This window comes from Rhipicephalus sanguineus, unplaced genomic scaffold (genome assembly GCF_013339695.2).
Source record: "Rhipicephalus sanguineus isolate Rsan-2018 unplaced genomic scaffold, BIME_Rsan_1.4 Seq225, whole genome shotgun sequence".
In the NCBI taxonomy this organism is placed as follows: Eukaryota; Metazoa; Arthropoda; class Arachnida; order Ixodida; family Ixodidae; genus Rhipicephalus; species Rhipicephalus sanguineus.
Window position 1 is genome coordinate 346,897 of NW_023614810.1, and position 144,179 is coordinate 491,075.

The 144,179-nt window shown below is 46.7% G+C and overlaps 1 protein-coding gene and 1 long non-coding RNA gene across 3 annotated transcripts; one reads left to right on the top strand and one right to left on the bottom strand.

The window, feature by feature from the left end:
• Positions 1 to 12,983: 12,983 nt before the first annotated feature.
• Positions 12,984 to 72,125, bottom strand: LOC119376790 (RING finger protein 141). 2 transcript variants are annotated; one of them, XM_037646498.2, is made up of 6 exons: positions 72,103 to 72,125; positions 55,964 to 56,085; positions 50,545 to 50,653; positions 39,994 to 40,130; positions 33,707 to 33,811; positions 12,984 to 13,793 (listed from the first exon to the last, which is right to left on the bottom strand). In XM_037646498.2, exons 2-6 carry the CDS (start codon positions 56,080 to 56,082, stop codon positions 13,637 to 13,639), a joined length of 627 nt encoding a protein of 208 aa, XP_037502426.1. In that variant the 5' UTR covers positions 56,083 to 56,085; positions 72,103 to 72,125; the 3' UTR covers positions 12,984 to 13,636. The 2 variants fall into 2 exon arrangements, with proteins under 2 accessions (XP_037502426.1, XP_037502425.1); XM_037646497.2 differs by lacking the exon at positions 72,103 to 72,125 and adding an exon at positions 71,949 to 72,029.
• Positions 72,126 to 119,715: 47,590 nt separating this feature from the next.
• On the top strand, positions 119,716 to 134,288 carry LOC119376786 (uncharacterized). Its single transcript, XR_005180656.2, has 3 exons — positions 119,716 to 119,770; positions 121,147 to 121,316; positions 134,133 to 134,288. It is a non-coding gene; the product is annotated as an uncharacterized LOC119376786 (long non-coding RNA).
• The last annotated feature ends 9,891 nt before the right edge of the window (positions 134,289 to 144,179 follow it).

A 144,179-nucleotide genomic window follows, 5' to 3' on the forward strand; every position in this document is an offset into this window, starting at 1 on the left:
GCGTTCGGTTAAAGCGTTCGGTTAGGCCATTCGTCTGCGGGTGGTAAGCAGTAGTTTTGCGGTGAACAGCATGGCACTCTTTCAGAATGGCTTCCACGACTTCCGATAAGAAGACACGGCCTCGATCGCTGAGAAGCTCTTGGGGTGGACCGTGACGCAGGATGAATCGGTGTAGTAGGAAGGAGGCAACATCGCGCGCAGTAGCCGCTGGGAGGGCGGCGGTTTCGGCGTATCGCGTTAGATGGTCAACAGCGACGATGGCCCAGCGGTTACCAGCCGAAGTCAGAGGAAGTGGTCCATACAAATCGATGCCCACGCGCCCGAACGGACGGTTAGGGCAAGGTAATGGCTGTAGACCTGCTGGCGACACGTGCGTTGCAGGTTTTCGGCGTTGGCAATCGAGGCAGGAGCGAACGAACTTCTGCACGTAGCGGTACATCCCACGCCAGAAGTATCGTCTGTCGAATGCGGTGGTAAGTTTTGGATACCCCAGAGTGCGCGCATTGCGGGTCAGAGTGGAAGGCCTCGCATATTTCAGAACGCAGACTGCGGGGTATCACTAGTAGCCACTGGCGGCCGTCGGCGTTGTAATTGCGTCGGTGCAGGAGGTCGTCACGAACGGCGAAATGGTGGGCTTGACGACGCAACGCGCGAGTGGATGGTGTTGCCGTCGGATCAGTGAGCAAGTCGATCAGCGAGGTGATCCATTTATCCTTGCGCTGTTCGGTAGCGATAGTGTGAACGCTGATCGAAGCAACAGCTATGTGAGATACTGAGCAGGGGGCATTGTCGTCAGGCAAGGGAGAGCGCGAGAGGGCGTCGGCGTCAGCATGCTGGCGTCCGTTGCGGTACAGCACGCGGATGTCGTAGTCCTGCAGGCGAAGTGCCCCAGCGGGCGAGACGGCCTGAGGGATCCTTCAATGACGACAGCCAGCATAGTGCATGATGGTCGGTGACGACATCAAATGGGCGACCATACAAATAAGGTCCGAAACTTTGTAAGGGCCCATATGATCGCCAGGCACTCTTTTTCCGTGACTGAGTAATTGGTCTCGGCTCTGGTAAGCGTACGGCTTGCGTATGCCACGACATATTCGGGGAACCCTGGTTTGCGTTGCGCAAGGACAGCGCGAGGCCTACACCGCTGGCGTCCGTGTGTACCTCCGTTGGGGCCGTAGGGTCGTAGTGGCGTAGTATGGGAGGAGACGTCAACAAACGACGGAGCTTTGCGAACGCGTCGTCACACTCGGACGACCACGAATTTAGGGGTCCGTTACTTCCAAGGAGCTTCGTCAGCGGCGATATGATGGCGGCAAAGTTTCGTATGAAGCGTCGAAAGTATGAACACAGTCCGACGAAACTGCGCAGTTCTTTGACGGACGTAGGTTTGGGAACTTCGGCCACGGCCCGAAGCTTGGCCGGATCGGGAAGGATTCCGTCTTTGGACACGACGTAGCCGAGGATTGTCAGCTGCCGTGCCGCAATCGGCACTTCTTCAGATTCAGTTGGAGGCCGGCGTTGCTCAAACGTGGTCAAGACATGCCGCAGACGTTGGAGGTGCGTGGAGAAGTCCGGAGCGAAGACGACGACGTCGTCCAGGTAACACAGGCACGTGTGCCATTTCAAGTTGCGCAGAACGGTGTCCATCATGCGCTCGAAGGTCGCGGGCGAATTACACAGACCGAACGGCATGACGTTGAACTCGTACAAGCCGTCGGGCGTGACAAAGGCTGTCTTTGGTCGAGCGTCATCAGCCATGGGTACTTGCCAGTACCCCGAGCGCAAATCGAGAGATGAAAAGAATTCTGCTCCTTGGAGGCTGTCAATCGCGTCGTCGATTCGCGGCAGTGGATAAACATCCTTGCGGGTGACCTTGTTGAAGCCGTCGGTAGTCCACACAGAACCGACAAGAACCGTCCTTCTTCGCAACGAGAACAACAGGAGACGCCATGGGCTGTCGGAGGGACCGAATTTACATCGCGTCGAAGCATATCGTCCACTTGCTCGTTAATTACCCGGCGTTCTGTGGGAGACACGCGTATGGACGTTTGCCGCAGTGGTGGTTGGGCGCCAGTGTCGATGCGCTGCGTAACAGCGGACGTTGCGGCCGAGGATGGTTGCCGACATCGAAAGAATGACGAAATCATCCAACAAGCACAGAAGCTGCGAACGCTGGACCGACGTAAGGTTGTCAGCAATGGAGGGACCAAATACATCAGTAGGTGACGAATCAGACGTGGAAACAGCACTGATGGTGCGGGAAACTGGTACAGTGCGAGTCATCGGGTGCGTCCAGAACTTGTGCGTCTTCAACGGGTTCCACTTTGCCGAGACATTCCCCTCGAACCAACGTAACAATGCACGGGGATGGGTTGGTAACAAAAATAGCGGTGCTGCCCTGAGTGACTCGCACGGTCTGCGAAAGGTACCAGCAACCCTTTCCTAGTGCAGACGCGGGCAGACCGGCGAAAGGAGTGCAATGGTGTCCGGAGAGACCGGCGCAGTAGACCGACACAGCCGTTGACGAGCTTTGGAGCACTTTCGTATCGTCTTGACGAGGATCTTGCTCACTGCCGATGGACTGTCTGTCGGCGTCAAATGGTGAGAATGTGAGAGTTCGATTTTCGGCTTGTGCGCACCGAATTACGGCGTCGTGCGGGAGAGGAAATCCAATCCCAGGATTGATGTCGTGAGAGCATGCCGCAATTACGATGAACTCGACGTCGTACAGAACGTCCTGAATGACGACGCGGCGCAGTTGCATACTGCGGTAGGATGGATACTCTGGGAGCTCGCAGTACGGAGGGACATCCCAGAAAGTGGCGTCATCACTTTTCGAAGTAAGCGGCAAAGTTTTTGCGTCCATAACGGATACAGCGGCTCCAGTATCGATAAGGGCCGATGCGCGAACACCGTCCACAAGCCGTCGATTACATTCGATGACTTCGCTGAGGGCTTTCACAGTTCGATAGCGTCGCGCCCTTGCCTCCTGGACTGCGACGACTAGTTTCCTGCTCATCGTGCGACCGAACGTGGCCGCATGGGTGACAGTGATCGACGTCGTGGAGACGGAGGAGCGGCGAGTAGCTGGTGGTGGGCGTGACGTCGGCGACATAGGTGGAGGTGGGTCGTAGAATGCACGGCTTGACTGGCTGGTGACAGGTGACGCGACTCGAGGCGGCTGCACGCGTTGACAATAACGTGCCACGTGACCGGCGTAACCGCAAGCAAAGCAGATGGGCCGGTTGTCGGGGGTGCGCCATCGGTTCGTCGGGGTAGGTCCCGCCCATGTCGCAGGACGCGATTGACTGGTCGGCTGCTGAAATGACTGCATGGCGGGCTGCAGTCGGGGCCGAGGGATGGCGTCAGCATATGTAGCCGGCACACCCGCCTCAAAGAACGGAGGTCTAGCGGCGGCTTCGGCGTAACTCATTGGGGCAGCCGCAGGAATTACTTGGGGCGTCCTGGCGACAACTTGAGCGTAACTCTGGGGCGCAGGAGCCGGAGGTTGCGGGTGGTACTCAGGCATGACCTCCGCAATTTCCTGTTCAATGCTCGGCGGAGAGGAGGAAGAAGGGTGGTCGACGACTGTTGAACGTGCGGCGGGTGGGCAAAGGCGAGGAGAGAGACCTGGCGTGCAATTTCCTCGCGCACGAACGACTTGACTTCTGCCAGCAACGCGGCCTGGTCAGATATTGCCGCCAAGCCAGCAAGCTCTGCGTCGCGTGATGGGGAGCGACGGGTCATCGAACGCTGCCGGCGGAGCTCCTCGTAGCTCTGGCATAGCGTTATGACCTCGGCCACTGTGCCAGGGTTTTTGGCGAGCAGCATGGTGAAGGCATCGTCGTCAATGCCTTTCATACGTTCCGGATCTTGTCAGACTCAGACATGGTTCCGTTGGCCTTCTTACACAAGTAAGGACGTCTTCGATATAACTTGTGAAGATTCACCGGCCTGCTGAGATCGTTCACGTAAGCGCTGTTCGGCTTGCAGCTTACGAACTGCTGGGCGGCCAAAAACGCTGATGACGGCGGTCTTGAAATCGGACCAAGTCGCAAAATCGGACGCGTGGTTGTTGTACCACAAGCTTGCTACGCCCGCGAGGTAGAATACCAAGTTGCTTAACTTGCCTTCCTCGTCCCATTTGTTGGGGATGCTGACGCGCTCGTAAATTGCGAGCCAGTCCTCCACGTCGGTGCTATCGGCGCCAGTGAAGATAGGTGGATCGCGTATACGGGGGACACCGGGACATGTGCTCGTTGCGAGAGGAGGCGTTTGCTGGGCGGCGTCTTGAGGCATGGTAGATGGCAGGGTACGGGATCGGAGCTCCAGGGGCATTGAATGGGAGCAGAGCACTCTCCACCAAATTGTTAAGGTGTTTAATAGACAGCACTCAACGACAATGAGTAATGGCGACAGTCACGGCAAGGCACGAACTCCCTGCGCGAGCGGCGTTCTTCTTCAAGCAACCAAAGAGGACGACCCACTAGAAGGCGCTGGAGAGGGTAACCCATTACCATGTCCCAAGGCTTCTCTACAATATATATATATAATGTACAGGTGAATTCATGAGCATACACCATAAAATTAACGCACCAGTACAGATCTATACAGGTGAAAGAAAAATAGAACTGTTTTTCTATTTTCTTTGCTGAGCTCTTCCAATCTTGGCACGTGTCACTTCCGCTTGGAACAGAATGCCTTAGACCACGCACTGCATAACGTACGCGTGTGCTCGAAGGCCCGACTTAGGCCTTTTAATGAGCGGGCCCGAGTCCGGCCCGGCCCGCAGCTTCAAGCCCAGCCAGGTCACTGGAAAAATTTTCCAGTGACTCTAGCCCAGGCCGGCGGCTTCAAGCCCGCGGGCCCGCGGAAAACGCTTCGGACAGCCGGCCCGCGCAGCGCTCTATGGACTAGTGCAAACGCAGTAAAATATGGGCTGCATCTGTGATCTGTTTAGATATGCGCAATGCCTCGCTCTAAGACATTTCCAGCTGGCATTGTACTTGGGGCATAATGGTATCAGTAATAAAATCAGAAAGAGAGGGTGGCAGCCTGTCAATGAAAAGAAATGTTTCCAAACACCTATTTCATTGTCCAGCCCCTTTTCTTCTTGCTTGCAGTCTAAGCAACATACCGCTCTCCTCTCGTCTCTCGCCAGCCACTTCCGCTGCGCCATTTTCCTCTCTCGTTGTCAGAATACACTCTACGTTGTTACAGAAAAGGCAAGTCTGTCTCGTTAACCAGGGTTCTACACCATTTTAATGAAGTGCTGATACTGTATGAATTAGGGATGGTAAAATCGATGAACGATTAATCGTCACCGATTTCCGCCTTTCGATTAATCGATTAAAGCTATTCGATTAATCGATTACGGCACCCCCCACTCCCGCTGCCAACCTCCCCCCTTGGCCGAGCGCACGACTTCGAGGCGCGCTATCCTGAAACACAGATGCTCTGCACATCGCCTCTCTTTCACTACAGCGCATATTTCTGCGCTAGCAGAACGAGCCCGGAGCTGGCGGCGTCTATACCCATAGAGAAAGATATGAACTCGCCCTGAACTCCAAGCACTCCCAATGCTTCAAGCCCGGACAGGAGGCGGCTCCGTCCCATCGAGAAATGAACTTGCCCGCTTCGCTCCGGCCCAGTCTACTGCAGCTACCTGCTGCTACTGCCTTCACCTCCTCTCCCTTAAGCTGGTTGAGCGTCGCCTGAGTATACGTGGAGCTTGCATTGCTTGCGTGTTTTTTGTGTAATTATTACACATTGGTGGTTTTTGGCGACGAGATCGAGCAGAGTCGGCACCTAGCGGCGAGCGTCGAAACCCCGCGGTGTGGATGGCTCCTTGCGTCATCTGCTAGCCACAACGTGTTCGCATGGTGTGTACGTCATGCGCATCCTCAGATTACAGCTTATTCCGTTGTGCTAGCACAGTATCAAATGCTTGTACGTATGCCTACACTTATACATAAGCATTCGCCTTAAGAGACTTGTATGCACTCTAATAAGTGAGTAGGGTGATTCCACGTAAGATCGAACAAACGATGGCTGGTCGACCTCTCAAATTTATTTCAAAATTTTATTATTGCCTCATGAGTGGAAGAAGAGATCCGCAATTTGTTTTGCCGCCAAAAATTTTTTCGAACCACAGGAAATCAATAATGACGAAGAGGTGGAGTGGAGCGCTCATCCGCTCTGCTGTTTTTGGCGAATTTTCGTTATGAATTGCACAAAATATATTAAAGTTAGGTAGCTGAAATTTATTTACCTAAATACATGCATATTTTTGCTTCTGTTCAGGTATTTTAGTTTTATGTGTAGTGTAGATGTTTTTATAAAAAACCTCAAAAATGGCCCAATCGGCAAAATTTTCTTACTTTGAAGGTCTTATCTCAAAAAGCCTTGTAGCAGAGCGACAAAAATTCTGCATTACGTTCTTCGCATGCTTATCTACCAAAGTGCCAAATCTTGTGTTTATATATCTTTTCAGTAAGGAGATATGATCGGGCTAAGTTCAAGAAAACACCGAACAATGGAAACTTCTGACGACAATTAAAAAAAAAAACCATTTTTTAAATTTCTTAAACTTTGTCCACTTATTCTCCTCCACATCAGCTTTCACATCAATAATAAAACATGTTGCATAATGTCTTTGCACTAATAGTTACGGCCCCTCCAATGAGACCCTTAGGCAAGGATGGGCAATTCCGACTTCTTGCCAGGTGTATAAAATGCAGGCAGGATTGATTTCTTTCTATTAAAAGGCCAGCAGGTACCTAAAAAGGTGTTGCCGGCACTGAAGACGTTAATTTTGAAAATATTTGGTCACTGCAGCGGCCACGAGCGCGGGGCTACCGATCAGGCGCGCGCGCACCCGAGATGCTCGTTGTAAGAGACGGCGCAGTGACAGCTCGTTTTCGCGTCCTCAGACCGAGTGAGTTCGAAACATCAACACCTCTCGGCTGACTTGAACGCACGTGCACCGGTAGACGCAGTGATCTGGATAAATTGCGTCGATTTCTTTTCAGGGGGCATAAGAATGTCATCGTTCAACTGTGCGTTCCGTGAAGATCTTTCATTGCAGTGGTAGCAAAAGCACGCGTAGCACAAGTAGTCCGTCTCACTGACAGTCACTGATCTTTCGGGCGTTAAACGTTCCTTCAAGTATTTATGTCTAGGTCGGTAACTCTGCGAAATTTTGGCTTCTTTGCAATAATTAAATGAGTACTGACACGATTTTGAGACATCCCAAAAGGGACATTTTTTGCTTCGTTAGTATGCAGTGTCCACGCTGTCCACACACTGGAGTCCGAGAACACGTATAAAATATTTAATTTGACTTTGAAGTTTTCGTCGCTGAGCATTTGCAAGCCAGCCACACTGCAAGGACATTATCCCGACGAGTCAAGACAGTTCCTCCGAGTTCGCGAGTTCTGCGTCCTGCATGCAGCCTAAATCGTAGAAATCACTGTCAGGGTCATGGACGACAATTCACTCATCGTTGTCTATTGCACCACGAGCATGACGGATTTCCCGCTAGTACGTCGCGAATTTCTGTATCTCCGTGACGTCACACTGCTATGAAACGACACTGAGAAGTCACCCCCTCGATATCGAAACCGAAAGTGTCTTTTTAAGGTGGCGCTAATTAAAATATAGGATGCATTCCCAGGCACCACAATAGTCGTTTTACGTTTCTCGACACCAGTATATTTATTTAGAGCAACAATCCGAAATTTTTTTAAAATTCGTGTCAGTACTCCTTTAAGCTTCTTGTGCTTCGAAAGGTAGTTCCACAACAGACTCATTCAGAGCTATTATTCTCGTCATGACACGCGCAGGAGGAGTAGAGTAAGAGCAAAGCACAAGAACTATCCGCGCCGAATGAAGTGTGAACAGCGCACCGAACGCGCGGCCAGTTCACGCCGTCTGCTGCCGCCATCCAATATAGACAAGCGCATCCGGTTACCGATAGTTTTACTTTTCTTTCCTTTGACAATCCATATTTTGCTTTGCCACTGGAGCGCCACGTTCATGCTTTCCACTGATCGCAACTGGCGCAGCGCAGTTTCTGTGGCAGCAGCGAGCGTGAAGCGAGCGCTCATAGCTCCCTTATAGAGTTTTCATCTTGCTTCCATCTCCGCCGTGTTATCAGCGCCTAGCTGAGATGCGAACAGAGGGCGGATAGAATAGCGAAGCTCCAGTGCACGTGCGTTCAAGTCACCGAGAGGTGTTGCTGTTTCGAACACAATTGGTCTGAGGACGCGAGAACGAGCTCTCACTGCGCCGTCTCTTACAACGAGCATCTCGGGTGAGCGCGCGCCTACTCGGTAGCTCCGCGCTCGTGGCCGCTGCAGTGACCAAATAATTTCAAATAACGTCTTCAGTGCTGGCGACACCTTTTTAGGTACCTGCTGACCTTTTAATGAAAAGAAATTTAATCCTGCCTGCATTTTATCCACTTGCTGGGCAAGAAGTCGGAATTGCCCATCCTTGCCTAAGGGTCTCATTGGAGGGGCCGTAACTATTAGTGCAACGACATTATGCAACATGTTTTTGTTGATTGTGAAAGCTGATGTGGAGGAGAATAAGTGGACAAAGTTTAAGAAATTTAAAAAATGGGTTTTTTTTTTTTAATTGTCGTCAGAAGTTTCCATTGTTCGGTGTTTTCTTGAACTTAGCCAATCATATCTCTTTACTAAAAAGATATATAAACACAAGATTTGGCACTTTGGTAGATACGCATGCGAAGAACGTAATGCGGAATTTTTGTACCTCTGCTACAAGGGTTTTTTGAGATAAAGACCTTCAAAGTAAAGAAAATTTTGTCGATTGGGCCATATTTGAGGTTTTTTATAAAAACATCTACACTACACATAAAAACTAAAAATACCTGAGCAGAAGCAAAAACATGCATATTTTAGGTAAATAAATTTCAGCTACCTAACTTTAATATATTTTGTGAAATTCATAACGAAAGTTGGCCAAAACAGCAGAGCAGATGAGCGCTCCACTCCACCTCTTCGTCATTATTGATTTCCTGTGGTTCGAAAAAAATTTTGGCGGCAAAACAAATTGCGGATCTCTTCTTTCCACTCATCAGGCAATAATATAAAATTATGAAATAAATTTGAGAGGTCGACCAGCCATCGTTTGTTCGATCTTACACGGAATCACCCAGTAGACATCCGTGTCGGTACGGCGCTAGGTCTAACCATCGTATCGTCCATTCGCCAAAATCATTTCAATGTGGGTACCGCTTTCTTGTTCAAGCACGTCACATAGTTCATTCGGCGTCGTCCTAAACGAAAAAAAGTACTAAATGTCGATGTGTGAATGCAGAATTTTAGTGACACCATCTCGTGATAGTTGGCGATTTGGAAATCCTTGTGATACCGCAAAGCATGAACTATTGTCTGCAGAGGATGGTAAGCGGCAAAAAAGACCTGAAGCCACGCATTTCTACAGCACTACGCGTATTCATGCAAACAGAAAAGCAGAGTTTACAAAGTTCTACTTCATCTAATTACGCAGAAATACAAGTTCTCTTTCTTTGTAGCCGCTAGAGCAAGAAGTAAATACTTCAATGGCTCAGTCGCGCAACACAATTTATATTGTGGTATAGGCAAAACACAATTTAAACACGTGCAAATAAAGCAAGAAAAAACATCGAGCACGGGGCAAAACACGAATGTGGCTGAAGGCCAGTACCCCATTGAGGCTGCAGTCAGCGCGCTTTACTCGCCAACAATCGACTCAAATCGCATACGGCGAAGCGTCGCTGCGTACATTTGTATACGCGCCGCTGACCGCCTATCCACACAAACGCGGCAACGGTGCTGCCACCTGTAGCCCGATCTCGCGGCGAATACTGCTACATTTGGAATGTCATAATGCCGGGCAATCGGAAGAGGAGCGCAGTGTGGTCGTTCGCTGTGTGTTCGCTGCAGATGAGAAAACGAAGACTGCAAGGTGTAATAAATGTGGCAAACACTTCTGGAAGCCAGCGACGGAGACTCTAAGATATCACCAGCTGCACGCCCACTCTGTTCACGTGCCAAAAAGCCATCTCCCAAAGAAAGGTGGTAACGACGAAGGTGACAGTGTTGAAGAACCCTATCCTGACGACACCAATCCGCCTCTTCAGGTAAGTTCTCGCTGTTTAGCCAACAGCCATCTCCCGACGACGGGCCCCTTGTGTTCAGTGTGCGAAAGTGGGAATTTTCGCACACTGTACACAAGAGGCCCTTCGTCGACACTTTCGAAAGCGGGAATTTTCGATCGTCAGCGCGTCTGATAAAAAGATTTGGGTCAATATCAAGCACAAACGATGCCTCTCAAACAAAGAGATATCGGTTTTAAAGCACCCATAAAAAATGTCGATTAATCTATTAAAACTTTACACCGAAAGCAATTAATTGATTAAATGCTAAATTGGTTAACGATGAACGATTAATCGATTAAAAATTTCAATTGACCATCCCTAGTATGAATACGAAGAATGAGTGAACCCAGCAGTACAATTTTGAGCCAATTTCAGTTCACTAATAATAAAAGCTTGACATGGGCTTCAGATGGCAGATGTACACTCAAAATTTGATGAGGTAAATGATTTGTCTGCCAGCAATTTTATAGATAATTGAAAGAAGGGAAGTGAATTGAGGAACCCGTTTCTTTCTTAAACACGACCTAATGACACCAACAGATTATGGTGCCCCCATGCTTCCGTTGGCTTCATGATCTGCTTACATCACTTGCATTCTTACATGTCGCATATAATTACATCAATATTGCCTAAAAAAACAAAAAAAAACATTGATTTATTGGCAGATGAAAGTAGTCAGCAGACGCCAGGACAGATAATAAGACAAACAGACACTGATGTACTTGAACGATCGATCATCGAACTGATCCTAACAGAACGACACATCCATTTTGAATTAATTTTCACAGTGGCACAAGTTTTGAGACATTTGTTCCCAAAGCATGCAACAAAATACATGGCCATTCCAGTTACTTTTGTGCTTCAATGCACAAAACATCATTTTGGTAATAAACGAAGTAAAGCAACATTGCCATTTAAGAAAGTCTCATGGTCTCAAAGTATATGTTATGCGCAGATACTAATATTCCAGGTCAATATGCCTTGCAGATTCACTGGCTACAATTATTCACTTGCAATATGTAGTGTAAATGAAAAGTTACTCTTACTTGCTAATTATTTAGGTGCTAATTAATGTATACTACATACCGTAATTACGTATGAATATTATTGATGTTTCATAATATTTACTACTCCTGCCTGGGCTGACATGGGCCTGCAGTTTCTTGTAAATAAATATGCCATCTTAACATTTGTGCATGTCCCCTGTACTCAAAAACTTACATTTGAAGAAATTTTAATTGTTCATCACAAACCCACATCTAGGAATTTTTTAAAGTATATATCAATTGCTCATGAAATACCAGCAGAATTAATTGCCTGCCTAATGTCCTCATTTTTCTTTCCCTGTGCAAAAGAGCACAACTTGAGAGAAAAACCAGGTTTAACCCCATTTCCATAACATTGGTTTGAGGTGTGAAAATTGTGTCATTCTAGTTTTATGCAAAAAACAAACTACCCTACAGCTGGCACAAGAAAGGTTCAACTGGTTGAAATTCTGTGGCAAAGGATTTCCTCTTGCGAAGGACACAAAGCAGATTAGCAATCACGAAGCTGAGAGCCCCATGAAGGATAAGTGCTTGCACGATTTCAATGGTCCTGCATGAACTCCGAGTTGATAGTACTCCTGTAAGAACTGCGGGTAGACAAAGTGAACTAGGTTGCAGCTCTTTATAATGTGGCGAATTCGACTCGGTTGTTTTCATCAGCAGTAATTTATATCAATTTTATTAAATTTCTATTAATCTTTCGAGCATATTATGCTTGTCACCAATAACTGTCACCAAGTGCCTGAAGCAACATTGAGGTTCACAGTCCACATCTGTAACTGAGCAAATATTTTTATTATGCTTTAACTGCTTGTCTTTAAAGGAGTGAATGTAAGGAACGTTTGTCACAAATGTAAACCTCACAAGTTTCCCGTAGAGGTGAAAAGGCAGGCGTCCATTACATGGGCCCTGCAACACTTCTCTAACATAACTGGAAAACACTGCCCGTCAGTAGGCAAGGGTCCTGTGAACACGTGGACCTAATATTGTTGCAATGCACGCAGGAGGGAATTTGCAACTTTGTCTCAAAAACAACTGAAAATCACTCACTGTACTCTTGGGAAGCTACGTCAACGGAGAGAAGGGCACGCTTATTGGCCGATTTGATGATCATGAAAACATCCTCGGCAATATTTATTTTGTTTGCTTTGCATTCAATAAATAAATAATATACATGTTTCTCTCTTCAGAAGCACAGAAAAAGTAACTATCTCAGTACAGTAAAACCTGGTTGTAAAAGACCCAGGAACATGTCTTTAGCAACCAAAAATCCTGAAAACACTGAGGAGTTAGACTAGCTCACCTTATTATACAACAGTACGACAGTTTTAAACACATTTACAGGAAATGGCTTAAAGAAGCCATTCATAATAGTTTGTTTTTTTTTGGTGACTGCAGATCTTCACTTTGCAAGCCTCGCTGTTGCTCACAATATATTTCAGGTGCTCTAGGATACTAGCAGCATACAAAGTGACCAGCACTGCAGACGCTGTGATGGCAATTCAACTCCATTGTCACAGAGTCAGTGTGTGGGAGCAATTATGAAAGCGTGACAGACAGTTTGGTGCAAGAAATGTAACAGCCAAGAGAATGAAAACTGCAGCACAACGTCAGCCACATTGCATGTCTGGGTTGTGTTTCTTCTAAACAGTAGTAAAGAATTTACTCTAGGGACCTGGAAAAGTTATCTTTAGTAACTAAGTGTCTCTGGTAACTGTGTGTCCTGTGTGCAATGTTGTTAACGTGGCAAATATAGGAAAAAAACAGACTATTTCAAAATGTCGCTTATACCAGAGAGTCTCTTGTAACGAGATTTTACTGTACTTCCACCTCGCCTCCGTCAATCACTCGTCTTTTATTGAGGCTGCTACCGTAATACTAATCAATGCATACATATTGTTGTTTCCAAAACCATTGGCACGCTTGCCATTACATGCTTTGTCCCTTTTACACACATTGCGAGCAAGACGTGTTGCCAGAGGTCGCTTTTGCATTTAGCTAATTCAGTTTGCTCGACAATGCGCTACTTGGATTTGGCTGCTATCCCTTGGTGAAGCTGAGGCAGGATAAGGCCAGTGCACACCAGGCAATGAAAGAGCTTGGCCAGGCCTTTTCACAGTTGAGCATTCTTGTGCTGCATAGTTGCCAAGTCCACCAAGGGTTGCTGCGCCATGAGCCGACGCTAGTGATCACACTGGAAGTGATTTAAACAAGAGGAAGTGCTTATGGGGCGCACTGGCATTGCTTCATACCCTGCAACTCTGCTCGTACTTGACAGACCTGAAAAACGGCAATCGATACGTGAGGCAATAAACTCCAATTGTGAGGTCATTCAATGATTAGTGTTGCAGGGCCTCATTGCTGGAAATAATATTCTGCAAGAGTCAAGCACATGGCAGTCTCTACATTGAGCACAACCAGTTCACGATGGGGTGCTCTTCTGCTCGGGCAACTTGGAGAGTGCCTTCTGCATTTCGCTCAGCACCTCGGACGACTCGGGAGCCTCTGAGATGACCCAGGTTTCCTTCGTGCTCTCAAACTCTTCCCGGCACAGGGGACACGTTGTGTTGGACACATTCCTGCACAAGGTATGGCATGTGATGTTACGCAGACATCTTCCTTTTGTATGCAGTTGTGAACATAGAAAGACCATAAACTTGCCTAAAGGAGTACTGACACAAAACTTTGAAGGCGAGATAGACTTGTGTGGATACACACACATCATCTGCAACAGGTAATATAGCCTACAACATATATTAAAATCAAGCTTAAACCGTGTACCACATAACTGCACATGAAATGGAGCACCTCATGACTTGATATTTACTAAGTATGTGCAGCACGAAGAAACGAGGATATGAGAAGACACATAAATGACGCAGACTGGCGCTGTATGTGTCTTCTCTTGTCCTCGTTTCTTTGCGCTGCACATGCTTAGTATATATCATAACGTACCAACTAGCCCATCAACGTATCCTTCTTGCATCTCATGACATCAAATTGGTGCAAACAAGCATCATGAGTTTGTGTTGGCTGCCATGCTCAGTGTCTTTCACACAGTTGTCAAAATGGTTCTCACATGCATGTGATGCTGTGCGTGGCAAGTGCACGACTCTTTTGTGTGCTCTCATGGCACTCTCTCGGCGCTCTCTGAAACCAATACTGCAACTGGGCACAATAAAAATGTCTACAAATAATAACCATTGCACACCCGAGCAAACGAGGTTTCCAGCCGTGATAAGTGGATCACTGACTAGTTAATAACTGGAAAAAACAGGGTGTAAGATTTTCACGTCCGTACTTCTTTAAAAGAACACTAAAGTGAAACAAGTCCTCCCAAAGAACAGTACTGTAATAGACCTTTTTTAAGCACACGAGCTCCACCAACAGACACGCAAGCGCTCATGGGAAAAGTGTGTACGCCGCAGCAGCCGCCGTGACGAGCGCGCGGGCCTCGCGCTGTCGTTTTGCGCTTGCGCCGTGCCAGGACTTTTTAGACGCAGTGAATTTGGCAAGGTGCAACAAGTGACTGCGCAATTCAATCACGAACTTCAGTGTTTAGCTGCGACGGCGATTTCCATCTGTCCCACTGTTGGACCAGCTGAGCGGCTCAGAAGCGTCACCTTTTACTTATTCTTTTTGCGCCAGTGCGCCTTACGGCATAAATGAAAAAAAAAAAAAAAAAAACTCGGTTGCCTATCAAGTGCAGAAGCGGTGTATGATTCGCAGATGCATTTAATTGGAATCAACGTCTATCAACATCGTGTAGTCGGCATTTGGGGAAATGAGATACATTCACTGCGTCGCTTGCACCACATATGTGAAGAACAATAACTGCCTACTAACCTTCGTTGGCACTATAACTACAGGTTGGAATAATACTTAGAACAAAGAAAGAAAAAAGCAGTACAAGGAAGGAAATGCACAAACCATCTAGCACTTACTCACACAACTGAAAGTTTATTGCACGCGTGAAAAAAAGCATATATATACAAAAATGGGGGTGTATTACGCATGTCATAATGAGGCAAAATAGTCAATTAGTCAAATAGTCAATTAATAAAGTTGAATTCCTTGTGCTTTAATGACTGATAAGGTTGACACATCGTGTCACGTTATTTGTGACATAATATGCCTCCGAATTTTCTCGCGTTGTCTGATTAGGTTGATGGTACAAAATTAATGTGCTTTCGAAGATGGGATTACACTTGCATGACTGCCATAGCGATGTAAGATGACACGGCTCCATTCAATGAATTTCGATGCTCGCTGAGGCGCGTATTAATACATCAACCAGTCTGGCCGATGTACATGTGCACACAAGAAAGAGAAATTTGCGGTTAACTCCTGCACCATTGACAAAACAATTGGCATGCCTCTGACCGCATTTTCTTTGCCCACTGCAGAACCCTGCTACATTAATGCGATTAAGCTTACTAGGGGCAGCAAACACAACCTTCAGCCCCACATCGCTTCCCTAATTCTTCAAGCCATGTGACTTCTTATAATATGTGGAATAACTGCAATATTTCTAGTTTCTTCATTATTCACGGATGGAGGATGTCCGTATTAATCTTTCTTTGCCATGACAACCGATTTTCACAAACCGATGCAACGATACACATATCCCGCCTCTTTGATCACTTGCAGCTGGAAACTACTGCTCATCTTATGTGCGCAAGTTTTTTTCAATGCCGTGCGTAACCATGACATCACGATTCCTCGTTTAACAATATTCTAATGCGACGATGTGAAATTAAACACCGATTTCAGTGAACGCGGACTATACTGCCCGCAGACATGATCTGTAGTGAAACTTAAAGGCATGTATCAAGAAACTGCAAATTATCAGAGAAAGGCATCTCGCAAGTGAATTCTAGTCCCATCCCTTTACCTTTTTCTTTAAACACGTTTAGAATGTGCTCACTTCTTTGTGCATCGTGTGACTTGTCAATTAAAATCAAATAATCATCTTATACCTGAACACCGTAACACCTCTACAGTTTGATTAAACTCGGTCACGAGCCACTGTGGCATTAAATGCCATAGTGGCTCGTGACTGGGTTTAACCAAACTGTAGAGCCGCTATGGCATTAAATGCCACAGCGGCTTGTGAACAAGCAATCATTGAATAAATACGAATTCGGTGTTCCAGCTCACATTGCTCACAATAGCACGTTTTGACTGCATGTATCGGCACGTGATAACTCGCATGCCGCTTAACTGCTACATCCGGTATGCATCCGCTCGGTGACACCTAAACTGACTGCATCATTCTTTTTGCATTTCTTGCGTAGAGATACATGCAGGTGCGTTCAGATGTGTAGTATTTACGATTTAATAATAGTCAGCCATCAGCGATGCGTTTTTTTTTGTTTGGTGCTCCCGCAGCGCCAACGAGCAGCGAGCGACGGAACAGCCGGCGGGCTCGCCGTACTCGCTTTTCCCATAGTGCTTCGCACGCTCGTGGAGGGTTCTGTGATTGCTTGAAAAAGGTCTATTAATTTTGCTATCATAGGTTAATTAGAACAGCAAATGAAAGCCAAAGTTCTGTTTCTTAAATTTCATGCTGAAATGTCAATGCCAGTTTGTAACTGTAAAGCAATAAATTTCAAGTGAGCCGTTTCATATTCTGGTGATGTTAGCACCTGTAAAGTCCCCAAAGTTGCCATGTTACACCTTGGGCTCACTTAGAACATTAACCCATTTTTACCAATACATACAGGCCACAAGCAAATAGCACCAAAATACATAATATTATAGTGAGCTGAAGCGGAAGTGGCGTCGCTGCCAGTCTTACCTATTCTGGCTTGTCAAGCACCTTCTCGTGGAAAGGGGGACATTGCGGAAGTTAATTGGTAGAAGTGAATTAATTTCGTACTTTATGGCCAATCAGTCCTGTGCAAGACAGCAAGGTGGTGCACAAGCGGGACCCATTGTCATTCATCCAGTAGACCACGAAGGCACAAAAGAAAATTTATACAGATCTCACAGGCAGAAAGCTTCCATGATGAAAAACTTATCAAATCCAGGACCAACACAGTGCTTGGTTGGCCACAAAGAAAACTAGCATGCATGTACTTAATATCGATCGACAAGGACTACAGAAATCTAATAAGTATTTAACTAAAAGACACTGGTTTGTCATCTCATATATGAAATAGTAGGGGTGTACGAATATTCAAATATTTTTTAATAGTGTATGCTATTCGAATGAATTTGCACCGGAATTATACTATACTCAAACCTCGATATAACGAACACGGATATAACGAATTATCGGTTATAACGAAGCAAGTTAAGAATAGTCTTGTCATAGTTACAGTGTTACAAATAAACGTTTATAACGAATTTTCGGATATAACGAAGATATCTTTGTGGCAGATGTGACTTTGTTATAATGAGGTTATAATTTGAAGTATTCAAACTTCCAGAAAATAAATATAATGGTCAAGGGCGTCCGCAGAACTTTTCTCAGGGGGGCAACTGCTGGGGGTGGTGGAAGGGGGATGGGGGGGAGGTATGGTTGTTCAGCACTAAAAAGGCACCATTTGCGGTCTAAATTACACACATGAGAAAAAATGGAAACGAATTAGTACCAGGCTTAGGAAAATACGTACATTGGATTTTATTAAAGGACAAAGAATTAGACGTGATATGCAAAAATGCAAAGAGTTAGCACCACTTGGTGAAGAAGAGTGCACGGTCAGTCTCACTGCATGCGGGATTTCAACTCGCGCGAAGTGATCACCACCAGCACACAGCACGATATGTTCACCAACATATAACTACAGTCCATCAGTTTTCTTAGAATAGTAGCTGCAACTGTCTGGGATTTTTCTGGGCAAATTGCGTGATGACACGCATGATAAAATCATTCTTGTGTTTCATAACACGCTCTCGGTGCACACTCATCACAAAGGCCGTCCAACCTGCCATTTGTCATTGTTGAGCATAGTCATGTTTTGACTCTCCTCATGGTACTCACGGAGCAAGAAACATTTAGGAGGTGCAACTCCGCTGCTTGAGGCGACCAGATAACGTCACATTGCTGGAGAGCCACTTCATGCTGGCGGCGTCTGGAGGCACGCAAGAGAATTGCCGCAGTTTCAGTTTCTGAGGGAACCGGCCACACGTGTTGCTCCCACTCCGCCGCAGTGATGGACGGATGGACGCAGAGCGCATTCGTTTCTTGCTTCACCTTTTCCCCTGCAAGACTCGCACCGCATTTGCAGGTTTCAACAAAATACCTGCGTCCCATCTTAGGCCAGCAAATGCCGAAGAAGAGCGTACTGTGCGCAGCAGCGTTATTACAGCCACAGCCGCTACATAGAAAGAGGTTACTGAGAAGGCAATCCACACACAAAAAAAAGAAAGAAAATTGTGGGCCCGCTGAAGCAAACGCCACTGTCGTCTGCTCACGAACGCTGGTAAAGAGATGCGCGCGGGCGTGCTCGCCCGGCTGCGCCTTCCTAGTAGCGCTTTTTCTTTTTTTGGTGGTTGCAGCTTCGCGCTGTAAGGCGCCACCAATTGAAGTGCCTCCGTCGGCGCATGTTATTTTTAAATTTTTTTTTACTTTATCGGATGCCTGACGGTGCCTGTTCTAATGGGAGTTTCGCCTCCTAAATATTCCTTCCTCCGTGTTGTACTGAAGCAGCGTTCGACGGTGCAGGTGGTAACTGGCAAGGCCAGAGCTACCTCACTGGCTTTTACGACAGTGGGGAAGAATGTCTTGACCTAAAGCAAAAATTCAGAAAAGTTAATGCCAAGGTGTCCTCAGTTTTGTTGAGCCACATCTCATACCAAGATATGCCCTTTTCCTTGAAGTTTTCGATGCTATAAAATTCTTCGAGTTCATTGGCGAGGACAGCAAGCTTAACCCAGCTCAAAGACTTCATTGTAGCTGGATGAAGCTGGAGAAGTTTGACGCTCTTAGCATTAGTCTCAGAAAAGCGGCGAGCTAAAGAAGCAGTGAGAGAGTCCAAGTAGGGCACATATATTGCCACGCGGTAGTATTCCTCCAGCGACTGAATCCCGTAGTTGTCTTAGTGGGTCTGACGAGAAGCTTGTCTTGACACAGATATCGATATGCTTAAGCGATTGGCTGCGTCACTTGCTGTTCTCATGATGTCAGAGAACTGCTCTTCAGCGTTAGTCCGGTGGTCGCGAACAATATTCTGCAACTCAGTGATGTGGCCGTGTACAAAATGAAAGTCCGTGGTTACACTCTGCAGAACGTTCGTAACAGGTTCCCGCCGTGCACTGTACTTCGTTACAATGTGCAAGCAGACGATGAAAGAAGGTGACCTTGTCGTTGCGCAGTAGGTAGTTTCCTCGTTGCAGCATTTGAGGTTGATTCCACTGATGCAAGCTCCTCGAGTGCTTCAACTATGGCCACTTAATGTTGAGAGAAGATCCTAATTGACTTGCATTTTGCAGACTACACTGTTTCACACGGCATCGGAATGTTCGGCACCAATTTCCTTTGAAGTACGCTCTCACGGAAGAAGTTTATGGTTTAAGAAAGGGAAAATAGACAACCATCCGTGGTTGTCTATTTTTTCTTTCTTAACCCTTCCGCCACCTTGCAGGATTCCGCAGAACTGATTTGCAAGTTTATGGTTTGTTTGACGATCCCTACTGTGTTGCGAACATCAGACTTCGTTTATATCGCTGATCACGAGATTCAGTTGGTGGTTTGAGCAGTGGAAAAATAGTGCCTTTCAAAGCTCTTTCTGTATTATTCTACTAACTCCAGCTTCTTTTCCAGGCATTGTGGAGCATCCATCATACCCCAGTCCAATGCAGCTTCAAAGAATCAGCCCAGTATCCTTTAAAAACTTGATGATTGTGGCGGCCATGCAAGCGGAGTTCAGCTGATTCTCCTCTACAAGTCCCATAAAATGCTCTCGAACGCAGGCATCGATTCCTGTCTTGTCAACGAAGCAAATGTAGACATCTGCTCTGTTCCGGCAATATCTGCAGTTTCGTCCAAAAGGACAGGAAAAGCAAACGCTGTGTTAACTTCAGCCACTATTTCCTCCCTCAGGATGTCACCACAGATTGTGATGATCTCGTTCTGGACTTGGACTGAAGTGTACTTTGCATTACCAGGAGAAGATGCAAAGTGTTCTTGAAGCCGAGTATCTCCTGCTTCTACCCAAAAGTCAAGGAGATCATTGAAAACTCCACTGTCAGATTGCTTCCCACGTATTGGCATGTCATGCGTTGCACAAAAGATAATGGTGGAAACGATCGGAAATACTTTCAGGCGGCTCCTTTCAACTTACTCGTGCAGGGCTCTGTTTAGCTGCTGTACAACGAGTAACTTCTTGCCTGACGACATACACCCATAAAGTTCTGTGACGTGGCCATTGCCTCCTGGTGCCATTGTGATTTTTACATAATCCCTGCATGCCTCGTGCATTTTTTTGTAGTAACTGAAAGTGCGCACTATAAAGCTACCTTGAGTACCCCGGTGAACATTTGGAGGAAGTGACGCAGACACGACAAAGGGCGCCTTTCAGTGTCACTGAGTACAGAAGCCAATGGCATAATCTGCCAGCCATTGGTAGCGAAAAGCCCTCTTGTCAGGTGTTACATCTTTCTTAAAGTCGTATGTAGCATTTGGCGACCATGGAATAGTCAGAAGGTGTAACTTCAAGTAGTCCAGGACGCACTGTGTTTAGCTTAGTCTAGAAACTCTCCCAAGTCATATTCTTGAGAAATGTTAGTTTTTGCTTGCTGTTGTCACTGCTATTTAATCCCAAGCAAGGAGAAGTATCATCGTGGCTTACACTGGCGCAGTAGCTCGCTGATGGTGGAATTCCTTCCATGGTGTGGACGACCTCAGCTACTGTCCGTTGGTGAAAGTTTTCGTCACTAGACTGGTCAAATGCTGGAACACTGTCACACGTCACACTAGAACCGTCCGCCAGACAGCTGAATGACACTCCGTCAAACATCCGTGGACGCTTGAAGAAGCACCGGATATCCATAATTGGGGACTGGACGAGGTAAAGCTGGCAGACACTGCTGGTTTGTAATACTAAAAATAAATATGCACACTGATTAGAAGGATAATTATTGAAATGTTCACGTAGAAAAGACGAAAGGGCTATATTTACAGGCTAAAACGCGCTCACAAATTCATTCGTCTAGCTCGATCACGCTTGCGCACCCCACAGTCGAGCAACCACACATGCACTGCTTGCCGCTCGTGCGATATTGATCACATGATTGCACCATAAAGTGCACTCAGTTTTGATAATACTGAAGGGCTGACGTTAAGTCGCACTATAAGTTACCTTTTAAACGCCAGTGTTGTCACACTTACAAAAAACATCAATCCACCTCGTAACGCTTGGCTCAAAGCCATAAAGTACAGCTGTGAAGAAAGACGCGCCGCCGGTCAGCAGTATCGTGAACGCTCGCCGCGCGCTGCTGGTCGCTGGCATCTTTCTGGACGGTGCTCTGCCCCGACTCGCTGTGTTTGTTCAAAGCGTCACCACAGGAACGCATCGCCAATAAACCTCGTCTCAATTGGTGGAGGTGCCGGGGTCCCCGTCAACTGAACCTGGAGCTGCGAAGCAGAACACTTCCGCCCGTCATGACAACCAACGTCGACCAACCGGCCCCGTCCGCCCAGTCCGGCAGCGGCACCGGAGTTCCTCGGCTGAGGGACCCCAAGGTTTTCAGCGGCGCCGATGAGACCGACGTAGAAGACTGGTTCACTAACTACGAACTGGTGAGCGCGCACAACAAGTGGGATGACGCCGACAAGTTGACCCATGTCGTATTTTATCTCACTGACGTTGCCGAAATGTGTATCACAACCACAAAAGCGACATCCCGACATGGTCAGTATTCAAGACGTCTTTCGCTGAAGTGTTTGGCCGACCCGCTGTCCGCAAATTTCGCGCCGAACAACGCTTGCGCACTCGAGCACAGAAGACGGCCGAAACGTTCACGAGTTACATTGAAGACATCATCGATCTCTGTAACCGTGTCAACGCCGCCATGCCTGAGTCTGACAAGATTCAGCACATCCTCAAAGGGATCGACGATGGCGCATTTCAGATGCTCCTGGCCAGGAATCCTCGCACCGTTACGGAAGTCGTCACCTTATGTCAAAGTTATGACGAGTTGAGGAAGCAGCGCGCCCTGACTCGGCCATTTTCCTCGCACGCCGACTCGCTCTCGAGTCTTGGTACTGTTCCCGAGCACTCGCCGACGCTTCAGGAGATCAAGGACTTCGTGCGCGAAGAAGTTGCTCGTCAACTTCTTACGTTTGAACGACTCATGGACAACACATTGCGTGGCCTCAAGTGGTCTATGTGTTTATGCTACCTCGACGATATTGTCGTTTTCTCTCCCGATTTTCCTACCCATCTACATCGGCTCAGACAGGTTTTGACGTGTTTAACCAACGCTGGACTGCAACTCAACCTCAAGAAGTGCCGCTTCGCCGCGAGAGCTGACCATCTTAGGCCACATAGTATCTAAGCACGGTGTTCTACCCGACCCTGCGAAACTTCGTGCCGTCGCCGAGTTCCCGAAGCCTGTTACCATTAAAGAGCTTCGAAGTTTTGTCGGACTGTGCTCCTACTTCCGGCGCTTCGTCCGAAATTTCGCGTCCATCATGTCGCCGTTGACCCAGCTCCTACGCGGTGACACAGACATCTCCTCCTGGTCTCCTGAGTGCGACGTCGCGTTTGCTACGCTCCGTCGTCTGCTCACCTCTCCTCCCATCCTTCGCCATTTCGACCCAACAGCTGCAACTGAAGTGCATACAGACGCTAGTGGGGTCGGCCTTGGCGCTGTCATCGCCCAACGTAAGCCCAGCTACTCCGAATACGTCGTCGCCTATGCGAGTCGCACGCTGACAAAAGCAGAGACCAATTACAGCGTCACTGAAAAGGAGTGCTTAGCTCTAGTATGGGCGCTTACCAAGTTCCGCCCGTATCTGTACGGTCGCCCGTTCGACCTGGTAACGGATCACCATGCCCTTTGTTGGCTCGCCACGTTGAAAGATCCGTCTGGCCGACTAGCCGTTGGGCACTCCGAATTCAGGAGTACGATATTCGCGTCATCTATCGCAGCGGACGCAAGCACTCTGACGCGGACGCCTTGTCCCGCTCGCCTCTACCTCCAGACTCGGCCTGCGCAACGAACACAAACTCAGTCACATCTCTCGACATTGACTCCGTTGCTACTGAACAACGCCGTGACCCATGGATCGCTTCTCTTTTCGGCTATCTTTCTGGAGCATCGACCACTCCTGCATCCCGATCTCTCCGACGCCAAGCTGCCCATTTCACCATTCGTGATCGGGTGCTACACCGACGGAACTACGCTCCCGCAGGCCGTAAATGGCTCTTGGTCATTCCCCGCAGCTTAAGATCACAAATATGTGCTGCCTTCCACGACGATCCACAATGTGGCCATGCCGGAGTTTTCAAAACCTATGAACGTATTCGCCATCGCTACTACTGGCGCGGCATGTACAACTTCGTACGAAAATTTGTTCAGTGCTGCCCTGACTGTCAGCGTCGCAAATCACCGCCTTCACGCGCGTCTGGAGCCTTGCAGCCACTTCCGTGCCCTGCCAACCCCTTCGACCGCGTCGGCATAGATCTCTACGGCCCACTTCCGATGACACGGATGGCAATCGGTGGATCATAGTCGCTGTGGACCATTTGACACGCTACGCCGAAACTGCTGCGCTGCCAAGTGCCACAGCGCGGGACATAGCGTCTTTCGTCCTACGCCGATTCATCCTTCGACATGGCGCACCTCGGGAACTCCTTAGTGACAGAGGTCGAGCCTTCCTCTCGGAAGTCGTCGAAGCTCTGCTTTCCGAATGCCACGTTGTTCATCGACGGACCACGGCATACCATCCGCAGACTAACGGGCTCACCGAACGATTCAAACGCACCCTCGGTGACATGCTCGCGATGTACGTGACATCTGATCATGGTAACTGGGACCGCGTTCTTCCATTCATAACGTTCGCATACAACACCGCGACACAGTCTACCACGGGATTCTCACCTTTCTTCCTCCTGTATGGCCGCGAACCTTCGCACACCATCGACACTCTCCTACCATATCGTCCGGACGCTTCCGAATGCCCACCTGTGTCCGAAGCTGCCCGACAAGCCGAAGAGTGCCGCCAACTCGCGCGCACCTTTACATCCCAAGAACAACAGTGCCAGAAGGAAAACAACGCCGACTCACTTCGAAGTCCCAGCTATTCCTCTGGATCTCTTGTATGGCTGGCTGTTCCCTACCAAACTCCTGGGCTTTCCTCAAAACTCGTCCCAAAGTACGAAGGGCCTTACCGTTTTGGAGCAAACATCCCCGGTGAATTTTATCATTGAGCCAGTTTCCCCATCTGACAACATGCGCCGGCGTGGACGTGACCTCGTCCACGTGGCACGTCTCAAGCCATACCACAGCCCTCTGCCTCCAGACTCCTAGGTCGCCAGGATGGCTCTTTTTCGGGGGGCGAATTGTGAAGAAGAAGACGCGCCGCCGGTCAGCAGTATCGCGAACGCTCGCCGCGCGCTGCTGGTCGCTGGCATCTTTCTGGACGGTGCTCTGCCCCGACTCGCTGTGTTTGTTCAAAGCGTCACCACAGGAACGCATCGCCAATAAACCTCGTCTCACAGCATAGAAGTACTCGCTGACTGATTCCCACAATCCGTGGGATCTGCCGAACTTTTTTGCCTCACCTGTCGTTCTTTCACTACCATCTCTAACGCTGTTTGCTCCTGTCCAAATGATGTACCAACCAGCCCAGACCAGCAGTGAGGTGAAGCACTCATTCAGGGTCAGGAGCAGCATACACATAAATGTAAGTGACACAACCTACCAGGGGCGTAGCCAGGGGGGGGGCTTATGGGGCTTCAGCCCCCCCCCGAAATTTTTCGTGCTCTCATACACCACCAACCAGCGGCGTCCCGGGTGGTGGGATTTATTGGGCTTCAGCCTGATTATCATTTATTTAATTATTTATCTTTTTATGACCCTCAAAATGTTAGCAGAAGCAAGTTTGATATCGGGCTCTACACAGATGGCTCAAAAGTGGATGATGACACAAAACATCAACTGCTAGCTTCTCCTTGGATTCCTCCGCCATGCTATATGTTTAAGTCTATGAACGATTTTAAGCAGAAACGAATGTTTACGTGGCTTGGCTGGACAGGTACCGATGGCTTAGCTTCTCAGCGCTTCAAGAGGGTGCGTTTTGCCGAGTGTGTGTCCTTTTTAGCAGAAGTGAGATTGGCAAGGGCCAACATGCGCGCACTAAGGCCCTCGTATCCAATCCATTTCAAAAGTGGAAGCACGCCCTCGAAGTCTTCGGTGCACATGAAGTCACTAAATATCACACTGACGCTCATCTGGTAGCCGATAGTTTTCTTCAAACCTTCTCAGGATGTGTGCCCAGTGTTGTTGATCAGCTGGACCATGGCAGGCAAATTCAAATAAGAGAGATCCGAAGGAAGTTACAGCCTATTGTTGAGACAGTTCTCTTTTGCGGGTGGCAAGGTGTGGCTCTCCGTGGACATAGAGACAGTGGTCCCATGGATTCAAGCACAGCCTCCTCTACAAATACAGGCAACTTCAAAGAGCTACTTCGCATGCGCGCGGATTGTGGCGACACACAAAAAAAAAAGCATTTGGAAAGTTGCCCAAATAAGGCCTCATATTTTAGTTATATGTACAAAACCACATTATAGAAATCTCTGCTGCAATCATCAAGGAAAGCCTAGTCGCAATAGTAAACGCTGCAGGCTGCTTCTCCGTACTTGCTGATGAAACGACGGATGTTGCAGGTATCGACAGCTTACTGTTTGTGCAAGGTACCTTAATAAGGATGCGAACGGAATCGAAGAAGTGTTCTTAGGCTTTATGCCAATTCACGACCAAATGGCCGGGCCCTGGCCGACACCATCATAAGGCTCCTTATAGAAATGGGAATTAACATGCAGCATCTCCGTGGTCAAGGCTACGGTGGTGCAAGTTCGATGGCCGACAAAACGAATGGTGTTCAAGCTGCTGTCCGTGAGAAATATCCAGCCGCACTCTATGTATTCACTGCGCGTGTCACTCCCTTTATCTAGTTGTGTGTGCAGCATGCTCCATCACAGACATTCGAAACTCTTTGGGACTCTGAAGGCGACGTCAGCCTTTTTCCGTAAATCTTCTAGCCGCAAACACGTTTTGCGAAAAGTGATAAGTTTGAGCTGTCCTGAGCCTACAAGGCAGCGCCTTTTGGGACTATGCGAAACGCGCTGGGCCGAGAAGCACGATGCAGTGCTTTCATTTGTGAGCCTCTTTCAGCCGTTGATCGCAGCACTAGAGGAGACTAAGTTTAACGGAAATGGCGAAAGTCCAGTGCAGGCAAACAGTCTAATGTTGGCACTCTTTTCACCAGCGTTCCTTGTAAGCCTGCATGTGACGGAACACGTGTTAGCACTGACTTTGCCACTGTCAAAGAAGCTGCAGACGAGGAGTATCGACATGAGCGCTGCCATTGACGACATAGAAGTGATACAGCAGACAATTGAAAGTGACCGCAAGAACACGAATGTTTCTTTCTCAAAAATATTCGCACAAATGCAGGCAATGGCAGAAAAACTGAATGTGGAGATCACCAGCCGTCGAGCCGGTGTCCGGAAGCAAAACCTTGGGAGCAATGCATTCGAAAGTGCGGAAGAATATTTTCGCAGAACCCTGTTCATTCCGTTCATGAACCACGTACTAGCCCAGTTAAACCAACGGTTCGAACAGCACAGGACACTTCTAAAGGACTTTTCATTAATTGTATCATCCGCAATACCACCAATGCAAGATGATGGAAGAAAGGAGCAGAAAATCGCCTAACTGTTTTTGCGCATGACGTCGAAACGAGGGCTGGGAGAACTGCGACTATGGTGGACAAAGTGGGCGAACAAAGCAGCAAACCAGAGCCCCGGTACAGGAACCGATGCCCTCCTCATTGCGACAGCAGGTTCTGTGCGAATGTGTACAAGCTACTCCGGATTCTAGCAACCCTTCCAGTGACCACTGCCAGCGCAGAGGGTACGTTTTCAAGCATGAGGTTACTTAAGAACTACTTACGCTCCACGATGTCTGAGGAACGCATGGTTGGCCAGGCACTTCTGTACGCCCACAGAAATGTCGACATCAGCGTGTCGGAACTCATTGACCGCTTCGCTAAGCTTCCTCGCCGGGTCAACGTTGTCCTTTGATACCGAGCAGGACAAAAATCAGCGCAAACGAAAGGAAAAGACACTACTGTTCCAGTTCAGGTCAATGAGCCCGTAATTCTGACGCAATATTATTGTTCACCACCTTTTAAAGCCGTGAGGATTTTGTACCTTTTAGCAGTTAACACTGTGACCTAATATAAACATAAGAATACGGGCATCAGGTGGACATTACCAGCCAATCGACAGCTTCACCTTGTTCACTGAGAGGTCGGCATACGCGGCGTTACCAAACAAATTCAACTATTGGGAAGCCGTTCTAACAGCATTGTTTGTTACTTTCATTTGTCGTTTTTGTTCTTCATTGCTTTTTGAAATAGAAGCGGCAACCTTCCTTTAAATTGAGTGCACAATAGTGGTTCGCACTTTTAAAACAGTTTTGAAGTAGTTTCTTTCATTATTTCTGCGCTCTTCCTTTATAGTTCTGTTTACATGGTGCGTCCGAGTCAGCAGCTTGGCCCAAGGACATATCAGTTGGCCATTATGTATAGTGATCATTGCTTAGTTCCGTTTATTGATTGCATATTTAAATGTACATTTGTGAAGTTTTGCGTAAGCATACTGCGCACTGTTTCCGGTGACTATATTTTGCCCGTATTCGAGGTGTACTTTCCCATTCTTGCTTTTCCCTGGCCGCATCATTTGTGCAAAAAGATTAACATTTTGCGTAAACAATCTGCATTAAAATCCTGGTTATTTCGTGGACTTCATTTTTTTGTTATCAGGCACCTCTTCAGTTCAAAGCTGATGCAGTTCCGAAGTTTACGTGATATTTGCCGTACCTGTTACACACACACAAACACAAATATTGAAAAGATTGAAGACAGTTATTCCTGGAAAGATTTTGCGGGCATTCCAACATAATATTTTTACGAAAAAAACACATTTCTTACTCGTTCTTAACAGAGGGCAGCATTCAAGAAGTGATTTGCAGCATCTAATACAAATTGTCACTGGTAATATATTAATGGTAATACCAGTGACAATGTATGTACATGGTAATACATGTACATACCCACGCCGCTTTTGGAAAATTATGAAACCGGACGACAAAACCACAGTCTCTTTTTGTGACACTTCTGGATCCCCCGTTGCCGACTGCGACGTTCCATCCGTCAACTCTGCATTTTGTTCAGTCTTTACTAACGAACCTAACAACGAACTTCCTGATTTTCCGCATTTTGCTTTTCCGCCAATGCTAAAGATTACATTCAATTCAGAGGGAATTGTAAAAGTTTAACCAATTAAAGAACTCTTCGTCATGCGGTATAGATGGCATAAACGCCAAAATTCTGAAAAATACTAAGCATGTATGTAGTTCCATATTGTCAATCATTTTTCAGCAGTCACCCGACACAGGTGAAGTCCCATTAGACTGGAGAGTTGGGAAGGTCTTTCCGTTCTTCAAGAAAGGTGACCGCTCATTTGCAGGTTACTACCGACCAATCTCGCTCACTAGTGTTTGTTCAAAGATCATGGAACACGTCATCTTTTCTCATGTTGCTACATTTTATCATCCGTAAACTTCTTTCACCCAAACCAACATGGCTTTCGTAAAGATCACTCATGCGAGACCCAACTAACATTATTCCTGCACGACATTCACCTTCATATGGACCGTAACATCCCAATTGACACACTGTTCTTAGATTTTGAAAAAGCCTCGCGTCTAAACTTTCATCGGCATGTTTTAACTGGATTAAAGCATTCCTAACAAACCGTAAACAATTCGTGCATGTTAATGATCACTCCTCCGACCTCTCGCATGTCTTGTCCAGCGTGCCCCAGGTTATCGTCCTAGGGCCTCTTTTATTCCTAATATACATTAACGATATTCCGCTTTCCGTTGAATCTAACATCCGTTTTTGCTGATGATTGTGTCCTCTACCGCCCTATAAATAACCCCACCGATGTCTCCTCTCTACAGCATGACCTCTCACGCATTCAGCAGTGGTGTACCACCTGGTTGATGTCCCTTAATGCGAAAAAAACATCACTAATTCTTTCCATCGTCGCCGAAACCACACGCCGGCTACTACACAATCAACAACTGTCATATAGCTGCTACTGACTCGATTAAATACCTGCGTGTCCATCTTTCGAGTAACCTATCTTGGGGCGACCATATAAATCACATAATTCACTCCGATAACCGCGCTCTCGGGTACACACGCCGTAATATTTCCATGACACCACCTTCCGTTAAACTACTCGCTTATAACACCATTGTCAGACCAAAACTTGAGTATGCAGCTGCTGTCTTTGACCCCCACCAAACTAATCATATCGAAATACTTGAGTCAGTACAGAACCGAGCAACCAGATTCATTGTTTCAGATTATTCCCGCTACTCGAGCGTCTCCGCCCTCAAATCCCAGTTAAATCTTTCTACCCTCGCTCTTCGTCGTCGTATTGCACGTCTCTGCCTTTTTCACAGATTCTTTTATTCAACCCGCGTGACAACCACCTCATCCAGCGGTCCATCGAGGTCATCGCACAAGTCATCCAAATGCTGTGATTCCGCCATGTGCCCACACCACCTCATTTCAGCAGCCCTTTTTGCGCACCACCCGAGACTGGAATGACCTTCCGAACGAAGCAGCAGTCATCCGCGATTTTGCGCGCTTCAAAAATGCCATCCAGGAAGCAGACTCAACCACATCCTAACATACACCTTCATCGATACCGCCATTTTATGACGCCACCCCTCATGTAAAGTCCCATATGGGACCTTTGAGGATATAAATAAAATAAATAAAAAATAAATAATAAATAAATAAATAAATAAATAAATGTTATATACTTAGTCGTTCTAAAAATTCAATGAGGAGGTCGCGCTGCAACGTGAGCCCCCCCGAACAAAATTCCTGGCTACGCCACTGCAACCTACACCAAGGAAATGCTGGGAAGGCCCAAGAAGCCTTCACCGAGGGACCCTCAGCAAGGAGGCTTCCAAAGTGACATAAGGCGGCTCATCGCAAGGATGGCTTCCTTACTGAGGTTCGGGCCAAATGACAGCCTCAGGGTGTCTACCGAGTTGACATTTTTAAATTCCCCGAGTTTTCCAGGTTTTCCCTGAGTTTTTTGCTAAAATTCCCTGAGTGAAATAGAACTTTGTTTTATGTCAAGATCGGTAGAGACCATGTCGCTCGATGATGTCACTCTCTAGTGTGCACGTTAAAAAAAAAACAACTTAATCCCATTTAAGTAGTACAGAGAAAAGTTAAACCTTAATATAGCGAAGTTGGTAAAAGCAGCAACTCACTTCCTTATATCAAAACTTCGTTAAACTGAAATTCTACTTTTCATGCAAGGCATAGTTACCGAAGGATTAATTTTAAACTGAAAATGCCACAAGAATGCTCGACTAATACGGCAACATGAAAAAACTTATTTTTTCGTGAAAAAAATCAATTCTGTGCAGCAATCAGAGTTAGATACCTCTCCAGAGTGTCACGTGTAAAGACGAAAGAAACGCAGGTTTAACGCACTGTGGAATTGAGCTTATTCTGCTGCTGCGGGTTGTTGTCAAATCCTCGCGCATTGCTCAGAGCAGTGCGACACCTTTGCTATCATGTTCCCAGCCGAATCATTTGCTCTACACAAATGCGCAACATTGAAAACCGTCGCACGTTAGAAAAAAAGTCACAGTTTCACCACGAGAGCGAAATAGTGAATCCGACAGCAACAAAGAGGAATTTTCAACGAATATCGGCTACCAGCTCATTCCTTCAGGAAACACAGCCGCTGCACTAAAAGAAGTGCCCTATCTATGGCTCCGGGGCAAATCCAGGTGCCTACTTTAGGGGGGGGGGTCTACAAAGGCCGAAGCCAGTGCCTGAGCAGTGCATTTTGGTGGGTCACGCATATTTACAACAGCCCAGAGGGAATTATGGTGGCACCTAAGAAGCCTTCGTTGAAAATGTGCATAGGGAAGCAGGAAAGGGTAGAGCGATGAGGAGAGAGGTAGAGAGCAGAGACAATATACTCTTTACCCCTTTTGGGCAGTGGTAGGCTAAGCAACTCGACAAAGGGGGCAAGCTCAACAGGCAGCCTGACAAAGGAGGTGGACGACAGGCACTGAAGGGAAGCGGCGGGGGCTGGCTTTGGGGAGGGAGGGGGAGGAGGCGATCGCCGCTACCCCTCCCCCCCCTAGATCCGCCACTGCTATGGCTTCAACGAAAGTTTTGCAATTAGAGCACATCACCTACAAAGGTATGAGCTGTCTGCTGATCCCCTTTAAGATACCGCGGCACACCCGATCACACGCTGGTACAAAGTACGCACTTCCTGCCGGACTCACGCAACACCCCTCCCCAACCCTCCGGCTCTTATCTCCATGTGCCCATCACGGAAAAGAGACGGTCGGCTCGTTTCATCTCTGCCTAATTTAAGCCCGTTTGTCAGCAGCACTAGCGCACTTTCACTCGCACATGGAGCATACGACGCGGGGTGATGTAATCGCGATTTGGACTTGAAGATCATGGCGAAGGCAATCTATAATTGCTATCGCAAAAAAAAGAAAAGAAAAGCATAGCTGCGGGCTAACATCGCATGAAAGCATGGCTACACCCTGAATTACGGCACATCCGATTATGGTAGACACGTTACTGTTTTCCGACATCGCGCACCGAATCGAGCAAGTGGTACCCGTGCCGGTGTCGTGAATTCGGTCGCCCCTATGCCTTGGCTCTGAAAAGTTTTGTAATTCAGCGTTGTAGCAAAACATCCACGTGGTGTGGCTAGTAATTGAGAGCTGTAGCCCCCAAAAATATCGGTCGACTGCCTAAAGCTTGTTTCAGCAGTGCCCTAACCGGAAAAAGAAAAGGAAAAAGCTTCACTTGCTGTGAATCGGCCCGTTAGTTACGCTCGCTCTCGCCTGGAAATTTATTCTATTCTTCACTGAGTACTAAATAGCGTCTTTGAAGCTCGGGATCAGAGCGAGTGAGCTCTGATAACGGCCAACAAGCGCCGTCGTCTTTTTTCTTGCCAATCGTGATGGCTTGCAAGATACCAGCCTTGTCGACGACATCATCTCCTGAACGATCGCGATCGCTTGCAAGATAACGAAGCTGTACATCCACTGCTACCACTTCTACAACTAATCATGCTTGCTACTTGACATGCGGCGAACAAAGCACCATATCGGGCGCTAACGCACAGCACACACGACTAAGAATACAGAACTACACGCGAGTGTCGTGGTTCATGGTGACCGCATGCCCCGCATTAGCCGGAATCTCTCTACTCCACCGCACGAAGGCGATGACAGCATCGAGGTGCACTATTTCCCCGCAGCCGCAGCGGCCGTTTGATTTGAAAAATGCGCTTACAAAATATCGAGCCAGCGCTACCGCGACTTTCATTGCCTTTCAATAAAGTTACTGTGGATTTTCCCTATGGAAGCACAATTTCCCCGAGTTTTCCCTGAGAATTTCCAGACTACCCAAAATCCCTGAGAATTCCCGGTTTTCCTGGTCGGTAGACACCCTGAGCCTATAAACAAGACAGCATTGCGACATGACAAGCACAAGGCAAGGCCTCTCATTACTTGAAACAGACAAACACAAAGGTGGTGCCACTGGGTGCTGGTTTTAACGTGCTAAAAAAAAGCAAGACTTACTTTCTGACACAAAAAGAAGCTGCCAGAAGTGCGTAAAATACAATTTTACGCCATAGATTCTTGTTTTCAAGCAAAATAAGTCTCTCTGTATAGGTGTTTCACCTCTACCGATTGGTTGACCCACATCACTGTTGGGTGACACTAGCGGTTATACCTTCACCACTTTCTGGGCAAAATTAAATATTCTGCGTTTATGAGAGAAAAGCATGCTTGTTGCCGCCAATGTGACAATGAATCTTCTCATTTTCACCACAATAAAAGAAATTGTTCCGTACAGTAGACAGTCCCTTTCAACTTTCAGCATGGCAGCTGTGAAGAGGACTTAGTAAATGCTCCGTTGCACCAGAAATGTAATCACTGGCTTAGGTTCCAGAGATTTGATTTTTTTTAGACGTTACTAAAATTAACCTTTTCAGACTACCCTACTATTCAAACACTTCTTAGGGCTGAAATGCTGACCTTACTGACTTAATTACAGTGAAGCTCAACAATGCTCGAAATCCTCAATGATGATGCCGGGATGCTTTTTACTGTAGCTGCTTGTACAGACAGCAAAATAAACGAATGACGTGCTACATGTGCACGGACTCACCACTGCTCAATGCAGTGCAGGCAGTAGCTGTGCGTACAGGGCAGTGTCACCTCTGGCCTGTGCTCCATGCAGATGCAGCACTCCTCCAGCTCAGTACCAAGGACGCTGAGAATGAGAGGGAAGTATCATCAGAACTTTTGTTTGACAGGTCGCGAGAAGTACAACATTCAGAAATCACCCCTTCCTCCCCATTTGCACTTTTCTTTATTCCATTTTCCTTTCCTTTGATTAATCAATAAAGTTCCTCCATCCGCAGGGATACTTCAGCATTTATATAAGTTGAACCTGGATGTAACGAAATTGATGAATGTCAGTAATATTTCGTTATACAGTCGAACACGGATATATCGAACCCACATACAGTGAAACCTCGTTAATACGTACCCGCTTTAAGCGTACTAACGGTTAAAACGTAGTTGCTACGGATCCCCAACCGAGTTTCATAGAGCCTAATGCATTCGCTGACCGCTTAAGCCGTAGTGCTTCGTCCTACGCCTACCGGTTAGCGCGTACCCTGCGTACCGTGATAACTTTTTGTGACATAAAATTTGCTGCGCCGCTGAACTTCCGGATGCCATAATGTGCCGCCAAAGGTTTCCGTCTTTTCGAGAAGTGCGTAGATTGGTCGATCACTGATTCCGACTTCCGCGCGATTGCAGCGACGCCTTTGCATGTAAGCATCGGGAAAGAACGAGGGTGAGGCGGCGGCCACCGACGAACGCGCCAGCATGACTTATCGCCGGCAACCTATCTGCTCGGGCACGCGTGCGGCGCAGCACTACTTTAAGTGATTTTAGCGGAACTGATTCAATAAAACTAAACCCCTAGGGTTGGGCGGATTAAGCCTACTGCACGTCTTTAATAGGCGACAACCTGCACGCGCTGGGCCGCCGATCCCTGCCGCGTCATTGTGCGGGGCCGTGCTCAAGCACGCGCCACTTTGTAAAAACGAAAGCAGCCCGCTGTTGCGGAGTTGAGCGTTGCTGGTCGCGGGCGAAGCGAAACCTCTTTGCATTGACGCTAGCAGGCTAAACGCAAGCGTACAGCACAGCAAGCGTAGCGCTGTTGTAACCATACTGCACGCTTTTATTGGGCGACCACCCAAACGCGCTTCCGTCCACTGCCAGGACCGCTAGAGCGTTGCGAAGTGCGCATCGCTTGCAGGAAGTTCGTCATCGCCGCGTTAACCGAACAAGCTACTCACCGCATCTGTGCACAATCTGGAGCGAAGCGGGTATGAAGAACACTCCCACGACAATGCGCGCGTGCGGTACAGCAAGCGGCCCAGCAGTGACGGCGTGAGCCAAGAAAGCGACGCGCTGCACGCAACTAGCCGGGAGACGATCGGCTCCACGCAGCCGTACCGCGTTTCAGTGGAACTGCGTCAGTTTTTGTTTAGGAGCAGATCGCGGCACAGACGCATGCACATATATCGCGGAAAGCCGACACTGTCTGTTCTGTTGCTATGTCGGTCACTGCGTATGCTGGACCCTGTAATAGTTCCGAAATGCTCCTTGGCGTCGCCCCGCGCGTTATCGGACGGTCGTGCGAGAGTACCAGAATCTTTTCTCCACTTTGGCAAAGAGAAAGAAAAGGCTTTGCAATGGGTACTTTAGGCAATATTTGCTGTGGCACTGTATTTATTTCTTTGCTGGCGGCGATGGCGTACGCGAGGAGATGCAAATTTTTACTTAGTGGTTAATGCATACTACCGTTTAGTGCGTAGTTATGCGGCGTTTCCGGCAGGTACACATTAACGAGGTTCCACTGTATATAGAATTTTCGGCTATATCGAACTCTCAAATTATCCCTTGAAATCCTTTGTAAAAGTATAGAAATTCGCACGTTATATCGAACAGTATTTTTACCGCCATCGAGTATATCGAATGCTGCGCGAGCTGGAAGGTGCGCTTCGGCACTCGCGCGCACCGCAACTTTGCCACCTTCGGGCACGAGCTTACGCCGAAACACGAAACGCTCGCAAAAACGTAAGGGTGAGAGGTCAGGATGTAATCCTGTTGGGGCATTCTCAAATGGGGACAGCTTTTTTTTCTCTTTGCTCTCTCTCTTTCTCATGCTTTCCGCGTTAACGTCGGCTCGGAGAACAGGAACGAAGGAGCCGGTGGCTCCCCTTCGCCTTTCTTTTTTAGAGCAGGGACGAAGGACCCGGCGGCTTCCTCCTTTCGCCTTTTCTTTTTTTTTTTGTTGCTGTTTTGCGAGTTTTGATCAGCCAACCACAGCACGCGCCTTTCGTATTTGCTCAGCCAACCACAGCTCGCGCCTTTCGTACATCGCTGCTGCCCTTGCAGGTAGCCCGGGTAGCCATCGCCGCCATCGCGACTGATCGCGAGCGCTTTGTTCGCGGAGTTCACTTCCGTGAGTTGTCACATACCACCGCTTTCCTCTTTTGCGTGCAGGCTGTGCAAAGGTGCTGCGGACTGTTTGAATTCTCGACTTCTCATGTAGCAATGGCCAGTGTCAAGAAGCACAAGAACACAGTGGCCAACTACTTCTGGAAGGCAGGCTTCGTGACGGCGGAACTTGCGGAAACCGGTGAAGAGAGACGACGAGCGCATAGATGACGCGTTTCGCGAGTTGTCGTCCCTCTTCCTGGCTGCCGTTCCACCCGAAGTGTCTGCGAACGATTTCGTGGAAGTGGACTGCAATGTTCAGACTGTTGCGCACTGCATCGATGCATCGACAACAAAACACGCACAACCTAAAAAAGCAAACAAAATCAGGTACGCACAACAGTGACACCTGGTGTCACGATGAGTAAATGAAAAAAAAAGGAAAAAAAAAACGTAGATCTGCCACAGAGCGGCGTTAGGGGAGCTAGTGGCTTTCACTATCATTACCATCGCAGCACACCGGATCGAGTGCTCTGGCTCACTGCGCTCGCATGCGTTCCTCTCGCGATCACCGCATGCCTTTTTTCAGCAATTGTAAAAGTTATGCATTATTTATCAAGATTTTCGGCAGATCTACTGCTCAAATTAATGAATGATGAGCATGAAAAATTCGTTACACCCAGGTCATTTGCCACAATGCCTTCGTTACATGGAGGTCAACAATACAGAGGCTTCTATGGGAAACGTGCGGCACTTACAGGTGGTGCAACAGTCAAATGCACCAATGTGCTGCCACGAGCGGCACTTGTGGCCACTTCATTTTCAACTAGCGTGCCACGAACCATTGTCTCTCCGTCTGCTACGGCCACGTTGCATGCAAGTGTGTTTGCGTAAAGGCTACAAATTTGATAAAACCACTAGGCTTTCAGATTGTTGGCAGCGCAGGATTCTTTTAGGGCCTCAGGCGAAGAGAAAGGTCAAATTATACAGAATCAACCATGTTTTCGATGTGACAGAAAGCACGCACGTGTGACGGAGTGTTTTGAAAGGGTGATTTGGGCGGCCGGCCAGCGTAAACCTTGAAGCATAGGGCGTCACCATCGATGTTTGTATGCATTCTTGCTTGCCAATTTGCCTGCTTTTTGTTGAGTAAACGATGAGGTTTGTGTCTGACGTGTCTTAGACAACCCCTTGCGATGGGTGCAAATAAAACCTACGATCGCCGAACAGCACGTGTTGCATTTAGCAATGCGTGGCAGTTCCGCGAAGTTTTCCCGTGTTGTAGTTCAGCTCCGTTCGTAGACATTGCTCGGGCTGCGTGAGTCATTCAGTAACTTTGTCACGTGCTAGAATTGCACGTGATATCTTAGCTGTCACGTAGTACAATAGAACGGCGTGGCGCGGCTTTCCTTGCACGCACCAGTACAAGGGGAATACAATTTAAAATTCTCGTGGTTTGCGATGCATTTTGCCAGGCATGAGGAGCTTCTTCCTAAATGTTCCTGCTTACAAACTGCACAGTCTGCAAACTGCGCCGCTAGACGAACTGCGGTATGGTGGAAAAACAGCAGCAGCGTGCGAAGGAAGATTGCTGGATCTGTCAGTGGCTTTCCGCCAACGAAATGTAGACTGCGAACCCAAGATCACATTGCCGACTGCCACTCGGTTCCATCAGCAGTGTAAAAATATCAGTGAACTTGCGTGGAGCGTAAATTCGCAGCGAACTAGCTGCACGTACTTCATAAACGTGCCCGCAGGATCACTTGCTTTATGCGGTGTACACTAATGCAGTGTTCCCGTCTGTTTCTGAAGCATGGTCACTGCGGAAAACTGAAAAACTTTGTTCCAGCTGCATAGTTCTTATAGTTATTTAGTTATTAGCACAGTTTACGACACAGCAATTCATATGCGACATTGCGAAGCACGGCTAACAACCCGACACAGCTCCGCTCATGGGTCGGCTGCTGCGCGGAGCCCACCAGTAGCTTCCGTTCAATCCCACACCACGGCGCCACCAGCTCAGTGCACGTTTCCTATGAAGATAGAGCTGGGGAATGAAAAAAATTCGTTAAATCCAGGAATTCGTTAAATAGAGGTTCGTTATATCCAGTGTAACTGAGTTACGGTGAGTTGTTATGAAATGGTTTTCTTTACAAGAGATGAAAGATGGTGGTAGCGCAGTTTGGCCTTCTAAAGCTCTTCGTTCTCCTCTGCTTTCTCACTGGCTGTACATTCTCCTACAAGCAGACGAAGCCTGTAGGGCAAGTCAGAAAGGACAAGGAGGGTTTCAGGCGAGCAGTACAAATCAGCTGCGTTCTGCTTGATCACCGGTCATTGTACAGTAGGCGAGCTATAACGTAATAAGTTGGCTGAGGTGGCCCACAACTACAAATGGGCCTGAATATTGTGACAAGAGCTTTTGACACAATCCACGCTTGTGCTGCAATGCCCAAAGCAACACCAAGTCGCCTTTTTGAAACGATGCTTGTTCGTGAAGGTTTTTGTATCGCTCCTTCGAATGACATTTTGTAAGGCCACAGTCTGAAGACGAGCTAGTGACTAGCTTCTTCCGTGAGGCACAAGGTCTTCAATACAGAATCGTCATTGTGCAGTATAAAGGGTAAGAAAGTGTCCAGAGGGCTTCGTGGTAATTTCGTGTACAGGAGATAAAATGGGCTATAATCTGTGGTGTCGTGTTTCACCGTGTCGCATGTGTAAGTGATAAAAGACAGCACGTTGTCCGAGTGCTTCTGATTGAACGAAACGTACACGGCAAGAATGTTGGTCAGTGTTGTGTCTGTCTTTTCAACGAGGCCACTGCTCTGTGGATGACACGGTGTGGAATGACGGAAATGTCAAGTGCACATACAAAGTAATTCCTTCATGGCATCAGCAGTGAACTGGCGGCCATAGTCACTGATAATAACATGCGGTGGACCATGGCGAAGGATCACGGAATGCAGCAGGAAAACCACCAGGCAAGCAGTGGTGGAAGAGGGTATGGCTGCGGTCTCAGCATACCATGACAGGTGATCCATGCAGACAATTATCTAATGGTTCCTATTGTTAGGTAACGAGAATGGACCCAAAAGGTCAATTCCTACTTGTTCGAAAGGCGTAACGAGTGGTGTCAATGGCTGAAGGGGTCCATTACCTTCCTTCGTTCTCTAACAATGCCACACAGTTGCTCAAGTTGCAATATTATATATAAAAATGCTGATGCTCCCTAACCACAATATGATTGTGAGGCACACCATCAGGACTAATTTTGATCACGTGGGGTTCTTTAAACCCTACTTTTGTATTAATTTCTCCTAAGCTATCATATCCACCGCCAACTCAGTTTTATGACTTCTGTGTCATGCATAATCCTGATGTAATACAATTGACAATTGATGAACAAAAGTGCCACAATTAACCTCAGCGGACAAATATTTCCCTTAAGTGTGACAGGGACCGTACAATGAAAGGATGCGTTAAGCAGTGTTGCACAACTGCAAAACCACCGTTATACTCCAAATAACAAGTGCATGGCTCTTTTTTCTTTATTATTTGTTTGCCGCTAACCTGCCTTTGCAGATGCTAGTTAATGTCTTGCGGCATCACAAGGATTTCGAAATTGCCAGCACTTGTGTCGCTAAAATTCTGCATTCACACCTTGACATTTACTACTTGTTTTGTTTATGGCGATACCAAGTGCACAACGTGATGTGCTTAAACGACAAAGTGGCACCCACACTGAAATGATTTTGATGAATGGACCGTACAATGATCGCACCTAGCGCTATCAACACGTGCATGCACAATGGAATAAGCTGCCCTCTGAGGATGTGCGTAACATTTGCACGCATGCTAGCACGTTGTGGCTAGCAGACGACGCAAGGAGCCACCCACACTACGGGGTTTTGTCAGCTCTGTTCGTATAGGAGAACCCACCCGGAGAATAAGGTGGAGGCACACATGTTGGCAGTTCCACTGGAGGCAGCAGCTGAGCAGTAGGCCTTGATGGTGTGGTACGTGTGCAAGAACTGCCTCAACGTCAGCAGGCGAGCCTCCCCATCCCCTGCACCAACCTGCAGAGGGCAAGGGGGTACATGAAATGCAGTGAAAAAAACACTGAAAGGTTGCAAAGAACACACACCCTTTCACAGGAGTGCAACAGTCGAAATAGGATTTGGAGCAATTTTTGGAGCTGCAAAATGTTGCTTTTGAGCAAGAAAATCCAAATTTGGAGCAGGTCACGGGAAAAAAAAATACTCCTATTTTCTAGCATGAAATCTCGAATCTGGAGTGGTATAACAAAGAAGGCTCACTTTTAGAAAAAAAAATATCTATAAACCATTCAACATCAGCTAACTTGTGTACAGTGCACGTGAGCACTGTTATTTCAATAAAAGCAGTGTGTTGAATCACCCCACAGTACAAACAATGGCCAAGTACACAGTGGCATTTGCAGCGCCTGTAAAATGATACGACAGGTGCTGCAAATTAATGTGGACCTGCCAACCTGGCAACCTCTAAATTAGGATGATTCGTAAAGCAGGAGCAAGTGAGGGTGGTGAAAAAAAGAAAACAGGCGTACATTCTTTTATATTATTTGTCAGGGTCACAGAAACATCATACACAGCTCTGAATGATTGCCAGTAACTCTTTAGAAGTCATGATCATACTAGTACTAGTAATTATACGGCGCGTGAGTAATCAAGAAACAAATTGTGTTGTGTCCCGTGATAGCTAGTACTAATAGCCCCTTCTAAATCTTAGTTTGCTTTTCCGTGAGGCACTATTGTATTGTGGCAAAAGTGGCTTAAGAGTTTTGCATGCAATAGAAGGAGGCCAGGAATATTTAGAACCACGGTATTTTTTCTTTTTCTTTCGTAGTGGGGTAAAAATTATGGTTAGGGTCTGCGCGTTTGGATTGGATTGGATGATGACGCCCAAACTGCAGGTAGCCAATGCAGCCTGCATTTCTTGCTGAAATTAGCAAAACTGAGAAAATTTTGAGGCTGCTCAGGCATTTTGGTGCAGTGTGGCACAATTTCAACAAATTTCATGGTTTTGGCTCAGCTTGGCACAATATGTAAGGAATTGTATCAAATTAGCACAATTAGCGCAGCTGTTGCGCCCCAGCTTTCATAATCAAATTACTAGGTTTTCATCATAACATGTGCACGGCCAAAAGAGTATCACTGAAGAGCCAAGGTTCGTAGTGCAGAGGAACAAGTGACAAGTCTGTGCTACATAAAGTTGTCCGTCCATGGGCAACATTACGTCACTTTCGACAAGGAGGACTGGACAGGTGCTGGAGAAGGGCGTGGGAATTGTTTTTCGAAGTGGAGCATCTGCATGGCACACAGCGCTGTTATGTTTCCAAAATGTGATCACCGCAGGTTTCTACACGAATTGGCGAACTTGTTCGGGAGATGTAAAAGAAAAAGGTCAGAGCCTGTTTACTGGCCCTTTAAACTCGAACAGGCCGTCAGGCATGATGAAGGCAGTTTTCTCTCTATCCCTCTTGTCGTCTTCAATCTGCCAGTAGCTTGTCTTTAAGCCCATCGATGAGAAATACTCTGCGTTGCACAGCTGGTCCAACGTGTCATCTATCTATGGGAGAGGGTAGACGTCCTTCTTGAGATATTGTTCAAATGATGATGATTGACGCAGAACCACAGGGATCCACCCTTTTTCTTCCCTGGTACCATGGGTGATGACCGCGAACTCTTGCATGGCTCTATGATTTCATGATACATCATCTCGGGCTCTGACGGAGTGGACAGGCATATTATTCAGTTATAATGCGGTGCTTAGAAACAGGGCTTTCGAATTCTTGACGATGACGGTGAGAAGCAGTCCTTGTATTGCCAGACCAGTTCTTTGAGCTGTTCTTTCTGATGCCTGGAAGGGCTCGGATTGACATCAAAAGCTGGAGTAGGTTCAACAGAATCTGTGAGGGCTTCCACAATTCCTTCTATGTAGGCGGCCGTTGTGCCTTTGTTCACGTGCTTGTACTCGATGCTGAAGTTTATGAGCATCAGCCTTGCTTTCTCTCTGTACAGCTCGGCTATTCCTTCGACGACGCAAATCTCGCCGTTCACCAACAGCGGTGGTCGCCCTCCATGACACTAATTATGTCTGCGGATTTCCGAGTGCCAATGGAAATGATGAAGCTGGAGCAAGGCAAAATGGCAACTTGATCGTCATTTCGGACACATTCAAGGCATGGTTTCCTGACATCGTGTGCGATGGTAGTGCTTTTTATGACGATAGAGTTATACTGACTCAAATCTCAGGTTGATGAGTGCTGCGTGATGGTTTAAGAAGTCCGTACCAAGAATGCAGCAGGACCAGGAAGCTTGCAGGATAAGTCTGGTCATTAATGGTGACTCTTGCTGTGCAGATTCCTGCCGGTGTTACTGGGTGACCTTCAGCTGTCCCGATTTTGGGGCCTTCCCACGTGCTCTTGACTTTCTTCAACATTGTGGTGAATGGTCTACTGATGACCAATTAGTCACGTCCGGTGTCGACCAAAGTGATGACGTTGCGGCCGTCGATAAGCACATAAATGTCGGTAGCTTGCCGTCTTGCACTACGGCTAGGTCACAGTGTCAGATCACGGCTGCGTCGGTTTGTTCTGCTGCTCGTACGTGGACTCATCAGGTCTTCCGGTGACGAAGTTTTGTTCTCAGGGCTCCCTCGGGTCCTGAAGTCGACGAAGGCAGCAGTCGGCGTGCCAGAGATGAAACTCTTTAATTTGGCCGAACTTGTGGCCGGGAAACGCAAAGTCAAACTACAGCAATACACACTGTACACTGATAGCGGCAAACAGAGCGTCAGCCGTCGATAAACTGAACCACGGCAAGGCACACCGGCATTTTATACATGCAGCATCAAACATTCGGGCCTCATCGCTGGTGGCCGCGCTGGTCCCAGAATAATCTCAGCTGTTCGCAATTGCGCACTCAAGCTTATAAGAAGATTCTAACATGATCTGGAAGGTTCCCAGACATTAGGGCACGGCTTGCGCAATATAGCGGCCACGCGTGCAACGCACCTGCCAGACAAAAATAAGAAGCACACATGGCAATATGAACGCGCGAAGCTCATTGCCTGACCTTGCTGCAGGACTCTGGCAGAAAGCTAAAAGAAGGTCACTGCGTTAAGTTTTATTCAGGGGCTTAGTGGCAGCAGCATGAGCTTGAGAAGTGGAGTTAAGCCAACGTTCATTACCAGTGAAGCTGTTTAAGCCGACCGTAAAAACTTTGGTGGATACAAAAATCTATCATTATCGTGAACGGGTATGTGCCACAGAAATTGGGCAAATCCCACTACTCACCGCTGGTCCACTAAAATGAAGAAGACAACAGACGGGTGGCAAACACCAATTATGATTTCTAGACAGACGTAATCAGTAATTGAGAAAAGCTTTAGTAAACTGTCGGGATTAACCCAGTGATAAACACCACGGCCACATGTTTCAGCTTCACTGAAGCATCTGTACGGAGTGCTTCAGCGGTACATACAACGAGAGAATACTTGGGAACAGGACAAGGCAAAGGCGGTGGTGAAAGGACCTGAAGCGATGGAAGCCCTACATGAACGACGACATGCCCATGGATCTATGGGAGTTGCGGATGCTCGGTTTGAGCGCGAGTTTTTTGTCTCTGGAGCTTGGACATCCGTGTCGTGTCTGTAAATCTCTATAGCTTAACTCAAACCTCTATACTGAGAAGCAACCTAGAAACAACCTAGCATCACCTAGCTAAAGCCTAGCAACAACCTAGAAGCAACCAGATTATCATCCAGCTTCGCTGTTTCAAGCCTTGCGCGACTTAGTGCAAGCTTCACCGTTTTATTTTGCACAGTGGTGTTGCAATTACAGTAGCTTGATACACGATACATTTAATGTATCGGAAACACAGATACTGATACACGTTTTGCGAGACACATCGCAACGCAGATACAAGATACGCAAGCAGTATCTAAGATAGTATCTAAGATACATGTATCTTCGATACTGCCCAGCACTAACTGCACGGCATGTGGCAGCAGCTGCTCATGGCTTCTGGCTGAGGTGGTTCAGCAACTCCCAGAGAGTGCTGAATTTCTTCATGAACAATGTCGGCTATTGAATCCACTGGAGGTTTCTGTCCAGCAAATATCTTGTGTAGTTCTTCTCGCACAACCGCTCTGATGTTCTCACACAGGTTGTACGTGCACAGTGTTTGAAGTGGGTGGGCTTGGTACACATTTTTAAAGCATTTTGAATTGTTGTGGCTTCCGAAATGAATTCCATCACCATCATGGCTGGGCTGCACACAAGTCCGGCAAACAGTTCCTGCTTAACTTCCTGCATCAGGAAGCGAATCTTCTCTTCCTCCAGACAGAGTGGGGTCGGCGTGGCGGAACAAGTAAGTCATTTCTTCCATGTAATTCCCAGTGTTCTTGTTCGGGAACTGTACACGAGCCTCCAACCGGGATTCCGCTCTTTCCTTACAGATGACCCCTGTGAAGGTGTCCAGGAATGAAGCACGAAACAGGTCCCAGGTTGTCAGGATGGCTTCTTGGTTCTCGAACCTTGTCCCAGCATTTCTCACTCGAAGACTGTGCCATGTTCTGGCACAGTCTTCAAGTGAGAAATGGACGGCGCGCAACGTTTCGTTGCAGTCCCACCTATAGAACTTGGCAGTCTAGTCATATGCTTCCAACCAACGTTCTGGGTCTACGCACAGTGATCCGCAGAAGGTTGGTTGTTCCCTTGGTTGCTGCATCAAAACAGTAGTGGGCGACACAGCGGCCATCATCATTGCTGTTGTCTTAGTCGCCACTGATTTTGGCTTATCGAGTAGGAGTCCATAATCTGGTGGTTGCCCTTGCTGCTTGCAAATGACTCTATGAGTCGGAATGGCTTTAGCGTCTTGTTCTTCACAGCTTGGGCTTGGTTCATGGCTATTTGAGGGCATCCTGAAATAAAAAAACCAGCACCTACACCAGATGTCATATGGTTGTGATGGTGAAGAAAGCCAAATGCAGCCGATGAAGACAAAACACTTTATTGGAAAACCTGTGCCCATTAAAATAAGTAAGACTCAAAATGTAGCAAAAGCGGCAAGCACAGATGTCGGTCGTCACTAATCTGATCGTCAGTAGAACGCATCATCTCTTATACACTCAAGGAGGATGTGTTGGGGCTGGTTGGTAAGACATTATTTTGAGAGCTTAAACTGCGCTGGCGACAAGACACCACAGTAGAAGACAGGACAAATGCAGACTAACAATTGATTAATTGAAACCACACAAACATGCCTCCTGGAACAGTGCACATGTGCAGTAATAGTCCTCACTGCATGGCGATAGAATACTCACCCACCAAGGCCCCTATCGACCTAAGAAAATGAAGCTCTTTCTTGAAGAGATACACAGATGGTTCACTGATGCACCTATCTGGGCCATGTCTCGCTAACTATGAAGCTTCCAAGATTTCACATGCCCTTTGGTCCTTGCTCTAACACCTTCATCCTACCAAAACTCTGCTAGCACTTCTTTGAACATGTCCTGCAATGAACTGGCAGGTGCGTCCCACTGTCATTTTCTAGACAGTGCTCCATTAAACGCTTATTTCCAGTGCTGTACTGAAAGTCGTTCTAAGGAACGGCATTTCTGGAACTAAGCAAAGAAGTGGAAATTTTAAGGGCTCGTTTTCTTTGTTATACACAATATTAATGAGCACTAACAGACAATAATGCCAAGGAAAGCATAGGGGATGTTATCAGTAGTAAATGTAATGTAAATGTGAAGAAAGAAAAGTGGACGAAAAGATAACTTGCCGTGGGCAGGGACCGAACGTGCGACCTTTGAATAACGTGTCCGATGCTCTACCAACTGAGCTACCTATACTTTCCTTGGCATTATTGTCTGTTAGTGCTCATTAATATTGTGTATAACAAAGAAAAACGAGCCCTTAAAAATTTCCACTTCTTTCCTTCATTCGTAGCGAGGGTCTCGTTCTGGCAGACTTGATGCTTTCAGGTGGTATGCGAGGGATTATTGGTCAGCTGCCAGCTTGTTAATAAGTTCACGTGCTACGTGATGCCAACAGGCAGAAAAAGAGTGTTCCACACTCGTCGTCATGGCTACTGGTGGCGCCGACTGACACTCCCACGTTTAAATGCACATATATACCCCATAAAGTGGACAGAGGGATGGCCGCCGCGGTAGCTCAGTTGGTAGAGCATCGGACGCGTTATTCGAAGGTCGCAGGTTCGGTCCCTGCCCGCGGCAAGCTATCTTTTCGTCCACTTTTCTTTCTTCACATTTACATTACATTTACAACTAATAACATCCCCTATACTTTCCTTGGCATTATTGTCTGTTAGTGCTCATTAATATTCCTGGAACTAGTTCCTTTTGGGAGGAATAGAGGAACACCACCATTCCATTAATGATAAGTGGAACTGTAGTGGTAACTCGTTACGTTTTTGACGGAATGGCTCAGGGAACGGTGTTACTTCAGAAAACATTCCACGGCACTGAACAGATGCACGGATGTAGCATGTCATGCAGGAGGGATGCGCGACTGTGAGATGCACAAACTACTACCACTTGCCTGTCACATGACTATGATGCCTTTTTAACATAGGAGCTGTTTAGAGGCGAGGTAAATCCCTGGGGATCTTTGTCCGCACTTTCTAGCCCAGCTGCGAGAGCCAAGCCTGCCGAGAGGAAGAGCATGGGTAAAGCTAAATGGGTGAGAGGGAAGCGTTGTGTAGAGGGTTGAGCATGGTAGAGAAAGGGTAGCAACGTGGAGAAGGTGAAGCTGGGTAAAGAGGAGGAGAGCAAAGGCAAAGCGTGAGTGGAGCAGGTGGTGTGGAGGGGAGGAGAGAGCAGGAGTGCGATTGGCTGTCCCTGTGAAATGAGTCATAACGCACGCCACGTTACATAGGCCGTTGTTACATAGGAGAGACAGGGCGCTGCTTTAATGAAAGGGCGAGGGAGCACAGACTAGCCGTTCGTTCCCACACAGGTGGCCACCTGGATTTGCACTGTAGGCGGTGCGGATGTTCACCGAACATCCGCACTGTAGCTTGCAGTCTGTCCGCATCCGTTTGCTGATATTTTTTATTTCTTTTCGCTATCAACTGTTTGTTTGGCGTTTTCACTGCGGTTTTATGCGTACGGTACCTTTTTGTTGATTTTTGTTGTGATATATGAGCACATGTATGGCTGATGTCTATTCAATTTGGGCGGCTTTGGCCTTCCGTTTCACAGCTGAAGTTTTGCGCCCGTCCTGTGTACTCCTCTTCGTCCATGTTTTTTCGCGCAACCTAATTATGTGTTCAAGATTGCACCAACTAGCCCAAATGAAAGCTTTACAGCAGTTCAAGACACACTAGACAACCGTAACATCATTTCTGTTTCATTACTTCAATGAGAATTAACTATGCTGTATATCATTGCGAGACTGGTCGCACAAAGCAATGAAAACCTTTTTTTTTAAACGTTCGTATATCACACATCATCTACGATACACCCAGCTGTTTGACGGAAGTTGTAGCCTCACCACAACGATGCCACCACGTCCTTTTCATGCAGTGTTCATTAGATGTTCGGGATTTACAGGGCCGGTGCGGGCACAAATTATATGTACGATGCCGGTTACCCCGCTGCGAAGTGAGGGATTTCTTATCCGTGTGAATACCGCTACATCAAATGCAGCGATCATTGTGTTGAGCCGACTTACGAGGCTCATCATTAGACCAAACACATCATATTAACATATACTAAACAATAAAGGAAAGCAAGAACAACATTTGTGGCTTACGCAGGTATGTTAGTTCAGAAGTGGCGCTAAGATGTTTCACACGTTACAGGACAGGGCCATACCTGACCGCTTAGATATGTTTGTTCGCCAATCTGGCCATATCTGAGTGCGCTTTGACTGCACGAAGTACTGGGCATTCTGTATATATTGCGGAAGTTGCCGATTTATAACCTGTAAAATAACACAAATGATATAACAAGAGCCCACAGCCACAAACATTCAGCGTTTGGTGATGCGTCTCGCATATACTTCTTCAGACAGCAATTTCCTTTTTCTGTAGTTGTTAGTACAACCAAAAATGGCACAGTGGTTCCCCGTTGACCTTTTTCTGGTTGGCATCGCAATAAAAGAGAAGGAAATTCGCAGGTGAGCCTAAAACCCACAGCGGTTAGATGTTCTCTGGCCACACATCCAAGCACCAGCACGCAAAGACATTGTCTGGGCAACTTGGTGTGACATTTGCAAAATAGAACAGCACAAAGGATGAGACGAAAGACACATTAACCACAGGACGAGTGCTGCATGCACCTGCAAGCTGTTGCGCACATTCCAGAGAGGAGGAAAGCACTGTTTGCCAGACCAGTATTCCTCATGTCGATGAAGTGGATGCGCTTGAAAGACGAGGACGAAGACGAGACGGGACACACAGTGCGCATGTGTCCCGTCTCTTCTTCGTCCTCGTCTTTCAAGCGCATCCACTTCATCGACATGCAGAACCAACTGGCCCAACTAAGTGCACAGTATTCCTCGCCCGGTGAAAAGGTCTATCACACTGAGCCTGTGGTAACGTTTCTCTCGCCTAAGAAACAAAACGGCTTTCCACACTAAACAAATTCCTGTGAAAGCACATGCATCAAAATGAAAGCCAAAAATGTTAGCGCAGTGTGTTGCTTGAGTAGGAGTACTCCTTTTCTGTTAAGGCAATGGATGGGTCGCTGAGACATCCATCACCGCATCTCCTAATATGAAAAGCTTCGATTAATTCACGAGTGGTTTTGTCTCAATGTCCAGATAAGGTGGTCAGATCAATGAGAAAGGGTGAGCAGCCGTACGTGGTGCAATGCTGCGCCAAGTGCACACCTTCCTTTGACGTTACTGCTCTTTTCATGCTCCTGCAAACGCCAAATGTCCCAGCCATTTTGGCAACCATCTCAAATAAATTTTTAAAAAACCACACTGATTTATTGCATCGAAAACAGTGAATTGCTAGAATATTTCAGAGAGAAAGACTTTTTTGGTCACGTGGGAGCCTTCCGAATTTCGCAGAATGTCGTCTGAGTGTCACTTGTCAAAAAATTTATTCTGAGAGTACCGTTTCTTGTTTCAATACTAAATTTGGTTTACGCATTAAGCAAAGGTGTTTGTGTAAAGTGTTTGAAGCTGAATAATATTACTGCAATTTTTCTGCCATATATGCCTCCAGAAATTTTGGCAAAATGCTCTATGTTTGCATTTTTTTTCCTTGTAATAATATTGTGCAATGTGTGAATATCTGAGTAATGAATACTCACTGTATGGAAGGTATATCTTGCGTTAAGAATTTTGGACCACTGCGATTTCTCAGTTTTATGAGAAAAAATCACGAGTTTGAGAAAATCTTCACTTTGGTCCACAGAGATGCGATTTACATCACGTGGTGCTCCAATGAAAAATCAGCTTTACACTACCTCAATTGAGAACGAATAAATGGATGTTCTCATATGGTTTTATCATTACATTTTGTGTTTTAAGAAAGAAAATAAATAAAGGCTATCATCTTCCCGCTTGGTCCTCCTTCCCCATGGCCGTCAATGGGGAATTTCAGAAATTATTTTCTTCCTTCAAGCAAAAAATTTAATGATAAAACTCAATGTGTGGTGTGGACGCTGTCATGCAGAACCATACACAATCTTTCGCATTTTCGACTGCAGAGACCATTTGACCGATGATGATGACTCCAGCATTTGCCTCTATGTAATGTGCTGGCATATATGATATTGCTCTTTGTCAGGCCATGTGTGGATTGGCATGTTTACCTTCAATTTGCATCACGTTACAAGCTTCCTTTGCCATCTATTCATGCTTTATTTCGCACATTATTTATTTTATTTTGGGGGGATTTCTTTCTTTTAGACACAGACTAGGTCTTGGATGGCAAGGCAGACATTGGCAAGGCAGAACACTGTCTGCTTGACTGAGGCCTTGTCACCTGTGCTTTGCTTTACAGTGAGGCAGCACAGGATACAATGGAATACGTAACATTTGTAAAAGGAAAGAACAAACAGCAGGAAAATGAAAAATAAGTAACGTCACACATTTTCTAGACAATAACAATTAGGTCCAAAGAAGTAAGATGTGTAAAAAAATAGACAAATATTTACAAGCGAAATATGACGCTGAAAATATGACACCAACATGACTGACTTAAGAGCAGGGCCGTACCCAGGAATTTTTTTCGGGGGGTGTTTGTGTGTACAACGGCTCACCTTGGCAACTGGTGGTCGCTGTGAAGGCGTGCAAGTATTTTAGTGTCACCCGAAAAGTTAAGCGTGAAAAAATTTCAGGGGATGTCAGAACCCCCTGCCTTAGTTACGGCACCCCACCCAAAACCAACTTAGCAGAGAACAGCACTTGACCGCAAAAGGCCAAGCTGAATAAAAGCTTGGAAAAAGGGGGAGCCGAACACTGACCTTGCGGCAGAGGATGCGCACTTCACTCTTCCACAGCACAGGCGTCTCTGATGTGCCACACACCTCAAACACAAGGTGACGGTTTTTCGTGTCTGTCAGGCACTGGCATCTGTATGCAAAGAAGGACTGTTATCCCACAGCAAGGCATCACCACAGCTAAGAAATCTAACCAGTGGACATACAATCAGACCTCAACAAAAGCATGCTTGCAGCAAAAAACTTCATTTCAAATTCTGTTGAGTCGAGGGTTCTGTTTCAACAGTAACTAAGAGTCCTGCATCTCATTAGTAAACACACTGAAATGCATCAGCTGAAAGAAGGCAGCACAGTACCACTACTGCTTATCATGAGAGCCAAGGTGGAACTTCAAAAGCAGAAAAAATTCTGGCTCCCTCGCATGAACATTTGATAGCACACGGTGGTGTTGCCAACGAGCCTTTTGAAACGAAACAAAATGCGCATCGTAGCAAAGCAGACGACCTGTCTGGCTTTCCCCGACGAGTGTGTGTACAGGAATCGACTACTAGGCACAAACTTACACCACAATATCTGCAGCTACATGGTACAGATCTATGTGGAGTGTCACGTATCATGCTCATGCCATGCTGTACTGCACGTGTACATGTGTTTGCCATGATGTTTCGCCATGTGCAAATGGAGCATATATTTTGTTGGACCAACACAGCACTTCAGGTTTATGTTCTGCTGGAATAAGCAAGAGGGCAGCAGAGGAGAGCTACATGATGCGTTCAGGTTGTCACCAATTAAAAGCGTGCAGTACACTGGCGCTGCATAACATGGATCGCCAAAGTGACAGGCAAAGAGGATCGTCAGTGCTGAGTCATACTTGCACCTTCGTCGATGGCCGCCATCACATTTCCCCATCACACATTCAAACTACCAGCATTACCAACATATATTACCAACATGCCCAAGAATACGTTCTTTCAAATAAATCAGTTGTGAGTGAAGTGGTGTCCAGTACTGTGTGTTCATTTTTGCACTACGATGACTGCTTCAAGTATTAACCAAGTAGCCAGAAACAAGTTATCTCAAGACATATTCATGCCTTTTCAATGGTTATCTATTGTAGAAATGGCTGCCAGGGGGATATCATGGAGAGGTAGAAGAGACGATGACAAAAAGCCCATATGGTGGTGCCTGTGGAGGTGGGACTAGACGCTCCCAGGTGCTGAGTGTGGCTGGTCAGGACTGAGACCTGCACACCACGAAAACGGTGACCCTGTGCTACCCCACTGGCACACAATGTAGCCCCATAGCTGCATCTTGCCGCCGCGCAGCAAGTTCGTGACTGCTGCTCTGGCCTGTGAGATGATCTTACTGTGTGAGCGCTTTTCAAAGAGCTTCTTTTTCGTTGCCATGATCAGGTCTTATGCAAGACCTGAGTACTGCTGCAGCTTCCAGCTGGAGTGCTTGCCTGCCTCTTGTGACCCCCGAGGCGGCTGGCTGGTCTTCCTGCAGTTGTGTGGCATCGCATCAGCTGCAAGAACACTTCACAGAGCACAGTCAGGGAGGGTCAGGTGTGCATTGGTAGAGAGCTGAAAGGACTGTGGGATTCTGAAAGACCTCTGAAAAGGTCACACTACCTGGTCTGCTTCACCAGGTACGCCCAAGAAAGTGTCGCAGGCTCCTGCAACACCTCGGTGTCTGCCTGCAGCATCACCGTTCAGTGCACCATAGCAAGGTTTTACCTGTTTGTTGCGGGGGCATTGTACCATCACTGCCGGCCAACACAGGCCAGTGTCTTTGCACGAGGGGCAGTGTGGGAGTGGACACAAGGAGTACATCAAGAAGAAGACATCACTTGTGGTGCATGCCATGGCCTTGCCGGAGCTGGATGCTACTGGCCGACAAAGGCTGTGGTCCACGACTATAGGAACACGTCACCATGAGCCCCCACATGGAAGTCATATTCACTGGCCAGCCATCCCTTGCAAACAAAAGGCACATCATGGCGTGGCCCCACTACGAGTTGAGGAGTGGAATGAACTTCTACACAAGGAAAAGTGACATACTTTGAGGGAAACTAAAACAAGCAAGACACCACACCACGTGGTGTCTTGCTCGTTCCTTCTGGTTGTCTTCGTTTTTTCACTCGGTGTTATATATAATTGTTGGGGTTTAATGTCCAAAAACACTATATGATTATATAGTGGTTTTGGTTATATATAATTGATAATATATAACGGTTGACGCCCTGATTTCCTACTGTCGTCTAGAAGGTGGCGTGCGCACGCTAATTAAACGCTCGTTTGTGACACTCCCAAAGAGAGACTTCCAGATGCAGCTCAAAAAACACAAGCTATGGAAGTATTAGCCTATCATGGAATGCGTTGAGGCAAAAAAAACACAGAAACCATTTGCAGAGGAAAGAATGCTTATGAATTTTCCATGAAAAAGCTGTCAACACATTGGCAGCAATTTGAAGAAGAAGACGTTTGGTTAGGTGGTGTACATTACAGAAAAGAGAAAACAGATGATGAAGATTGCTTACAGTGGGCTAAATCGCCCACTCTCCGTGATGCAACATTGTTTCTCCACTTGTTCCCTCAGGACTGTGCCTTGTGAAGCAGGAACACTGCACATTCCCGTGTCAACAAGCCCAAGCTGCTCTTCCTGACTGCCAAGGTCATGCTGTGCACTTTCATTAACGAAAGTGCAAAGCATCACCCAAACACGCACGTATGCACGCACACATGCTCGTCTGTCCACATCGACGTCCGTCCATATAAAATGGAATCGCAGGATAGAATTGTGTGGAATAAAGGTGTCTTCGCGGATAGAATGGAGTAGAAAGGGGCTTTAATAACCCAAACAGGCAACAACACACCATCTCAAGCATACATTCCTTGCTGCATACCAACCGCAAGTGCTCCTTTCGTGCCAACACTTGGTTCTCTTCTTTCTTCTACACTTCCTTTATAAAAGGTTCGGAGATAACTGGGGGAGACCTACGTCCTGACATAAAATAGGCTGAAGGTTATGCATGTCATCATCAAAAAGAAATCAAAACAATTATTTCTACTGTTTAATGCTTTTTATGCTTACTTTCAATAACATTAATAAACATCAGATAAGCTCATGGAAGCGCACAACAGCAAAATTTCCTTTACATGTTAACACATTGTGTAATAGTCTGATTCACCCAGAACTTGAATCAGGGTTCACACAGTTTTCAGATAGAAAAATTCAAGGGCATTCAAGGACTTTCAAGACCACATTAAAACTTTTTCGAGGGTGGAGCACATCTTTACTATAGCAACATTTCCAGAACACTACGTATATGCAGATACCTCCACTGCAGTAAAGACCTTGACAACTCGCTCGATGCAACTCTAACCTTCAAATACTGGCCAAGCCACTTGAGCTTATGGGACAGTGTCATGAATTCCTTTTACGTGTGGGACACAACTGATGAAACCGACAGACAATTAGGCAAGCCAAGGAAAGCATAGGGGCCATTATGTGCTGCTTTTAACTGTAGTGTAATGATTATGGCCTAAATTGAAAGGAATTAAAGTGAACAAAAAAACCCGCATTTCCCCGAAGGGGAGTATGAGGAAGTGCGAAGCACGGGCTGATGCTATGAGGCGGCGCACGACTAAACTGCAGAGCCGAGCGAAGGAGACGGCAGCGAGAGAGCACGCGCCAGCCGACCCACGGAGGTCTGGCCGTTTTTAAGTGCAAAGCACTTTCACTGATGATGATGATCTGTCTTCCGAACTCGTTCCAAAGAACCCGCAACGCGTTCAACTTGTTGGCGGCGTTGCGCACGCCCGAGATGGGGCTCAGGTTGTTGTCGAACCACAGTCGATCGCACACCGCGCAGCTATATCCGAAGCTGCGGTCCAGGAAGTCTCGCTTGAAGCGCGCGTCCGGCCAATCGAATTCGAGGGCCCGTGCTCGCTCGCGCATCGCGCGTCCCCGCGCCAGATCGGCTTCGGGGTGCTCGGCTCGCTTCGCACGCTTTCGTTCGGCGTCTCGCCGCCGGCCTGCATCACCACAGGCAATGCGCGGGGCGCGCGCAGCCACGGAGCGGAGGGCGGAGCGCGCGCAGTCACGTGGGGTGTGACGTCGCTGCGCCGTTGCTACAGACGCTCCTCTCCTCTGCTCGCGCCGTTGCTATGGGACGGCGGACACAGGGTCGCTTATAAAGTGCATTCGCACTTAAAAAAAAACCTCCTTTCCGTAGGTGATGCGTACTGACAAAAAGTGTTCCACACTTGCCGCCTTGGCAAACACTCACAGTGACTAAATGCACATCAAAGTGGACGAGGGAGCACCCTGTGTCGTAGCTCAATTGGAAGAGCATTTGTTGGTTTCATTGGCTGTGTCTAACAAAGAAAATCAAAGCCACTTCCACACCTGTGCAGTATGAGTAAAGAGCGGAGCTGGCAAGCAAGCGCCACCACCTGGCAAACGCACATTGAGTTCTTTCTTCTGTCTTTATTGGCCCTTCTCCTCCTTTCCCTTCTCCTTGCTGTGCTACAGTGTAAATGGCTATGCTGTGGTGTACCCTCTCACCACCTCATTCTCATACTCCCTCACTTCCCTTTCCCATCTGAACAAGGCTATGGCATGCCTTACCCTATCCCCTCCTCCTCACCTTCACATCACTCACACTTCCCTTTCCTTGCTACACCATACTATGCATGGCTATGCTATGTTTGAAGCTGCTTGGCACATACCCGCTTTCTGTGGCACATAGCCACTGAGTTTTCTGCAATGCTGGCCTTGCACCCAGCCTAAACAGCTCCGCCGCTAAAACAAGACTATCAACAGTTCCCTTTCTTTAGTACTTTTACGCGTGGGGTGGCGTATGTTGCCCAAACAGGCTTTGCACATACCCGTTACAATGACGAGAGACCTTATGAGCATTCAGTGTAAGCAGTGCAGTTGCTGACGTGCACTCAATAAATGCCACATGTTAACAAAAAAAAAAAGACACCCCTCAAAAGGCCTGGGAAATGAACAAAGCTTGCAAGAGAAATGTCTCAAGGCATCTCATTCCTCATTGCAAAAGCAAAATCCATATTGTCAGCAGACTGGAAACTGGATGCGCACAACATGCACACCCGAAGTGCACACAGAAATCTTTTCCCCCTGCCTGCATGCACAGCACTGTGTAAAGCTTCCTTCATCCTGTGTAGTCATCCCTGCCGATTCATCTACAGCCCAGGTGGGAAAAAAAATCAAATTCAATTAACATTTTTAATGCTTTAATAAACGGCATGCCAGATAGCTCAACAATTCACTTTGCATGTGCATCACGTTCCAGTGCTGTCCTTGCGTTGAAATCCACTGTGTGACTTGTAACCTCTTTTATTTTTAGCTGCCCGACTTCTAAAGTGGACCCATTATTCTTTGTGGGTCAATAAGTGTAGAAAACTTCACTCACATGTCATTCAGCTCCTTCACTTTGGCCATGAGGCGCTCAAAGGTAAGCGTGGTGATCTCGCCAAACACCTGAGATTGCCGAAAGGCTCCCATCACCTCCGAGCTCAGATGGGAACCCATGGCCTGCACACAAGTACACAGGAGTCGGTTCCACTGCATTCAGTCCCAGCTTTGATTTCTAACGTCCACCACAATGGTCCTGTGCAGGCAGATTCCACTTTATGCCCGCATTTCCACTAACGCTCTGCTTCGTATCCATTGTGTCACTGACCACAGATTATCTGTCCCACATATAACCCCCCACGTCTATTTGAACAGCGGAGCTGATTAAGCTTGAGGTTGTGCTAGCCATGCAGAGCACAGTATAGCGAGAGGGTGGGAAAGGGAAGTGGGGGTGAGGAGGGCCGATGTAAAGGCCGAGCAGGAGGCAAAGGACGTCATGGATGCAGCTCCCGAATGTATACTGGTACTCCGCGATGATGACTGGCTGGCTAACGGATGGCTGGCTAATGGCGAGAGTGATCCCTATATATAAAACAAGTGACAAGCAACCAAGTGGAAATTACCGTCCCATATATTTGACTTGTGTTTGCTGCAAGCTACTCGTGCATATTATAGCAAAGTCCATATACCTTTTTTTAACGAAAACGACGTCCTTTTTCCAAACCAGTACGGGTTCAGGCAATGTCTTTCTACCACCATGCAGCTAATGGAAACTTGAACAAAAAAAAAAAACAACTTGATGCAGTTTCTTTAGATTTCTCTAAAGCCTTCGACAGAGTCGTTCACTCTCTGTTGATCAGCAAATTGGCACAAATGGGAATAAATCCCAATGTAGTAGAATGGATCCCCGCATATCTGTCCAGTCGAATGCTGTATGTGGAAATAAATGGAATAATATTAAGCACCTTATCAGTGAGCTCAGGCATACCGCAGGGCTCAGTTTCAGGTCCTGTTTTATTTTTGGCATACATTAATGAGTTCTGATACCAGTGAAGATACCACTGTGCGTTTATACGCAGATGACTGTTTAATGTACCGGGAGATCAGTGACGTGAGCGATCAAAAATCGCTGGGCGATGCTCTGGCTGCGATTGAAGCATGGTGTGAAAAGTGGGAAATAAAAAAAACGAACAAAAAAGAGTCGTCTTCAGGGTATCGAACAAAGTAAGTACTAAAAATGGACCATAAAGACTTTGTGAACTCCCAAACGATTGCTATATATTTGATACACTCAAATACTGAGGGATCACCACGAACCTAAGCTGGAAAACATATATCGCAAATATCACGAGCGCTGCCGAAAAGAAACTTTGGTTTCTGCGCAGAAAGTTGAAGCTAAGCTGTATTTTTAAAAATGTTAGGCCAACGTTGGAATACGCAAGCACTATATGGGACCCATTTCAAGTTGGTCTAATAAACCAACTCAAAAAGGCACAAAGAAGGGCTGCACAGTTTATTTTATACAAATATTTATCAACTGACTCGGTAACAGAGATGTTGAAACTGCTTGAACTACCACTGCTGTCATAGCGGCATCTAGTAGCATGACTAACATTCGTATTTTTACTTTCCTAGCATCAATTTAACATCGATATTTCAACCTACCTAACTCCTTAATTAAAGCGAAGTCTCAGGAAAAAGCATGATTTCATGTTTGTTGTGCCACAACCACATGTCAACACATGTCAACTCACTCCAACCTCAAATTACAAAAGACTGGGATGCCCTGCCATCACCAGTTGTGCAGTCAGCTGAAACCTTCGAAAAATGTTTAATGACGACATTACAGACCTGAGTGCTAATGCTTATGCTTGCTTTCAGTTTCCTACATAATACACATGATTTATTTTTTTTTTTTCCATGTACCATGAATTAGCTGCATCATGAACAATTCATGTTGTGGTTCAAGTACTGATTTGTTATTCTTTGGACTATTGCTTCCTCGATGTAACTTGCCTTTGAAACATTCGCTTGATATTTTGATAGCCACTATTCAAATTACGAGTGTACCTGACATTATGATGTACCTGCTACACCTGGCTGTCTGCAGCGTATCTACATTTTACAAAAGCAGTTCCTTCGCATTGGTGTCAACAGGGGGGTGCAAAAGGAACACTTGCCCCCCCCCAAGCTACACCAGCAACCCAAGACAAAATCCTGCCCATCTTCCTTCGTCATGTTCGTAATATTCCCTGGGGCTCACCGAGTGCGAGTCTCTTGTCACAAAGTAGCGTATTAAAGATCCAAAACTTGTACAAATACTGCTTGAGAGTCGGGTTTAAACTCGGAACTCGAAAAACTTAGACCACTTACGGTGCCTCGCTGATTTGCATGCAGATACTTGGGTTGTGCCGACACCCCAAATAAATTCAGGTAAAGAACACCTGCAACTCACTCTTCCTTCCCTTTTAAATTCATATGTACATAATAATTTTGATCTCTTAAGTTCATCAAACAGTCCTTTGCGTGCCATGTACATGTAGATTCTGGGTTTCTTTTTTATGCAGCCATACCTGTCCAATGCGAATATTACCTACATGTTATTTTGTTTCTCTTTTGTATTTTGTCGATTATTGCATATTTGTCAATACTGTTGTTTTATAAGCCTTGCTGTGAAGTCAGGCTAAAGGGGGCCGTCGCTCTGTGAAGCTGACAGCTTTTTTCTGCGCCTCCACTGTCTGTACCTCTACAAGGCAGAAATAAAGAGTTTAAATTTGAATTGCATTGCTGTAATTCTTGTTCTAACATCCACTTTGTTGCTGTTACAACCCAACCTGTAACGACCAACAGTATCGTGAATAAAATTTTTAATATTAATGCCCTGCAGCAGATAATAAATGTTGTTCTGTGTCTGCCTCATTCAAAGCATGTACTTATGTTTCATTCCTGTGGCCAGTCAGCTGTGGTGGCGAGTCAAAACGACACCCACGAAGTCAAGGCCAGTGACTTCCATGTCTTTCTAGCTGCTTCGGAGTTTTGACAAAAGCACACATAAGTGGAAACCATGTTTGATTGAAGCATATTTCGAAGCAAACGGCACCATAGATCGAAGCAAGAAAATTGCCCTTCTTGTAGCTGCACTGAGCAAGTGGACTATTCAAACCCTTGCCGGAAGGGTAGAGCCAAACTGTTTGAGTTATGACCAAGTTACCAAAACCTTGAATGACCCTGAATGCAACAAAACTGCAGAGAGCTACAAGTTCTTCAGCTGCTGAAGGGTGAATGTATTTGTGTTTTCCTCATCGAGATCTGCCGCACTGCAAACAACTGCAACTTTGTCAGTTTTTTTATAAAATGATCTGAGCCTGCAGTGTATGCTCAAGCGAAGTAAGGAAACAACTGCTATGGAAGGAAGAGCTAGCGCTAGAAGGAGCCCAAGTGACAGCAATATCTGCCAAAGCCACGGAAAACAATGCAAAACACATTTCAGCACAATTAACACCGCTATTCAAAATGCAAGCGCGTCGCCAGCCAGCGCTGAGAGAAAGCACTGAAAACACAGGAATGTGGAGGATGCAGAATTCATAATGGTGTAATAGTAGCGCAAAAAAAAGACGAAGACAAGGAAGTGAACACCACAAGCGCTTACTCACAACTTAAAGCTTTATTGCTTGAACAGAAAATATATCTAAACTTGATGCTCGACTAATTCCCGTGCATGCGCATCGTGGGAAAGGCAAAAACCAGAACAAAAACACACCTCCTTCAACCTACCCTCCCTCAACAGGCTACCCCCTTTCCCTTGAGTAGTATCACTTCCCTCTCCGATATGGCTAAAGAAGGATAACTAATGCACAAAGATGCCCTCATGTTAATATGAAAAGCTTCAGCAAGTTCTCGTGTCGTGCGATCGTGGTTTAAACAAGATCTCTTTTAATATTAACCCAGGGCATCTACGTGCGTTAGTCAAGGTGGACGCAAAAATGTGTCCCAGTCCCAGGGAAGCAGCGGCTACCACCAAGGCTTGTGTGAAGGCTGGGAGGCTTAGGCCCATATTCTGAAACTCTCCTTACCTCAGACCATTTCCTTACCTTGCGTGAGGAGCCCTTCATGCCTCCTTATCTTAAGGAGCTCCTTGAGGGAGCCAGTGTATTCTAAAAGCTTCCTTCAACCTTCCTTCCCTAAGAGCAGCCTCAGTAAGGTAAGGCACATGTTTCACAAGTCTGAGAGTACGTGTGAAATACTGACGAAACGTCCGTTTTCAAGCAAGAATAAGGAATATTTTTGTGCAGCACAATGAATAACGTGTACATTGCTTTTTGTGATATGGGTTCACAGACTTTTCCGTTTACTTAATTTTCACCTGACAAAAACAGGATGGTCAAGCAACCTTGAAGCTCATTGCGTTCATTGGTGCATTTCAACGACCTGTTATGTGGGAGCGAGTAATAAAGATCGTTTAAAGAATTGAAGACGTGGCTGAGATTGATTTTCATAACCGAGCAGTGCTAAGCTTCTGAAATTTCCTCACTTTGGTGCAAATTAGTCTCGAATACTTATGTCCAAGTAAAATATTATGTTTACATTCAAAACAAGGGCACGTCTATCGGGTCTTGCATCGTGCCTTTGTGGATAGACCTGTTTTTTTTTTGCAAAACGAGAAAGTCTTACAGCAGCAGTTCCCAGGAACCCAAGTCCTGAAAGTATTCAGATATGTAGACGATTTCTTAGTAGTCTTACAGTGCGGTGCCTGAGGGTTGCATTTTGAGTTGTCACAAATGGTCGGAATATTTGAGGAATGTATATTGCCCTTCGTCATAACACGTGATATTCCCTTCTAGGATTTTGTCGGGTTCCTTGACCTTAAGCTTGATTTTAGCCGTGATCATGTTTGCTGGACATATGAACGAGGCTCGTACAAGTAATCCTACTGTTCTTACCTTCGCACAGTAAACTTGTCAAAGTGATTATTGTTCGGGCTTGTTTCTCCAACACATTAAAATATTCGTGCTGCCACAGAGTAGGCGCCAGCTTTCAGGCACAGGTCACTCGCCTGTATTACAACGGATTACTAATCTCAGCAGTGCTGAGATAATCGGAAGAAAAGGAAAGTGTCCTGGGAATACATTGTAGTGCATGCGGCTGCACCCCTGTGTTCGCCAAGACCAATGTAGTTTTCTCTTACCCGACGACCGCACCTGCATCATTGTGGAAGCAGCCCGCATGGCATGTGAAGAATGCTCATGCATAAGAAGCCATCGTTAGCCTAATCCAAGCAAGAACTGTCATTCCTGGAAGACGCCAGCATGAACGGTGGGTGATGAGGGGGCCCTACCATTTCGCATTCCGCGAGTCTCTTCTTTTTCTCTATTGCTGTAAAATGCCTTGTCCTCTTAGTGCTGCGCAATCTTAACGAAAAATTTTGACAGCCGTTCAGCCGCACATTCGAAAACACCTGGCAAGCAATTTTCCAATGATGACGAAGATACGATTATAGCGAGCTTGTGCAGAAGTACAAGGCATCGATCGAAAATAAGAAATCGGACACACTTTCACTGACGAAGTACTGCAGAGAAGCACCCTTTCAGTGCAAGTAGCAAGGTAAGGAAACCTGAAGGTAGCCCTAGCGCTACCTTAACTTGAGTGAGCACCAAGGAGGGCCTCAGTGAGGGAACCTTAGCAAGGAGCATTTCAGAATACGTGATAAGGTGTCCTCAAACAGTTTAGGTCCGCTCAGTGAGGTAAGGAGCGTTTCAGAATACGAGCCATAGCGTAACAGGTGAACTTTCAACGGGAGTTATTTTTAAAGTTGTCGTCACTGATTCTTCCACGTTTCCTCATTACGAGGTCGCCTGCTATGGTGAACACTCTCTCAATGCATGCACTTGAGGGAAGGGCGGTATTATAACACAGGAACATCTTGCGCACCAGCTCATAGTTGCACAGTGCTTCAGGGCTAGTGTCCTCTATGAAGCATCATGCTTCGCGCTTTTTAGCGCTCGGGTAAGGCAGTGCAGGCAAGGCTCAAGGAAAGGTGAAAAAATAGGCTCTGTAAGGACCCCCGTCTGACAGGACGGGGGTTCCCTACAGAAGGGTTGCGTATTTTTCGGGACGAGAACTGCCGTAGAAGACTGGTTACAACTTGATTTGGGAAGCAAGTAATGATTACGGTAATTAATTATGAAAAATGTAACTGAATTACCCAGCACGTTACAGTTTCAAAAAGTAATTGATTATATTACAAAATTACAAGAAAATATAATTGATTACAGGTAATCAATTGCCCGTAACGCGTTACGTACAACTGTGCTCTCCGTGACAGAGTGGCAAAGGAGTTGAAACGGCTGGTGTCGCTAGGCCTTACATCACCCGTGAAACATTCGGATTGGGCAACAGCCACAATGCCCATGCTTAAAAAGGACGGCACAGTTTGGATTTGCGGGATCTGAAAGCCACATTGAACAAGGCTTGTGAAACCGAGCAATATGTCCTCTATGAAGCGTCACGCTTCGCTGTTTCTAGCGCTCGGGCAAGGCCCAAGAAAAGGTGGAAAAATAGGCGATAGAAGACATGTACACGTTATTAGGCGATAGTGAGGTTTAGGTACACTACACCTGAAAAATGCCTACAACCTGGAGCCACTAGACACAGCTTCGTGCAAGTTGTGAACTATTAACACACACACCTACAGCTTTTCTGCTACAACAGGCTACCGTTCGGCACTTCCTTTGCTCCAGCCATATTTCAGAGGAAGGTGTGGGCCTGCCTGGAATCCAGGTTTATTTAGACCATGTGCTTGTGTCTGAAAAGGTGGCAGACGACGGAGCTCGGCTGAAAACAGTTTTGCAGCAATTTCGTGAGCACAGCGTAAAGCCGAGATGCGACATTTCAGCTTTTAGTTAACCGAGACATCGTACTGATCAACTCGCTCTACAGCCCACCGAAAGGAACGGGGAAGCTATCATGAAAGCACCGAGTCCTCGCAACGTGAGCAAGTCATGTTCATTTGTCATAATGTTGACATTCTATTGCAGTGAAATGGTAAGTTGGGCCAGTTGGAATGCTTGCACGATTGATGCCATTCTGACATTCTATTCCAGGTTTTTGCCAAACATGTCAACCACGTTGTCACCATTGCATCAGTTACTAGAAAAGAATGTGCGGTGGCAATGAAACCACACCCAGTAAATGGCTTTTATCAAAGCCAAACAAAACAGTGTCTGAAGGAGGCAGCTGCTTGCCCATTTCGATCCTTTGAAGGAGCTATAATGAGCATGTGACACATCCACCAGCTGCTCTCTATGGTGGCAGCCCACATTCAACACACAGCACATATCTCGGCAGATATTGGTACAGGCTTCAGTACAGCCCGGAAGGCAACTGCTGAACTCAGGTGCCCTCAGCAGGCTTCCACTGCAGTTGTCGAGTCCCGTTATGGAGCCACAAGGGTACTCTCTTGATTAGCCTGGATAAAGGCACAGTTACGATGCACAAGCTCAAACACCTGACAGCCCTCGACTAGACACTGGCACGTGCCAAGCATTATGTGCTACATGGTTGGCCTAGACGCTCGGAAGGCCTTGAGCCACGCATGGTGGCATTTTCTAACTGCCTGCTTGAATTCTCCCTGGCACACGAATTAGGTTGTTGGGGGCCCCTGAGTGTTGTACCTACATGTGCACGGAAACGATTACTGGAGCTCCTGCATGAAACTACCAAGATCATCGCCAATGAAGTCCATAGCGCAATCATTGTCTTGGTTGGCAGACTTGACTGGGATATCGAGGGATTGGTGGCTAAATGCCAGAACTGCATTGACAATTTACCCATGCCACCGGTCACCAGCTGGCAAGTGGGCTACGAACTCGACAGAATCATGCATTCACATGGACTTTACTGGTCCATTAGAAGGCATGATGGTTCTGGTGCTACTTGATTCCCTTACAAAGTGGATGGAAGCAATTCCTCTCAAGCAGGCGACCACAACGACTGCAACAACCTACTGCTTGCGGGACATATTCAGCTGGTTTGGCGTGCCCAGAACGATTGTTTCTGATAATGGTGCACAATTGATTAGTCACGAATTTGGAACATTCATCAAGCAAAACATGTCACATGTGATGACAGCCCCTTTCCACACTCAACCTAACTGGACTGCCAAAAGAGCCGTATGAACAGCGAACGACAAGCTTCAGAATATGAAAGATGGGAAATAGGATTATTGCGGCTGCTACTCAGTTGTAGAAGACAGCCCCAGAAAAGTGGAAAGTCACCATCGGAAATGCTTCTAGGATACCTGTTTTCCGATGTCGATTGGAGGAGCACCGTTTGAAAGCCCTGGTAAACAGCTACCTGCACAACTATGGGACAGGAAACCAATATCTGAGAACAGTGGAAGCAACTGAAGCGATTGTTTGGTGGCATGTCAGCCAGGTACGTCTTCAGCCTACAAAAGCACATCTCTGCAGATGAGCCATCAGCCAGGCCAGATGAATCCTGAGAACAGCATCTCTTTCACCAACTCCAGTTGCAGGTCGTCACTCTCCTTTCCGGGGCTTCTGTCCTCCGAAGTGCCAAGTAAACCGACTCAAGTCCTACGATTAGAACACGGAAACCAGTTGATCATTTTCATTTCTAGGAGGAAGCATCAGTGGCTGTGTGCTACACACTTGTGCAGTGTGTTGGGCTTCCTTTAATCTGTCCCCTTTCCTCTCGCTAGATTAACGCCCTGCAGTAGATAATAAACACTGTTCTTTGCCTGCCTCACTCAAAGCTTATGCGTGCAACAAAGGTGGCTTGCACGTGCGTGACGTTCCTGCCGTGGCCGTTGACTGGCCTGTCGGGCACGGCCAGTCAACAGCAATGACAAAACTTCCCAGTGCACACACCACTACTTTACAGCTAACACATCCCTGTTGGTGCATTTTGCCATTGCCTGATGACTGTTGCTAATTGTACGTTGAGCATCTTATGAAAATTCTAGTGGCAGCGCTCTTAGCAAATGTCGGCCGATTACGAAAAGCACATGGTGACCAATAAATTTTTAAATGCCAAGCATTTATTAGTGAACTTCTGCAACTTTGAGCGTATCTATCTATCTAGCCACCTAAGACGTTGTACTCTCCTAACCATTTCGTTAATGGGATGTATACGAAAATTGGTATGGCATAACATGACTGTATGACAAATAAACATGGCAGGTCATAACATGAAAATCATGGTGCTCTTGCAGCCCTTTCGCTAACTTGATATATACCAAAATTGGTGTGGCGTGACAAGAGTGTATGACGAACATAAACGACAGGAGAAACCATGACATGCATGTCATGTAGGACATGACTTGCATGCCATGCTCATGGTGCGCTCACGGCTGTTTCGCTAGCTTGATATACACCAAAATTGGTATTGTGCGATGTCACTATATGACGAACATAAATGACAGGTGGTAACATGAAAATCATGGCTCGCATCTCATGTAGAGCATGATTTACATGCCACGCTCATGGTGCGCTCGGGGCCGTTTAGCTACGTTGATATACACCAAAATTGGTATTGCGCGTCGTGACTGTATGACAAACATAAATGACAGGTTCTAACATGCAAACCATGATATCATGTCATACAGCATGATTTACATGACACTGCCTTGGTGTGCTTCCGCTGTTTTGTTAACCGGATATATACCAAAATTGGTGTGGCATGACATGAGTGCATGAACAACATAAATGGCAGGTCATCATCGTATATATACACCAGATATACGTTGCATTAGCATGGTATATACTAGATTGTATACATGCATGCATGACAAACATGCGATGTGTAGTGAACTAGATGTCATGGCACGAATGACTTCATTTGCCTCAAAGTCAAACAGGGCGATGTGTGCAGCTCTTTGCTGGCTGCTTCGCATTACTCGATTTCCACAGTGCGTGGGATCCGCCGTTTCTTTTGTTTTTTTCGTTTGGATCCGTCCCACGGTCCTTATGTAAATGTTGCAGAGGATGCCTGCGGATGCAGAACATGAAAGCTTTTCTTTGGCCAGGGGCTCCGGAAGTATACATGAGTGGGGGGCGACGTCCGGGGGTTGAATGTTGCATCGTGTGTATGTGTATGTGTGATATATATATATAATATTATATATATATATACGCGGTTTCCGATTACCAATATGACGCGACTGCCAGGTGAAATATTTTCAGATTTATCGGCTGCTGGGAGAATAGACACTGCCGATCTAGGTCGCTCACAGCCTATTTCTTGTTTTTTGCCTCACCCAAGTCTATATCGACCAGATGACGCTGATACCATCTTATGTAGCGACAATAACACGTTTACGCGAAACATCAAACGCGAAATATAGAGCTGTATAAGCAGAAAAGGAAGTGGTTGTAGCTTACCGCCTTATTGAAGCCGACAGTGAGGTCGTGTTCTTGATCATCTCTACCTGCTTGGGCGTGTGATATGCACAGCCAGTAGGGAAAACGAACACTAACGGCAAATATGAAGTCAGCTGGAATGAACAGGGGTACTGAAAAATGCGTGCAGTTTCAGTTGGGTGTGAAAAGATGACTCATTCGTGGTGATATTTGCAAGCAAAGGCCGAACATCTTTTACTGAATTTCTTTCGCCCCAGACTCGGCGCTGAAAAAATGTCTTCACGAATCTTGTGCTCTCAGCGAGTTAGGCGCAATGATACGTCACCACGTGAATAAACAGGCCGCGGCATGGCAGCGGCTTTCGTGATTGCCGCTATGGATGTGGTTGCAGACTTTGAACATCGCAGGGAGATCTCGCAGTGGAAGCAGGATTGCATTTCAGTGAGTCTGCAATGATCCTCCGTCGCGGTGGCGGCAGCTCTTTCTGCGTACGAAGCCTGGCTCCAACAGACGGAAAGCGAAGCCTCGTTTTCGTCGACGGCATGCGAGGCGTCCAATTGCCAAATACTGCTTGTGTACACGCGTATTTCATTTTGCGTTTTTATTTATGGCGAATTGCCTCTTGGAGAACTCGAGCAGGCGCCATGCAGTGGAGAGGAGCCATGCAGTGGAATGCGGTACGCATCCGAAGAGCAGGAGGGAGGTGCCAGTGAGGAGAAATGTACCATGTGATCAAAACCATCGAGGCACCATAGTTCTCTGCGGGAAAGCGGCCGCACACGTGTGTGAAATCCGACGCAGAATCGCTGCGAAGCTCGCTCGTACAACGACTCAACATCACTGCGGTAAAATCTACACCTTGGTTGCTGTTATCACCACCGCGCTCACCAGCAGAAGCAAAATAAAAACGAATGAAGAGATATGACGAGGAATAGCTCTGGACAAATCCCAACCGGACTGCGTTTGTGATCACAACGAGAAAAATGGAGGGGCGTTAGTACATATCCTTAAGTTTTTCGATATTTTCTCACTTGTTAAAGCTCAGTTCACAGTAAGAATGGCATGAATGTGATCGTAATAAGATAATTTGCCACTACAGTTCTACTTTCTGCATCTCTTTAGAGTCATTGTACACGAGGCCCGCCACTGGAGACACAGGTACTGGATTCGTTGTGACGTGCTAAGTTGGATCACGTGATGCCATCTTGCTTCACGGAACCTTGCTCTGATGACAGGAAGCCGGCGGCCCGAGCGCGTTTTTTTTAGGTTTCCCACTTCAACCAGCCTCATTTCACAACCAGTTAATGTGCACTGACATTTAGAAATAGACGTCAGACTCTGGAGTTTCCAAGACGTGTGGCGCCACCTGTCGGAGAAGTATTGAGTAGTGCATAGACCGATTCCCTCGCACAGTTTGCTATGGGACCAGTGCAACTAGCGAGTGCGAAACAACGATTGAGCTTAATATCGCGTGTGTTTTGCGCATTTAACACTCAGAACGAAAGCTGTGATTGCTTTCCGCTAGTCGGACGCGCCACCGAACCGTCGTGAAGTGCTTGCTGGATCACTCGCCAGAACGACGGCGAAAACAGCAGCGACGAGACCCCTCCGCACGCTACGAAGAAACGCCGCAAAAGACGCACTGTTGCGTTGTGAATTGCCACGGACGTAAAAGACTGAATAACAACGTTAAGTTTTATCGATTTCCATAGTTGTCGTACGAAGAAGAAAGGCGAGAGCGCTGGATACGGGATGTTGCGAGCGTGTTGGGTAAGCGAAGTACCCGCGTTCTCCACATTCGGTCGCATGAGAAAGTGTGATAATGTTGCTCTGCTGTTGTTTTGCGTAGCCCTGATGAAGAACCGTGGTAACCTTGACTATGAAGCTCAGCAGAGGCTCTGACCGCGGTGCTCGTGTAACACGAAGTGAGCAGCTAGAGACAGACTGAAGACCGGATACGCACACCGCGACGAGTTGGTCGTCACAACACAGCTCGCGGACGTCGTTTTGAACGCTCAGAGTTCTGGTTCTAACTAGCTGACACGTGCGTCATACAAAAATCGCAGAATGTTGGTCGTGACCACCTTCAAGTTTGTTCGCCCGTGTCCTCCGCGGTTGCCGTAGTTATCTCGGATGCCACGATTTTGCCTTTGGTTGTACCCCGCAAAGTGGACACGCACGTATCCCCATTTGCAGTACACACAACGGAAGACGACCATCAAGAGACCATTTGAGGATGCGTAATAAAACAGCCCAATGCATAGGAAGCGATGAGATGAATTAACGGAGAATGCAACTGCAAAGGCGAAAATCGCCAGGGCCATTCGTCCCTGATGCACGGAGTTTTGTGCCACTGATCGTAAGATGCATAGCTAAGTAAATTGATCGTGTATGTACTTTATCGCTGTGGCATTACGTATATACCCGATTTTAACGCATTTAGGCGCTAGAGAACGGATGTCGGAGGGTTTGCCTCGAACGCGATGTCGTACGATGCCGCTTGTACTTCCGAGTTGCAGCGCGCCGGAATAACTAAAACTTATTTTGCATTGTACTCGCAGTTCGCTTTGATCAGCTTCCTTTGTTTCTGAAACGTGGATTGGCGGAAGAAGCTTTCCAGGTCCTTGGTTTTCAGGAAACGGCTCCTCGACACCAACGAAAGAGGAGGATATATTGTGGCCTATGCACATTCGCTTGCGGACGGCTCTCTTTGCACTACCCAGTTAGTGCCAGGCTGCGATGAGGGCGCTGGTGGCGGTGTTTTTCGCAGCGCCGCCTGGGCATAGTCTGACGTCTATAACGGGAGCTTGGAAAGCGTGACCAATGTTTTCGGCGGCATGGTGCTCTGGTGCTGTGCGCCACAAATAATGCACCACGCATGCAACGGAGCCGAGTGTAATTTCACATTTATGGTTTTAACTCAAGGATAACGAACATCACGACGCATGGCTCATAAAGTTTAGAAAGGGCAATGAACCGAAGTCCCGCGCACGTGTTTGCAGCAAGCACTTCCGAGAAGACGACTTTGTCTGCGAACTAAAAACCAGGGGCGTAGCCAGAATTTTTTTCGGGGGGGGGGGGGTTCACCCATACTTCATGTATTCGTGCGTGCGTTTGTATGTGTGCGCTTAATATACGCAAGCAAAATTGAAAAATTTCGGTGGGGGGGGGTTTGACCCCCCCCCCCCCCTTGGCTACGCCCTGCTAAAAACGAATGTTAATTTGGTGAGCAACAGTGAGTTCACAAGTGACAACTCCACCTTCCAGTGAAGATGCCCACACTAGCGACCCTCCCCAGGCCTCGAATTCTTTTCAAAAATTGCTTCAGGAACGTCATATAATCATCGCCCATCCTACTCACACTGATCTGGGAACACGGCGTTCGTACCGATCCAAAGAGAAATTGAGGAGGGGGGAACGTACTTTGATAGAAAAAAGCAGTCTGTGAACGAGTTACTGGTTAGAAAAAAATGCAAGAAAGAAGGAAAGCCTATGCTTAATTTTTTTCAAATCGTCAGTTTGCCCCGGCATCTGCCCTTTAAAGCTCGCCGTGTTCTTGGAGGCTGACACGCCTGAGCTTCTAGATCGCAACCTTTCAGCAACAAAACTGTGGGCCGCGATTGCCTTTCCGATTTTCCCTGCAGTCATTATGTGCGGAAGAATCAAGGTGTGATGGTTCGAACGGGAAGAAAACGAACATTTCAAGCGATGAGTTCAGTGGCAAAGCTAGTAGGAGGTTCGAGATGTTCAACCCCTCACCACCCGAAATTATTACATTTGTATGTGTCTGTATACGCGCACCATACAAACACACGCAAGAACATAGATAAAGAGGGTCAGACCCCCAGAAAAAAGTTTATGGCTACGCCCCTGGGTAAGTTCATGGTTAAATCGTGCTTAAGTGTATAGGGGTTCTACTTTGTGCCACAAGCATCAACACAAGCCGCGCGTGCGAACCATCCCTCGTTTGGATCACACGCACTAGAGGAGTGTAGTACTCGCTACTAGTGCTACGCGCAGCCCTAACAGCAGAGCTGTGCCCCCTAGCTATCCCGGTTCGCGTGAGTTGCGACCGCGGCGGGTTTCAGACCAGTGGGACAGAGACAAGTCTTTCAACTGAAGGTGTTTATTCACCTCAGATGCCAATTGCAACAATAGATAGCAAGCACATCATGTAACACCTCAGAGGCGGAGTGTTCCGCACTACTGGGGGAAACAACAACAAATAGCAAGCGCACGTCGAGGGAATGATAAAGCTCATCTCACCTCGCGTGGCTGCTTTTGCACTCCGGTCCGGGGCGGTGGTTCGCACTCCATGGCCGGAGCGCTGCAGGGGTTGATGGCGGCGGTGGTGCTCACGGCTTGGGTCCGATGTGGTCAATCACACCTTCAGCGACAAGACCGTGGGCCGCGCTTTTGCCTATCTGATTTTCCTGCGGTCATTTGTGGGGAGGAGCGAAGGTGGTAGGGCCGAACAGGAAGAAAACGAACATTTCAAGCGACAACTTCAATGGAGAAGGCAGAAGGAGGTTTAAAGGAATTCAACCTCCCCCCCCCCCTCCCCGCCCCCACTACCACCGCCCCAAAATTATTGCATTTTGTATGTGTTGTACGCGCGCGCATACAAACACGCGAAAGAACAGCGATTAAAGGGAGGTAAGAGCCCAGAAAAGGTTTTCTGGATAGGTTCATGGTTAAAATCGTGCTCACGTGGGTTTACACCGACTCTTATCATTGATGTTTAATAGGCTTGGCTAGGAGCAAGGAAAAACGGAGAGACGAGAGGCATATTCCTAGAGTCGTGGCGCTTAGACGTGCTCCTGCAAGAGCTGCAGAATAGAGTACCGGCCTTTACCTCCTCGAGAACCACTTCAGACAGAAGATACGTTGAACCAGACGAAAACAGGCAGTGCTTTTTACGTAAAAATCACCGACAAATGAGTGTCAGATTCACAGGCTTCCAGAAGATTTTGTTTCGTTTGTTGAAAGAAGAGAGCACACTAGCTAGTCAAAAGGGGTCTCTAGCCACACGGTTGGTACCAGGAGAAAAAAAGGCGAGAGGGGGGAGGAGCAGCTTTGAGCGTGGGGGCATGCCCCCACTGGTTTTGAACCTGTGGGGGCGATGGCCCCCACTGCCCCCCCGGTTCCGGAGTCCCTGCTTTTGGCCCGGTCGTTGTGACGGTGAGGTGCTGCAGAGTGTGCACGCCGCGGCTGCTGCGGTGGTTCGGTCACGTGCTTTCCGCACACGGCTTTCACGGGCGCCAGCTGGGCGCTTTCGCGTCAAAAAACAGCAACAAGGCGCTTTTTGTTTTCAAAGATGGTTAGACAACGCTCGGGAATTACGATCCAAACAGCGGTAGTTCGGGAAGCACTGAGGTCTTGTTGGCTCATCACAAACGTGTAGAAGACGCGCCCCTGTACACCACACGATTGCGTCTGAATATTCTCAACACTGTAAAACAACGTGAAGCATCTAGGCGGGACCTGTCAGTCGCATTTCAGACATGCATAGCGCGTCCCACACTGCAGTGTGCATCCGTCTGCTGAGAGAAATATCCTCGCTCTGTGTTAAGGTGAACTTTTGCCTTCACCCTGTGCTTGTTTCACAAGACAATCCATACGAATGGTGTAGCGTGGCACAATGCACGAAGCTCTGATACATACCTAAGCACGAACGTCCGAATGCGAAAGCAGTGTCCTTATCTGGAAATTACGGCGACCGGCCAAACCGCAACGATGAACAGTGCCAGCAAGCGGCCGCCGATATAATTATCATCCGTCGCTCTGCACCCATGGATATCACCAACCGTTCACTCACCGCGGTGCTACTGATCACCAGGAAACTGCTCGTGCTGTAGTCGATGTAGTACGCCCAGGCCGCTTGGCACTTGCACCGCTTGCACATCGCAACGCAACCGCTCGCACAACCAACCACTCCTGACAGGTCAATCAAACATATCAAAACATCCACCACGTAAATCCGCCCAACCGCAGCTTGGTACAACGACAAAGGAAAATAATACGTTGTTGTAAGACAGACGAAAAAAAAAAGAGAAAAGTGCTAGCAGTGCTCAAAAAGACGACATGAAACTTTATTGAATACATAAACAAAATACTCGTGCGACGAGGGAAACAAAACAACGCCCTCCTCCTCCTGCGCTAGTTGCGATGGTTGCGACGGGCCAAGCTGAAATGGCACGGAATTCGTAGCATCGTCGATGGATGTTGACACTACAACTCTGGGTGAGTGGATGAAAAATTGTACACTTGCCGATGCCGCGGTGCAGGGCCGCTTCGACGCGCTCGATTCGCACATGCCATCGGCATCTCCCGTAGGAGCGAAGGATTAGGCCTAGGCCCGTTAGCGCCTCTTGTACGCCGCGGAATCGTTCGCCGAGCGTCCTTTCCGACCCCTCGTGCTTGATCACACGTGCTGTCGTCAGTTTCGTTGGTGCTCGAGGTCCTCAGCCATTTTGCATCAAGTCGGGCCGGTTTACTAAACATGATTTTCGGGCGCTAGTCTCGACGCTGATCTCGACTAGTGCCTTGGGCTCATTTTATCTCCCTCACCCGTCCGAGGTGGTCGCAAATGTTCGAAAAGCGACTGCTCTCGCTCGCTGCTAGAATTTGCGGTCGGAGCGACTGCAGATCACGCGCATTCGCTTTTCAGAAAAGCGACTTTTTGCGAACACCACGGTGCGCGACTTGGACAGTCGCAGGTGTGAATGGGCCAATGGGGTGTAGTACGCGTCGTCGTCCGTCAAGTTTTTATCGCTTACAAGTAAGAGCTGCATTTAATAAACGAGTGATGCAAATAACAATTGTTGGTGTGGCGCTGGTCTGGCATATCGAACTCGTAGCTGCGACGGAGCAAGTGTCAGTGGAACGTAAACCCTTCTGCAGCGTTCGCTGGTTAGAGCTGTCAAATCTCCGAGAGTCCGGCAATAAAATAACGGACAGAGAATGTAACGGGCAATTAAGATTTGTTTTTAGGGCTGTAAAATAACCCAACTAGCTTCGATCTGTGGAAGTTTATTGCTTTGAAGTTTAAGCTTAGAACGGCAACCGACAAAGTTAGCGTTTTTTTTTTCTTTCCGCGGAGGCGTGCATCTCTGTGCATGTATGATCGGCTGTACGCACTTTTTTAGGTATATTGCGCCGAAGGAGTGCTGTTTGCGGTGTATATGTGGTGGCCGGGCTAGCTGACCGCGACTGCGGCCGAAAGCGAAACAAAACACCGTCCCGCAAGCAGGTTGGCGGAACAGCGGGATCTCAGCCGCAAAGCCGGGACAAATCGGGACGTCACTTAGCCTAAATGCTCGTTCTCGCAGTCAAGACCCATCTAGTGCAACTGACACTGACGTCGCTGTGTAGAAAGCGTAGCGAAAGTTTTAGTGATGCCGTACCAGTGATTAGAGTGACATGCAATATGAGTGGCGACCCCCAGCACCACCGCATGCTGTATGCGCTAAATTCTCTATTCGAGAATTCTAGCGAAAGCATCAGACAGTCGCCCATGCACATGTGCGAAATCAGACGTTTGCAGCACTGTTTGCGTCACTGCTTTGTAGGGCCATGTTGCCATGCTTCCGAACCGAAAGTCGTTCACATGACAGTGATTCCACTCCTGCGCCAAAGTGCGCCATCCTGATCATATCGACGAAAATTGCGCCAAACTGCGCCAAAGTCTCGGGTTTGGGGCCGTCTATCACCCATCGCACGGCCGGCGCGTCAGAACATGTGCAGCTTGATCTTGGGGCGGCCAAAGTCACAACCATGGATGAAGAATTATTCCGCTGAATAAATAGCGCTCGCGCATGCGTCCCGAATTAGAGTCACTGTATAGGCACCCGTCACTGACCAGGGCGCGATGGAGCTCTTATCGAACGCCTAAGTGTTGAGGGCACCAGCCGCCAGGGATACCAAGAAATGAAACACTCGCTGGACACATCGACGCGCTCAAGTGTCTCCCTTTTGGGCGCCTCTTCACGACGCTTCCTACGTGCGTTCGTAATCACCTCAGGGATGTTGCCACCGCCTTCAATGCAGCACAAACGCGCTCTTTTCAGGCTGTCCAGGCAGTACAAACGCTACAAACGCGTTTCAAACGCATTGAATTAAGGCGGTGGCAAGTCACGTTCAAGTCAAGGAGCGTTTCTGAACATGGAGGATGCGGAGGATGACACTCGATTTTGCTGCGTCCACTCGCTAGGCTGTGTTTTCTGGCGCTACCATCGTATCTCGGAAACTGCATTGCCGGGTGCCTATATGCTACCTTTAGGTAGCAGAGTTGCGCATCTGTCTTCCACGCCGCTAGCAACCATGCATTGCGGAGAAGCTGCCGCTTAGGCCAATTTTTTATTTCTCGACGCAGCCGCTGCAGCGAACTGAATTAACACTAGCCATCGACAGCCAATGTTTATCGCCCGTCTTCGACACGCCAGACAGGTTAATCCGCGACACGGTAGGCATGTCGGCTGCAAAACGAAGGGCGACTTCACCGCATAGCTGTGGTTGCTAGCCGGACCTATGCGCAACTCTGCTACCTAAAGGTAGCATATACAGTGACTCTATCCCGAATAAGCCACGATGCCATGCACGGTGCCGACGCAGCTTCTGTTCTGCAAGTCGGCTCGACAGCAAAACGCGCTCTCCGCAGAGGTTCGTGACGTCTAGGCCTCTCGGTAGCGAGAAAGTGCGACGGCGATTCATCGGCGGACGTCGTCTGCTCTAGAAACGCTGCTGATAGCTCGTTTCAAGCGTCGCACGGCACGTAAGGAAAGCAATGTTCAGTAATAAACTACATGTGTGCTGCTAAAATGTCTCACTTCTGTTTCCGGACATCGCGGAATGAAATCTGGATCGCTAGTATATATATGGAACAATATCGAATTTTCCTTGCTTCGCGTTTATGGAAGAGCACGCGAACGGAGGAAACGCGTTCACACTTTTCTTTAGATATACTTTATCCATGGATCTTCATTCGGAAGAACTTTTTCGTAATTGCTTATACCAGCACGTTCGAGTTTAATCACTCTGCGGTAAAACCCCCTAAATGGCCCTGCCCTTTCGAGCTCACGTGCTAGGGTTCCAATTCGAATTTTTTGCTTGCTTTTTAAAAAGTGTCATCTCATTAATAAAAGCATATATCCTGGTCGGAGCAGCCACAAATACGCAGCTGGCAGTAGCGGGCCCGTCGCTGACGGCCCACAGTGAAGCGGCTACACCATGTTACACGTCCGCCCCTCGCTTTCGGCGTCAATAGCTGAGGTAAAAAACTGTTTCGCTTAAGGACGAAGCAATGAATGCGATACCAACAAATTGTACTGTTAAACGAAGTAAGGCTAGCAGCTAACTCTTTGGATTCGATCTCGCGTAACTCAACAAAACACTGGTTTAAGGGAATATGGCCGCTCCAGGAACCCAAGCGTTTTCTTGCTCTGAGTTCTCTAAACACGAAGTAAGCGTTGAGAGCACAGCAAGTTTACGAGCCGTATCCTGATGCCTCGAGATGGCGCGTGCGCAAGCGACTGCGCCCTTCGAACGATGCGGTACCCCCCCCCCCCCCCGCCCCTGGCGTCCTTTCATGCTCCTTACGAAAGACGGGCGGGTGTTTCCTCTCTGTTGATGTGCAATCGATGGCAGGCCCGCACGCGGGAAGATGTTATCTCATGCGCTGTCCGTGCGACGGAGACAGACGGCCGGCTAGCTTAATCTCCGCTTCAGCCGCGTTCGTCGCCAGCGCTCGCGAGCTTTTACCCGCGGCTAGAATGCGCGTGGTGATGTTATTCATTTGGTCTTTATACAGAAAATTACGGCAATGGCGGCAAAAATCCGCGGAGAGCGTCCTATAATTGTTATCACAATAAACATTCAAAAAAGTCGAGGAGCCATTTCACTCTGTGAAGTGGATAAGCGAAGCTGTTTCGCGCACGGCAAGGAGGTGGCATGGTGGAGGACAGTTTAGTATGTAAGGCCAGGTTGTTAACGTTCTATACGCAATATTAATGCGAAAGCATCAGATGCTTTATCAAACACGAAAATTGACCGTCGGCGGCGTCAATCGATTGATGCAAAAAATAATCATGTGATGGCGTCATCATCACGTCATAGATTGTCAAAACTTGTGACGTCATCATGGTGTCATATATCGTGATGTCACGTGATGACGCCACCACGACTTCGTCACTTTGCACTGCTTCCGTAATCGGTGCGCCGATCATGGAGCTAGCGCAAAACCAGGTGAGGTGCAGATAGCTTGCAGAGAAGGAGGGGAGGATCAACCCGTCGATCGAGAAGAAAAAGAACCTGGCTTTCGCCTTGGAGTTTTCTTACGGGAATGCATTAGGGACAGTGTGCTCTTTGGCATTGAGACACTGCTGTACATCACGGCGTTTGTCTACAATGTCTGCTGATAACCACATAGATGTATAATATTTAGAGTGTTATTTCATAAAGTGAAATTTTATTGATCGGTATTCTGTTTATTTGCTAGCGTCGAAATAATTGCCGAAGAGGTTAATTCAGAACACTCAACTGCATAAGCCCTTATTTTTTCATTAGCGAGTCAAGTATGAGTTCTCCTGATGATTTTTTCCGTGAGATTTTGCAATGAATCGAAATATTTTTAGCCTTCATAAGAGCCCCATAGTAATATTCCGGTGCTTGAATGTTATTGCAATATGCTTCTGTAGTGCATCCAGATGTAAAATTTGCTGCTCCAGAGTGCTCCAGATGCAAAATTATCTGCTCCAAAGTGCTCCAAGATGAAAATTTTGCTGCTCCAAAGTGCTCCAAAACGGAAATTTTGCTGCTCCAAAAATTGCTCCAAATCAGAAGTCCTCGGTAGCATCACTGACATGAATAATGCGATATTCAATTATTTACCGAGAACGTCGCCTTGAGGCCGCGTATGACGCAACTATGTGGAGGCAACTTGTTTTACCAGTTCTTTGGACTAGTGGCCAAGAAAGCGTTGGATACATGCGCTTAGGATGAACTGAACCTTCTGTATAGTAGTCAATTTTGAAGGCACGATAACTTGTGGGGTAGATTTGCGTGGGCACACACATCACCTACAGAATATCAACGACTAATAATCCCATTTCATGGGACTGAAAAAAATGTCGGAATTATCCTAAGTATCAAGAAAACAATAAACACGTGTCTAATACTTCAATGCACTTTCATTTTCTGATGATACATAAATCCAGTATTTATTTTGCACAAGGGCAGCGTAAAAGCCGCAATTTTCATCATTCGCGACTTCGTTCACAATGTTACCATGGCTCAAGACCCTTGTGTCTTAAGATGAAACGTGCACTGAGCCCATCCCTTATTACGTACCACTACCACCAACACCATCACGCGCACATGACGATAATTTTTTCACTCGAAAAAGGCCAGCCACTGAGCGTCGTCGTCCATCATAATGTTGCAAGCAAGTTTTATTGTGATAAGACTGTGATACCCATGCCATTCCGAAGCCCCACGGCTATTTTGGTTGTTCGCAAATGCCTTTTTCGTTCCTTTGTGGCGCTTCGTGCTTGGCACGGTTGAGGATCGTCCAAATGAACCAAGTGGCGGCCAAATATGATCAAATTAACGAGAGTTTGAGGCCATTAAACAATAGCCAGGACCATAGAAGGCGTCCGAATTAACGAGCTTTTACTGTATAGTCCAGAACATATCCAAAATCGATTGTGAAGTGTGTGTCGTGCAACTGCACGCCACCTTACCACACTGACACCAACTTGTTTTTAATGTAAACAACCACCTGCGCTACCATGATCCTTGCGAGCGCTCTCTCCTAGCAGACCTTCTTGACAGAAAGAGGGGTGTATTGCAGCCCCCAAGGAGTCTTCGTTGAAAAGAGTTGTCATTGCGCATGCAGTTTCGTGTAGCCAGCTATGTTATAGTAAAGCAACTCTGGGTCCCACCTTTCCGGCACTCTCTCAAACCGAAACTGCAACTGGGCTCTATAAAACCGTCTCCAAATAATTAACAGTCACGTGCTCAAACACTCAAGGTTCCCAGTCATGATAAGTTGATATTTACCTACTTCTTGCAGCAGGAAAAGCCAGGCATGAAATTTTTGTGTCAATGTCAATACTCCTTTAACCCCAATGTACTGCATATCAATTTAGCCGATCCCTTTAGTGAAGGCACTACGATGTTCGACTTGAAGAACCAACCTCAAAGGGATTATTTCTCTTTGCTCAAAATGCATACCACCAAAGAACTGAACTGTGCAAGTGTACGCTTTCGTTGTGTTTTTAGATAAAAATGGAACATGACCGAGGGCAGAATACTTTTTGAGTTAAATGCTAATTACGAAAATTACTGAAACTCGCACAAAACGACGTATTACTTCACTTTTCTTGCAGTGCAATATCGAGTTTCTTAGGATTATCCTGTGTCAGTTTGACATATTTCCAGGCAGTGCATCATAGTCTGCACCTGAAGGGGATATGTGAATCTGCGAGTGCGTATCATGCTTTGTGGAGCAGTAAGAAACGTTTGAAACAAAGTGTGCAGAAGCCACAAATTTGACGTCTCAATCCCTTTAAAGGTGTCTTTGATTTGGCGTGCACTGGCTGAACAAGTTCTGAAAAGCGTTGCCAAGCGGGACTGTTGCGTCGGTTCAGCAAGTGCAGGTACAGGTGCGACACTAACGCACGGTTGCTGCTGTCAAAATGAAAACACGTGTGTACGCTGCTCTCTTTATCAGGGTGTCATCTCTTGTGGGCTTGAGCACCGAAAAAAAAAGATGCCATTATTTGTTTGTTTTCTCAGCCACAGATGGTGGCACAATCTCCACAGTTTCGGGCAATTGCTACACGGAGCCTATGGGGAGTTTTGCAACTTGTATGATTGAACAACTCAGGTGTACAACTGTAGCCTTGGCTCTCTGTTAGCAACGTACCCAGTGTCAGGTATCACAAGTGGTGCTTGCCATGATGACTCTTCGAAGCTGCCATAGAACTGCTAGACTCTGACAGTGTCTGCATTTTAGTTGCCTGTGCATTGTTTTGTGATGATGACGGTTGTGTGCCTGGGTACAAGAACGTTGTCAGCAGGCGCCAGAAGTGTAAAAGGCTGTCCGGGAGACATTGACTGGTTCAATTATAAATACAGGGTCTTCTACCCATGCAAGGCCATTAACAACCTGCCAAAGGCTACATCGGGTCACAAATCAGTGCACAGATGACCTGGTGAAGGCACACTGTGCTACCTCTCCGTGCTTTCGTGACACTTCCTGGGCAAGAGTAGCAGTGCACTCATATTCTTGGCCAGTAGTGACTCGCATCAATACCATCGGCTACACATACTGACCCCAAGTGAATCTGCACAGCCCTACTTAAACTGCAAGAAGTGGCCTTCGCTCATTCGGCTAGGGAACTGCGATAATAGTCACATAAACTTCATCCTAATGAAACCAAGCAAAGCATAGGGCATTATGTTGTAGTCTTTAACTGTAATGTGGTAATTATGGTATAAATTAGCCACAGCCCCAGGCACTGGCTAACACTCTCAGGTCTACACACACAAATGACGATGATGAAAACATTTATTTATTAAAGTGCAAAGAAAACGAGGAGGGTCCTTATTTTGGGACTCCTATGACAACCTCTGCGACAGCCCGGGCCCACCGGACGAATGCCCGACAGACCTCAGGGGCGCCGTTGCGAAGGGTACCTTCCCCCTGCTCTGGCGTACGAGTAGACCAAAGGATTGGTCTAAGGGAAGGGAAGTAGACAACGGTGCGCTCTATCGTAACGTGAAAGGTTGTGGGGATGGCGCCACATCCTGGAAAGGCGTCGGTAGGGTGGCTAGAATGGGGAGGTGTGAAAAGCGAGCCGTGTTTCCCTTGCCCGAAGGTGCCGCGTTGCGCGATCCCTCCGCTAGGTCGAGATATAGCGCGACAGTCGGAGGCGCTGCCTAGCCCGCTAGCGACGGAAGCTTGTCAGCTTAGTTGGCGTGCACGTGCTTTTACGAGTTCCCTGTGTTAGTGTTCCTTGAGAGGAATGACGTGTAAAAAAAAGAAGAAACTCGGAGACCATCTTAACGGATTCGCGCAAACGCACGGAGACAAAGAAGATATACACAATGACCGGTTTTGTGCCAGGCGCTGCAATTCGGAGTGCAGAACATGTGCGGAAGAAGTGTCACTTTCCCGTGCGCCGGCATGCAGACAGATTAGCAGTTTGGAAGCGGGCAAAGGCCGACAGAGCGATACAGCGAGAATTCGGCCATCTGTGAAAAAACATTTTGACACAAGGTAAATGTACTGAACCCGTTCAAGTGCTGCAAAGGTTTTGCGTGCGTCTGTGACAACCACGAACAAGTGATAAATGAATTAATCTGAACGTTTTTTTGTTCTTCTGTTTTATTTTATTTATTATACTTTCATCGACTATAAAGAGCAACGCAGCGATGCTCACCTTGTGTATTTAATCGCGCGCTACGCAGTTACAAAGCGCATTCTGCTATCGGGCTGCACACACTGCAAAAATGCGTGCATCGTGCTAATAGAAGCACTGCATGACAGCTGCAAAGTCAGATAACTAGCAAATGGGATATTTGAGGGCTGCTGTATCCATCAAAGTTACTATACAACTTGACACAGATATATATGTAAAGCAAGCTGACGCTTGTGTTCAGCACAGCGCGCTTGCATTCAAAGATAGTAGGCAGCTTGTTGCAGCTCTGCAAGGAGCGTGTTGCAGAAATTGGCTACGTCGAACATGTGAAGAATTGACAATATCAGTGGTCAAATTCTTTTGCATCACGATCGAGGGTCCATTTTCCTTTGAAGGGGCTCAACCAGGCGTAAAGCAAGGACAAATTAAAAAAAAATTGAATACATGCGCATCACCTACAAGAGTATCCACCAGTGTATTGCTCAGAAAATGATGCTAATTAAATTTTGTTGAAGCCATGAAACTAATTGCTGTCTCAATTTCTTTTCAAATGTGAGCATACTGGCTCTGTGACGGCGCGACCTCAAGTGTAATGCAAATTCAGCATTGAGTAAATGGCAAGGAACAAATGAACAAGGCAAGGCGCACTCTCGAGGTATATTTAGCAGTACGAGTAACTACAATGTATCAAAGGTTATCGTGTGATAATGCTAGCAGACGTCGTCAAAGATATAACGCTCCTGCAGGAAGAAGCTTTCTCTTTTACTCTGTAAACGTGTAGATAAATCTTATGAAGATGAAGATAATTTTGCCTTCATCAAACATGTAAACATTGCTTCATTCGAAATAACACTTCATCGAAGAATGGTTTCATTATGGAGGCTCGAATTATGCCTGGTTGTTGGCTGCCGAAAGCTTCGCACTAATGCCGTGATGCTTCAGTGAGACATAAGTGTATCGGCAATTCATAAAAATGTTTATGTTGATAAAGCTCTTTCACTGGCGAAAATCTAGCAACGACCGACACGAGTGCAATGTCGTTGGCAGGGGGCATTTCCCCGCCTCCCTGAAGCCACACCAGCGTTCCCCCACTCCACCATACGCGATGCAGCACGGGTTTGCACCCCTGAAGACAAAATCCTACCGACGCTCATGCGCGAGTGCATTACCAGAGCGCAAGCTGGCAGCGCCTCTGACTACAGCGCCACCGCTGCAGGATCGCGAATGGGGGCCAACTTTGAGCGACCGGTTTTCACACCTCCCAATTCTAGCCACCCTAGCGTCGGTAAAGCGAGTTGGATATAATTTATGCAGGAAGTGCAGATTTGGAAAAGTTCGGGTCTGCAGCCGGCGAAGTGCAACAGCCTCCTCTCGTGTGAAGGGCGCTGGTGGGAATTAGTATCGCTGTCGTTGGCATATGTAATTCTGTGTGACCTCGTTATATGTGAGAAGTGGGGAACCTAGCTCTGTATTGGCCGCCTCACTGCGCGGGGCTGCTCGTGTCATGAGTTTGTCGACTTGTGAGAGAAGAGGAAGAAGATAAGAGAGAAGACGGATATCAAACGAAGAAATATAGAATAAAGAAAGAAGAAGCCCGTACATTGAAAGAGAATTGAAAAAAGAACGCAAAGAAGAAGAGGGAGAAGAACGGGCACGAGAGGCGACGTGGCCGGCAAGGAGAAGGGGAGAAGGCAGAGCACGCTTGAAACGGCCAGAGGCGAGCGGTGGTCGTGGCAAGGCGTTCGCCCGAGGTCCGCCAGGAGAGCTTTTGGAAAAGTGCCCCAGCCTTCGCAGCAACGTACTGTGACCTGGGAGGTGTGACCAGGAGGGTGACCAGCTCGCACCAGCGAGACCCTTCTCCTGAGGATGCGCAGATGTTCTGCGGCTATGCTCCGTGGGTCGCGCACCAGACGACGAGCGGTACAGCCACTGCAAGTACCTGACGCAGTGGTGACCGGCAACTACGGGTGCCAGAAGGTGCAGCAAACGGTCCTGCTCTGGTGAAGCAGCACCGGAGCTGCCACGTCAATGCCATCAACCACTGATGAAACTAAATATTTTCTTAGTTTTGGGATAGTGTGGACAAGGGATCTTTGTTTATATAGTCGGGCATTTTTCACTACTTCTTATGTATGTAGTTTAGTTGTTTCTCGCATAAAGCATTTTTTCGTTATCCTCGGTGTTCCTGTGTTGTGGTTAGCCATCTAGAGACCATGACAGCTCGGAGGGCGGGTTCTCGAGCGGCCCCATGAGCGCGTTCATTACCTGACAGTGAGGCATGACGAGGAGTCCAGAGCAAGTGTGTGATGTGGCTGATGTCTGAAGCAACTTTGGATGTGCGTAAAAGAATAGAATGTGAGGTTTTGGGAATGCCGCGACCTGTTAGGAAAGCCCAACATGCCGCTTGCGAATCGGTGATTATGTAGTATGTTTCTGCGGGGAGGCTCAAGGTGTGTTGGACGGGGGTAACTGCCAGGATCTCGCCAAAGTCGGTGGCTTAACATGGCAGCACTTACTATCTCATGAGTGCCGCTAACCACCACTGCCGTGTGGCCGTTTGCCGTGCAAGCCGCGTCCGTGTAATAGACCTTATCCTCCTCAACCTCGCTGAGAGTGCGGTTTAGATATCTCACCCGTGCCTGCCGACGGCTGGTGTTGCGCTTAGGGTGCATGTTGCGTGGTAGGGGATGCACGCCAAGTACTCAAGCTATTTGAAGTGGCACAGAAGTCCCCTGTGTTTCAGGAGGTGCAGGGGGGGACTGGATGACCCAGGCAAGTGAGTAGCTGTCTACCCGTTGGAGTGAGAAGGAGGCTTTGGTGCTGACTAATCCAATAGGCCTCGAGCACTTGTGGAGATAGGTTTGCACGCCGCTTACCCTACGAGGCGACCTGGAAGGGACGCGACGATCTCCTCTGCCGCAATAAACAAAGACGCTATGGCCGGATTCGTCTACTCTCTGACACGGTGCTGCAAAGGCACTTAAGGCAGGTTGTCAACAAACACGGGTTTATTAACCCAAGATGCAGCACAGTGCGACAATCACGGGTTTGCGGGCCTCAGGGTAACTCCGCAAGACCGATAGAGTATGCTTGCCAGTGGCACTACGATTATCACACAAAGGGTAGCAGTCGAGCGCACGGACGAGAAGCCGCCTGCCAGAACAGCGCGTCAACCTCTCCCGCAGGCCTGAGAGTATCTGACGCGGGCAAGGCAGCGCCAGGCAGAAGCGAGCTCATGGAAAAGGGGGTTGTCACTGGGGCCAATGAGGACAGGCGTTGCGCAGTGACGTAGGCTAGCGTGGTGGCGCGAACGTTCTCCGGGAATGTCCGGACGCGTGGCTCGTGCGGGGAAGACCAACGCATGGCTCGTACCAAGCAAAACGGCCTGGCGGCGTAGCCAAAGTAGCCATGTTGCCGAATAACGGCAGTTCCCAGTGTTCGAGCCGCGCAGGGCCAGCAGACACATTAGCTGGGGAACGAGGCGCCAAAGGGGAGGACGCGCTCGATTCCCAGACACTTTATTGAGGGTTATGCACTCCTAGTGACAAAAGGCACTGCGTAGAAGTATAGTGCGGAAGCCCCAATGCGACCATGATGGCCTTACAAATGAGCGTGTCCACTCGTTCACGTTGTCCTTGCGTTAACCGGTGAAAGGGAAGGTGATAACTAAAGCGGCTTAGAATGCACAGATCTACTAGTTGAAGCATGTCCCGCTCTCCAAGGTCCGAGCATCCATTGCTTACGTGTCTGAGCATGGTGATGACCTGTTTCATCTGGCGTGAGAGTAGAGGATGGTGTGTCCAGCCTTCCATCTGCTTGAATGTAAAGTCCGAGGATGCGTGCATGCTCTGCCTGAGGGATGAGTGTCCCTTCGACGTGTACGTTTATGTGGGGAGGGGGATTCTTACTGCGGCCGCGAAAGACAAGGAGCTCAGACTTGTTTGGGTCACAAGTGAGGCTGCCCTGTCGAGCATAGTCTGACACGATCTCGACTGCTTGTTGTAGCCGGTCTTGAATGGCACCGTCAGAACCCCAAAATATCCACAATGTGGTATCATCGGCATAGATGGCATGGTGCAGATCCTCAACTTGCTCAAGTTGTTTGGGAAGACCTGACATGGCAATGTTAAACAGTGCTGGCGAGATTACAGCTCTTTGAGGGTGCCTCTGCCCGGCAGGTCGATGATACTGGAGCGATGGGGCCTATACCACTTGTTGCGGTACGGTCGTGAAGGAAGGCTCAGACGTAGTTATAAACTGGGAACGCCGCAGCGTGATTCGACGAGGTTGCTGAGAATGAGGTCGTGCTCCACACTGTCAAAGGCCAACTTGAGGTCCAGCGCAAGCAAAGCCGGGTTGGGGCCCCCCGCGGTGGACCCAAGACCTGCTCTTTCAACTGGAGTAACACATCCTGCATTGATAAGTGCGGGCAAAAGCCAAACTGCGTATGCGAGGAAAAGGACTTGCTTTCCAGAAACGGCTGCAAGCGTCACGGGAAATGTTCCATGAGCTTGCCTATACATTATGTGAGACCAGTCTCAGATTTGCGACGGAGATGGGCTTCCCTGGTTTTTGGATGAGGGAAATATCCGCATGTCGCCATGCCTGGGGTAGCGTGCTGTTCCGCCAATGCTCATTAAACGTGCGTGTTTGCCAGGTGCGTAAGAGATGCGTTGTTCAGGTTTCGAAGCGTCGTGTATCGGATGTCGTGTAACGCTTGTCTGAAAGCAAAAAAAAAAAATGCAGCATAGACAGTTACTCACTCACTGCTTCGCATGAAACCAATTCCCACAATGCGTGGGATCTGCCGAATCCTTTTTTTTTCTTTTTTTTTTCTTTTCTTGCTGTAGCACTTGACTGACAGTGTATGCACAGTTTCATTTAGAACTTTTCCTCTAGAAATGTGCTGCTGTCAGATATCTCCTATCAGATTATTTGCATGTTAACTGTCATACATTTGAAGCACCTAGTGTGCAATGAAAAGTTTTTTCTGAAGGGCAACATGCTGTGGGGCATTGATAACATTGCAGCAACTTGTTTGAACCTAGAAATCGGAACAGCAGTGCTGCTGTGCCTTTTGCAGCAACACTTTTAGTCGACCCTGTGCCGGCTTTGGTGTTCACTAGTCACGTGACCCAAGGGGGAGTGTCATTGTACACTCACTCGGATGGCGATCGGGAATAAATAAAACAAAATAAATTTTTTTGGTGTGGCAGGGTTTGAACCCAGGCCCTTGCAGTCCGAAGGCAAGTGTCATAACCACTGGGCCCACATTGCAGAACATGAGTTTATGTTAAACATATGAATGCATTCTACCGATGATTGTAACACAATTGAAACACTTGCTATGAGCACTTCATTGAAATATTTTCTAAAAATTAAAGTAACGGCATAAACCTAGTGGTACTTTGAGCACAAAATATCGAGCAATTCGCACTTTCCTTAGAGACTTACCATATTTACGCCATTGTAGGTCAACCCATCAAAATTTGAAATCCGAAGTTAAGGGGTCGACTTACAACCGAAACAAACGAGAAATCAGGCACGCTGTGGCATAGTTATGACATTATGCTTACGGTCTGGCTCTACCTGTAACATACACCATATTTTCTTGTGTACAACTGCACCCTCAGCAACAATTTGCGAAAAATTTTCCAAAAATGATTCCCGCGTATGGCTGCAAAGCTAGCTTTTCTGCATAGCTTTGAAGTACTGCCGTGAAGCCATCTTTTCAACTGGAATTCCAGTTTGCTTTCTTCAGCAACATCTTAAATAAGTTTCCTTTATTAAATGTGCTCGCACCTTTTTTGCTGTGCAGTTTTAGGGGGTCAGCCTACATTCAAGTGGGCTTATAATCGTGTAAATACGGTACATTGTTATAAACTAAGGCAAGGCACCTGGGCACGTAAGAGGTTCATGCAGATAGCAGGGAGGGAGCACATACTTAGCAGGATTCTGACTGTGCCAGCAGGGGATCGTGTGACGCGAGGCGTTAGCTGAAATGCCATTGCCTGTGCCGGCAGTTCATGTGATCTCACTGTGACCAATGAGCTGTAAGCATTTCACGTCTTGCAGCACATGTGCACACAGATGGACGAAAATGATCCATCGCTCTTCCAACTTGTTGTTCCATGGGGGTTTTTCTGCTGGTGCTGATTATTCAAAAAGTATTTGAAAAATATTTGGTAATTCGAATGTGTTCTATTAGATTTGCTTACCAAATCGCATACAACGCTATTCGATTAGCTATTCAAAATTTTCGAATATTTGCACACCCTAGTTAATGTGTAAAACAACAGTGGGGCTCATAAGATTTGTGCCTGTGGAAAGATACACGTGAAATGTTAACACTTCATGGTGGACTCTTTTGTCATGCAGGATGTCACTGGAGTGAGCATGGTATATCACGAGCTTTAGAAGGGACGGATTTATGCAGGTTAATAAAGGAGCCTCGACACCAATATTTCAAACCCTCTATGCTTGTGTTGCCTGGGTGTGTCATCCTGGGTTGCAGCTACAATCTGGTCGCACGAAAAAATTATTGAGGTGAAAGCTACCAAATGCTTAGTGACAAGTGTGTAAGTTCACCATCTATAGCTCTGTCAAGCAAAGAATTGACTTTTCTTGGACTGCCTGCACATGTCAATTGAATGGTTAAGGTGAAATTGTTTTTGTTGCTTGTTAGTCATGTATGGCTCGCTGAGTGTATAACATGTCATTGGAGAATAATGAAGCACTTGGAAGTGAGTGCTCACGCTGTCGTCATCCCTTGTGCTCCATTTGAGTCGCACACCCTGTGACATTCCACCCCATCTGCTCTGCAGCACCCTTTGTCGCTCTGCGAGTGGTGCTGGCTGCTTACACCGTACCAGGGAATTTTTCTTCGGAGGGGGCACGCACTTTCACCGTAGCGCTGTGGCATGTCCTGTCATGGCAGGTGGACTGTGGCAGACAAAAATTTCGCCTGGAAACACTCCTGGTGTATTGCATCCTGGCTGATACTTGCACCAGCATTGTTTCATTCCTTCCTGCACACAAAGTCCTGTGCGCTCGCCAACATTTGAGCCCACGTAATCACTCCACCATGGTGAGGTGGTACTTAGTTGTAGTTTTGGACGGGCATTTTGAAGGAACGTCATAGGTTAGTTATGGGTAACGTTAGAGCATTTGTGATTTATTTCGTCATTGACACACACTGACATACTGTTTAAGATGTGAAGGTCACAATGAAAGATTTAGCTGTCAGGAATCCTTTAATCTATTCGAGAAAAACAAGAGAGCCAGGAAACTACAAAGATGGTCGGGGAGTCCAGGAATTATGGAAGTTGTTATACTCCTCCAGCTATTCTAAGAAAGATGCTTTGCGCAAGGAAATGTTCTTTGTTATTTGTAACAGAGTGCGTGCCTGTCATGATGTGCGCGGTAGTCCATCAGGTGCAGGGCGTTGGTGTTTTGTGGTGTGCGGTGGGCCGACGAAGACGACGACAAGACACGAAAAACAGAATCGTGTCGTCTAAGCCAAGCCAAGCCGTAGGGAGAAGAGAGAAGAGGAAGAAGACGAGGTGGAGTTCGAGAACGAAAACCAAACAAAACAGTCTCGGGGTGAAGCGCTCGTCGGGTCCTGGTCCCGAAGCCTACCTGTGCCTGTTGACCGCACAAGCCTCGCTCCCTTCTACGGGCGTTCCAGCCACCGGAGCCGGTCCGTTGTGCTTGGACCCGGGCGCATTCCAGACCCGGGCCTCTTACTGGCTGTCTGGTACGTGTTTTCTACACATAAACTCTGCGGCCTGCTCCACTCCAACCATGCCTGAGTCATCACTGCTGTCGACGTGAGGTGCAAAGCAACAACTCATTGACTCATCGGCCTGCGACCATCACACGGTGAACTGTTACAATGTGTAGTGCAGGGGGGGACTAAGTTGAGTGTGAGACCTTAAGTCCTTCAAGACGCGTGTGATGCTCATAACTATGGCAGTTCTTCATTGTTGCCATGTGGCATTAAAGCCTTATAACTCAAGTCTGCAAATGTCTTTGTCAACGAGTCTCGACAACGATTATTTAAGTTGCCGTGATTATCCGAACCCTATCCCTCAGTATTGGTGTCCGCGTGACAGGACGAAGCCGTTTGCATTGGGTTGAAGTCTTTGTAGTGAAGATGAGTGAGCAAGAGCTTATAACGCTAGCGGAGCGCATGGGGCTTCAAGGAGCCAAGCTAAAGACATGGGTAGACGCGCGGTTAGAGCAGGCTCATGAGTAATTTGTGCAAGCACATGAAGAGCGTTCTGTGGAAAGGCAGGCGGCGAAAAAACGTTTGGAGATAGAAAAGAGAACTCTTCAATTGCGAATTCGGCTAGCTGAGGTTGAAGGTAGCCGAGAGCCAACAGCGCGAGACGGAGATGTAACTTAGCAACGTTGCTTGTTGGGCGAGTTGGAACGAGTCAGTCATAACGTAGTTCAGACTACGTATGACTACGAGATGACGCAGATTACGAGACGGAGAACCTGAGAGAAGTCAGAGCCAACCGTGCTTGATCAATCCTCACAACCCGATTCCAGTGTTTGACGAGAGGCATGACGATCTCGATGCGTATTTCAAGAGGTTCGAACGCGTAGCTGTTGGTCAAGAGTGCCCTGAGGAGAATTGGGCTACAGCGCTTAGTTTATGCCTCAGTGGGGAAGCCTTGAAAGTCTTGGGGGAAGCCTTGAAGCCTTGCCAGAGTACGAAAATGGTTTTGCTCCAGAGGTTTCGTTTCACAGCCGAAGGCTATCGCAAAAAGTTTTGGCAAAGCAAGCCGGAAGACGGCGAAACTGGTAAACAGTACGCCACGAGATTACAGAGCTTCTTCAATGGATGGCTGGAAATGTCGAAAATTTACAAGGACTTTGCGTCCGTGCGCAACTTCATTGTAGCTGAGCAGTTTCTGAATAACTGTCGCGATCGCTTGGCTCTTTTCCTGAGGGGGAAGAAATGCAGGACAGTAGAAGAAATGGCAGAAGTGGCTGATACCTTCTTGGAAGCCCAACGGCAAACAAACTTTTGATCTTTCGTAACAAGTCTGGAAACAACATTACCAAGGAGCAAGAAGGATGTACTTATACTCAGCCTCCTCTTAGATGCTTCGCCTGTGATTGACCCGGCCACAGAGCATCTGATTGCATGAAACCCCAACAAGTCTTCTGTGGGCACTGTCGAAAGCCTGACCATGATGCAAGAGCATGCCCAAACAACGGTGGGTCAGAGAAGACATCTTGCATCGTGTCTACTGACCAGAAGTCGGAGAAACCTGGATGAATACGTTGCAAGTGCGCTCACAGCACGCTCCACAACAGCTACACAAACTTGCCGGTGTTACAGAGGAGAAGTGTTTGGACACGCTGTATCAGTCTTGAGGGATACTGGAAGTAACACTTTGGTCGTGCGCCATTCCCTTGTTCCCGATGATGCGCTGACAGGTACTACTGCCACTATTTTATTGGCTTATGGTAGCTGCATCGAGGTACCGGAAGCAGTATTCGGATTCTATTGCCCTATTTTACTGGAAATGCGATAGTCAAATGCGTGACGCTAATGACCCCGACTCAACGTGGAAAGAGTCACCGAGCCAGAAGTCGGCGACTAATCAAACATTGAACTCTGAAGAGAAACCCAAGGAGGAATGTGGTATGAATAACACAATCATGGTTGGTGTTTCAAGCAAAGGACATCGCCGGAAGCTGACAACTGCTAAATTTGGGAACTTAGAGGTGACACAGGAGTCTTTCCACCAAAAACAAGATGGAAGACCGGTCGCTGGATGTTTGTAGGGCGAAAGTCAACACCATCATCCGTGGCAAAGGAGCCATATGCCACTCATTTATGTTTGAGAAAGGAACTTCTACAACGTTTACCACTTGGGTCCAGGTAAAACATTTCAACAAGCGGTGGTTCCAAAGGCTTTGCGTGTCCAAGTGTTGAACTTGGCACATGAATCTTCGATATGGTCACCAGGGTATCAAGAAGACGAAGGACCGAGTTTTGGAGTCGTTTTATTGGCCTGGTATTCAGGAGGAGGTCCGAAGATTCGTCTAATCATGTGACGCATGCCAAAGGACATATCCTAAAGGCAAAGTAGGCAAAGCACCTCTTGGACGAATGCCTTTGATTTACACGCCATTCGAACGTGTGGTCGTAGATATCATTGGACCTCTGACGCGATTTCAGAGAAGGGCCATCAGTACATTCTTACCCTGGTGGATTTCGCCGCGCGGTACCCGGACACGGTGGCTGTGGCCGCAATCGATTCGGCCACAATAGCAGATGGGCTTCTGAAAATGCTTTCCCGAATAGGATTTCCAAGGAAAATCTTTGTGACCAAGCATCCTGCTTCACGTCAAAGCTTATGGAAGAGGTGAATATGTTGATGCTGTTCGACATTTAAGCTCGACACCTTACCACCCGATATGCAATGGTTTGGTTGAAAGGTTCAACGACACCTTGAAACAGATGTTGCGCAAGTTGTGCCAAGAGAAGCCGAAGTCATTGGACCAATTCCTTGCGCCTCTGTTATTCGCCTATCGAGAAGTACCTCAGCCCAGTATGGGCTTCGTACTACTGAAAACTGCGCCACAAGGGAAGACGATTGCACACGAAAAAGAGGACACGAAACACAAGCGCCGTCTCAACTGATCTTTTATTCACATGCGCAGAACATAAATATATACCCATGCGTGGCTTCACACAGATAACAAACCCATACATAAGCATATGAAAACTGGTGTGAACAAACACTAAAAAACCAAAAAACGAAAATATATCTACCCATTCACGTATAAGATTTCTGTGTTCTGCAAGGCTACAGACGGGAAGCTGATGCATGACTCTTTTTCCTTTTGTATGTGCCAAGCCTCGATAATCTCTCGAGTTGTCTGGTTATGACGCCGTGACTATGCGAGTTTCACTGAACTGGGGTTTACATCCGCACTGCTGACAATGCGCAGCTATATGTGATAGGCCATCGCTACATCCACCCGAATCACGTTCTCTTATCCTAACATTAACACACCTTCCTGTCTGGCCTATGTATGCGGCGCCGCATGACAGGGGGCTTCGGTAAACACCCGTGGCACACTCAATTGTTTGAGACCAATGCTTCACACCACAGCCTATACTCTTCATTGCTTTTTTCATTTCTGTTTGTTTACACGATCGCGAATTCCTCCTAATTTGTTGGGCACCGGAAAAACCACATCCACACCGTATCTGCCAGCTATGTGATAGTGTGTGAATATATGGCATGACTGCGGAATTTTTTGCTTTTTCAACAGGTTTTCTTGACCTGCCCGTGCCCGGCCTGTTGCCGACTTGATCCCTCAGATCACTTTTTCGCATGCCCTAGTCACCACATGATCAGGGAAACCCGCGCTTTTTATTCTGCCTACTTGTCGTGTCACTGGAAGCAACACCCTCATAGGATCTTTCATCCTGTGATGATACGTCTTGTTCGCAGCTGAGCGTAGACACGAAACTGCTGTGGCAGGATTAACAATAGTTAATAATTAATTAGTTTCCTAATTATACTTCTTATGTGGAATGCTGAAACTTCAGAAAAAACATACTAGCCAGTGCCCGCGGCTTACCTATTGGTTAAAAAAAAATGTCCTCCACACGTGTGATGAAATGTAATGGTGCCCTAGCTAACAGGTTATGAGTGCCTAGGATGCTACTGCTCTTTCATTTACTGTTATATACCCACTCATATGCTCCATAATAATAAGTGGAATACAAAATCAGGCACTAAAGAAGAAAGCGTTGTTTTGAAGAAAGCGACATGACGGACACTGCCAGAAGACAAGCACGTTGGTGTGCAATGAACGCCAGTGACTGTACAGCAGTTAACATCAAAAGACCAAAACAAAAGGTTTTATGGTCTGCACAGACTGGAAGCAGTCAGAGAAGCCAGAAACTGGGCTCACAAGCTGTAGGCATAAAGAACAATAAGAAAAAATAACGTAAAAAAGAAAACAGACGAGTATAATGAAAGCGTTTACCCCCCCCCCCCCCCTTTTTTTGTTGTTGTAGTTGTTGTTGACTACCATATTGGCCTGGTGAGCCACCGATGGTGGCGCTGCGAACGGCGCTCCGGTGACGCAAAGGCGGGGATTCGGCTTTTGTCGTCTGCTAGGCTGCGGCTAGAACAGCAGCATTTTCGTTATAGTTTGCTCGCGTCGCACGGCGTTCCTCGACTACTAGCTGTATTTTCGTGTAATGATAGTTCTTTAGATGGCTGCTAGCATTACTGCAGGTTAAGAAATGTTAACATTTAACGTATCTTCTATATACACGGAGCCATCGCGGTCAGGATCATGCCACCGAGTTCGTAGCGTCACTCACTGGACTGGATGGCGTTGAAATAGCTTACGTGAAAGCGCGAACGTCCCGCCAGTCGAGTTAAAGAGAGACTACGCTGCTTTGGAGCGAAGCGCGATCAATATCACAGCTTATTCGCAAAAGTTAGCGCTATGTAAACAGACTTGAACGAAAGTTCACACTCCACTCCCAATTGCAGTAGGTACACAAAACGTTTGCTGACAAAATAAAATTGATAACTTCATCGACCAGCGGGTTATTGCGGACAACTAGCGTAGATTGGGCGAGTTGGATGCACATTAAAACTTGTTACACGTACTATCGCCTCCGAATGAAACGCCAGCAGTGTGTGCGTGGTGCAGTTCGCACCCTTATGATTAGATAGATACGCTCTTGCAGTTTGCCACTCGTGAGCCAGATTCATGCTTTCGATTGCGCAGTGCTGCCTAATCGGGTATGCGTGCCTGTCAATGGTGATGACAGGACGGCGCGCATTATACAGTTCCTAATGCTTGGGGACCTTGCTCCGCTGTTCGTGTTTCATTTGCCACCGATAATACAGCTTGATAAACAGTAGAAAAAATTGGTGAATATGTCCAGGACGAGGAGCAAGAGAGCTCTTTCCCATCATTCTTTTGGCCCCTTTGACTGGTTATTGCTATTTTTGACCGCGATGTAACAAGGTTAAATATTTTACGATGAAAGCTTTGGATTCCTGATCAAACGCGAAAATGCACCGTCGGCGACCCTAGTTGGCAGCTTCAAAACGAGTGATGCATAAAATCCTCACACGATGACGTTACCTTATGACGTCCTCATGACATCACAGACTGCCAAAATTTGTGACGTCGTAACGTCACGTCCCATGATTACGTCGTCACATGACATCGTCGGTTTGCATTGCCTCCGTGATCGGTGTGTCGATCACGGAGGCAATGCAAAACCAGGTGATGTATAGAAAGCTTGCAATGCCTTTGATCCTGGAGGCAGTGCAAAACCATGTTACGTCCAAAAGACATTCAGAAGTGGGCGGGGAAGGAACAATACATCGACTGAACAAAAAGAAGATGGATTTCGCCTTCGAGTCGTCTTTGGCAAATGCATAAGGGACCCTGAGAGTCTCTTTAGTACAGCGACCGCATCACGCCCTATCAGGAGTCGACTGTTGAGAGTGAATTACACTATTTTATAGCAAATACATCTTACTACGATTTTGATGCGAAAGCTTTGTATTTATCTACGTTAGTATGATTACACTAATTCTGTTCAGCATGCTTTCAAACGGCCGGGAACGAGTCAGGAAACGCTGATTTGTCAACTTAGGGATTAAAATATGCTGCAAAAATAAAGAAAAGACAACTCCGCACAACCTACGATATATTTCATATCACTGTCGTGCATCCCCTTTTGACACGTGCTCTCAACCTTGTTGTTTTTTATTCAAACTTCAACTACTTACGGCACGCTTACACGGTAGCTGTTGAAAACTTGGATTTAATCAAAAGTTGTTGCCTGTAACGACCATTTATTGAAATGAATGACTCACACGTCGCTTGTCACGCGTTTAAAACGCGGAAGAAAGGAATTGAATCGAAGGAGCAGGCTTGGCAACTGAACACGTGCAGCACGCGGTATACGTATATTGCGCAGACACGATAGCCGAACCCCGAACGCTGAGTCAGTGATCGAAAATGGGGCGGAAAGTCATTTTGAGTGCGCCACGGCCATAGAACAGTCGCGAAAAGAAATCGTCGCCATACATGCAAATACACATTGATGGCTAGCACACGACACCAGAGCAATCGACACGGAACGTGCTCCTGACGGCAGCTCCGCTCGATTTCGCTGGACATTTTGCTTGAACATTCAGTACAAATTGCTAAATAAAATGAACTTGCCCATTCATGCTTCAATAACTCGAGCAGGACAGACTGGCGGTAGCGTCGAGTAGCCATCACGCAACGAGCGCACGCGAAGAGCGGCACTCGAGTCCCCTCTGACGTCACACGCGAGAGGGCGCCACTCAAAGATCTCGAGGCGAATAGCTGTCAAAAGCGACCTACCTAAACTTTGTCCCTGTGAGTGGCTCTCATCTCAACGTGTGTGTTGCTGCCATGTGATTTGTTTGATATGGAATCTTGTCGTTGCCAACCAGCCGCTTTTCTGCACTTTTTTGTATCCGCATGTTTTTCTGAGGTAAGTTTGAGCCTGTGCCCCATTCCACCGATGACCACAGATAACCCAACTCTCTGAATGAAAGAGATACACATGCTTTTCACGGGATACACATGCTTTTTTTTTTCAACCAATATCAGTACCACATGGCATTACGGGGCAGCACACGACATCGCAACGCAATAGCGTTCGGAAACAACCGGAACCGATGACGAAGGTGCCTCGGGCTGAAAGGTGGGAACTAGAAAATACGAGAGATAAGAGAAAACGGGAAGGTGGTGTCACGGTCACTGGATGCAACAACATTTGCAATAATAAATAGAATAAATTCTCACAGTTATTCCAGATTTTATGTTCACTGTTAAATTCATTACATTAGGCGTGACGGAAAGAGGAAAAAACACTGAAAAGCGCAGGAATGCAAGCGGTTGTGTTCGTCTGTTTTTCAGCATTTTCGTCACTCTTTCCGTCTTGCCGTTTTCATATTAATTAATCCATAACAGCTCGCCCAATCGTCAGTATTGAAGCTACAGTCACTGAAATTTCAAAGTGGCTCGAATCTCCTTATATGAGATGGTCGCACACATGCTAAGCATTATTTCATGGCACTTGTATGTAATACCGTATCGTATGTGTACTATAAACATGTTTGGAAGAAGGAAAAAGTTTATCTTATTTTGTGTAAAATAAAGAGTGGCGGCTGCAATTTTGAGATCACTTTTTAGAAATGAAATGATTAAATCTGAACCAACATACTCAGAGCCAAAATAAAGAATTTCGATGCATTAGGAAAGGTGTAGTGCCTCCAGATTGGTTAGTTGTGGTCTTCTAGGATACCAGAAAAATATGCACAGGATTACTTCTTCCGCAAAAAGCAATCGGTGCGCGAAGTTGCATCTTGGGCAAGGCAAGACCAGAAATTCCCAAGAGCTGCAAGTATGTACAAGAAAGGTTGGTAGTTAAGTAATATGTACACGCTAAATTGATTTTAAAAGAAGATTTTAAATCTTCTTGATTTAAAATTCTTCTTGATTTAAAATCTTGATTTATTGTGATTGAAATTGATTTAAAAGAAGCACACCGCACGTGTGATCTAGCGGGCGTCTGCGAAACCGATCCCGCTCCGGTGGCACCGTGGCGGTGGTCCGGGAAACGAGCCCAGTCACGCCGGTTTCAGAGCACGCGGCAGGCCGTACCCGTGCGCTTTTTCATCCAGCGGCCGTGCCAGAACACAAGACAGGATGCTGACACTGCTTCTCACACTTAGTGATTGGCTGTGTTTTATTGCTCTTTTCTGTATGCAAAGAGGTTGACAGTGCATTAATTGGTTGATGTTCACTGAGCCAAGCTGTACTGGCATGAGTACATGGGGAAGAAAAAACCAAAAAAACTTGTAGTCATTGCTGTTTTGACTGCTTTCAGGAGATCATAAAAGGTGAAAGCAATCTAAAACAAGAGAGCAGAGGAAGAATACCTGATATTATAGGTGTCCCAGCAGCTGCATTAATGTTAGGAAATTATTATTATCAAGACTGGAAATTTCTTATCTGATTTTTTTTTGTTCCTGTTACAACAAAATGTTTGTAGCATTTTGTAATATTGTTATGGTAAAAATTCCTGCATGAGATTCTGCTCCTCATCCTTGAAAGACCATTGATAGGGTCTTGAAAGTCATTGAAAACCATTGAATTGTGGCATTTGAAACCTGTAAATAAATGTAACTACTTGATCCCTAACATTACAACAGTGCTTGGTCGGTGGCTTAAGGACATAGGTTCCATCATTTCGATAGAGGTGAAATGCTGGAGTCTGTGGACTGTGTGATGTAAGTGCATATCAAACGGCACTAAAATCAAATAACATTTTATGTCAAAGTGTAAGGTCAATGCTTGTGAATGTCTAAAATGTAGTACACTATTTGCGCCACCAGTGGGACATTTTGGAACACAGTCTTGATTACTTATAAGTAATATAGACCTTATGCAAAATTGCTGCCATCTGTCGGAGGTTTGACGAAACTACCGATTCGGCGCCATGTTGGAGGCTTGTGTCCGAATCGTATTGCTATCGCTGCTATAACTTCTTGCTTCTATCTGCGTTGATAGTCGGCAATCGGGGCATTAAAATGTCAGACGAGCCTGTACACGTTACCGGCACTTCCTAGTTCTTACGTTGGCAATAATTACATGGAGAACTGCCTCGCAACGAGAAGAAGGTACAAGTTTGTCACCGAATCACATGTAAGCCGGTCGTCGCTGAGACTGAAGCTTTGCACTTGGTTATAAATTTTGTCTGTTTTTAGTGTAGCGAATGAAACGTTGTTATATAGCTATCGGAATATCGTGCATGTGGTGTATGATTTTTGGGAGGAGGCATTAGCGCGCGACGCGGCTGAGCACAGCGATGACGGTAAGAAAGTGCTGTTGACCCATTTCAAAGTGTATTTCATAAGGGACAGCTATGTCGACCTAATGTATTGTGCATCTTATTTTTTTAAAAAAACGCTGTCCTGTTTGTTGTTTTTGAAACCATGTAGTCACTGATGTTGTTTTGCATAGAGCTACCGCACGATTAAAATGTAAGAAAGGTTCGCTTCTCACGCACGTGAGAAGTGAACATGAAATGCGTTAGTTACTCCAAGAAGTAGGCGCCGATTAGCTAGTATTTTATTGAATAGCCTTCCGACATGTAATTGTAAATAACACGATCCGCCGAGAGTATTCACTAGGGGTGGCGAATATCAAATTTTTCGAATACGAATCGAATACGAATATCCACCTTCGAATATCGAATCGAATATCGAATATCAAAGGAAAAATGCCTTCACAGTAACAATATTTTATTTAACATGTAGCTATTTAAAAAAAAAACGCCAGGCCTGCGCTGAAACCGCAGCACAGTCACAGCGAAAGCTGGAAGAGCAGCGTTTCTAGAGCCCGTTAAGCTCTCTTGGGGCTACAATACAAGTACACTAGAAAGGTACCCACTACGCCACAAATCAAAATTTTTGTGAAGTTGGGAAGCACCACTAAGCCATTATTCGTCATTCTATGGAGAAGCGAGGCACCAGCTACACGTCTGTAAGGCATTACGTGCACTTTGTTGACGTGACGACTGATGACGATGAAGAATTATGGCTCAGCCCTTTCTAATGGGTTGGCATCTTTAAACGGCCCACCAGTTATGTAATTTGCATTGGGTGACGCCCGGTCGCTATTTCCCTCTCCCGTCATGCTGTATACTTTGACGTGGAAGAGAGACGGGGGGGGGGGGGGGGGAAGAACTTTATTGAGACCCCGAGGTAATGGATCATGCGCTTATGGGCTTCATTGGCAACCAATACAAGAGCACTTGCGAGGAACCCACTACGCTATAAATAATTGTAATTTTTTAGAAGTAGGGCAGCAGGCACTGTGCCATTTTTCGTCTACAGAGAGCGTTGGTACCAGCTAAACGCATGTAAGGGATTATGCGCACTTTGTTGATTCGACGCCTGATGACGATGAAGAATTATGGCAGAGCCCTTTGTAATGGGTTTGAAGCATTCAACAACCTACTCGTTGCGCAATTCGCAATTGTTTGACGCTTGGTTACAGAATTCGCGTTTGTGCGATGCTCGGTGCTTATTTTAATCTTCTACCACGCTATATTGCATATGTTAATGTGGTCCCTTCCCGACATGAAGCCTGTATAGGACCTTTTTGCAAAGCCGTTTCAAGCACCGGCATGGCTCAGAGGTTGAATACTGGGCTCCCACGCAGAGGGCCCAGGTTCGAACCCGTTCCATCCTGGGATTTTTTCTTATTTAGTTTTTTTTCTTATTTCGAGCGATACTGGTTACGGACACCGGCGGCGGCGGACAACTACGGCGCCAAAAACGGCCGGAGAAATGATCTCATAACAGCTTTCGATGTAAAAAAAAACATTAACAGCCTGACTGGCAACGCAACATACACTGCTATCTCCAGAACACAATGTCCAGGCTAGCGCAATGCACATCACAACACAAGCAAATATCACGGCACAATGAAAGTAATGACTACATGTTATCATGAAAAAATATGAGTTGCACCACGTGATCAAGCAGCAGGCGCTCCCTTGTAACAGAAACAACCCCCCCCCCCCCCGCCACCGAAAAGGCACACTCGCTTGGAACAGAAGTGGCTGGTATAGGGAGTTACATGCGGCAAAGCTTGGCCAGACTGGGGTATCTGAAGGTGCCTACAGTCCGCCACCAGTCACGTGGGTCACTGTCTTCTTCAGAAGTGGTCCCGCATAGTGAACGAGTGGTAGTGCGGCACGCTACGGCCGCATTATATTGAAAATGTACGGTTACATGATCGCCAACAGCGCTACACGTCGGAGATGCACCAGCAATAAATCATACGTATTGGGGCGCTCGTCGCAGGCCGATATCATGCCTCCGTGTACTTACGATGTTTATCGCTCCTTCGGCACGTTTTTAGCGATACGAACGCAGCAGAAATGTGGAAGACGAATTATTTTATGCATGATAATCGAATCGCATATTCGAATTTGTCGAATATTCGAAGTTATCGAATATCCGAAACTTTTCGAATACACGATTTTCGAATCGAATACGAATATTTCGAATGTAATATTCGACGAATATTCGAAAGTTTCGAATATTCGCAACCCCTAGTATTCACGTTCACATCGTCACTTTCGGGGCCTGCTCGCGCCTTACAATTTCAATCCGTGCAGCAAGGCAGTTTTGTGTCGCCGACTGAACGCTTGCGAAACCACCTCAGCACGTAACCAAGCGCACCGATGGTCGAATGTAACACATCTGCGAGAACAGCATTGTTTTTTTTTTTTTTCAATTTCATACGAAATGTGCCACACAAAAGCATCTGTTAATATTTCATAGCACACAGGGGTGGATACAGGTTTTTTTTCCGAAGGGCAGTCAGTGTCAGCTGGGAGAACCTGACATCTGCTCTTCTTGGGATATAAATAAAAAAGAAAGTAGGGGGAGGGTGTGTCATGCCATCCGGGTCGCCCCTCTGAATTCGGCAGTGATAGCACATGAAATGCTTGAAAAATACGCATAGTGAAGCAATACGCGCGCAAAGCACCCTGCCAGATGCTACCTTTCTAAACTACACCAATCAAAAACAAACTGCAAACAACACGTTTCAGCACAATCGCTTCGTTTGCTGAGAATCGATAGTGCGCACTGGCTACCTGTCTAACATGTAATTGTTATCGAAATGAAATAAACAAAGTAATGCTGTCAACAACAGGGCAGGCATGCGCGAGTAGCCGCGATGCAGCTTTGGAGCTCGTACACGAAGTCGGTTTGTCTGTGCCTGCAAAAGTACACGGCGCGAAAACTGTCTCGTTCCGGCATGACACGAAAGAGTGTTCTCCAATGAGTGCCGATGCTGTCGCATACCGCATCTATTAAGAACGACGAACGTAAACACGGCGTTAATCGTAAGCAGTAGCTGGAGCAACGGAACGATGTGCCGCTTCCCGTCGACCGCAAGGAAATCTAATAATACATGGAGGCTAGTTTCCTGCTAACCTTTTTTTCAGCATCCCATTTTCTTCAATCTCAGCAACACGGCACACAAAAATGTGTTGGTATTGCCGTTCCTATCAGCCGCCACATGTCGATAAGTATGCTCTGTGTGTGCACATGTGGAGCACGCTTAGCCTTCAACATGGCTGAAATGCGCACGGCGGCCGCTAGATGGCAGCAGATTTTGCATAAGGTCTATTAAACGAGTACTCAAACCATCAATTACAGAAATATATATATATATATAATTGGTGCATTACAAGACCCAATCAATTACATCTTATGCATTTTAGTCTGATTCGTAGAAAAAGAGCTTCTTGGTGTTACCTTTGAGAACAACACAAGTTGTGGTTTTTCCAGGCATGGTGAATGCTACATCAGAAGGCCGTCCGTGGAGGCAGGCAGTTTAAGTTGTACTAACGGTACACAGACCACTAAAACACCGAGACGCCCAACTAAGCATTTGTTTGGCACGATGCGAGCTTATGGCATGTTGTTATTGCAATTATATGGACAGTTTCTGCTGATTTTGCTGTCCCCGTCGCCGCCGTCATGCACTGTATATGTATATGTGTGTGTGTGTGTGTGTGTGTGTGTGTGGTGTGTGTGTGTGTGTGTGTGTGTGTGTGTTTGTGTGTGGGTGTGTGTGTGTGTGTTGTGTGTATATATATATATATATAGGGTGTTTCAGCTAAAAAGCACCAAGTATTAAAAAATTAAGCATATGCGCTACGCGTCTCCAATTAGCACAGTATTATTCAGCCATACAGAACACGTCAGAATATTTTTTCCAATCCGCCAAACTCGTCAATTAACAAAAATTGCTTAATGAGCTTTTTAAGGGGGAAGAGGCACTTTGACATGAAGCATCTTTTTATTTAAGTTAGGATAATGAAAACTTCGGTGATCATGTATTTACACGTGTAAATATCAAATATGAACTCGGTTTTTATGTAGCCCTTACGACAATTTTTTAATTAATCATTCATTAAAATTTCGTTTAATCACTTTTTCAATAAATTGGCTACTCGGATCCTGCTGAATTGAATGTCATTGCATTCTACAGTTATCAAAGAGTGCAAAAAGCAAATTTCATGGTTCTAGCTTTCCTACAACAAAGTTGTGAAGCTTCAAAATCCGCCATTCGATTACCGAGAAAATGTATTTTTGTTATTTTCTCTCTTGTAAAAACTTACGCTTTTCTATAGTAACATATGACACTTTGTTGCACTCACTAAACATCCAGCTTCTCAGTAATACAAAATGATCAGAATCGAGTGTACCAAAGCTGAGAAACGCTCGCTAAAAGAATGAAAGGTGGCCAAAAAATTGAAACTGAGAAAAAAGCAAAAAAAAACTCTGTATCTTCAAGGAGCGCTACACAAGTAAAATGCTTTACTTTGCAAATAAATGCCTTAGAAGACACCAGAGAGTAGCCTATCACATTTCCAATCGAAACGGCCCCAGTGCATGTCATTTCAAGCAGTTTGTTGATTGCGGAGAAGTCGACGATGCCGTAGTTAGCCGCCGACGGGTCAGAGCCCTCGCACGCTGTAGCGAGCGTACGCAGCTTGCGCTCGCTAGCGGAAGTTGCCGATAAGCCGGAGATCTTATCTTCAGTCTTTTTCTGCTGTTGCGCACGATCGGTGCTAGTCAAGAGCGTCGTGTCGATCCTTCTACCACGCTTCCTATCACTGACGTCGTCGAGGCGGCCGCCGACACAGGTGAAGTCGGCATTTCGACCGATGAATCGCGTTCCGCCACCACGCCGTCCTCCGCTGGATGCACTTCTGATGCACCCGAGCCGTGATCTCGCTTCTTTTTTTTTTTTTCGAATTTATGAGCGCTGTGCAACTTTCGATACGGCTTCGCCACGATCAAAGTTCCAAAACGCGGCCGAGAGCGTAGGCCTAATTCACTCCCGGCGGCTGCGGCGCACTTCGTCTAGCTCACTTGTCGCCGTGCCAGTAAGCCGCCGCAACGTGCAGTCTTTGTTGAGGATGATAAAAACGCCTGCTCCAGTTTCTTGCCAGCTTGCGCGGGTTGGAACTTTACGGACGTAAATCGACGAGAACAACACAGTTATACTACGGCGACATCAACTTGCTGCTTTACGTGCACTGTAGCAGACAGCGCGGGAGGCCCGACGAATCGGAAGGCGTTATTTAGTCACGTGGGCTCACTGTGCCAATAGGCTCACGCGGAGGGACCTTTTTTTGGCGCGGATTTTCTACGTGAATTCTGAGTGGACGGAAACAAGGGCGGCGGGATATTCAAGAAAAAGCGCGGCTCTTTCGAATGCGACCAAGATGGCTGCCGTAGGTAACGTAGAACGGCAACAGCGCGGCGCTGAATAAGCCCGTTTTTTACGCGTTCATCGCTAAAATTTAGCTCGCTGACGGCACATAAATGCTGTCACGGCTACAATACTGATCTAAGACGCATGAAACTTGGCGAGGTTATGCATTAGTAGCGGCAGAATCCAAATAAAACATTTTCAAAAATTCGATTTTTTTTCTGATTTTCGGTCTCAAAGACCCGCATCCCCCCTTAAATAGCAACTTTAGAGAAAAGCTTTCAATAGAAAAGTTGTAGCGCTTGATCAGAAACGTCGAATTTTTCAATCTGTGTTAAGATAACTTCCTTGCTTAATTTTTTTCTGGCCTTTCTTAAAGCGCACGAATTTTAAAAAAATACACGCGACTGCCGCCAAACGCGCGGCGCTTTTAGTGCCCTCAAATGTAAGTTCAACGAATTATCAAAGGCTGCTTGGCGCACGAAGGTCGATTGAGCAGGCTACCGGCGACTGCGATGGACGTCAAGCGACAAAATGAGGATATCGTTGCAACAACGAAAAAATTCTTCAACGAAAGAACGGCAGCCAATGAGCAAATGCTACATGATATCGTAGGCAGCATTTGGTGCAGCGTAGGTGTTTTTTCTTTTGTTTTCGCACCAATGAAGAAACATATTGGCGGGGTGAGGGTGACAGGGTGATGAAGGACCGAGATAAAAGATGCACTCACACGGGACGGCCGCTCTTTCGTAGATCTTTTGTTTTTGTTTTTTAGATGGTACGCCTCTTTTATCATTTAGCGTCCATCGCAGTCACCGGTAGCCTGCTCAATCGACCTTCGTGCGCGGAGCAGCATTTGATAATTAGTTTAACTTACATTTGAGGGCACTAGAAACTGCGCGCTTTTGGCGATAGTTACGTGCTATTTTTTAAAATTCGCGCGCTTTCAATAAAGGCTGGAAAAAAATTACGCAGGGGAGTTATCTTAGCATAGATTTAAAAATTCGATGTTTCTGAACAAGTGCTACAACTTTTGTACTGAAAACTTTTCTCTAGAGTTACTATTTAAAAAGTTCATTAAGTAATCTTTGTTAATTACCGAGCTTGGTGGATTGGGAAAAATATTCTCACGTGCTCTATATGTCTCAGAACAATATTGCACTAATTGGAGATGCGTAGCACCTATGTTTAATTTTTTAATACTTGGTGCTTTTTAGCTGAAACACCCTGTATATACACACACACACACACACAAGCCACAAAGAAAAATAATCCAGAAAATCTTTCCGACGTGCGGAATCGAACAGGCAACCTCTCGCTTCGCAGCACGCGGCGTTAGACGGTTAGACCACGAAGAGTACTGTCTTCCAGCCTGCTAACAGCAAGCTATTTATATACACCATTTACTTCAGCATGCTTTCTTAGTCACCACATAGATGGCGCGATGTGCGTGCGTAGCGCGCTTTAAAGATCGTCGCCCGGCTCCTGCGAACTCCGTTGCTCTTCGCCCTACAGGGCGTGGTTGCCTTCGTGCGCTTATCTCGTGGAAAGAAGGGGCGACCGGTGGGGTGGAGCGAGGGGTACGAAGGTCACTTCGCTCGCTGCAGCGTCCGCGTTTGCGAAAGGAGCGCGCTGTTCAAACAGAAATAAGTAACACCTGTGACAGTTAGTTCGCGCTCGTCCTGTGCGTCCTGCTTTATGTTTGAGCAGTGTGCTTCAAGTGTCGAGCTGTGATGCATGATAGTTCCCGCTCATCCTGTGTGCGTTCTTTTAGTGCGTCGTTGGGCTCGAGCGACGCGCTGGCAATTTCGAGCTGCTTTCCGTTCTCCGCGTTACATTCCAATTTATTGCTATCACATTCATTGCTTTGCCGTTGCAGTGAAACTGTGACTTTTTTTTAACAATCCACGTAAATTTAGTATTTCCCTTTAGTGTCCCTTTAAGGAACCCCAGGTGGTCCGCGTTATCTGGTGCTGTTGACTAGAGCGAGCTTGATAAGCATATTGTAGTTTTGGTACATAAATGACATTAAAATGCTACATTCCTAGGAGCGCTTGTGGTTGTTACAACAGGAGAGGTCTACCTTGCAGATGGATCAATGGAGCGCGGGTGTGGCTGGAAGGTGGGCCACAGCGGGTGGTGTGTGGTGTAACTGAGGCCACCACATGTCAGGATGTGGTGTATGCGCTGGCTCAGGCAACTGCACAGACCGGCCGATTTGCTCTAGTTGAGCGCAGCCGTCGCTCCGAGCGCCCCTTGGCGCCCTCCGATCGGCCGTTGCGGGCTGCTTGCCCGCTGGGGACGCTGTGCATCAGATGTCCACTTCCTGCTGAGACGGTGCGGTCCCGCAGTGTCCAAGGCTGGCACGTGAGTCGCTTAGCACCAAAGAGAAAACTTGGGGTGTCCATTATGGCGAAAGAATGAACAGGACAAAGCACTAGTCCTGCTTGTTCTTTCACCGTCATTCGCACCGTTTCACCTATGTATGGAAAGGTGTTAATTTCAGTCAATTCCTTGGGGCATGTGACTGCTTGTGGTTTTTCTAAACCAGGAATTTGGTTAGCAGTGTGGTGTGCTTTGTATTCGCTATGCAGTTCAGATTGAGGTAATTAAAGGGATTGTCCGGCCATATTTCAAATGTTATGAACTCTCAAGTGTATCATGTGTTGTGCATGTGTTAAACACAACAGTGAATTTTTCAAGCCAACTGGAGCCTTATATAATTTTATTCAGCTTTCTTTTTCATGTGTACGAAACTCGTAACAGATATCCTCATGAGCGGCGGCCATTGCAGAATAACATTGCAGGGGACCGTGCATGGAATTCGCAAAGCTGCCTGCTGAGTACTTTGTAGCACAATTTGCTTGGTGGTTTTATTGCTTGAGCCTATGCCTCGTTAATTAAACAGCTGTTAGTGATAGCCCACTCTTTGCAACTGCTGTGAATCGCTCAGCATACACCAAGACGTCTTTTTTGTGGTCTTTTGGAGGAAAATAAGACTGCAGGAGCTAGAGACACACGCTTATGCTACCACTAATTTCGAGTGGCCATGGGAATAGACAGGCGAGTGTTATGTAGTCTAAAAGCCGCTACTATGTCAAACGATTTCAACCGGCCCATACCGCTTAATCAGAGTTTTCTAACAGACCGCGAGATTACATTATTAAGCTCAATAAAATAGTTTGTAACTGTTCTGCATTGAGTTAGAGAAAAGCAACAATTAAAGGCCAGATTTTAGGCAAATGCCTATTTTGCTCCTTGTGCTCCTGTCACCCCACTTTCATATATGAGCATGAATTAGAGGCTAAGGAAGACTTTGTTACAGTGTTTGTAGTGCCCCTAAATGCCTATTTCAGTGTTCGTGCCTCAGTGTCTACAAATGCCCATAATGCCTATTTCAAGATCAGCGCCTATGTGAACACAATTTAGCCTCTAGTTTTGCTTTCGGGTGCAGTTTGAGACCCCCATTCATGGTACCGAGCAACGTTGACTGTTCAGAACTCTGTGGGGTTCAGCCTAGTCTTTTAGTGCAACCAACTCCTGTAAAACATCTGCTAGCAGCAGTAAGTGGGACGTGCCAGCCAGCATACGTTGCCGCGCTGACAGGTCGCAAGCGGTTGGCGAATGCGAAACCGCGAAGGAGCCATCATAGAAAATTGTGCTGTTGTGTAATTTACATTTTAAGCTCTTCACCGCCAGGGGAGAAATTGGCTCTATGTGATTTGTAGTGGCCAATAGGAGGCATCTCTCCTTCGGGTCACTCTGGCTATCTGCTCCTGCTCTCAGTCGTGCCGAAAAGAAACACTCTCAGGAGTGTGTTAATTGGACCACTCGACTTGCCATGCTACAGAATACATGGAAAGACCACCTTCTGGGAACCGTGTCAGATAGTTGCATGGCTATGTTCAACTGTTGTCACCTCCGTCATAATCAACAATAACATGTTTCGTTTTCCTGTCGTGGATGCAGATCGCGCACGCCTATTTTATGGTGTACAACGTTTTGCCTGCCATTTTTTGGCACGTAAAGCGTGCTTTTTTAATGCCTAAAAATCTGGCCTCTAATCGTTTTACTCTGCTGACTGTACAAATTACAGTAAGCAGTACTGTATGTAGTTCGCTTTAAAGAACTTGTACAGTAAAATCTCGTTAATTCGACCCCCGTTAATCGGAATTTCGGTTAATTCGGACGCGCGTCTGGTCCCGTCCAAAAGTGCATGTTCTATGGCTGAGAACTCTCATTAATCGGACAGATTCGACCGCGCTCGGTTAATTCGAACTCCCGACCGAGGTCGGGTCGAGACGGGGAAGCAGCAGCGGATACCGCCACGGCCGGGTTCGGATATAATTCGGATTCGCAGCCGAAATCCACGGCGCATCTGAGCAACTTCGAGATCGGATCATGGCCTCCGAGATTTAAAACGAGGTAACGAGATCGGACTATGGCCTCCAAGATTTAAAACGAGGTACGAGATCGGATTATGGCCTCCGAGATTTAAAACGAGCTTTGCATCTCGAGGCACATACACAATGAAAGGCAGTGCATCGCTACTGTCATCAGCAACAGGCAACATGGCGACGGTCCGTCCGCATTATCAGCGCGATCAGCCAGCCACGAGTGGTGGATGATAAGAATAGCGTAGAATATGCATAAGGCATCGTTCCGCGATAGCACCCCTGGTGTTCCGCAACGTGCGCGGTGAAGCGTTGTGCAGGCCTGGCGTTCCGGACTTTACGCACGCCTTTCTACGTACGAGCTGTGCAACATTTTCAACACTGACGAGACAGCGCTGTTCTATAAGGCTCTGCCTGACAAGACGATCGTGTTTAAGGGGGACCCGTGCGTCGGCGGGAAACGGAGTAAAGAGCGGCGGTTCTTCTGGCTACGAACATGACCGGCACAGAGTAGCTGCCGCTGCTGGTGATAGGAAAGGCGCGAAGCCAAGATGTTTTAAGAACATTAAGCAGCTGCCTGTCGACTACCGCTTTAATAGAAAGGCTTGGATGACGGCCGAAATATTTCAAGCCTGGCTGCGTCAGCTAGACCGCCGCTTTGCGGCACAGTGTGCGCGGACAGCCACCTTCAGGAACTTAGCAAAATTGTGATTTCCTTGCACGTTGCCTCCGCGAAGCAAACCGATCACCGACTTCAAGTCTGGTGGTGGCGGAAACATTTTTCTAGTGTTTTGATTGTATTCGCGATAATTCGAACCCTCGGTTAATTCGGACATTCTCTCTGGTCCCGTGAAGTCCGAATTAACGGGGTTTTACTGTAGTACTGTTTTAGTATACTTCCAGAAGATTTAATACAGGGTGCCTAAATTTAAATGTCACACAATGGGCAGACTTTCCCAACAATTCTGTGTGTTGCAGTAAAGCATGGTGTCCTGCTCTCCCAGTACATCTTGTTTGGGCTTCTCGATCAAGGCTGCATACACCACATTGTTTGTCTTAGATCAAGGCATTCATTCAACTAGTGGAATGGCTGCAAGGGCACCATGATTGTGGCTTGTAAATCATGCTGTACATGACGTGCATTTTAATTTTCATGTGAAGACCTGTCTTTGTGTCTGTCCTACACTCCTGTCACTCCCATACCACTTTTGGTATACAGTAAAAGCTCATTAATTCGAATTTGGTTTATTCCAACAAACTTAATTTGAACTGACACTCGGTCCCGGCAGAGCCCTGTGCATTTCTATGGGGAAAACTCCAAATAGTTCGAATGCATCGGTATCCACAACGTTAATTCCACTGGAGCCCCTGGTTTTCATTGCTCCTCGCAGAACTCAGCCCAAAGTGATCACAATGTGTTGCAAAACCAAACCCAACTAAATTTTCCAGAGATGTAAAACAATGAAACAGCAGCATTTCTCAGCGGATGAGAATTTGGATGCTGCGCTAGAGCTCTTGGGCAAGCTGCAAATGATGTTCAAGGAGTCGTGACAGAGGAAACGCAAGCAACTGGAAATTACTGATTACTTTTAATTTCGATTGCATTAACTCTGCCATGTAAATAAATGTGTTTTGGAGCATAAATAGCGTCATATACTTCACATTAAGGCTCACTGCTCACATGAATGCATATCGGTGCTTGTTTCTGGTATATCACTGACTGATCAATTCATTCGGTTGCGGTAGGGTATATATCGGCCAAACAGGCCAGTGCATAAACGACAGGATGAGGGAGCACGAACTTTCGGTGAAAAATAAACTTTCAGCACATTTGCCTGTGCATTGTGGTTCCTGCAAGTGTGAGCCTGGGTTTGCCAGTGTTTCTGTTCTTGGAAAGAGTAACGATGTCTTAGCGCGTGAAATTATGGAAGCTTACTATATTAGAAAGAAAAAGAATGCTGTGTTGGTGACACATCTGTTGCTCTGCGTGGGGGTGAATTTAGTGTCATCGATTCATTTTTCGATTAGTTAATCTTGTTATCGCGGGTTTTTGACGAGCGTGTGAGGCGATGTGCGCGCGCAGGGTCGCTGTGGTTTATATATGATGCTGATGTTCTGGGAATAAAGTTAGTTGCGAGTGACGCCCTTTCTGTCCTGTCCTTACTTTTTCCTTGATGGTGTGCGTCTTTTTGGTTTTTCAGTAAAGGGTTATTTGTTGACTTGGCCAGTTGCCTTATTAACCTGAATCTTCCGTAGCTGCGATTACTCACACTATGGGAAGGGGATGTGAAGACGTGTCACGGAACGCAGTGTTGCACACATTCCTTCAAAACAGGAGCGATAGCTGGTTCCTCAGTCCTTCCTAAATTTGAAACGAGTTCCCACTACAAGTTCCTTTAATGTGAAAGGAACACATTCCAGTTATAATTCGAACATTGGAACATGTCGCTACTTTAACGTTAGATTTGATTTTTTAAATTAAAATATAGTGTTGGATAATCCCGATTAAAAAAATGAAAACTTAGACAGCACATTGAACTACATATATATACGAATTTGGACATCACTAGCAGCAGGTTATATGGAAATACACTCAAACCTCGATATCACGAAGTAACTGAAGAGTAGTCTTGTGTACGAATATGCATTTATAAAGAATCTTGGATATAACGAACTTATTTTTCTTATGAGACTTTATTGTAATGAGGTTTGAGTGCATAAAAGGAATCTATAAAGAGATCTCCTAGACGAATTTTTTTGTAGAGAGCACCGGACATGACTAACAGTAACTCTGGTGCTCGTCTATTGGGTGATTCACGAGAGACCGAACGTGCCTGATCGGTTGATATTTTGTTTTGCCTGCGTTTTTTATATGTTATGTGGGCACATTCAAATTGCACGGAACCGAAAATCTTATTCCATGAAACACTCCTAGCGCGCCAAAAAAATATTTGAAGGTGGCCATGCGGGCAGCCTGTTTTAGCTCACTGCAATATTTTTGGATTTCACAGCCGAGTTTAACGCGAACTTTAACGTAGTGTCGGAAATTTGTTCTGCTGGTTTTAACACTTATTACGTTGAATTACATTCATGCTTTTTTATGCAGTCCTCAAAAGGAAAAAAAAATGTGAAAAAAAGGGCAAACATGGCCCAAATAACAAAGTTCGCTACGTTTGATGCACTTTGGCACCTTTCCTATTTCACACAGAAGCTTCAAAACAGTGTCACATTGAAAAGAGCCTGTGCAACATTCTGTGGAAGATTGTTTTCCTACGGGCAGCGCAAAAGAAGAAAAAAAAATAGTTGAAGAAGTGAGTTTTTTCAAAAATGCTAATTTTCAAAAAATAAAATAAAAAAAACTGTGGTCTCAATTTTGACGGCAATTTTTATCAAAGAGCGCTTTGTCAGTGAAAGCACGGTCTTAATATCACACGTCCTTGTTTGCTTTGTTCGCGAGATAAACGGGCCAAAAGGACCCTTGCTGTGTGTGCTCACTTCATGGTTGTTATCAGTTTGCATTGTGCGTAAATCTACAGTTTTAATTATTTTGCTGCAGCAAAACTTTGCTCTGGTGTCTTGTTGTCAAGAAAAATGTATTCTCAGGTTTATTTGTGTACACAGTGTGCAGCCTACAACCTCAACTTTACCTGCCATTATTCGCTAATCAGGAGCACGCGAGACACCGCGAGCACATGGTTTAGGTGACATGGTCACCTAAACTGGGAGGCCTGAGGAATGCGTCGGCGTTTAGTTTTCCTGGTTTTTCTAAATTTGTGCGGCTGAGGCTGTGAGAAATGTGTGCGAAGACACGGATAGCGTACGTGAGTGACGATGCCAAAGTGTTGCTGTGTACCAGGTTGTCGCTCCGGCTACAGAGGTACGAGCAAAAAGGTGTTTAGTTTGCCGAGGGACGGCGATGAGAGGGGTGAATGGAAACGTGCAGTACCGCGACAGGAAGCTGGCGGATTTACCTTCGATCTGAACGCGTTAGAGTGCGAGAAACATTTGACGCCACCGACATTATTCGGATGGATGACTTCATAGTGAATGGAAAAAATGGGTCTTTGCAACGCGAGAAGGCAAAGTACAGGCTGGCGCTGTTTCTTTCGCAGCTTGCTGGCTTTTTAGGTTCTTTCCAGCTTATTAAGTGCTTGCATAGTTTCCTGTTTGCCGTTGTTAAAAAAGCTTTTTTTTCTATTTTATTGACTGAATGTTGACTACGCTAATTTTTAAAATTTTATATTCTACTTCAGAGTGTGCTCTGTTTTTTGCAATAGCTTGCTCCCTTCATGTACTGCCCTTGCAGAGAGTTTCCTACTCTAGGAAAATGTCACTCATAGCTTTCTGTTTTCTGAGGTATTTTTGCAATAAAAGTATTTCTTTTTTTTATTTATTTACAAATACTGCAGGCCCTATTCGGGCCCAAGCAGGAGTGGGAACAGCATTAACAAATACAATAACAACATACTGATTACAACAGCGCTAAATACGGTAAAGTAAACGCAAATACAATCAACATATGCTTCGCAATTCCAAACACACAACATTATAACCGTGATAAAACATGCACATACAACAATTCAACACATGAGGTAAATTCTCTATACATAAAAAAATGAACGTGGGAGTCAACTGCCAACATAGCTGTTCAGCATAACATAGCTTTACATGTCAAACGAAAGGTTATTTAAAAACTGAACAAACGATTCTGTTGTATTAGCGTTAACTACTCTTCGGGTAATTTATTCCATAGTGATATGCATGCGGAAAAAGGGAATGCTGGTGATTTTAAGATTACTAAATGGCTGTTTAACGGTTTTGTTGTGGTTTGTACGACCCGACCGCATGGGGGGCTCAGTTAAGTAACTTTCACGAGGAATTTTATAGTGACCGTGGTACAGCTGATATAAAAATTTCATACGAGATACATTTCTGCGATGAGCTAGTTTTTTCAATTTTGCCCTGTCGCGAAGAACGGACACGCTTGAAAACGCGAGTATGTGTGTATAAACCTCAGGCCAGATTTTGCACTCTAATTTCCCGATTAAGTACTTTTGATGCGGGCTCCATATCAGATCCGCATATTCTAATTTCGGTCTGACGAGAGTCTTGTATGCAGTTAATTTACGGTTGATGACGTACGACGCAATTTTCGTTTCAAAAATGCGAGCTTTTTTAGCGCGTTGCTGCACACATTTTCTATATGTGTTTCCCAAGTTAAACTGTTTGTAATTGTAACACCTAAATACTTTACTTGATTGGTTTTTTTAATGTAAGCAGTATTAATAGTATAAGAAAATTCCAAGGGTTCTTTTTTGTTGCTAAATGTAATACCGCAGTCTTCGAAGTATTAAGCTTCAATCCCCATGTTTCACACCATACGCTAATTGAGTGCAACGTATCATTGAGTCGAACTTGGTCGGAATGGTCAGTCACATTAGCATATACCACACAATCGTCGGCAAACAGTCGGATCTTCACAGGCGAATGAACAGATAAATAAATGTCATTTATAAACTAAGAACATTAAGGGGCCGAGTACCGAGCCTTGTGGCACCCGAGTGTACATCCAGTGTATCGGAAACACAATCATTGACCGCAACATACTGTTTCCTTGAGGACAAATAACATGCTATCCAACGAATGATATTGAATTCAATGCCCATAGAATGCAGTTTGGTTACTAAATCAGCATGCGGAACAACATCAAACGCTTTGGAAAAGTCCGAAAATACTGCATCAATTTGACCCCTCATATTTACTACACTTAGAAAATCATCCGTTATCTCAGCTAACTGTGTTATAGTGGAAACCAGCCCTAAAGCCATGTTGATTTGCATGAAGTAAATTATTATCCTCCAGATGTGTCATAATCGCTTTAAATAAAATATGTTCTAGCAGTTTACAAGCTGTGGATGTTAAAGAAACTGGTCTGTAATTATTTAATTCTAAAGGGGACCCAGACTTGTGAATGGAACTATTCTTGCAGAGCGCCAGTCATCAGGTATCACACAGGATTCTAACGACTTTTTGTAAATAATAATACTCTGCTACCCAGATTGCATACCTGTTGAAAAAACATTCGATATGTTGTCCGGACCTGGTGATTTTTTAATGTCTAAATTACGCAAGAGATTAAAAATGCCGTTCTTGCTTAAATTTACTTCGGACATCGAAGTACGAAGCATGTAAGGTTGTAAGTGTGCATGCGATGCTTTCAAAGTAAAAACAGATTGGAAGAACACGTTGAATTCATTTGCAATAGTAAAAGGATCGTCAATGCTTATGCCAGATCTTTCAATCGTACCGTTCTTGCTTTGTTACTGTAAATTAGTGGCTCGACAGTGTGATTCTCAAACATATGCATTGAAAGAAGCAGTTATGGTGAAGTATGGACACAGTGGGCGTTAGTGTTTCCTCAGCTTGACACATTTTCGGGTATTTTTACGACGCTGCACAATGTAATGCAACACACTTTCGCTCATGCAGTGTCCACTTAACATGAAAGTTGCAAAGTTGCAAAGTTACTCATAGGAAATGGACAAAACTGGTTACAAACGCAGAGTTAAGGCTAGGTTAGGTCCTAGTGATCAGCAGGTATTCACGCGGCCCTCAAGTGTTACCTTTTGAAAGCTTCGTCACTCCCGATTTCAAGTGCTGCCAAAGCTCTGTGAGGTAGGCTGCAGCGGAGTGAAGTTAGCTTCTATAAACTATAATACAGGAATGTAGAGCTTTTCTTTTTGTAATGCGCCCGTGTCAACTCCCGCGGCGTAGACGGCCTGATTGTAAATAGCGCGATCGGCGCTGCCTTAACTCCCACTGCGAGACTTCAGTTTGCAAGTTGGTGGGTTTGTAAGGCTTGTGCAATGTCACAAGTCTAAACAATATCCGTGCCTGAATAAATACTCTCGTGCTCCACTGCCTGAGGTAAGGAACCTCACTGGAACAACATATACAGCTAATATTGCTGTGTCGGCACAACCGGATCCATCGCAGCCTTGATACTTTAAAAATACGCAAAAGTAAATTTTTCATACGCGTATGCACAACCACATTGTATGTCAGGTGAAGTATGCAGGGTGTCAACCAACCGGGAATTCTCAGGGATTTCGGACAGTCTGGATAAACTCAGGGAATTTGGGCTACCATCAGGGAAAATCCACTGCCAATTTGCTGAAAGGAGGGGGGGGTTTGGAGGGTTTGAATCTCTTCTCGAAATTTTCAATTTTGCATGTGCATATACGCATGCCACATACAAACACGCACAAACCTACATAAAAGGTGGTTGACCCCCCACCCTTGAAAAAAATCTGCATGCCCTGATAAGTCACTTTGCTTGCTTCAGCGGCCGCATTTCCTAAAGGAGAGCTGCTAGCCTTTATTTGTATAAAATTCCAATGTTGCTACCGCATTCATTGCTTGGCCCCTACTGCTACTTGCAGGGATGCAACAGCTGCGCCAATTGCGCCAATTTGATACAATTCCTTATTTTTGCGCCAAGCTGAGCCAAAATCGTGAAATTGGTTAAAATTGCGCCACGCTGCGCCAAAATGCCCGACCAGCTTAAAACTTTCCCAGTTGCGCAAATTTGAGCAAGAAATGGAGGCCGCGTTGGTCATCTGCAGCGGGCATAGTCATCCAATACAGACGCGCAGACCCTAACCCCTCGCGAAAGAAAAAGAAAGTCAGTTTCACCGCAAAGACGAAGCAATGAATGCGATAGCGACAAATTGTAACGGATACGAAGTGAGGCTGACAGCAAACTCTTTTGTATCTGATCTCGCGTAACTCTACAAAACGTTGGTGCAAGAGAATACGGCCGCTCCAGGGAAAGATTGTCTTTCTGTCTTCGCACGAGCAGGATATACGAGCCGCCCGCTGATGGCTGCCGAGACAGCGCGCACACCAGCGATTGCAACCGCGACCTTAGAATCATGTTCAAAGTTGCTGTTCGAGTGACAGCCCCCCCCCCACCCCCCTCTCGCTTCTTTTCATGCTTGTTCAAGACGGGGGGCGTTTCCTCTATGCTTTGATGGCAGGCTTCCCGAGCGGAGTGGTGTTATCGCATATGCCCTCTGAGCGACGGAGATGGGCTGGCTCGTTTGATACCTGCTTCAGCGCGTTCGTCGCCCGCATTCGCGTGCTTTTACCCACGGTAGAACATACTATGCACAGCGATATCTTATCAATTTGGACTTATACGGGAGATGACGGCAAAAAATCGTCGAGAGTGTCCATATAGTTGCTATCGTAATAGAAAAGGACAGTAGTTCTCAAATTTCCTGATGCTTGTTTTATTGCGTGCAGAACGCTTTTTAAGCCACTTTTGCCGCAGTACATTGGTGTCCTGCGAAAAGCATACTGAGATTTTGAAGGGGCTATCAGTACTAGCTGTCAGGGACACAGCACATTTTGTTCCTTAATTACTCATTCGTGCACGCGCCATGTATTACAAGTACTAGTATGATTGCTGACGTCTAAAAATTTATTGGCAATCATTTGGAGCTGCTGTGTATGGCGTTTCTGCAGCCTTGAGGAACAAGAGACACAAAGCGTACGCCAGTTTTCTTTTTTCGCTACCCCCACTTGCTCCTGCCTTACGAATCTCCCAAATTTCCTGGTTACCAGGTTCGCAGGTCCACATTAGTATTTCCAGTGCCTGTTGAATTATTTGACAGGTTCTGCAAAATCTAATGTGGACTTAGTCATTGTTTGCACTGGGGGGCTCACCACAATGCTTTTTTGAAATAGCAGTGTTCACGTGCACTGTGCACGAATTAGCTGATGTTGAATGGTTTCTACATATGTTTGCTTTGTTTTCTTAAAATAAGCCTTCTTTGTTATACTGCTCCAAATTTGGGATTTCGGGCTAAAAAATGCAGGGTTCTTTTCATAACCTGCTCTAAATTTGGATTTTTGCTATCCAAAAGCAACATTTTGCTACTCCAAAAATTGCTCCAAATCCTATTTGGGCTGTTGCATCCCTGTACTTGCATGCTGCTGTATTCAGTCGATGCCAGCTACAATGAACAGGACACCAGGAACTATGCCTGCGTGTACGCCTCGTTGCGTCACGTTCTGCCTATATAATTGACAACGAATTCGAGTCCTGCTCAGTGAACAAGGAAGCCGTATGCGGTTCCGAACGTCAGATCATCTCATCCGACTTGGTCATGACCGTGAATCATCGTCATACTGAGTGGAGAGCAAATAGACCTTATGCAAAATTGCTGCCATCTGTCGGAGGTTCACGAAAACTACTGATTCGGCGCCATGTTGGAGGCTTGTGTCCGAATCGTATTGCTATCGTTGCTATAACTTGCTTGTATCTGCGTTGATAGTCGGCATCGGGGCATAAAAATGTCAGACGAGCCTGTACACGTTACCGGCACTTCCTAGTTCTTACGTTGGCAATAATTACATGTGAAGAACTGCTCGCAACGAGAAGAAGGTACAAGTTTGTCACCGAGTAACATGTAAGCCGGTCGTCGCTGAGACTGAAGCTTTGCGCTTGGTTATAAATTTGTCTGTTTTAGTGTAGCGAATGAAGTGTGTTACATAGCTATCGGAATATCATGCGTGTGGTGGTAGGATCTTTGGGAGGAGGCATTGGCGCGCGACGGTCTGAGCACAGCGATGACGTAAGAAAGTGCTGTTGACCCATTTCAAAGTGTATTTCATAAGGGACAGCTATGTCGACCTAATGTATTGTGCATCTATTTTTTTAAAAAAACGCTGTCCTGTTTGTTGTTTTTGAAACCATGTAGTCACTGATGTATGTTTTGCATAGAGCTACCGCACGAATAAAATGTAAGAAAGGTCCGCTTTTCACGCACGTGAAAAGTGAACATGAACGCGTTAGTTACTCCAGAAAGTAGGCGCCGATTAGCTAGTATTTTACTGAATTGCCTTCCGACGTACTCGTAAAAACACGATCCGCCAAGAGTATTCGCGTTCACATCGTCGCTTTCGGGGCCTACCGAGCCTTACCATTTCAACCCGTTGCAGCAAGGCAGTTTTGCGTCGCCGACTGAACGCTTACGAAACCATCTCAGCGCGCAACCAACGGTAGCGCACCGGTGGTTGAATGTAACACATCTGCGGGAACAGCATGTTTTTCAGTTTCATACGAAAGTGCCACACAAAGCACTCTTGATATTTCATAGCACACAGGGTTGGATACAAGATTTTTTTCCGAAGGGCGATCAGCGTCAGCTGGAGAATGCATGTGCTCTTCTTAGGGTATAAATAAAAGGAAAGTAGGGGGGAGGGGGGTCAGGCCATCCGGGCGCCCCTCTGAATTCGGCAGTGATAGCACATGAAATGCTTGAAAAATACGCATAGTGAAGCAATACGCGCGCAAAGCACCCCGCCAGACGCTACCTTTTAAACTACACATCGGAAAACAAACTACAAACAACACGTTCCAGCACAATCGGTTCTTTCGCTGAGAATCGATGACGCGTCTGTCTAACATGTATGTTATCGAAATGAAATAAATAAGTAATGCTGTCAACCGGGCGTAGCCAGAAATATTTTTGGGGGGGGGGGTTTCAACCATGCTTTATCGATGTTTGTGCGTGCGTTTGTATGTGCGCGTGATATATACGCCAGCAAACTGAAAATTTTGGGGGGGGGGGGGGGGTTTGACACCCCCCCCCCCTCCCGGCTACGCCCCTGCTGTCACAGCAGCGCAGGCATGCGCGAGTAGCCGCGATGCAGCTTTGGACCTCGTACACGAAGACGGTTTGTCTGTTCCTGCAAAAGTACACGGCGCGAAAACTGTCTCGTTCTGGCATGACACGAAGAGTGTTCTCCGATGAGTGCCAATGCTGTCACAACCGCATCTATTAGAACGGCGAACGAAAACGGCGTTAATCGTAAGCAGTATAGCCGGCGCAACGGAACGATCTGGCCGCTTCCCGTCGGCCGCAAGAAAACCTTAATAACCAATGGAGGAGATATTCCTGCTAACCTTTTTCAGCATTCATTTCCTCAATCTCGCAACACGGCACACCAAAATATGTCGGCATTGCAGCTACAGCTGCCACACGTCGATAAGTACGGCTCCGTGTGTGCACTGCGGAGCGCGCTTAGCCTCAAATGGCGGCAAAGCGCACTGCGGCCGCTAGATGCAGGCAATTTTTGCAAAGTCTATATTTCTGTGGTAAACATCCAAGGTTGATGGCAAGCCAGCAGCAGAATAGGTGTAGTGGTGTTGAACATGCAATTCTTTTGTCTTTACACATGACGCACTGGCACGGTATCAAATCGTGGTCGCTGATGTCAGGTTTAACAGCATGATTTTTTCCCATAAAAAAATAAAATTTTCAGACTGCCATATTAGTTGAGCATTTCAGTTAAACAAAGTTCGATAACGAAGTAACGGTCAATGTTGACTTCGTTATTATATCAAGCTTTTGCTGTACTCTAAAATGAATAGTACTGGACAATAAAGTACAATGGAAGGGAACAAAGTCATTCTTGTTTATTAACATGCATACAAGATGACATCATCGGTCAACATGGTGTCAGCCTTATTGGCATAAAACAATGTTCCATTTTACTCGGGGAAAACCTGGAAAACTAGGAGAATTTAGAATGTCATTTTGGTAGACACCGTGAGTATGAGTGGTAGTTGAATTATTGCGGTTTGGTGCAAGATAAAACCATTGCCTCGAACCGCAAAGCATTCAGCCAAGCACAGCGTGCGCGCCCGAATGCCCCCGCGTTGAACGCGGTGACCCTAGCGGCAGCCTCTGTCCCTGTATAAAACTGCGGGCGGAGTTTGGTGACCAGAGAAGCATTGAAGGACTCTGGTGTCACCAAAAGCATTCGAAGGTGCATCCCTCCAATCCCATTGTGTACTGAAATCTGGGCAGAAAAGAGGGCCACAGACCTTTTGGTTTGTGTGGCTTCAATGTGGACATATTCGGTCTCTCCCCTTCTTTTACGATCACAGTTTTGTTAAGCCTTGTTTGTCTCTTCTGTAAAAAGGTCTACAAGAGTGGGTTTTCTTTTCCCACATAGGCCACGAGGCAGTGCAGCTGTGCAGGCATCATCGCCCCCGCTGGACAGGGTATCGCATAGGCCACGGCGGCCACCGCCGTACGATGAGGCAGTCACGCGTCTTGCGGCTGGCACGCACCACTTGTTGCCCTCCTCGAGGGGAGCCACCACTTCAAGGCCTGGGTGACTCACCCAGTAAGCAGCCACCCGACGACTACTCTGAACTGCTCAGGGTGGTCACTACAGAGGGAGCGCCTGCACAAGATCCATGAGGAATTGGCCCAGAAGGACGCCGGTGAGCCACATAATGTTTGAAGGTGTTTGTTGCACAAGTGCTAAGAGTGTCATTCTCCTGCACCTTTAAATGCAGCACAATACAGGTGGTGCCATTCATGGCTGGGAATGGGAGAAAGGGACATGTAGTAGGAGGATACAACATTTGATGTGATGTTCTAGTTGTGCATTGTGTATGAGAGAACTATGTGAGATAGAATGGCAACAAGTTGAGCTTGTCTATAGGGGTTCATTGTTAAGGCATGCAAACATTCGAGAGAAAAGGAACAAGCTCTCTGCGTGCAAGGCAGTTTGATGGAGAGGTTTGAAAAATGAAACGTGCACTGTATCAACTAGGGTGTCATTAGGGCCCACCGAACTGGTAAACTCGGGCTTCAAGCAAACTAGGGTTTTACAGGGAGGTTTTGTAAAAGTTGTGCAATGGCATTGTTGGTTATGTAAAAACACAAGTCTGCCAAAAAAATGAGAGGTAACCTGAGCACCGCAGCCCATAATAATAAACGAACACGCACGACAGGACGGGCACTAAACACTAGGGTTATATTAATTATCTTTCATTTTATGAAAATATCTGCACACACAATCATACAGAGGTTCTTATAGGATTGTACGCAAGGTTGCGTATTTAATCTTATGTATGATCTCAGGGAGTCTTGGTGAGGTGTTCTGATGATGCTACGTTACATGGTCTGCAAGCCATAGCTATGAATGCCTAGTTGTGTACAATAATAAAACGTCTTATGGTTGGCGCGTCAGTAGAAGTGCGTGCATGAGCCAGCTTTTGATAAGCTAGCATAAATGAATGTCATGCTTAAATACTCATACGTGTACCGGAATGGTGGGTGGCACTGCGATTCCTGAGCATGCATTGACAGCGTCTTTTCCACCATGGCGCATCGTTTCAGGTGGTACCAGAGTCAGTGCTGTCCAAGTTGGCACACCTTACTTTTTTCTGCAATCATGGTCGGCATTTTTTCTTTTTCTTTGGAAAGGAATTGTCATCAGTTTTAGAGAGTACAAGCTCAATAAAACAAATATACTGTTGCCCTCCCCAGAATGTGGCCATGCTTTACACGTCGCCTGGCTAGACAGGGGCTGCCATACCACGTTCTCCTTACTGGGAAAGAACGTAACGTGAACAAAAAGCCAAACACCACTCGGAGGAAAATGTCTAGGTCTGCATATGCTTTCCTGTTGCTGTTGGTGCGCACAAATCGTGTTAACATGCAAGCTCTGGTCTTGGTGTTGCAACTGCTGAGTTTTCCTGAAACATTTCCCAAACGCATTTCTACAGAATGGCAGTGGTGGGTCACTTGTGGTAGAATCAACTGTTGATGCTGATGGAAGAAGTTGTTTATGGCTAGTTCTGTTGTGCAGAGCTGTGTACGTGGGAAGAGGCCAGCCCTCCCCTGGAAGAGCAGCTGCACCTTTCGCGGCAGGAAGAGCGCACGCTGCACTCCGAGTTGACCCTGGCACGCTCGCAGCTGGCCACCTGTGAGGCACGCCTGCTACAGTGCCGTCAGCGCCTGTGCCAGCTGGGACATGAGGTCAGCCCTCTGTGTTTTATTGCAATAGCAATTATATGGACACTCTCGGCGGATTGTTGCCGTCGCCTTCATGTCCCGGATATGTATATGTATGTATATAATAGAAAAGACGCAAAGAAAAATAAAGCATAAGAAAAAATTCGAACCAGCAACCCCTCGCTCCCCAGCATGCTGTGTTAGACACTCAACCACACGCCATGCGCCGGTGAAATAACGCTGAGCTATTCATGTTCATTTGCTGGTGATGGTACGCAGATCTCGGAGGACCTTGAGCGTGTTTTCTGTCACACAACGCTCCTACATTTTCTTTCAATTTGAAAACTGCCCTTGAAACGCGCATGACAAAGTGGCCCCTTTCTGTACGCACTTGTGATGTGGAACGAAAAAAAAAAAAAAAAGAACGTTGTGCACACCTTACGTCAGATGCCCCCTGTGACTGGAGACGCAGAGGGCTCACTCCACGCACCGCAGTTTAAAAGAAAAAATATCTAACAGCATCTGATTCTCCATTGTCGACAGGCAGTCTTGGTCAATCCCTCAGAGTGGGTTATGCCATAGTTAGAGGAAACAAACAAACAAACATTGTCGACTCTTGCAGCACATTGCACATTGCTTGAGCACAAAGACATAACAACTTTGACAGTTCTAGTTCACACTTGTCCTGTGTATACCTCTGTGTTCATTTCGGGTGTCCTTTTTGTGCTTCAGCGGCGCGCTGCAAGTATCGAGCTGCTTGTTGTTCCCGTTTGACATTCCAGTTTCTTGCTGTTGCATTTATTGCTTCGCCCTTGCGGCGAAACTGTGACTTTTTTTGCCATCGGCAATTCAATGCTCTCTGTGCAAGTGAAAGTGTGCGCTTGTGGACGGGCTGTGTGGCAGGAAGTTTTTTCTTGCGATATCCTAATGGCAGTTTCAGGATAGACTCACAGCGAACGAACTTCATGCATTCACTGTCACTGGTCTCCAAGATACAGCCATAGTCCACATGGGTCCCTTAATCAGGCTCTGGGGAATTTGGAAAATGTGCTAGCACTGTGAAACTCACTGTAATATTTCCTGGATGGGTACCTTAGGGCACGACAGAGCCTTTTTCTAAATTTTCTTGCTGAAGCATTTTAGCAGAGCACTGAATTTAGTGCCGCTGCTTAGGCTTTCATCAATGAAATTTTAATTATTACAAATTACAGACACAATAATTAAAAGACTGCTTTGCTTGCCCTGAGAAACTTATTGAGGTACGTAATAAAAAAGAAAACCTGATAGAAATCAATCAACGGTTCCAGAGATTGCGAACTGCTGGCAGCCTACTTGGCTGTCAAGCATTTTCGCCACTTCCTCAAAGGTTGGCAATTCCACATTCTCACCGACCACAAGTCGCTCACCTGTCCTTCGACCGCTACCAACTCTGCCCTCAGTCCACGTGAGATCTGCCAACTTGCGTATATTTCGTAGTTTACAAGCGATGTCCGGCATATCAGTGGCAAAGACAACCCCGTTGCTGACGCACTATCCCCAGGGGTGAGACAGCTGCGCGTATTGTGCATTTTTATACAATTTCGTTTTCCTGTGCCAAGCTGCTCTGAAAGCATAAAAATTGCAAAAATTGCCCGAACTGCTCCAAACAGCCTTGAAAGCCAGAATTTCGATGCCCACGTCAGCTTCGTTGGGAAAAAAGGCTGAGTTGACAACATGATTTTCCAAGTTTCGCTATTTTTGGGGCGCCACGCAGTTTACAACAACCCAGAGGAGGTTGGCGGCATCATGGGAGCCCTCATTAGAAAGGTGCATAGAAATGCGGTTGGGCATGTCTACGCGTTTTGCGAACGTCTCACTTCTTGGTATCCCAGGCGCTGGTATCCCAGCGCCGGGATACCAAGAAAGTGAGACGTTCGCAAACGCGTAGACGCGCCCCAACGCGTTTCTATGCACCTTTCTAATGAGGGCTCCCATGATGCCGCCATAACCTCCTCTGGGTTGTTGTAAATACGCGTGGCCCCAAAAATGTTTTTGCCGTGCCCCGAGCGTGCTGCTGCCTCTTGCTAGGCTGTGTCTTCTGGCGCTATCAAGTGGCATGCGTAGTGTTCCTCCAGTCGCAACGGTTTTCGCATCGACACTGCTGCGTGTGGTCACCTACACGCGCATTTGTACCGTTACGACCCATACCGTGCACGGGAGAGGCATCACCCTTGTTGCATCAATGCGGCCACAACTAGCTTCCTGCATGCGGGTGCGTCCCACAACTCTGGCGGTTTTTCAAGCCGAAGCCGGTAGCGGACTGATGCGAAGCGCCTTTGTGTCGTTCTGTAATAAAAGCGTGCAGTATGCTTACAATGGCGCTATGCCGCAGTGCCGTACGCGATAGTCTGCACAGAGCTTTATGAGATAGTCAATGCAGCGAGGTATCTTGGCGCCCGCGCCGCGCTCTCGAAGGCGGTCCCGCACGAGGGGGAAGCGAACGGCAGTAGCACGCCTTTGTTCTCACCTGTTCAAAGCGTGCAGTAGGTTTGATGCTACGCCAGCCGCGCGGCCGAGCTGAAGGCACTTATTGTGATGACCTCCTTACAAACACTGGCCTACAGGAAGCTCTAGAGAAGCTTGAAAAGCTAAATAAGCAGGTCTACAAAAAAATCAGTTTCACCACAAGTGAAGCAATGAATGCAATAGCATCGAATTGTAATTTTATACGAAGTAAGGCTGGCAGCTAACTAACACTTATGGATCCGATCTCGCATAACTACAAACGCTGTGGTAAGAGAATACGGCTGCTCAAAGGAGAGAAGCATTGAGATCACAGCTCTTAGAAGGTATACGAGCTGTCTGTGATGCCAGAGATAGCACGCACGCCAGCGATCGCGACCGCGGCCCCTTAAAGTAAAAGTCCACAGTTGCCGCTCGAGCGACCCCCCCTCCCTCGCGTTCCTTCGTGCCCCTCAAGACGGGCGGCGTGTTTCCTCTCTGCATGAGTAGCAATCAAGGCAGGCCTCGCATGCGGTGTTATGTTATTGCATGCGCCCTCCGTGCAGCGGGGATCGGTCGGGGATGTTATCGATGTGGACTTTATACGGGAACATGACTGCGATGCCGACGGCAAAAACCTGTTCAGAATGTCCATATAATTGCTATCGCATAAAAGCCAAAGCAGTAATCTGCTGAATTATATCACTGATCTTAAAAAGGCCTACCGCTTTGTAACTGCAATTCTTGTGCAATTGCATTCTTTTTGTTGTTGTTTTTTTTTTTTCAATTTCTCATGAAATTAACCTAGTTCGTAGAACCCTGCGTTTCTTACATGGGCTAGATAGGTCGCATAGTATTTAAAGAGGAAGTATAGCTCATACCTGGCGATACTTTCTCCAAAGGCTGCTTCAGTGTTACATCTATCCTAGGCCAATTTAAATATGTACTTGGCCCCCCAAGTTGCTAGAAATCTGTTTTTCAAGCTCCTGGGATGACGACATAAAAAATTCCGCTAACTGCTCCCAAATCGGGGTTCTGCTCCACAAAATTTTGCTGCTCCAAAAACAGCTCCCAAATCAATTTCAGCCGTCTCACCCCTGTATCCCAAATAGACAAATAGAAGTCAACACAATACTGGATGAGCGCCCGCCAGTCGATTTTGCAACCATGGCTACTGTTATATCGACACCATGTGTTGTATGGCAGGAGCGCGGCGTAACCCCGCGGCAGGCCATCGGAGAGGCTGAGCGACGAGAGGGCGCGTAGAGTGACGACTCGTAGACTGAACTTTGGCGAGACTGATGGGAGACTGATCTCCCATGTTTATTGCAGCCGGTTTTATGGAGGGGGAAGAAGGGCGATTTGTCAGTGAGGCACAGGTCACATGACCGGCATGGCCACGCCGGGTTGGTGGCAGGGGAGGCCCAGCCCCACCCAGTGGCATGTACAGGGACCTTTACCACACTGGTGTCTTCACATGCCACCAGGGCTCGCACAACACAACAGCTACTGCACAATTTGAGGCCAGTGAACTTCACGTTCTAAGACTCCAAGAGAACTCTCTCAAGTTTGAAGATGTGCAACTTCCAGGCTCCGCTATTCCCCTTGTTTGTGACACCTCTACCAGTTGTCCTCACCCCTACGTTCCAGTACCATTTCGCCACAGCATCTTAGACGCCTTGCATTCCTTGTCGTGCCCTGGCATACGTGTGACTCAACATCTCGTCACAGCGTGATATCTATAGCCACGCATAAATGTTGACGTCCGCTGCTAGACACGTGCTTGCCTCAAGTGGCAGCAGACAAAAGTACAGCGAAACACAGCGACCCCACTGGGTACCTTCATGCCTCCTGACTCGCGGTTCAGTCACACACGGCAGAGGCGCACATGGCAGTCAGTCACCGTATGGATAAGCCCCTACTGAGTTCCCAAGACCATCACAACAGATCGAGGTTGACAGTTTGACTCCGCGCTTTTCTGCACTTTGTCCCGAATGCTTGGTGTCAACCACATCAAGACGACGGCCTACCACTCCAAGATGGAGTGGCATCACTCGGAACGATCTATTTTAATCTGGAAAATCAAACTTTAGGGCATAAATTTGTCCAAAAAATCGGTTGCGAAAATGCATTAGTTTGCGACACTCTTCAGTGAGTCTGGCTGTGGCAGAAGTAGGCACACACTCTGATGGCTCCAGCTTGTATGAAAGGATTGTGTTGATTGTGTGCAACGGGTGCCTGCCATACAATAAGAGGGTGAAAAACCACTAGTGCTCAGAGGGGCAGTATTGTAGGCATAGGTGACAAAGGGCAGAATGGCATCCCAATTTGTGTGATTGGCGACGTACATTGAGAGCATGTTGCCGAGCATGCGGTTAAAGCATTCAGTGAGGTCATAAGCCTGCAGGTGGTAAGCAGTAGTCTTGCGGTGAACAACGTGGCACTCTTTGGAATGGCTTCAACAACTTCTGACAGGAAGACACGGCCTCGATCACTGAGCAGCTCCTGGGGTGGACTGCGACACAGTATGAATCAGTGGAGCAGGAAGGAGGCAACATTGCGCGCTGTACCGCTGGGAGGGCGGCAGTTTCGGCAGATCGCGTGAGATGGTCAACGGCGACAATGGCCCATACAGATTGATGCCAATGCACCAAAACGCCCGGTCAGGGCAAGGTAGAGGTTGTAGACCTGCTGGTGACAGGTGCGTTACAGATTTTCGGCGCTGACAATCAAGGCTGGAGCAAACAACTTCTGCACGTAGCAGTACAGTCTAATCCCGCTATAACGAATACCGCTACAGCAAAATTTCCGCCACAACGAATAATTTTGGATTCCCCGTCAGGTGCCCATAGAAAACAATGCGAAAAATGTCTCGTCACAACGAATACTTTTCCTGGGTATTTCCACTTGAACAAAGTTATCACGAGTGCCACCACCAGGGGCGTAGCCAGAAATTTTTTCGGGGGGGTTCAACCATACTTTATGTTCGTGCGTGCATTTGTATGTGCGCGTGTATATATACGCAAGCAAAACTGAAAATTTCGAGGCTACGCCCGTGGCCACCACGTATATAAGGAAAAGGAGCTCGCCTAGGATTGCCGCGAAATTCCGCTAGAAACTCGACCATTTTTCGTTTCCAGAGCCGTGTGGCCGCATCGCAAGACCCGTGTCTTCATCGGAGACATGCTTTCTGCCCCCACACGCACATTCCGGTAAATTTTTTGCCATCGAGATGCTCGGCGACAGATCGTCCATCCGCCATGATGCGCGTGCGGGCCGCGGAAGAATCCTTCTTCAAGAACTCCCGCCATGTTTTTGACGTAGCACGCAAAACAAAACTACTGCTCGTTGTCACAAGCCCTGCGATCGTGAATGACATCCACGGCGTTTGAAAGTCCACACATGCGGCCAGCGCACACCTAGTCCAAGCGTAACTACATTCTGCCACAACTGCTGCGAACACAAATGCGGTCGTGTCGACGCGATGATGGCCGACCACGAAAGTGCGCGCGCATCCAACGTACGCGCACCGACTCAAAGCAATGCTGCGGTGAAAACCGCAGTAGATGCGATCACAGATAGCAACGATGCAGTTCTGAAGGCACGCGCACTGCCAGCACGCACAGATTGAAAACGGAACTACCGTTCGCCGAAACCGCTGCGCAGAAAACCGCGGTCGCTATCGTCGTGATCATCGATAGCGAATACGCTGAAGTACGCAGCTAACACAGCGGAAGAAAGATTAAAGGCAATGAAGTCGTAAAACGGCACGAAGCGTTTCGCCTTTCCGTTCTCTCGCTTATGACTGTGGTAGTGCGGAGCTTCGGCACTTCGTTTTCAGTTAGCCTCTAGCGAACTTTGGCACGCTCCTTCGCGGCGCTACGCGCTCGGCACGCGCCGAGGGTAGCCTGCATATAGTATTTGCTCGTGTATAACCCACGTGTATAACTCGCCTATTGACGCAAAGCCGCCTTCATTGCATTGCCGTGGAGCCAACTTGCGCAACGAAATTCGCGTATAACCCGCACCCCGAGTTTAGCGCTAAATTTTCTGTATATTTTGTGCGTGTTATACGCGAGAAAACATTCACACGGTGTGCGGCCAAGTATGTCCGAGTTAGCGAGAGTTAAATGCAAAGGACAATGCATTGGCTTGCTGGGACCAAAGGACGAGTATGATCATCAGATCTTCCTAACTTTTGTGGTCTGTAGATGAAATTCCGCGACAACGAACTTTTTCGCGCGTCCCGTCAATTTCGTTGTAGCGAGATTTGACTGTACGTCTCTCACCAAAAGTATCATTGCTGAATGCGGTGGTAAATTTTGGATACTTCAAGTGTGCGCACTGTGCATCAGAGTGGAGCAACTTGCATATTTCAGAACGCAGACTGTGGGGTATCACTAGTAGCCACTGGCGGCCGTCGGCGTTGTAATTGCGTTGGTGCAATAGGCCGTCACAGATGGCGAAATGGTGTGCTTGACGACGCAACGCACGAGTGGTTGGTGTTGCTGACAGATCAGTGAGCAAGTCCATCAGCGAGGCGATCCATTGATTCGTGCTCTGTTCGGTAGCAATGGGTTGAATGTCGATGGAAGAAACACACAATGTTAGATACTGAGCTGTGGGCATTGTCGTCAGGCAAGGCAGAACGCGACAGGGCGTCGGCGTCAGCATGCTGACGTCCGTTGCGGTACAGCACATGAATATTGTAGTCATGCAGGCAAAGTGCCCAGTGGGCGAGACAGCCTGAGGGAGCCTTCAATGACGACAATCAGCATAGTGCATGATGGTCGGTGATGACATCAAATGGGCGACCACACAAATAAGGTAGGAACTTCGTAAGGGCCCAGATGATTGCCAGGCATTCTTTTTCCATGACGGTGTAATTGGTCTTGGCTTTGGTGAGCGTACAACTTGCATATGCCACGACATACTCAGGGAACCTCGGTTTATACAGAACAAGGACAGTGCTGAGGCCAATGCCACTGGCGTCCGTCTGTACCTCTGTAGGTGTCGGAGTGGCATAGTATGGGAGGAGACGTCAACAAACTACAGATCTTCACAAACGCGTCGTCACGCTCTGACGACCACGAATTGAGGGGCCCGTTACTTCCGACGAGCTTCGTCAGTGGCAATATGATAGTGGCGAAGTTTTGAATGAAGCGTCAAAGTAGGAACACAGTCCTACGAAACTGCGCACTTCTTTGACAGGCGTAGGTTTGGGGAACTCGGCCACGGCCCGAAACATGGCTGGATAAGGGAGAATTCCGTCCTTGGACACAACATAGCCTAGTATTGTCAGCTGCTGTGCTTCAAATCGGTGCCTCTTGAGATTCAGTTGTAGGCCGGTGTTGCTCAAACGTGTCAAAACATGCCGCAAGCGTTAGAGATGCATGGAGAAGTCCAGAGCAAAAATGACGACATCTTTGAGATAGCACAAGCATGTGTACCATTTCAAGTTGTGCAGAATGGTATTCATCATGCGCTCTAAGGTCACGGTCGCATTACACAGTCCAAACGGCATGACTTTGAATTCATACAGCCGTCGGGCGGGACAAAGGCTGTTTTCGATCAAGAATCATCAGCCATGGGTACTTGCAAGTACCCCGAGCAAAAATCAAAAGAAAAAAATTCTGCTCCTTGCAGGCTGTCAGTCGCGTCGTCTATTCGCGGTAGTGGATAAACGTCCTTACCAGTGATGTGATTGACTGAAGCTGTTTTGGAGCAGGTTTTTGGAGCAGCAAAAAGTGCATTTTGGAGCAGGTAAAAGGGCTTTTGGAGCAGCCAAAAACGCGTTTGGGAGCAGGAAAAACAGCTTTTGGAGCAGCTAAAAGCTCACTGCCAAGTGGAAAAATGAACCGTGTGAGGCAAAACAGTTAAATAAGGAGGAACACTTTTTAAATAAAAGGTTCTGTAAAGTAATGGGTGTTTGCATAACACCATTGGATCAACTAACAGCCCCGTAAGAGTAAACATTGGCGTTGCGGTCTTGTAATGGCTTAGGGTGGCCAAACATACTACGCAGGTAGGCTTTCCCAACTGCAGTACTGTTGTACCGAGATTGTACTTACAACCTCGGTGATACGAATCTGAAGGGGGAGCGACAATATTCGTATCGCCCAAAATCTCGTATCATCAAAAGCTAGCAAAACCTGTTTTCAAACCACGATATATGCACAAAACATTCATTTCCGTCAAAAGAACTCGCGTACGCCTTTCTGGGACGCACATGAACGGACCAACAAGGGACGGCGCAGCTGGCTGCCGTGAAAGCCGCGTCAAAGGTTCGCATGAGGATAACTGAAAACTAAGTGAAGTCCGCTCCACGATAGTGACAACCGAAGATCGACACGAACGCCGAAAGGCTTCGTGCCAGGGGCGTAGGCAGAAATTTTTTCTTTCGGGGAGGGGGGGGGGGGCACCTCCTTGATTTGAAGTGGGGGCCGGGCCGGCAGAGTGGTCTAATGTCATTTTGGGCTCTGTATGCCGTGGCAAAAAAAAAAATTTTTTTTTGAGGGGGGGGGGGCATCCCCCCCCCCCCTTGGCTACGACACTGCTTTGTGCCTTTTTTTACGACTATATAGCTTTTAATCTACCGCTGCGTTAGCCGCGTACCTTCAGAGCTCGTAATCTACGTCGTTTGCATACCTTCGGAGCTCGTAGTCGCTATCGATGGTCGCGTTGATGGCGACCGTGGTTTCGTGCGCGGCGGTTGCAGCAAACGGTAGTTCCGTTTTCAATCCGCCTGCGCTGGCCGCGCACGTGCCCTCAAATCTACGTCGTTTGCGTACCTTCGGAGCTCGTAGTCGCTATCGATGGTCGCGTTGATGGCGACCGTGGTTTCGTGCGCGGCGGTTGCAGCAAACGGTAGTTCCGTTTTCAATCCGCCTGCGCTGGCCGCGCACGTGCCTTCAAATCTACGTCGTTTGTTGCTATCTATGCACTTTTGTCCGCGGCGTTTGCGGGGCAGCGTCGCTTGGACTAGGTGGACGTTGGACGCGCGTGCACTTTCGGAGTTCCGTCAGTTTCGTCGTCGCCTTACATGATAGTGTCAAGAGCGACCGTGGTTTCGCCCACAACGGTTGTGCATGGCAAACGATAACCACAGTTCTGACAGTGTGCGCGCTGGCCGCGTGCGTACTTCCAAAGCTAACAACATTCTGCTCTCGGCCGTCGCTCGACGAATTCGGTATCAAAGTTCGTATCACCCGCCGCGACGCGGAAAAGTGTTCGGAACATCCAAATTTCTGCCCATTCGCACAGTGGAATTCGGCTGGGGAATTTCACAAATTCATATCAGCCGGTTACGTTTACACTGACAGTGGTATAACACTGGTTCGAGTAGCGGAACTTAAAAAAGGGGGCAAAAATAAGGTATGGATGTCGCTGTACTAACAACTGAAATTTTACTTCTATGTTGCTACGGCGGTGCGGTCACACCAGCTCGCGACGAGCCGCTCCTTCCAAGGTGCATTTCTGGGGGGTCACACCAGTTTACAGCAGTCTGGAGAGGGTTATGTCGGCCCCCAAAAGCCTGAGCAAGCCAAACCAGCGCTTAACGAGCCTTCCCATCAATCTGCGTCCGGTCAGGTCCCCCAGAAAGCGCCAGGCGGCGTGCCGCGAAAAATGATGCAAGAACCCATTCCTCTCGCGGCACGAAAATTTTGCCGCGCGGCAGCTTTGGAGTGTCGCGTTTTGCCGCCGGCGGCGCGCTGCGTACGTTTTTACGCTAGTGTGCTTATAGTTTTTTGGCGCAGAACAGCGGAGATGTAGCAGGATGTAGCAGGTTTCACGTCTTGGCGCAGCTATCACATCACTGCCTTACTAGTGATCTTGTTGAGTCACCTGTAGTCCGCGCAGAACTGTCCTCCTTTGCAACGACAACCACAGAAGACGTCCAGGGGCTGTTTGATGGTCAAATAACATTGCTGTGTTGTGTACCACGACAGCAAAAGATGTTGCCTCGTTCATCCTACGCAACTTCGTTCTCTGCCATGGCGCATGTCATCAACTGCTTAGTGATCTATTCCTCTCAGACGTGCTGCAATCACTCCTGCCTGAATGCCAAATTGTTCACCGCAGCTACCACCACTACATCCGAAGACCACTGGCTTTACAGAACAATTTGACAGAACTCTTGGCAACATGTTGTCAATGTATGTTGCGTGAGACCACTCCAACCGGGATCTTGTACTTCCGTTTGTCACATACGCATACAATGCTGCCTTCCAAGCTAGTGCTGGATTCCTCACCGTTCTTTTTGCTTTACGGCCACAAGCCCTCCAGCACCATTGATATGATTCTCCCGTACCATCTGGACATTGCCGACTACTCACCTGTGTCTATGGTCGCTCGGAACGTTAAAAACAACGTTATGGCTTTAACCCTTTGAGGGATAATGGGACGAATCTGTCCCACTTTTCCTTCTTCAGTAAAAGCTTCCTCCGCCTCTGCGCATTGCCATCAGCGCTATGGTTTACTGCTGCCATGGGTTAGAAACATTTAAGAAACCAAGAAAAAAATATTTCGCGCATTTACAATATGTGGTGTCGGTGATACATTGAGTTTAAATTCGTTTTTCTCTGTAGAATTTTTTTACAATTGTTGTTCCATTGCATGCAAGATAGCTAAAGTTCGAGATTTATGGTATTTTTCTCCTTTTCTGAATTTCGAGAGAAGTAGTTGTAGCATGAATCTATGGATTTGTTTCAAAATTGGAGCAGTGTATCGGCCAATAATCGTGTCGAAGCCTACTCGAACAAAAATGAAGCAGTTTCTTCCTAAGCCTCACTACCAAACAGGCCCCCATAACTGCTTTTTCAAGTTTTTTTGGGGCACTATTACGTCCCAAGACATGTTTTTGACGGAGAAGGTGCTGAAATTCTTTTTTGTCCTTTTTTACGACTACGGTACCTGTGGAAATGAGACCAAAAGCTGTGGCTAAGACGTTCCTGAAATTGAGAGGCAAAAGAAAATAATGTCGAGATTGATGCTCTAGACAGTCAGGAAGTGAAAGAGAACACGAGTTTACAAGATATAGGAAAAGCTAATACTTCAGACATGCATGGAGTTCATGAATGCATTTACAGAATTCAGTGCATTCAGTGACGCCACACTGATGTTGTTTGCCTTGACTCATAGCTGCAATTTTATATGTGGGTGGAAATTCAGGCGTAACTGAGGTGCTCGTCCTTATCTACACCAACAGAAGAGACAGAAAGGAGCTAAAATGGTTGGTGTATGCGAAGAGGCCCGACAGAGCTGCTGGCGCAACACAAGAGGCGCAAGTGCACATTTTGTTCCACAGCTGGAAATGAGTTGCACCAGAGATTTTTTTTTTTTTTTGCACAGTTTTTGAAGTGCCCCTCTGTACCACTTGCCTTTTCGTGCGAGAAATTTGGCGAAAGGATTGCAGCTTGGTGCACTCATGAGACAATGGGACATATACGTACCACTTTTTGCTCGTAAACTACAGGTCGTATTTCAGTGAAAATTGTTTCATACTATTTCTGTGTTATTTGGAGATTCTGTAGGCATATTTTTTTGTTATGTGAAAAATATGGATGAACCCACGAAGGGTTAAACAACCTCCGGACATCTTCGCTGTCGACTCCCTCGTGTGGCTTTGGACCCCGCCTGTTCCTGGCTTTTCGTCCAAGCTTCTTCTAAAGTACCACGAGCCTACTGTGTGGTTGCGCAAACATCTCCCGTTACTTATGTGGTCGAACCCGTATCGCAGGCAAGAGACAGTGCACATTGACTGGCTCAAATTGTATTACCGTCTGCTGACCTCTCTCTAGGTTGCCAGGATGGCTACCTCTCAAACTGCCACACGCGCTTCTTTTGTTATTTTTATGTAACTAGTCCATTGCACGCATAGTCGCTGCCTTGCGCAAGCCTCGCCCTAATGTCTGAGAACCTTATTTCTGAGATTATTTTAGAATCTTCTTATAGGGCTTGAGCGTGCAAACGCGGTCTTCAGCGATAAGTGTTGAATGTTTGATGCCGCACTTATAAATGCCGACGCTCTTTTTGCCACTATCAGTGTAAGCGTGTATCACTTGTAGTTTAACTTCTCGTTTACCGGGCACAGGTTCGGCCAAATAAAAGCTTAGTCTTGAACAAGCCGACTCTACGTCACGACCCCAGGGCAGTAGCGAGGGTGATTGTGGTCGGCATGCTGAGAAGCCCCATTGCCATCGGGTGGCTCATACTCAGTTCACTGACTGGCTGTACAGCCTCAATAAACTCCCTTCACCATGGTGTTTCTTGTTCTGAAACCACTCCCATCCTTTACAGCTGACACCATCTATAGTGCTTTGCAAGGTATAATGTGCGTGTGCATATGTGTGTGTGCAGCTTGCGGAGGAGAAGCGGTGTCAAGGTGGTGAAGAGAAGACCTGTCGGAGCAGCTGTCCGAGCGTCGGCGCATGGTAGCTCAGCTGAGTGAGGAGCTGCGCGAGGCCAACCTGGAGGCCCTGGCTTTGGCCGACGCCGCCACAAGCATTGGCTGGAGGCCTCTGGTCAGTTTAGTATTCACTCGTGGTGCTTAGTATCTAATTCTGCTAAGCATAGGGATACAGCAGTGAAACTAATTGAGTCACTTATTCAGGTATCTGCTGAAATTCTGTTGGTTTTTTTTAGAGTGCTGCAATGGAGAGTAACATATTTGTCATCAAGGCAAGGAGTTTGAAGCATGCCTTGGTGAATGTGCTTGTGGAGTTGTCAAATCAAAAGCTGCAAAAGCATTCTTTATTCAGTCACTATTTTTGTTTCTTGTCCCAGATGAAAGCCCCCTCGTGAACTGTCCAGAGACATCCCTAGTCACTCGTGACGTCCCACAGCACACCACTGTGGTTAGAGATCCTCAAAATGTGTTAACTTGGGCTGGTTGGGTGCCAGCAACGGGACAGAGACAGAGAAGCTCTTCGTCTGTGCCACCCAGTTCTTCTAGAGATGTTCAACTGCTTGAAGCTCTCAGACTAAGCAATCCCGTGTCGACCGAGCTTGTTAGGCTAATGGCCCTTGAATTGGCATGCGAATAAGACTTCTTAAGAAGTGATCTTAGAGCCAGCAAAACCGGATCGCATAAGGAAAGGAAGTCACAGTATATTCAGGTGCACTTTTATTTTAAGCCCACAAAGATTGAGTGCGCATAAGGTTCGAGTAAATAGCGTGAACCAGCAAGGAAGTGCTTCCTGATGTTGGCCAACGTGCCAACATTGACAGCCATTGAAATACATGGCTGTAGCATAGAATAGCAAAGCAAGGGATAGTGCCCGCCGTCACTACGAGTGCATCAGAAAAGGTCCATTGCTTGCAGTGGCACACCCCATTTTGATGCTTTCATCTGGTTTTTTCAGGGTTTTTCAATCGTCCAGGGAGCACACGCAAGATCATTGGATCTCCACGACAGCTCGAAAGTGCAGTGCCTACCAGCAAGAATCCAAACGGTGTCTGGGTCTGACTGAAGTCTGCAGCAGTGCCTGCTGCAACCAAGAGCACTGCTGCACTCTGCTAGGACAAAATGTGTGATGGCTTTCGGGTATCCTGCAAGCCAAGCATGAAGGCTGTGTTCCAGTGAAAATGGTGCTAACTGTGCCTTCTTTTGTGGAGGCTGCTGTGATCACGTGGTGCAAGCCTTGCTGTGGACTATTTATGCATGGTGGGACCAAGTTTTTTTTACTTCTGATTGCACTCGGGATTGTGTTGGTGCAGTATCAGAAGTTCACAGAGCACGTCAGGTTGACATGCCCAGCTCACATCGGTGGCATTCAAGGCGTTGTCAATATTGCTTTTACTTGCAACAAGTGCAATGGTGTGCTACAAAACTTCCAACGGTTTTGAAACAGTCAGTGATAGAACTGCTTTAGATTTCAACCTGTTGCTGCGGCAACCTTGAGTATGGCCATTGTACAGATTCCTTTGAATGACAGTCCTGATAATAACGCAGTGGCAATGCAAATCTGGTCATATCCACAAATATGTGGACTCCTAAGGTCTTCCAGGTTTTGCTGATGTTGATGATCACGACCAGTTTCAAAACATGGTGCATGGCAACGGGTGACAGCCATGATGTCACTGCGAACTAATGCTCAATCCAGTGTTGATCAGCCTTCTGTTGTTCCTTGTATCAGCCGTATTTTGCGCTTTTTATCATTTTTGGCCATGTGGAGTATGGCAGCCAAAAGTGCTTGATTGGCAAGTGAAGAAGCCAATCGCATTTTTAATGCAGAAATGAGGATAGCAATGCTGACGAAGAAAGTCTGCACCCAAGCATGACTGTACTTGAAAGTTTCTTTCTGTTCTCAAGTGTTTGAACTTGCTCAGTCTTGCTTTTTGATGCACTTATCCCAGCCACCTTCAATGCCACGGCCACGGGCACAGTAAGCAAACTGTGTTCGTTTTTGGAAATAGCTTGTATCAGATATTTACCATTTGCTAATCAATGTTCAATTGAAATCGCTCTTTGCAGACACCAAGTCAGTGCTAAGGCAACATCTTAGAGTAGTCTGTCACGACAGTTACGCACACTAACAAATCTTAATGCAGGTATACTTGTCGGTTTGGTTAAACGGTGCAGGCAGTCTGTTACTACAATGAGGTCTGCTCTCTTGTTATTAGTGTGTTGGCTTTGCCTTTTTGCCTGGCAGCTGAACTTGCTGCACATGTTTGGAGGTGTATTGCAGTTGTGCTGGCATGCGAGAGATTCAATAAAGACGTGAGCTGTTGGACGTTTGGGAGCCCTCGATATTTTTTGCCGCTAGTTTCCAGTGACCACACAAGCTGCACGGTAGCTTTTACATGACTTGGTTGATTCGTGCCAGCACGGTAAGTTCGTTAATCACTGGACGATGCAGAGGATTGTTCAAGTCTTCAATAATCGCACAGTGATTGAGCATTGCAAGATAGAGCTACTAGTTGTCCCGAGCATAGTGCACAGGAACAAGAGTCTGGGGCTATGCAGCCAAAGCTGCAGTGCATAAAACCGTACATACAGTAGACTCTCAATAAACCAAAATCTCTTAAATGAAATTGCTGCTTAAATGGAACAGCTGCCTCTAACATGATTGGTTTTGTGCTTGAATTCTGCACCCCTTTTGATCTCTCAGTAAACGAAACTCCTGTTAAATGAAACATATTTTCCTGGTCCCTTCAGCTTTCGTTTAACAGGAGTCTGCTGTAGCTCCCAATTGAAATCATTGGTTTTCGACAATGTAAATTCACAGAAGCAATGGGGGCGAGTAACTTAACAAGCCTCGTGAGGCTATCGCTTACGCTCTCAAGTTAGTGTTGCCTAAAGGGACTGTCACATTATTCCATAATGCAAAGTAGGAAGTAGATGCGGCATTAATTTTGTTTTCACGGCTGCCAATAAGCTAGGTAAGATTTGTGCTGCTGTGCGGAGGAATGAGCGAGTAAAAGACAAGAAGTGGATCGATATTTGTTTTGTTAAACACTCCAACAAATTCACTGATTGCCATACAAGTGTGGTGTATAAGGTCCCTTTCAGCTGCAGCCACTTCTACGTAGGACAGACGGGCCGCTCAAGAATAAGTGTTGGGGTTTAACTTCCCAAAACCACGATATGATTATGAGAGATGCAGTAGTGAAGGGCTCCAGAAGTTTCAACCACCTGGGGTTTTTTAACATGCACCTAAATCTAAGCACATGGTTCTCAAGCATTTTCGCCACCGTCAAAAATGCGGCCGCCGCGGCCGGATTCGATCCTGCGACCTGCAGGCGAGCCGCTGAATTAACCAGAGATTATTATTGAAACATAAGAGATCGCTAACCGGAGGCTCACCTTCTAATCTTTCTTTACATTGTCGAGAGTGTAAGTGCATGCCAACATTCGATGAATGTGCAGTTTTGTACCGGCATAGGAATGAAGAAACGCGCCTGATGATTGAGACATGGCATATCAATAATAGTGATAGTGCATGTGTGAGCCAACTGTCAATTTGCATAAAGATGAAATCAAATGCCTTAACAGTTATCTTTCATGTAGACCTCCACGCGTGCCGGATTGATAGGTTTGCCTATTGCATGCGCAGATAACTTTTCGTGCCTTCTTTCTTTTCTGCCGCTGTGCATCTCTTCAGTTGTTAGTCGGCGTTTGTGGTCGTGACCCCTTGCTTGTGTCCGTGTTTGCACGCCCTGTCTTTAGAATGAATACTTACCAACTAGCTCAGCTCTCTGTTATCCAAATGGTAAGGTATTGCTATGGATATTTCATTACAGTACTATAAAGCAGGATCGATGCAATAGCAGTCACACACACTTCAGAACCAAAAGGACAAAAAGGTTGCAGTTGATTGCAGGAAGAATGCACACATGTTCACAACATCAGAAAAAGCTCTTTATTCCTAGTTTTGTGTATGGCATTCCTAGTCATGTCTATTCCTTTGCGTACGACATGCGCATGTAAATTTCATCAAGCATTCCATTCAACCATACCAGCTTGTGGTTGAAACCAAGCCTTTGCCGGTAAACCACTAGAACAAGCTTGCAACAGGTTTCTTTCACGGAGGGCAATATGCGGCAGTATACGCGGCACAGGTGCACACACACACACACATGGATCTGTCACACAAGCGTGATCACTTTGGGGTGTCGACGGTGCGTCACAGAACTCGACTAGCCTCACATGCTGTTGTAAACAACACCGACTAAGTTTACCAATACTTGTAGCATATTTACAACACACTGTAGCTCTCACTTGCGGTAATTCCAGCAAGAAGGCAAACGAAAGCAAATGACAAATGTGGACCACATGAGGCGATGTGACTTTCATAAATAGCATTTCGTTTTGGTAAGGAGTATAGAAGGCCAGTGACAACAACGCCAAAACTTGACATGCAAGGAGCAAAATACACTGAAAGCTCATGCAGCGTCAGGTGAACATTGCACACAGTGCACAACAGCTTTGTGCATGGGGCATTGAGGGAGCCTCTTGCATACATGGAGACGTGCTTTTGCGACAGTAATCCACAGGTGATTGCACACGAGGCCACAAGTAGACTTTTGCAGCACACTTCAAAGCTACTGCGAATGAAACTTCCCAGAAGACAAGACTGTGCCATGTGAAACAGCTGATTCTAAAGCATCCTGTTCTCAAAGGGATAGTGGCATTTCGCTCATGCAGCGTTCATTCTGATGGCCAAAATTTTTTACGCAAATATATCAAGTCCAATGACACGTACTTCTCCTTTCCTGCTCCTCGGGCAAGAAATGGGTACAAGGGGCTTTTCATATGCCACATACAGTCATGCACCACTATACAGCAGAGTCTTTCCAGGTCAATGCAGGCATTGCAAATGAGGTACAAATGGTGTCAGAAGCACCGGTCCGAATTACGGCTGTTTTCTTCCACACAACAAGGTAAGGTGGTCTCCCACGTGTTCCCATTAAATGCGCCTCGCTCGTGGCGTTTATTCATTGTCGCGTTCAGCAACAATGCGCATAGTGTCAGTGAGCTAACAACATGTCGTCCAAGAGTTCCAGCAACATCACCGACACAAACTTGAGATTCCCTCTGCACCGATTGAAATAAAATCTGCGGGGGCCATTTTAACAGAAATTAAAAATGATGCGCCATCTGTGTCTACTGGCCACTGTGCATGCGTTCCTGTCCCATCCATATAAGTTCTGCGCTTAATATGCCAAGAACCATTTTCTCTGACCACCTTACATATATATATATATACATATATATATGTATTCAGCTTAACCATAGTACTATTGATACTGCATAGTATCAACATCGTCCATTGCAAATTGGCATTGCTCCAGAAATGGTGGTCGTTCATAGTATCCGTCCCCTTTTCAAAAAGAGCCCTACCAGCCATACAAACCCACAGTTCCCTCTGCTGTCCCCAGCCCCCTTACTGGGGGAGTAAGCACGGTGTAAATAATTATGAAAGCAGTCTGATCACAATGTTTGACAATTGCTCACAAGGATGGTTCCGCTGAAAACTCTCCCTGCACTTCTGTCTTACTTTGAGTATGAGTCTTTTGTTTGGGTGCGCTGCTTCAGTAAGGATCACAAATTTTTGGCAGGCAAATGACAAAAGCAGAACCTTTTAATGTGTGTATGCACTGAACTGTGGGAAACATCTGTACAAATACTGTCTTCTGTGCCAAATAAAATTAAGAAAACACCACGCAAAAGCCCTCAGCATCGCACAAGGAAAGCGCAAGAGGCTCGGAACGCCAAGCAGCACCACTTTGCTTACACACTTCATCAACTGTTCTGTACAAAATTTTTGCCAGTTTCCTTTGGTAGATCGCACTGTGCAGATGGCACAGTTGTCAGTGATAACAAGACATTGTCGATGACCTATTTCTATGGTGTCTTTTCTGACCCACCTAAAAAATCATCAAAGTTATACTAAAACAATTTAATCGATGTTGCATCAAACCTAGTCTCTAAACAAAAGCGTCACCTGGTCTTGTGCCTCACCTTCAAAGGTGTGCCAAAACAAGATCTTCGGAGGGCATCTAGCATTTCTGAGGATTGGATGACGGCATGAAATATTCCACTGCTTAACATGTCATCATCAATTATTAACCACATTTTTCCATTTCTCCCTTAGGACAAAGCTTTATAGAATGATTTTCTACAGTAACTAAGCCATCCACAGTTTACAACTTCGCTTCCACTGCCGATATGGTCTGGCACATTTAGTTTTGTGGACTTTAATACAAAAAGGCACTCAACCTTGCCTGTGACGCAAAACTAATTTGATGACTCGCACTTCTGCATGTCAGTGACATTTCTTGTGAATTCCAGAGGAAGCATGACAGGCCTGGCACCTTTATTTTTCTGTAGACTTCTTGAGTTAATTGATCAACCAGTTCAGATTGGACTTTTCACAGATGACTGATTGCCATTTAATGAAATTAAAGACCCTAGTAATTTCCTCAATAGCACAAACCTCCACAACATACACACATTGTTGGAACTCGGCTGGAACATCCATGTTTGCATGCCCATGTTCCATAAACGGTGCTTCCTAAAACACACACCAGGTGCTGTCAAACTATTAGCTTACAGTACATCAGTTAAAGGGCCCAAACTCAACACGCATCTATTGCATGGTGCGCCAGTACTTTTAGGACAAACCAACGAAAGTCAGTTAGGTTTATTTATTCTAAATATTGTCACTCTGACTCATGCACTGAATCTTCACAGAATGGAAACACTGCAGCTGTGGCGAAAAACTGACCATCAATTTTTTTTCCACTCAAAGCATCATAATGTAATTAATGCTGCTTCCTTAATGTTCAGACAGGCTTGTACATTGAAACATTGAACTACTTGGTGATCCTCTTAAGATATCTCCGGCTTTGAAGCCACATTTAAAGCGTCGTTATGACAACTTTACTGGAGCAATGGTTGGCTATGGAGCTCACAGTGTCGTGTCCACAAAATGCCTTCTGAACAATGTCGAGCATGCATTTAGATTAGATGCACAAAACATAACCAGAAATCCAACAACAGTACCACAGCTACAATTCAGTGATTGCACATTAAGCACATGCCGACTAACTCTTCGTTTCACAAATACATATATGGAAGAGACTTTGAGGGCCTTTGAATCGGTAAAATATGGTTTCAATATTCGATTCTCATTTACGTTGCCTGCTTGGGCAGAAAATAAAGGGTGAATATTTAGGGAAAAGAGTTGTTAAAGCACAGTGCAAAACGTGTATGATGTCACCTGTCATACATTTTGCATATGGGGGTCGTGTTTTGCAAAAAAACATTTGAAATGAGTATTTAACCGATATTCAATAGACCAAAGAAGACGCTGTCTCGTGTTATCACCAGCCTGATCATTTTTCCATAATTTGCCGCAGGCGAGTATGTTTGTTGGCAAGAGCGATGTTTCTCAAGGGGCCCTGAAGCATTTTCTGAACATACTGAGAAAATGTTGCCTATTTATAAATGATCAGTTCCTTTGAAAATGTGAGCCAGACACTGCATGCCACAGGAAACTCATACTCTATCCAATAAAACACTGAGGAGAAATGTTGTAAGCAAGCGTCATCATTAACATTACCATAATTTGTTACGTGCATAGTCACCCCTACAGACTGAAAAGAATGCATGAAAGAGGAACATACCGACCTAATTTTTCAGCTCCTTACAAGTTACTTAAGCTTGAGCAAGGAAAAGTGTAAAAATCATTCGGAGCACATTTGCAGTAAGCCACACTCCCCTCACTGGCAGATGCGTGAATGAAAGGTTACAAGAGCACAGTAATGTACAGTGGTGTTTGAAACACCTACACTGCGGCGACAACAAACAGTTATGCAGCTGTGTACACGGACAGCACAAATTAATTTTGTCGAGCAGCCAAAAATGTTTTACCCGCTCACCCAGCGCTGCTTTGTTGACACCGTTTTCAAGTTGTCATTGTTTCGCCCGTCTGGTCACGCCACTGGTATCGCAGTGTATATTTCTTTTGCCCAAGTCATCTATGTCACGTTACCCTTCCAAAACGAGTATCCTAAGCTTAATTAATTACGTAGGTTTAAAATTTGTAAGCTCCTCTGAACCACCTCTGATGTTTAAGGCTTACAGAGAAGGTGCGTTGCAGTGATGCCTCTCATCTTCATGTTTGAAGCAAGTCAAACCTCCCTATAACGCCATGACAAATTATTGGCTATACAGTCGAGTCCACTTATAACAATACGAAAATTCCATCGCTGTAACCTGTTATAAACAAGCTGCATACAAAAAAAGAGGGATGGCAAGCCTGTTGCAGGAAAACTATAATATCGGATGGGATATGCCAACATACACGAGTAATAAGAAGGATACCGCTGCCGATTTTTTGCGCATTCTTGAAAATTCAGACGCTTTCACGACACCACCGCAAGCCCCTTAGAGCCAATGTATAAAGAGTCTGAACATCTGAAGCTTCCAATGCTAAAACTCTTTGAAAACTCTTCAAAGTCCCATTTTCCTGACTTTTTGCTCAAATTGCATGTCCAAAACTGCATTTACAGAAGCCACAATCACTGCCACGTCGACCATCTCGCAGGCTCAAACCAGCGCTGTCACGAGTCAATCAATTTGCAGCCGTAGTGGATTTCAAAAGCCAGCTTTGCCGCGATGCCAAACGCTATGCGGAGAAACATACATACCGCATGGCTGGCGAGAGCAAGAAGGCTACAACACAGGTCCTATTGTACGAGGTCGCGGGAGTGCAGCAGCTTGAATTTCTTCCATTTATTCTTGCTTTTCAAGGATTTCGCGCTCCATTACCTTTCAGCACGGACACCCAGCAGCCGGAATTCATTGTTACAGTCGATAACGCAGCATGCGGGCATTGTTGTGAGGGTTGACGGTGCAGCAGCTACTCATTGTCATAACCAATATATTGCTAAAACCAGGATCATTATAAGTTGGTTCGACTGTAGCCATGTAATTGAAGGATAGTTTTGCCAGTATTATGATCATACATTTGTAAAAAATTTTCGGATTAAAGAAAAGATATTTTCGTGTCAGATGGAACTTAGTTATAATGAAGTTTTACTTCATTTCACAGAAAAGCTTGCATTGAGCAAAAAGATCTCATGTTGCTCCTTCTGTGCTTTTTATAACGTCATTGTGAGATAACTTCTGCCAGTAACCTGTATTCACTGCTATTGTTATAAGTGGCTTCAAAGTAGTTCTATAATCACTATCAACTTTGACATTATTGCATGGTTGTGTAATAAACAAGACACCAACGACAAACGTAAAAGTGGGTCATTGTACATAAGGTAAAGAGCTGAAATGTCTTTAGCTCCAATAAACGTTTCTTGTCTGTGTTTCTTATACACAACTCTGCCATCTGCAACCACATGAAAGCATTGATGTAGGTTTTATACTAATGGCAAATTTTCGGCTCTGCCCGTCAACTACGCTCGCAATAGTTGGGACTGTCCACACATTCCAGTTGCTGCTCTTTCACCACCAAGGAAACTTTCCCTGCTCAGTGATTCAACAACACTGATCAAGTGAGACAATCCATCAACAAAGCAGCCATGACTGCCTGGCGCAACAGTACCTCACCAACCATTCAACCGGTCTTTGTACTAGGGTGGCCGCACAAATATCTCGTGCAACCCATTTCTTTTCCTCTAAGAGCAGCTCCACTCCTTCCTTTTGCATACCTTTAAAATTTGCATATCATCCTACCTGTCAAGGTCAGTCTCAAAATATGTTCCTCTCAGCTGCGGCAGCACCTTTAGCTATGCCAGTCATGGGCCAGCTGCGAGACCTTGTTTGCCAGCATTCCAAGAGCTTGGCACAAAGTCAGCAGGGCCTTGCTGGCTGATGTCTGGCCACAGCGTGCATCCCAGCAGACCACGAGGCGAGCTGGCTGTCCCCCTATGCTGGCAGTGGCC

Coding starts and splice junctions, on each gene's coding strand:
- LOC119376790 (XM_037646498.2), bottom strand. CDS start 56,082: ATGGGTTCCCATCTGAGCTCGGAGGTGATGGGAGCCTTTCGGCAATCT. Junction 40,131..50,544: donor TGCGCATCCTCTGCCGCAAG/GTCAGTGTTCGG, acceptor TGCCCTCTGCAG/GTTGGTGCAGGGGATGGGGA. Junction 33,812..39,993: donor GCCTCCACCTTATTCTCCGG/GTGGGTTCTCCT, acceptor TCTCATTCTCAG/CGTCCTTGGTACTGAGCTGG.